The sequence below is a fragment of the Platalea leucorodia genome, assembly GCF_965183815.1.
Source record: "Platalea leucorodia genome assembly, chromosome: 14".
Taxonomy (NCBI): domain Eukaryota; kingdom Metazoa; phylum Chordata; class Aves; order Pelecaniformes; family Threskiornithidae; genus Platalea; species Platalea leucorodia.
The window spans coordinates 1,053,637-1,188,603 of NC_138836.1; the positions used below are offsets into that span (position 1 = coordinate 1,053,637).

A 134,967-nucleotide genomic window follows, 5' to 3' on the forward strand; every position below is an offset into this window, starting at 1 on the left:
GGGATCAACCTGATGCTCAAATGCACATCCAGACCAGCATCCCGTGCACCAGTCCCTCACCAGCCGGCCATGAATTTCCCACCTACGCCACAGCGTCTCCCTATCCCTTCCTGTGTCCCTCCTGCCCTCCCGCCTCTCCAAACCTCTCCCCGCCACAGCTAGGAGGACTTGCCCCAAATCCAGCCCTTCCCAGTGGAGAGGTCCGCCCCACAGCTCTCCCAGCTCCTCCTTCGGTTTCCCAGCTGAGCTGACCCCGACCACAGGACCTGCAGCCGTTCAAGCAGGGACAGCAGCTCCCGCTGACTCAGCCGAACAAGGAGGCACCTTTATGCCCGGGTGCTGATGCACCTACAGTTGCCAGTTAGCTCATCGCAGGGGCCCAGCTCCCCTCCCATCCCGTCAGCGATTCCTGGATTGCGCCCTGCGACAACAGAACCGGGCTGCTCACGTTTAGGGCCTCAGATCGAACACCATCACTCCTTTCCTTTTGCTCCGTGCAAAATATGCTACAGAGGCCTCAATTATAAAATAAAAACCACATCTTCCATCTCTGCTGTACAGCACCAAGCACCTCCTTATTAACGGAGGGCAATTATTGACACAGAGCTGAATGCAGAAACACCATCAGAGGAGGCTGTATTTGAGAACACCCTGAACCCCAGAGCATCACGTTCTGGCTGCTTCAGGAGGATGCAAGAAACCCTGTGCAAACACACAGGACAACCTGCCCTCGCTCAAGCCTGTTCCTGGTTTCTAGTATTTAAAAATTGGCTTAAATCTCCCAGCACGAGGTCTACAAGCCTGTCCGCTATTTCTGTGGTCATTAATTATGACAACAGGGTCTATCAGGGTTTTACATGCTGGAAGTGCTGCAGGTACAACAGCTAATTAGCATCACGCACACCCTGTCTCCTCTTAATGCCCACGACCTCCCATCCGAGCCACAGCTCTGCAGAAAAAGTTGCTACAGAGAAGGAAGGAGGAGAAAGAAAAAAAAAAAAAAAGAAGAAATAAAATTATCTTGGCTCCCAGCCCAAGCCTTTCTCTTTTTAAGATGCATTTCAAGAATCTGCTGGCTGGTGACCTCTTCGAGTTACAAGGGAGGCTGCTTGTCAGGAGCTGACCTGAGCTGGATTTAATTGGAAGCCAGCTGCTGGCGGTGGGAGCGCGAGATCCGAAAGGGCACCTTGGGGAGGCCCCGCACAGAGCGGCCAGCGCAGCAGCAGCCGGGGCGGGCGGGCGCCGCGCGAGCGGCGAGCACCAGCTACGCCAAGGAGAGCCAGGCCTGGATTTGGAGAGTCTGGGTTTTTCGGGTCTGGATTGGAGAGCCCGGGGCCGCTTCCCTCAGCCCCTGCCTGTGAAATCAGACGCAGCCCGGTTGCTTTGCCCTCAGCGTGCGCCGAGCCTTCCGCAGGGTACGTCCGAGGGCAACGCTCCGCTTGCATACGGACCCGGCCCGGAGAGCGCCCGTGCCGAGGCAGCAAGACCCAAAGCTCCGTCTCACAGCACCTGGACGCAGAAGCCCATTTCAAGGTGTTTCTCCGCAGAGGTTTTCCCGCAGCACTGCCAGACACGGCGCAGATGCCGTGCGTTTCCCTCTGCTCCCCCGAACCCGCAGCTTCCTCCGCTCAGGCCGAATGCCCACCCCTTTCCTCAGCAGTCGGCCCAGCAAAACTAGGATGAGAGCCGGGGGCGAGCTGGCGTCTCGCCCGGCTCCGCCGCTGCAGGTCCTCCAACGGCCTCACAAACCAGCGAGGCCCTTGAGCACTCGCAACCTACCTCTCTTTATCATCCCGTAACGACTTCACTCCTCCCACCTCCAGCCCTCCGACCGGACGGCTTGCGCTGAGTTTTTGGACAGTATTTTACATCCCGGGGAGGGGGCGAAGAGCTGTGTGCAGCGACAAGCAGCTCCCGGGACAGCAGCGCGGCCTGGGGATTTGCAAACTGGATTAGCTGGGAGCAGCCAACTGCTAATCCCAGCTCCACCGCTGAGGATGCCTGTCGCCTTGGGCATACCACTTTCCATTTCAAAATTCTCCTGTTTTGCAATATTTATCTCCTGCACGAAGTTTATTTGGGGGAGGAATTTATTAGCAGAGGAAAAACAAATCAAGTGTTTCACAGCAGTACTTTGCAGTAGAAAATATTGAGCGGTCTCTGCATCCAAGTATTATCGATATCCTAAGCCTTTAATTCCACCAGAGACCAAACAAGTTCATTTGCGCGTTTCAGTCAGTGACCCAGGAACATTATCATTCTCGCTAAATATAGCCTCTCATGAAAACACTGAGCATCAAACCGCGCTTTCAGCCGCTGAGCACTTACCAGGGTCTTCCCGCTCCTTTTCTCTGCAGCCCAAGCCCCCGCCACCTTAAGGACTCCATCGCCACCTGAAAAGAAGTTTAATTTTTGATGGTGCAACAGGACCCTTCATTCCTCTCAAAACAAAGTGACGCATGCGCGCACAGAGTAAAGCCAAACCGCGCCACGGCACGCTCGAGCCGAAGAGCCAGGGACGACAGATGCGGAGAGCTCCTTCTGCGCTTTGCAGGAGCCTGGCCCACGGGTCCCTCTTCATGGGCAACCAGAACCTGAGCTTTGCTGATCCCTCGTTATCGCTATTTATCAACACATCATAATTTCATAACTCCGGGTTGCCTAAATATGAAAAATAATCCCCTTGTTTTCCTTCTACGTATTGAAGCCTTCACTTGGCTTGTGACCGACCTGGCCTGGCCACCTGTAGCTCCAGCCTTTGGCTCCCTCACCGACCAAAATCTTCTGCTTTGGCCCTGCAGTGAATCCAGACCCACGGCGGGGGTGAGCTGGTGTCAGAAAGCAGAATAAGACCCATTTTTTTTTTTTCTTCTCCCAGAGGCTGGACTGGGCTGTGTAAAACCACCTAAGCAGAACCAGCTTATGCCCTGGGAACCCTTTCCCCAGCCCAGTCATGAATGCCAAGCCACTTGCCTGGTGAAAAAAAAATGCCCATGGTGGGTAAAAAGCGAGGTCCGATTGTCCACAGCCTCGTGACAGCCCCAGGATCGCAGCCACCAGCCCAGGGCTCCGTCCATAGCCGACCCGCCGGGCTCCCAGCCGCCCGCGGCTTGCAGGGCAGGTTTTGCCGCTCCGCGCCCGGGAGCGGCGGAAGCGGCGGCTCTGCAAGCCCAGAGCGCGCCGCCAGCAAGGGCGCAGGCCCACGGCACCCAGACCGGGTCCTGCGACGGTAGCCAGGGTCAGCCACGGCCAGCGATCGCCGGGCAAGGCCGAGCCGAGGCTAAGCGAGTCACATCAGCGAGACCTGGTCAGGATCAGCACAAGGGGAGGCCAGGCGTGGACGTGCACCTACTTTGTAGCTTAAACAAGGCCCAACGGCAAGGAACCGAGCTCAAACGGCTCCCGAGGGGAGCAGGGGGTCAGAGCCAGGCGGCCGGGCAGGCTGTGGGGCTGGGCAAACGGCCACGTGCAAACGTGCTCGTAGCTAGCCCGCGGCGGGGGAGCCCCTGTGGGCATCTCGGGGCTATCTACCGTCACCGGCCCCTCTCCGCTGGAGCCCGACAGGCGCCTTCCTTAAGGAACAGCCTTACACGGCACGCCCGATCTCCCCAGTGCAAAGGGGCCTTATCCGGGAAGCACGGCTCGAACGCGAGGCTCCAGTGGCGCAGCATCTCCAGCCATCCTCCCTCCCAGCCCCTGGGACTGGTGGTTTATTTGTTTGCTGCAGAACACCATAAATATTTTTACCGGTTAGCAAACTTTTAAATCCAATTGCTTTCCGCATGAAACGAAACCCAGCATGCATAATGCCCTTCCCTTCCCCTACAGTCATTCTGTGCGCGTATATCGAACGGCAGCAGCGCTAGCATGAAAGCACGCAGCGCAGGCAAGCGCCGTTCCAGGCTGATCCTGATGAACACCGCAGGGCGCCGAGCGCTGTCCTCTGCCACCGACCGCGAAAGGGCAGCGCTCCGCGTCTCACCGACACGTCTGAGAATTTGCAGAATTAAGGTCTTATGAAGTATAATTATTATAATTATTCACAAACGTCACTGAGATCTGCCTGTGATCGCTGCTCTATTTCACTCTGCAGCGAGGTAAGGATGGCATGTGAACGTGAACGCCGGAACACTCGTTTTTCAGACTCACTCATGCCGTATTTCCTCCAAAACTTCCAATTACAGCACAAGCGCTCGTTGTGCTGGTGAGTTTAGCACTGCCTGCCATCTGCCCGAACGCGCCAAGGGAGAGCATCGGCCTCACGCCCACGCCGTTAACCCGCTGCCTCCGGAGGCAGAGGAGGAGCCCCAGCCCCGCGGGGAGGAAGAGCGGGTGCCCTCGCCGCGCTGCAAGGCCGGGCCACCGACACACGGAGAAAGCACCCGAATGCAAGCGCCGGCTCACGAATGAGTCGGTTTTACCCTGTGTCAAGCTGAGCGCAGGAACGCGACAGTGGTCGTTTACATCCTATGCAGCTATTTTATAGGAATACGTATAATGGGAAGAAAGGTAGTTTAGAAATTCAGTCTGCAAATTTTAGATGAGCATTTGGAGAAGTTTCAGCAAGGGCAAAGGCCGCGCGCTCGCTGCTGTCCTCCGCCGCCCGCCCTGCCCGGAGCGGACAGAGGCGCTGGCAGCGCGCGGTTCTTCCCGCCGCCTCCCCTTTAGCAGCGAGCGCTCCGTCCCGCGGCCGAGGGCCAGAGCATCCTCCGCTGCTGGATTGCTACAGGGGAGATACTTCACTGCTTCGCACAATCATTCAACACCGGGGCCGTTAAGCAAATGCTCTGTACCACAGTTATACTTCTGCAAGCACTAAACAAATGATGTATGGTGGTGAGGCTCTTTTAAACAGGTCATTATCTGTGTAATTGTTTTTTTACAAAGATTAATAATCATAACAAACTCTGCAGGTCAGGCATTACCCCAAGATGAGTGGCTCTGACGATAAGCAGTCACCACTGCATTTAGTAAGGATGCTTAATTGAAGCTAATTTCACTAAGGGACCTTAACGAATAGCAATTTCCCTTTAATATGACAGAATGAATGATTTTTTTTCATTTAAGGCAGAAGCCCTCTATTTTTTTTCCCCCTTCATGATCTAACTTTGAAGTGCGAACTCCGAAACGCCCTTTTATCTGACGATTCAAAGGGCCGTGCACAGCGAAAGCTAACCCGCGAGGTTCTTTTCTATGTTCACATACCGGATTTTACAGTCGGCTGTTGAATACAGATTGTCCCTCTCAGAAACCAGAATACCCAGGCCATCCAAAGATCACACCAGGGGAACCGCAGTGGATTTTGACAAATCCGCAAATTACTGAATCTCGAGGGGAAAACGCAGCCAGCAGCGTCTGTCTGTGCCGGCCTCCTTGCACGAGGCACCCGTTACCTTCCCTCGGCATCTTCCTCTCCGCCAGCGCATCCGTTCACGCACGACCCCGCCAGACGACAGCCAGCAAAGCTGTCGCCGGCTGCTCCCTCCCTGCCCTTCAGCCGCAGCCTGAAGCCAGGGCTGAATCCCGCCTTTGAGCCACAGTTTGATTGCACAACAGCCCTCCACACCGACATTTCATCTGGGATAAACAGGACCCAAACCACTCCACAGTTCTGATGAATTTTGTGGAGTCTTTCAGACATCCAACACTCTAGTTCGGAGAAAAGTACCCAAAGTTGTGGGAAAGGATACCGGACGAACCAAAAAAACCCCAAACAAACAGAAAACAAAACCACATTAGACGCATTCTCGTCTCAAGAGGGTCGGTTTTCGAAGAGGGGCTCTCAAACAGGGCAGGGAAAGAAGAGGGGCTCGGACCGCAGCAGCCCCCCCGGGCCACGGCACGAGTGGAACGCAGCGGCTCCCGAGGGCGACCCGGCGGCGGGCAGAGCGCTCTCGTTCTCACGGGCGGCACTAAGCGCTGCCGAGGCCCGCCAGCCGCGTGCCCCGGCACGGCTGTTTAAGCATACCAACAAAAACATGGTCCGTGATTCACTTTTATTTGCACGGCTGCGACCATGAAAAGAAATACAGCAGAGAGTCAGGCACACTCCCTTGAATCAGCATTTTCATTAGGATAATCATTGTGTGAGCATGTTCTCAATTCTCACCAATTCTAACCCAAAAACACCTTCATTAAAGTATAAAAAGTTTCAATCATTTAAATTAGACTTCTACAGTGTCAAAAATGTAAACAAAAGAGAAAGGATTGCTTGGAGAGGAGATGTCAACAGCTGAAATAACTCAGACAGCAGAGGACGTACGGAACGAATAGAAGCGAGCCGCTGCCAGCAGCGGCCAAGCGCCCAGGCTCCGCCGAACGAAGCACCCCTTCGCGCGCCCGCTGAGGATTATTCAGTTCCAGGTTTGCTCTCTACTGCACTTTAAGGATGTTTTCCCGCTCTCTCATCAGTGCTTCTCTGTGGTACTGACACAATCTCTGAAGTTAAACTTATCGAAGCATCATTCTGAATTTATCCATGAAAACTGCAAGTCTCTCAACCTTGCTTCTGAACCAGCGTGGTCGTATCAGCGCGGCAAGCATCTCGTTAAGCAGCTAGCTTCTCAGCTTCACCTCCACCTCTAAATTCCCCCATTTTTTAATATTGCTGCCAGCATGTTAGAAGACCTACCAGGGCACAAGGAAAACACAGTATTAATTGCTGCTGCCAGTCAATTAGCATAAGCGGGGCTATTAAGACTTCCAAGGGAAACCATGGTGTGGATAAAGTCTTCGAAAATGCATTTCGCTAGAAAAATCAGTGGTCACGGTTACAAGATCCTGTCTTAACTAACACACTTGCGCAATTCACGTCAAAGCTGAGTACCGTGTCTGCTGGCATGATGTTGAACATCGCGGTTCCTATTTATACTGACAGCAAACAATTAATCATTGCCCTAGAAAACAAGCTTTGAGGCTTGCTTCGCACACGCCTGCGCTTCAAACAGAGAGGGGCTGCGAGGAAACCCCTGCAGCGTTGGCTCCTGGCAGCGGGCGGGCGGCCCGGGAGCCGCGCTCCCCGGCTGGGGGAAACCTGCCGAGGTCAAACCGAGTCAAACGGAGCTTTCCCAGCCCGGTTAACCAACACGCAGTCCCGAATGCATGGCTGTCTGCAATTAAATGATTTTTCCCACAAAGTTATACCAGCAAACTCCACCAGAAAAGTCTCTTTCCAGTATAATTTAAAATGGTCACAAAAATGGAAAGAACTATGCCAGCAGAAGACTTCTTTTTTTAATAACTGAACCACAGGAGGGCTTCTGCTAAGATAGGGACCTCGGTAAAGGTTATGTTTGTTTGGTTTGGGGTTTTTTGTTTGTTTGTTTTTACTTTTTTACATCCCTCATGACTTTAGCTGTATCTGCAGAAATTTATAGATGATTTATAAAGAACATTTTATAAACGGTTCTCTTCCTTATCTCAGCTTGCTGACAGATTGTACCCAATGACATTAACACAACAAAAGTAAAAGCACATCACTTAATTATGAACAAGGTCTACAGTTGTAGAAATCTTCTCTTTCCATACATTCATATATCAAAATGAAAACCAACTGGCAAGACAAAGAAATAGATATGCTTTATGATATGCATTAAAGACTAATTTGTAGCAGCTTCTTTGGCACACATGTCAAGAATATCAGTTTTCATTTCCTCTTCAGCATTTGTTTGAAAAACTTGGGGATGTGCTATGTCAAGATATTAAACCTTAGTAACAACTTAAAAGGATACAAAAGAGGGGAAAAAAATAAAAAAGACAACTTTTCAATAAACCCAAGCAACTTAATGTGTAATTTCACTTATAAAGATAAAATCCCCACTATAAAACAAACCCACGATGCCACAAATACAGCAAAAGCCTTTTTTCAAATCCCACTTAATTCAACAGTAAGCTCCCAATTCAGGTTAACGTGAAATTGTCCAAAGGCCAAGGAGGTGAAATGAGTGGGGTGCAGTCTCAGGGCTGGTAAATGCTGATAAAAAGATGAAAGATGGAATCATAAACAGATGTCAGCATTACTATTCTTTATATTGCTATACCAAAAATTTTGACCGAACTAACGACTGTGTGTAGCTGGGTGGATTTTTCACCTCCTGACAAATTGAAGAAATATGAATAAGTGAAAAGCAATCGTGTGTCATCATCGGCTTGCATAACTGAGAACTGTCTCTCAAGATCAAACGCAAAAGTGATACTTATATAGTTAACAGTAAAAAAAAATTGGCTATCCAAGATGCAGTTTTGAGAATTTCATTTCAACTTGTCACAGAGCAATAATACTTCACTCTAATGACCCAATAAATAGTTCTGAACAGCCTTCTAACATTGTCTGATAGTCAGACCAAGCAGAACAGAGACAAAACAAAAAGAGGCATCAGATTCGCAGAGATACTGAAAATCCACAGGTCCTAGTTCATTAGTATCCCTTAAAGTCAGTCTCAAAATGCTTTTTGAAACGACATAAACTTAGCAATTTTCTTTAACTTCTAATAAAATAGTCGATATAATTCTTATATGGCAGACGAACAACACAGAAGTTCATCATTAAAAGGGATCAATTTAAGAAGCAACCTCACAAGAGCCGTAACCTAGCTACAGTTAAATGACATCATTTTAAATGCATTTATAAGTTACTCATCATCACAAGACCCAAGAATCATTCCCCCCCCCCCATGTACTGTAAGACAAAATTGTTCCTTGGGAACTTCCAAGTCTTTCTTCTCTCGTTGGTATGTAGGGGAAAACAGATCCCAGGAGGAGTTTGGAGACAAAAGTCAGTAATTCCTATCTCAAAAAAAGCTTTTTATCCGTTTTGGTACTTGGGAGAAAACACAAATGTGTAGCAACAAGAGAATTCTAATCACTGGCAGCATCTTATCATCTACACCTTTCACGGGGCTCAGTATATAACAGTATGCTTCAAATTACAGGCTAACAGGAGCGGATAAGAGAGAGGCATTAGAGTGCTGCTAGTCACATTAATCATATATATATTGATTGAATACTGAATGCTTTTTCAGTTTCTCTGACAAATTGGAATGGCTTCGGTAACCCCTTGCTCAAATGTGTGTTCTGTCTCATTCTCTTTTACATCATTCATTAAATCTCCTGGGAGTACACAAAGGCTTTCTCTCCTGGCTGTCCTCACAGATTTCATTGCTTGCCAACTGTTCAGGTGCCCTCTCATCCTCCCATTAACACCTTGCTGATCTCGCAGCAAAAACCTGCAGTGAATTTAAAAATCCCTTTCTGCATGCCTGTAAAATAACCTCTCTGCTGTTTTACTGCGCACGAGGAGGGCTGTGCTTCACGGGGCTCACGCGTTACGTGCCCTGCAAGAGCAAAGTGACAGCAAACATCACAGGAGATACCATGCTCCCTCACTGACTTCCACCTTGGGTACACCTACCTAGTTCTGACATGCAGAAGCTACTGACACACACTGAGTCGACTTTTTTTACTTGTCTTTAAAGGTAAGACATTAACATTCTGACTGTGCATAAGAAAAGGTTGGCAAATGGTACTTTTCTAAAAATAGCTATGTGGAGTGCCTAAAAACCACCTTCTCGGTGTTCCATACCTGCTCTCGGTTGCATCTTGTTTGCCCAGCAGACAGAAACATAACTGCAAGTACTACAGAGTCACGTAGACAGACAAAAATCAAGGTGAGTTGCATTCACTGCCTGTATTCTACCACCTATAACAGTTTTGGATTAAAACTTAGATACTATGCTATATCCTTGTTTTCACATTTGGCAGAATAAGATTACAGTACAGCCTTCCCAAGATATACCGAATGAAACAACTTACGTCAAGCGTTTCAGGTATTTTTAGACTATGCAGTAAAATAACCACTGCAAGATTATCTTACAGTTCACATTCTGAGTCTATTTGTACTTTAAAAAGTTATATCTTAGTCAATGCTCCCATCACCGACTACGATGAAAATTTCATTGAACTCAAAAGAGCTATTTGGGAATCTGGGAGGGAAGCCACGTCTTACGGTCCTTCATATAGCATTACCCTGAGGAAGTTTCAGCAGCTATGCCAACACAGTTCAATTCTGAGATGCTGAACCAAGAGACTGTTTTCAGTTATCAACACTTCACAGATCACAGGATAACACCCTTAAGATGGCTGAGGGTAACTTCTTCAAATTCTGATAAAATCTTTCATGTCACACTACAACCTGATCCACTTTCTTAAAAAAAAAAAAAAACAACAAAACCAAAAACCATGCGTCTGATTAAATTTAAGCACATGAAATAGATTAATAAACAAATGGTTGGGAAACAAGGAACTGGGTGATACAGAATCAGAAGGCAACATTTCCCACAGAAATACTTCTACATATCTAACTGTTGAAAAAGTCAATGACAAATTGATTTCTCAGTTGTGCAGACACACTCTGCGACATAATGTACCTTATAAAAATATCACTCATTCAATACAAGAATTCAAGTGTCTGCAGAACTAGAATATAGGAAAAATAATTTAAGGGGAAAAAAAGAAACTGTAATTCCGTAGTGCATGGTAGAGTGAAGTTAGGCCATTACATTCTAAAATGTACATCTCTGAACAGTTCAATACAAAAATCTCTACATTTCCTTCCCTTTCTAATACCAGATTTTTAAGAACGTGCATACCACGCTCAGTTGATTAAAGCAAGAAAAAAACCCTTTCAAATTTGCCATTTTTTCTCCCATGTTTCACATTCAGTTAGACCGATGGTGATTGGTAGTAGCTTCCTCCACCTTAACCTCTGCAGCAGTGTGATCTTTTCACCTTCTCGCATCCTTCACAATAAATGTGCCTGCGTTTTTCCTTATGTTGGATTAGGCATGGTATCTAGATCAAATGCTGCTGTAGTCCGAGCCACGGGCAACAAGAGCTGCTGCCGCCTCCCACTCCACTGTGAAGAAGGTAATTGTTCCAAAGAAGCCCACTACCACCATGATCAGGAGTTGCCATTGCAGAAGGAAGTAGTTGCTGTAGAAATATGCAACTGCAGCACAGATGGACTGAGAGAAAAAACACAATGTAGAGAGATTATCAGCGGAGATATCCAGGCTAGTATTGCTATACAAGGATTATCAAACTGACACACACACAGTTTAATGTGCAGCTCTCAGTAGTGTAGAAGATACATCATCTGAAAACTTCGTTATACCTCAACATATGATATATTAATAGGATATACAACAGGTGTAGTTTTTAGTTGTTAAATGTGTTCACTGCAGAACGTGAACACAAAACTCAAAAGTGTTTTAGCATCACAAGTGCAGTTCTCTGGTATTTGGAAACAGTTTGTCTAGAAACACCACTGCCAAGGCTTTAAGACAAAATCCAGAAAACTATTTCCAGTTTTACAGCATCACAAACTCGTCTATATCAAAATAGCTACATGCTTTGACAAGCAGTGTTGCTTACTTGCAATCTATCCTTTTTAAACGTAAAACTTTTATTAGAGCTCATATAATCTTTATGTTCCATGTCCATCTTAAATTCTTACATATCCCTGAGAATGATACAAAAATGGAGCGGTGCACACAGAAAAAAAAAATATCTTTTTGAAGCAAGCAGCTGTTATCTTTTAAACTAGACACCCCCCGACCTCTGCTCCCAGCACCAGCTTGCTGTTGGTGTGACCATGCATGAACAGGTTCAATACTTTGCACCACCGTTTTTCTACCGACACCCCTGATCAACAGAGATCTTGACCTGGGAGGTTCAGTACCAAACAAGATTAATGCCTGTGACCGAAGTGATCTATCCAAAATACAGCAGTTGTATTGATATTGTATGAAGACTTTCCATTGAGTCTCCAGCTAGCACAGATTCATTTATTTTGGCATTCTGACCATTTAAGGACAGATGAACATTGCTTAATTCTTTTTTGTCTGCATACCCACCCGATAACTCCCAGTGATATGGTACAACATCCACAAACTCTTCAACTACTATTTACATAATTTGTTTCCTTTTAACTCACACCCCTCTGTCAAAGACTTCTCTGAGTAAATACATTCAGTAAATGATTATTTAAATAAAATCCAAGCCCGGTTAACTGTACTAGCCTTTTGACTTTAAACTACAATTCCCAACACTTCTAACATCCCTCAAAACTCGTAAGCAGCAATAGCATTTCGATTATATAATCACACCAACCTATACAATCAAGCTATTCCTACCTAAAAACTTTTTTCTCTCCTGTGAAAGACAAAAAACCCGGCTGAAATCATTTTTCTCAGCTCATTAAACAAACCCAGCCCAGTATTTCAATAGCATTCGAACAATCATAATTTCAAAAGGCTGAAACAAATACCTGAACAAACTTAAAGATGGCAAAGGCAGGAGCGCTGTCTTCCGAATAGAGGAATCCTAAAATACTGAGGAGCTGGGTGTTAAAGCAGCTGTCCCCCAGGCCCAACAGAAAGCTGCAGAGTATGGCCACCTCTTTGCTGAAGAAGAAAATGAATCAAATTTAAAAGCCATCCGTTCAAACAGGTTACACATCTACAAACTATTTTTGTCAGACTTATTTGGAAAGTGAGAATGGAAGAAAGTTATCAAACTTTAAATTTCACTGGAAAAGAACTGGGAACACTTGGCTTGGCAAAAAGAATCGTTTAATCAGATTTTAATTTCTTGAATGCTACAACTTCTGTTACTGTTTCCTGCAGTCAATTCTGCACTGAATTAGAACTGCTAGAAGAACTCATTTTGGTGCTTGGAGCCACAAAACCCACAAGGCAGTGATTAAAAGCTGAGACACACGTGTCGAGTTCTTAAAAGCTGCAGGAATATTAGAGAAATACCAATTCATTTTGCAGAAAAATACTCCAGTTAAATAAAGAATAGCCACTAGCACAGGCACAAGCGCTAATAATTGCAAGTTAGCAGCTACGTCTACACAAACTGACAACACTGTATTTTTACACAAATTGGCAAACATACACCCCAAAAGAAAGTTGCAATGATGAGATAAGAAAGCTCCCTATATTCCTCCCCTGACACTGAGGGGTATAAGAGACAGGCATAGCACGGCTCCAGTTAGATCAAGTGGACTTCGGAAACCAGTGCAACAGTGCAAGGCTGGTGCTCCCTGCTGCAGTAAAACCGAGTCCAACACTGTTTTATAATAAGCTGAATTCCTGACACCTAGTACAATACTCACTGGTCTCACTATTGTACTAGAAGTCAGGAACATCAGTTCCCAAGTGACAGAACTGCTACCAAATACCCTCATGCTTTTCCTTCTTATGCCATTTAAATTCCTAAATTGGGAGCACACTGGTAGAATATCTACCCTGAATAAAAACAGAATTCCTGAAAGCCTTTTCTACGAAGTTAGTCAACTACCCAGAAAAACTGCTTCAAGGAGTTTTCTGTTAGAGGAACAAGCTCTTTATACACATCTTGAGTCACACCAAGCAAAGGAAAAAGTTTACATACCTTGGAATCATATAAGCAACATCATCTGTTCCTTCCATAGGAGCAATAGGGGCATCATTTGGCATGTTGAAAAAAATTAAGTAAAAGGCTATGAAATGGACAACGATGCCTAGCATCACAACAGGGTTCCTGCCAAAGCGATTATTCTTGCTCAGTAAACCGAAGATTCCTCCACCTGTATGAGTCAAAAAGATTGGATAATTAAATCAGAACTGAAGACATAAAGAACAGAACCAAACTTAAAATACTGAAGAAAAAAAAAGGCGTAAGTCTTAGATGATAAACTTCCCCATATTGGATAACTGAAAGATTGACAGACACGAAAATAGTCCCAAGGAGTTTGCCAGATCTGCCAGCCGCATTTGCCAGGTGACATAACCTTTGGGTTGCTCGAGCTGTCTGGGAAAGGCGGGCAGGAGATGTAGCAGGTGACTGCCAAGGAAGACACTTAACCTTTCTGCAAGTATTTTCCCAGCAGCCACTGTTTCCTCCAGTAATGCAGCAGTACTACGTGAAAGTGGATGGCCTTGTGCTTAGCTCTTTTAATTGCTAAAACATGCATCTCTCTATGGATCCAAGTTGCTAGTGAACAAAGACAGTGTTTTGTTGGGTTTTTGTTGTTGTTTTTATAAATACTGCAGTACTTGAGCTTAAGCAAAAAAAAAGTTTACTTAATGAACATTACCTTTATTCAAATATCAGATCTCATTTAACATAAGCTAACTTTTTTAAAGAAAGAAATCTTTAGTGTAATACTTTTTAAATACATTTAAAATAGTTACAACACCACTTAAGAAATAATAAAAATGTAAACAGAATACTATTTAAAAACAGAATACCAAAATGCTGAAAATTCCCTAATAACATTGCAGCCTAGTGTTTCTCTCGTTCTAAGTCTTACGTTTCTTTGCACTAACCCAAGAATGCAAAGTCTCAGGATTCATAGTCATCAGTGTTTCACATCCTAGTCCGCATTCACTTTACATGGTGTAATGTGTAATTCACAGTGCAATAAGGAACCGCACTGACAACTTTATTTCTAATATTTCCTTTTTTGTTTACAGAGTCATTGCTGGAAGCTCGAAAGGCACTGTTCAGTTAAATACAAAAACAACATTTTGAGGAACTACATCTTAATCCTTTTTTGTCTATAAGGTAGTAAATTGAGACTCACCTAAAATTTCTCCAACACCAATAAAAATACCAGAGAGACCAATGAGGCTTTTCTCTTCACTGCCAAACCTATTCACAGCACCAATACATGTTCCATATACTCCAGAAAAGAACGTTAGTTCCAAACCTTTGAAGGAAACCAAAGAAAATTGATAGATGAATTATCATGAAAGTTATGAAAAAATTCTTTATGTCTAAAGGCTGTTTTTCCCTAAAGTCTCTTTCACATGTATTTAAATGAGGTATACATAATAGAAGCAAACAGGGAATTTTAAACTATGTAATTATGATATCTCCCATGCCAGTTTACAAAAGCTATATTAGAAAAGTCAGTGTCACTAATTAGCGTCACATGCACTTCGGTTCAGCTCTGCTTCTGTTGACACAATCCCTATATATCATTTATATTTCTACTTTCCAAGAACTTTGGAATTCCATCCCAATGAAAGGTGCCATGTGAAATAACACTTAAAGTAACTGAAGAAATAAAGCACAATTTCAGTGTAAGGTTCCCCCCCAAGTTATGGCATTCCTAAGAAAGTCCCTGCATCCCCAAATACCAATAAGGAGCTAAGATTCCTAAAACGGACTGCTGCTTTTCTATACGTACATAGGGAACTAAAACTGAGAAAGAACAACTGCTATTTGTTTAAAACGCTTCTTTCTTTCTAATGCCATTACTGTGAGGAAAGGTAACATAGCTGAGTCCAACTAGCATGACCATAAGCAACCAGTGTAAAAATATCAGTTTCTTAACAAAAAGTATATTTAAAAAAACCCACAAAGTGTTATGCTTAAACAAAGAAAAACAGTTCAAAATAAAACTGTTTCTAATTCACCTCCTTTGTCTTTTGCTATTGCAAAAATATGGTGCACCATATCCTGGTCTACCAGTAGCAGGCTACCTAACACGGTATATGAACGCATATACCCCTCAAAAAGGGATGAACTTTATAGTCTTAACAATCCAGCCACTGATTTTGGCAATAACAGCTTTTGTTGGCCTTATAGGATTTTATATTTTCCTACATAGAGCAGCAATATTGGCCAAGAGCCACCAGATGGCAGCAGCTATTTTTTCCATGCTGGACTGATTTTATTCTGCTACCTTTAAGACCAAATTGCAGATTAATCAGGCAGAACCTGACTGACTCCCTTCCCTTGTTATCTTGCTTCACATTGCCATTGCACTGAACATCTAAGAGGAATTCAAGGTAGTTAATTTGGGCTAACACAACACTGGCAATGCTACGAAGTAACTTGTAACTCGGATTAGTGGCGGGTGCAAGCTGACTTCATAGCTGCTATTGCTATTCCTCTACCAGAAGCTGACTGCAACTTCGGCAGATGTTATGGCGCTTTTTATTGTTTGTTCACATTAAGTCTTTCTTTTCACTTACAAGAGCTAACAACGATTTTTCATAATGGTGACTTGGAGCTGAGGTTCTGAAAATACATCTATTCTTCCTAAAACTTAGTTTGATCATGAACAGAACTACATCTGAAGCCAAATAAGGAGCAAGAAACCCCCCAAAATCCATTAAAGGATCCCAGCAACATTTTGAACATTTTAAGTATTTTTGTGGAAGAATCACTTTGGTATATGGCAAAAATAAATGTATTTTTATTTTACAACTCATACCTTGATCTAACAATGGCAGACCAGGTTTAACCAAAGTTGCTAAGAAGAAAGAGAGCTCTTGCCACAGCAAATACTAGTGACAGAAATAGTTGAAAATGGATAAACTTTTTCCCAATAGAACCAAGACTAAAATGAAGACTGTTAGTAATCTCCCACGCCTCAATGAAGGGGACACTGAAAGTGTATTTGACAAAAATAATTTTAATTAAAATGCAATGCAGCTGCATTAAACAATCTACAACCTATTGATAGTGTAATGCCAAATGACATAAAAACCAGCTATGTAAATTTTGCCTAACCCTCAATTTGGGTGACCCAGAACTGTACTGAACCAAGCATTACTACATCTGTCAGTATTTGCAGATTTAGGTGCACCCCTCCTCCCACACTAGAAACACTTTGCAGAACACAGAAATGCTGTGAGTAACTCGTTCAAAGTTAATTGAAATATTCAAGTAATGTTTGCAGAGATATGGAATTGCCATCCTGCTCTGGGGTTAAAATTCCAGACGATGCCCTGACCCTGCTACATAATTATACACTCTGCTTGCTTCATACCTGTGTAAGCTGTTGTAACACTGAGAAGCAGAATCTCTTTGGTGAAGCTCAGCTTTATAGATTTCTCTGTAAAGACACGATAATGAAAATTAATATAACTGATAACACTATTAAGACAATCTAGACTTTCTTTTGCTCTTTGCAAAAATAGGTTAAAATTATGCAAACTGTGACTTTATTACAGTAAGCAGAGTGCTAAGCAAACCAAGCCTGACTTGCTCTTTGAAAGCAATGCTGTTACCCAAAATCCTTTTTTCTAAGAAATGCAAGGGGGGAAATATTAAAGAGGGGATACACAGTTTACAATTAGCAGACAATTTTCTCCTCATTGTATTGTTGTACTCTCTCTCAGTTCATGGCAATTGTCTCCTAAAAGGATAAATAAATTCTCAGTAAAGATCTCCATGTTCTCAAAACAAACTAAACGGTCACAGGCAGACCACATCAAACTTCAATGGAAGCTGCAGATGCTCCAGTTCAAAAACTGTTGTTTTTAACTGGTATCATTTGGTGACAAAATAAAACAACATGTAACTACTTCTTTATCTTGTTATGGGAGTGAATTTTTGTTTTTAAACTTTCATGCACTAGCTTTCTCAAGTGGTGACCTGCTCTTTTTGAGCTTATCTAGACAAGGAAGCTGTTGTAAAGTAGCTTGGATCTGAAACTACATCAAGGAATTACCCCTCCAAATTTCTCCTGGGCTATAGTAGTACGTAATTGAAGTGAAGTCTGCTTCGCTTTCTGTGCCTGCAGTCAAGCTTTGTTTGTACGGTATCGCCACCTGAAAGGAGCGCTGCTGAAGCGCAGCCAGCCAGCTCACACCAATCACACATCAACGGTCATTTACCCACACGTTAGTCCAGCGCTTCCCAAGCTTTTCCAGTTGCAAGCCCCATTCTGGCTAGGCTCAAAATCGCAAATACTCACAGAGACAACTCAATTCCTTTCAGGCTCAAAACTCATCTCTCCTGTGTGCCTATGTGACCTGTCATCTCTGGTCTGAAAACCGCTGCCATCTGGCAGCCATTTTTCCAAGCAGGCCATCCCTGAAGGACTGTATTTGAAGTGGAATAACTGAAATGCATTCTTAAAACCTTATTTGCTCACAAATTTTTGTTCTAAGTGATTTGTACACAATCACATTATCAGCAGAATCATGGGGAGCTGGAAAGGCTACGTCAGTATTTTTTGAAGCAACTCATGCGAAACAGTACTTACTGAAGGCAGCCACTGCTCTCGTCATTTTGTTTTGTGCAGACCTGGGTAAATAAATGACTGAGTCAAAACAGAAAAAGAATGACCACGCTGTATCGCTATGCTGGAAGGCAGCTTAATTTTTCAAGTCTTCTGTATGTTTTCTAGCCTGGCGCTATATACTGGATTATGCTAATACATTATTAAAAATTTCTGAGAATCTAAACTAGTAGCCACAAAATTTATTTGCTTTCTGCACTAGTGAATGCTGTTCAAAAATTAACCTGCTTAACAGAGTCTTTCTTCTGAGCGTTTTTAGCTTTGAACGTTTTTTCACTGGCATACTTACTGATGTTTTTCTAACATTGTCATTGTTCTTTAAATGAAGCAAAAATATTTAAACTGATGCCTCAGGCAAAACTATACTAAATTTATCTGTGTACCTATGCATTTCTAAGGTATTTATCAGGGTGGCATATATACATTTTGAGAAGATATGAAAAACATGTTTCAGTACATGAAAGATAACCCATAAAAAGGGAGTAATTTCTGCTTATTCCAGCCTTTGAACTGGGCCAACGAGGGCAAGACAGACTATGAAAGGCAGACAGATATTTAATAATAATCAGTGGAGAAAAGAGGTAAAAGGTGTCTTTCCAAAGGCACTTACTTATCAATGGAAAAACTTAACGTGCAGTACTGCACTCCACCCTTGAAAATATGTCACATAAAGAACATTAATTGTCACTTGTTAAAGTACAGACACTTTCCTATTACATCTGAAAATTCTACAGGTTGTTCACAGCATTTGTGCTTCCAGTGTAGAGGGGAAGCGAATGCACGATGTTCCATTGAGGAGCGGGAGCACAGATGAGTGTACGTGACAACATGTTATGGTCATAAGCACTTACGAGCTGTCCCCCAGGATTTCATTAGCAGAATCTTCCTCCCCTGGAGCCTTTGTGTCCTCTTGTTTCCTAATCAGAAAGAACAGAACTGTGCCCACAAGACTGATAACAGTCAGAGCAATGAAGACAGTTCTGCGATCGCTCTCTGTGGAAAAACAAAGAAGAGTCATAACTAGATGTGCAAAAGCAATTCAAACCAATCCAATGACGTTCAAAGAACTAACACAGACATACTACGTAACAGTCTTTAAAATGCATACTAATTTTCTAACTTACCTTCCACATGGAGCAAAAGGTACCCAGCTGCTGGCAAATTCCTGTCTCAGTTTTATGATGCTAATAAAATACCAGCATATTAAAGAGTGTCACTCGCATTTTCTGCCATGCAAAGGCTATGACCAGGGAGGAGCCAATTAACAAAGGAAGTGCATGAATTATTAGCAGAAGAAAGTACATCTTTCAAGACTTATATAATTCAGAGTGGACACAGCAAAGCACCCCAAAACCCTTCAGATTTCTAAAAAAAGCTCTTTACCAACATCAGAAATATTAGCACTGTAACGTCATAAACTGGCAGGCTTGTAAACTACAAAGGCCTGAAAACCACTGAACCCTGACTGACACATCCTACAGCGTGCAGCTGGAGGAAGGTAATCGCTGCCCTATGCACGGGCTCTGCTGCACTAACCCACCCGTTTGGCACAGGGAAGGCTGTAAGGCAGAAGTCATTCCCATTTACAAATATTAAGCAGAAAAAAAAAGCCAAGAAACATCTAATAGTTGTGATTGAACTAGCGTATGATTCTGAAGATATGGCCTACATTTGTATTTACTTCCCTTTTAGCTTAAAGGTAAACATAAAACTGTTTTACATCAGTTAAAAATAACATGTATGATTACAGATCAAAAAGAGAATACGTGCTTCACCTTGAAATGCCTGTAAAATTTTCATTTAGGTTGTAAAAGGAAGGAGGAATTGGTTTTTAAACACTCTCAGATCTTCTGATACCAGCATTTTTTAACAAAGAGGAGTCTCAAGACATTTAAAGATGGGAGGAAACGTAACAGCAGACCTCCCTCACGGTTAGTTGCTCTGTTCTGTGGTTAGAAAGAGCAATGAAATTTAGAATGCACAGAATTCCAGAACCACCAGACCCAAAGGGTCTCCAATACTTTCAGCAACATTTAAGCCTTTGTGTTAAAGATGAGGGAATGTGGGAGCTGACCTTTAAAAATTAACCTGTGCTGTGCTACCAAGCCCACGTCTGTGAGGAACCTGAAAGGACAGATCTAACGGAGACATGAAGTGGACTATCCATCTCAACAGGGCAGTATTTCTGAAGCCTGACAATTATCATTTAAAAAGCAACATCTTATTCCTGATTGACTACAACAGAAGTATCCTCATCTTTTAAACGCTAAAAGAATTGACCATTCTAGTAGATATTTCAGTTTAACACTACAATAAAGAAAACTCTCACAGTTCTTATAGAACAGGACAATCAACCCTATTTATTTACAAAATGTTGGTTTTCCAGCAATACTCAGGTTTTATAATTAGTCTTACATTTTGCTCTATTTTCACCATTGCCATTTTCTCAGCGGACACCCCCCCACCTTGCCTTGCTTACTGAAGTGGAAATCTCTGCTTTAAAACCAATGAGTCTCAACCACTATCCAGCTTCTTAAGAATATTATTAGGTTCACTGTTCTCTCCCCTGCTCTTTACCAGTCTAGCACTATGTCAAATGAAAAAAACTACAGTATTAATTACATCCCATTAGGAAGTTAGTCTTCATAAACTATGCCAAGAAAGGAAGACTGAGCTTCACACACTCCTCCAGCAACGCTGCCAGTTTAAGCAGCAGCCGCCCGCTCTCAGCCCAGCTGCACATCTCGACCTCTGTCCTGCCACTGCTTTGTGCCAGCACAATGATTAGTGCAGCCATGAATCGTTTTCCTTTCTTTTCCTTCATTTCATAGGTTAATCAGTCTCCAATCTGATTTAGAAGGACGGTCTACTCCAGGAACTTACTTTGGAACAGGATAGCATGTATATTAAACATATAGCCGTTCCAGAATAGCTTTCCCCCCAAATATGTGTATTTTGGCACCAGGAAAATCCCAGAGTAGCTATTATGGAAAACCTTATTCTAATTTAGCATTCCGAAGAATTTCATGCATAATATCCTAAAAGAAGGTACTCACTGCATGCAGGAAAACAACATACGTAATTCAAGGGCCGTGAGTACCATGGAACACTGAATCAAAAACATACTCCAAAAATAGAGTCTATCTAACAATAAATTGGAAAAATTGTCTGCTATTGTGTAAGTTTCTTGGCACTTTCCAGTTCATTATTTCATCTGTTTATTCACACTACCATATTTTGAAGGATGGCCTCCCACATAAACAAGCAATACCCACCTGATATGTGAGTTTTTCCTTGCCAAGCAAAGTATATATAGAGGTTTCCAAAAAACAAGCTGCAAACAAAAAGGACAACAAAGGTGAACAGCACTTTTTGTGGCAAGATTAAGCTTGTAGCATCACAGTAATATTATTCTATGCAAAAAATAGTACTGTGCAATTGTGAAAGAAATAAAGACACTAGCCACTCTCCATGCAAACCGCTTACTCTATACAGAACTTCAAACACAGTAGCAGATTCTTCCCCATAATGCTGGCTATTCGTTTTCAGCAATCAAGACACAAGGTGACAGCAAAAATGAGGAAATCTGCGTCTAAGTTGCCTCTCTCTCTAATTTTGGAAGGGTATAGGTTAGAAAGCTGACATATTTATGGAGCTGATTTTGTAATACCTCCTTAGGAGACTCCTGTGTCTTGTCTGAAGTATTGCCCCAGCAATGCTAAATTGGTTGTTAACAGCTCAAGGGAAACGCTGTGTTCCTACCTACAGTTTCCTGAAATACTGTAATTCTGAATGAATAGTGATTCAAAACAGCCTTAGAGTAAAGTTTCCTCATATAAAGCCATACATTTTACTCACTGTAATACACACAATTAGTTGGGTTTGCAGAAATTGCTACTCTGGTAACATAGTGATATGTTAATTCTGGAACCTGAAACTTAAAGAACACAAGCAGCATGCCACTGGTTCAGACCGATGTTGTACTAATCCAGTGTTCTGGCCCCACAACAGCATCAGCAATGCCACCTAGTGCAGGCTCACCAGCCTAAGCACTTCCTGCGACTCACTCCCCTCATTATCTCCCAATATCCAGAACTGCTGTATTAGGGGTGGCAAAAGGTTTCAGGAACCATTTGTGGACCTGTTGCCAATTAACTTGTTTGATCCCTTTTTGATCTTGCTGACACCATCCAACCCTATACCCTTCTGCGGCAGCAAGCCCCAAAAGTCTAATCGCCCACTGTGTAAAGAAGCACTTATCTGTTTCAAACCAATCCTCTTTAGTTTCACCAAGTGACCTGAGTTCTAGTATAGCAGCATTTGGTGAGCAACAGTTCTACATGCAGCTCACCTGCTGCCTTCGTGTTTTAGTAACCCATCAGTATAATCCTCCTCAGACGCATTTTCTCTAAAGGAAAGAGTCCCAGCCATTTTAGTCTCTCTTCAAGTCAGCAGCTCTATCTTCTTGCACATTTTTGTTATTTTTCCCTGTACCCTAATTATACTACACTCTCCTGAGAGGCATAAACCATATCTGCACAAAATACTCAATGGCAGCAACACAGCATCCACTACCTCATTCTCACTACCCTTCTTGATGCCGAGCCTTTTGTTGACTTTTTTGGTCGATGCAGCACTTGAAGCTTAATATCAGAGAACTATCAACAAGAAGATCTCCCTTCTGACCGCCAGGTCCAGCTTTAGTATCTTCACTTCAACTTGTCAACGAGCAGCAAGGTCCAGCTGCTCCCTCGGGGAAGGAGGGCTAAGAGTCCAGGGGGATAACACCTCCAGCAGAGAAGGTGCCTCGTCAGCTAGAGCCCAGCCCTGCGGTACTCGAGCAAAGCAAGCAGGGCAGACCCAAAGATCGTAGACAGGCTCAGCCAAGAGCCCAGACCATCACACAAGCCTGTGGCGACAGGGCAGGTCTGAGGTCAAGGCTGGAGCCAGGCCCAGCGATTGCCACGCAGGCCCACAGCGACAAGGCAGAACAAGGCCAAGGTGGGCAGTCAGCCTGCGGACTGGGACCCAGGCCACCAGGATCCAGAGCTGACTGTGGCATATCTGTGGCTGAGCTAGAGACCAGTGCTCCTCCAGTAGAGCTCCAGAGGAACTGGAGGCCCAGGGCTGAGTTTAAACGGGACTCCTGGGCCCATGGGCTGATGGGAAGGGCGTGGCAGAGGTCCCAGGTGAGGCTGTTCAGGACCATTAGGGCTTATTAGTGCACTTGGGATCCTGACCCAAATTAGCACAGCCCTCCACAATCAACAAGATCTCTGTTACATATTTCAAATGCTCCCCTAACAGAAACGTATCTTTTTTAGATAAAGCCAAGAGCAGAGGCTTGCAACATGTAACTTTCATTCATTGTTCTATAACGCACCATCCCTCCCACTTCACTGACTGCAAGGTACCAGTGGAGTGTTTTTAGACACGGTCTCCCACTTATCAGAAAAATATAAAAAGTAGAATGTGTACACAACCAAAAAAAGATTAACAAATAAAGCTTACCTGGACTGTAAGAGTGCCCAAAATACTCCACTGTTCCTTCCAATGGTGTTTTCATCAGAATTTACAGTCAAGCAATTTCCCTGTGCCGTCCAGAGTACTGAAATATACAGAAAAAATTGCTCAGGAAATAAAAACATTTTAGAGGTATATTCAAACGTAGCAAAGAATAGTAAGCAGGGTAAGAACAATGCTTACCAGCAGCTGCAATCCCAATAAAAACAGAAGCAGTGTAGAAAGCCCATGTAGCAGGTTGGATAAAAACTGCAATGTACAGGCTAGAACAGAAGAGATCGGTTTACTGAATATAGACTTAAAGTGGACAATGCGCTTTAACAATCAGGTATCTCAGTTTCTTCTAAATCAGCTACTCTCTCTTAAGTAACGTTGGAAAATAGTTCAGGTCATATGTAAAAAAGGTAATCTTTTTACTCCACTAAGCACGTAGATTTTTTTTTTAATATAGTCATTAATCTGAGACCACAGCCTGAACTCCACAGTCAGCAAAGTCTGGAAATACTGCGGAAAAAAAAACCACTCTGTTTCCAGTAGGCTGAAGTACTCTGCAGTCACACACCTACTGATACAGACCATTGCCTTCCTCAGCCAGTACAATTTCATGTACGGCATGGTAGCCTTAGGTGTGACAAAATGAAAGAAAGATTTCAAAGGAAGCAGACAAAAATTCAAAATTAATACTTACCTATAAAATATGCCACTAACAACCATGGAGAGCTGAGGTCCTACTATCGCTACCACTGAAGGTGAGATAAGATTCGATGCAGAGAATACTCCATAGATAATGGACATGCTACATAAAGAAACACGAAAGATGATTAAGTACTTAAAAATAAATACAGGCTATAAGCGCAACTGATTTAAGAATGTTCAGTCCATTCCAAAGTATCAAGTTAAGTACATACATAACTTAAGTAACTACGTAACTTTCACGGTCAAACATTTCCTTCCTTCTGTTACCTTCGCCCCTGGCGCTCTACATGGGAACACAGGAGCGTACAGAGTTTCTTGGACTGCTGAAGAGCGTCCCAAACTACTGCAGGCAAGCACGTCTTGTAATTTACAACACGCATTTGTCAAACTGTGCCTTAACAATAGTTATTGTATTTTGTGCCCGGTACTTCTAAAGGAGAATGTTCCAGAGCCTCATTCGTCTGTCAGGGAGGTTTTCATTTTCTGCCAAATACACCACCGAAATTTTATAGATCTATTTTGTGCCAGTTGTATTTTTAGTTTAAATTAAGACAGTAAACCCTTCAAAGCAGCAACCGGGTTTTCCTATATGACAGCTTAATTTGGCGTACAAAAGGTCCCTGATCGTGCTTGGCGAGTTTGGCTATGCCAGTGCAATGAACAAACAGAACGGCTTTTCGTGGCTTTGCTCCTCGTCGTTCTGACTGCTCCCTTCCCATGTATGATGCAGTATTTCCTGGAAGTTGATCCACACCACCTGTGCTATGCAAACGCACAGAGGCGTACAAGGGCAAACAACCAGGGCCTTAGTTAGCAGTTTTATTTATTTTAAGACTTCCACATTCTTCACCTCCTAAGATAAAATGCTGACAACGTGATGACCGTAGGGTGTTTTTTCTCCCTACAACGAAAACGTGCAAAACAGATATGTAGTTCAACCAGAAATGAGTAGAACTAGAGTGAATGAGAAGTCTATGCTTTAAATTGCTTTAAGTATATTATTAAATTGTGAAGTCAGAACACTACAATCTCTTGAGAGTATATCTCTACCAGATGAAATTATACCTAGCTTCGCACCGCAAGGAGCAAAGTCATAAGCAGATCTGTGTAAATTACCTTGTGTAGCCACTGCCGTGAAAATCCGTGTTGTTTAGATTTGTGATAACAGTTTGCTGTGAGGAGAAAATCATATGTTGTAATATGTCAGAACGTATCTTGTAGTTTGAGAACATTTGCATCAGTTTGAAGTCAGTATTAAACGTTAGAATTAATAATTAATTAATCATTAATAGACTCTACGAAGCACTTAAAATAATTTAAAATGTTAATTACAACTCACAACACCTCCACAATGAAGGTGAAGGAGATATTTGTCAGGGAAACATCTATGTTTGAAGCAGTAATTAGTACTTTAGGATGATATCATGATTTCATCAGAGAACTTAAAATACTTCACAAAACTTCTGTTTCACAAAACACCTCTCTTAGGCAGATACGTATGACTACCTTAATTTAAAAAGTGGGGAAAAAAGGAGATGTTTCACAATACTCTTAATTTGACCTAACTATGAGCTTCTGATAAGAGTTTCCGTTCTTTTTGGTTTCCTGTTATTTCCCTGTTGCTTTTTTTCCCCCTTGAATCAGCTTTAGTGATCATGAGACCATGTAATTAGTTGATTGGCGGGCAGATCTGATTGAAAGTCACTTGTAATGACTTTAATGACAGTAAATTACATGATTGCGTGATCACTAGGTCCAATTCAGTGAGGTGCTGTGAATTCATTACAGAACTTCTAAGACCACTGGGCTGTACTTAGGTACCCATGTCACGCTGCCAGTATGACTTTTACAAAAACTATCCTAAGTAGTTATTTCTATAATGCAGCGAAGGACACTTATATGTCTGAACCCAAAAACGATTCTTCTTGTGTGCAACAAAAGAGAAGCTGTAAGAGCTGCAGGCTCACGAGGTATGTTGAAATCTAACTGTCCTTCGGTCATATAACTATTACTGAAAGCAATGCCAACAACTCAGTAAGTTAGAGGATCTGGGCTAAGTACGTCAGTAGCAGGATTCTAAAAATTTAAGTAGTAAAAGTACAATTTGCTTCTAACAGTAAATTTGGGTTATGCTATGCCCAATTTTGCTTCAGCACGCAGAGATACACAATACTAAAGCAGTAAATTACTTATTCAGATGGAAGGTGACTTGGCAGTTCTAGCAATTGTGGAAGTCTGACTACTTGTCAGATGTTATCCTCATACTCCTCCTCAATGTCTAGTTCGTTAGAAAAGAAAAAAATGCTAGATTAGGGAAAACACTCTAAGAAAAACTAGGGGCATGGTTAATAATAACAACCTAGGCAAATATTTTGAAAAGGACTATATAGAATAATCAGAAATATGGAAGGTCCAATGTAATTCAATTGTTAAATATTGCAAGTGTCAAAAGAGACAAGATTTTAAAGTTCAAACATTTGATACGATTCATTGCTTAGAAAGTAGAAAATTAATCAGGCACATTTACATATGTAGCTATGCTATCTTAAAGAAATAAACTGCTTAATTATCCAGTTAACCAACTTAATCTAGTTAACACTAAACAAAAAGAAAGGAGACAAAATGTCAAGGTGTCCTGCACGTTAAAAAATTCCAAGTACAGCAACTCTTACATTAGAGTACACGAAAGAGAAGAAAGGATGAATAACTGTGATAGAAATGTGGCACATTTTGCAATTCACACCTACCGCAATATTTCCACATGTTTGGAAAGCAGTGAATATAAACATAAATGAGACTCCCAAAATAATTATGTTGAAAAGTTTTTTTGATTCAGGAGACATTTTGTGTTTTCTTGCCAAGTCCTCAGCTTCAGTCTGGAAAAACTCTGTTTTCTTTTAAAAGTTTCCTCTTAACTTCTGTTAAAAACAAACAAGCAAAAAGAATAAAACAAAAAAGAAAGCTTCAAAAATGACAATTACTTAGAGCTACTTATTACCTGCTAGGACATAACCATCAACTAATCAAGAAATCTGGTGAGTCTCTTAAATAATGTACAGCAAAATCAGCAGCTGGAAAAAAAAAACAAAGACAAAGGTCTGGTACAAAAGGTAAAGATCAAGATTCTCTCTACCTTTTCCCATGAAGTTAACAGAGCAGGCTGCAGTACGTTACTTCTTCATGACATCTCCTTCCCCCAACCGAAGCAGTTTTCCAGATACCGAGGTAGTTAATCAGCTCAGTTTCTTGCCATTGTTCTAAACCAGAAGTCTGGTCCCAAGCCTTTAAATCACCTGACGAAGGAAAGATGAGACATTGGTACACACCAGTCATTTCCATGCATGTTGGACAGGAAATAAGGAGGTTTCACAACCTACATCAGCTGACCCAGCCTGAGAGCCCTCGTGCACCATGGGAAATGCAGTTTTATGAAAGTACACTTCTACTTGACAGGGTGGAAACCTCCTGATCCTTAAAATAAAAATATTTGTAGTAGTTTTTAAGAATTATCATCTCCATCCACTAAATAACACCCAGCAAGATAAAAAAAGTCTTAGAATGTTGCCTAAGAAAACTAACTAGCCTAATTCAAACACACACACAGTCATTCCAAAGGGAAAATTATTCCCACCTGGGAGAAATGAAGCACCCCAGTGCCACCAACACACACGCTCTGCACAGCGCTTCTGCCTTTCACTGTCTCAGCAACTCCGGAAAGTCTTCATAATCTTTCACTGCTTTGTCTCAAGGAATAACATTCAGTTTTACTAATTATATACCCGTAGTATTTTACTTCACAGTATTTCTAAATAATAAACTTAAGATCACTTGGTCTTCAAGTTTTGAAGATCTGTTAAATCACCAACAAAACAGAAAGAGGGTCACACCTCTTGTATTGCCTGAACGGCTGCTTTTTGCTGTTACTGCCCTGTGCCCACCCTGCCGGGGCTCCCAGTCAGGACTGAGCACTCAGCTAAATCAGCTCCACTGCACTGATGGCCAAAGAGGAAGAAAGAAGAAGAAGGAAACACAGAATTGAAGTGAATCATCAAATTTTACCTCTGCTATCTATAGTAAAGGACTTAAAATCCACATCCCAGCTATTGTCACATATTTAACTCTTTTTTAACTCCTGAGCTGTATTTTCTAAAAATGTAGATTTCTTTATTTATTTACTACTTGTGGAAGAAATCAGTATCATTATTCAGAGGCTACTTTACAAATATCCAATTAGAATGTCAAGGTGGGCTTTTTTAACCCAAGCAAAGTTCTCTTCTTCCTTTTCTATATTATGAATTTATAGCAGCAGATTTTTAAGATCCTCTAGGCGCCGTGTCCCGCTCACACCTTCTTCCCCTTGTGCCAGCATAAGCGTTCATCTGGCTGCACAGCAAACCGGGCTGCTGTGCTGGGCCAGTTCTGGCAGCAGCTTGTATTGATCTGAAGTGACTGTGAAACCAGTGAACGAGGGACACAGGAAACTCCCGCTGTCATTTTAGGGAAATCACTGTAAAGATAACCTTCAAATTTCTCCTTAGAGAAAGGGTTTCAGCAGATGAATCAGAAAAGTTTTAATCAAAATCCTCTGGGAAAAAATAATGAACACTATACCATGAAGCAATACAAAATGTGCAGTACTAGTTTATTTGATTTCTTAAGTCTTTTGCAACAGGAAACAAACTGTCGCTTCTAGGTTTGTATTGATGTCATTGCTTATTTTTATACTTCTTCAGTGGAAAAAAATATTAAACATGACAGTAAGAATAAGGATTTAAATTCTAACACTGAATTTGCTTTCTCATATCGATACTGTCATTGCATTAAACAAATCAGTAGAGAACCGTCTCTTCTTTGTTTCCATTCTTCTTTTCAACATAGTATTACAAAACAGACGGGTAGAAACATTTATCATTGTTGCAAAATGAGAACTAAGTATTACAGTTCATACTCGGAGTTCAGGAGTTTTGTTCAGTGTCTGAAATGACAGAGCAACAACTCTTTGGGATGGAGGAGCGGCTTTCACCGAATTCCCTAGACAAAACTCAGGGAATGTTTGCCAGCCTCACACAAGGGCCGTGCTGATCCTCACCCTTGCTCCGATGCCACCACGCGTGTGCCGCAGCCTGAACCGGCGGAGCGCGCTGTGTGGAAAGGAGGACGCCTGGCGCTTCCCAGCTCGGCCCACGGCTCCCTCGCAGGCACCGCTGCAGCCGGCGGAGCCCGCCTTGCCGAGGGAGAGAGGGCGGGCTGCCCCAGAGGCACCAACGCTGCCCCGGCAGCGCTCCGCAGCGCGCATCCATCGCTGCGCGGGCCGAGGCGGCTTCACCCGCCACCGCCGCCGGCCGGAGGGGAGGGGAGAGCAGCCCGCGAAGGGCCCGCGCCAGGCCCCTCATGACACCCGGCTGCGGCGGGAGCAGGGAGGGCACAGAGCGCCCACGGCAGCGGCCCGAGCAGAGAGCCCCCGCCCGCCGCCCCTCACAGCGCTCTCCCCTCCGCGTCCGCCATCTTAAACCGCCACCTCCCCGCCCGCGCGAGAGGCGCTCCGCTTCGTTAGCGCTTTTTTTTTCACGCGGCGGGGGTTTCCCGCCCCTCCTCCCCCTCGCAAAGCCAGGCCTCGCCTTATTTCCGTTTTTTTACCGTTTTCGGCACACATTGTTCAAAATTTCCCCGCCTCCGCCGAGTCCTTCCGGGTCACGGCGGAGCCGCCGTAACGGTCACTTTCAACGGCAGGCGAGTTATTAATTTAGGAGGCGCTTTTCCGTGCGCCCCCCGAGGCCGCCTCCGGGATCCGCGGCCGGGAAGGAGAAAAAAACACAGACAAAAAAGATGAGGCGGCGCTGGGGGAGGCCGCCGCCGGGCGGGGGGCGGGCGGGGCAGCGCGCGCGCCGGGCGACGCTTTCGCTTCCGGGTCGCCGTCGGCCATTTTGTGGCGTTAAGTAGGCGCGCGCGGGCGGCGCCCCGCTCATTTCCTCGCAGCGGCGGGCGGGGGCGGCCGTTGCCGGCGCTTCCTCCCCGCTCCGGCCTTGGGCCGCCTCCCCCGGACCCTAGAGGTGGGTGCCCGCGCCTCCCTCTCCGCCGAGGACCCCGCGGCCTTCCCCTATGCCCTGTAGCTCTCCTCCTTTCTGGACTCTGCTGGGCCGCCGCTCCGGCGCTCCCCCTCCGGCGTGAGGCGCTTCCCCCTCAGGGCCGCGCCGCCTCCTGACTCGCTCCCTCTCCCTCGGGTTTCTTCTCCTCAGCCGCCGCCGCCCCCCGGGGGCTGTTGCCCGCCATGAGCTACGGGCGCCCTCCGCCGGACGTGGAGGGCATGACGTCCCTCAAGGTGGACAACCTGACCTACCGCACCTCCCCGGACACGCTCCGGAGGGTCTTCGAGAAGTACGGCCGCGTGGGCGACGTCTACATCCCTCGGGACCGCTACACCAAGGAGAGCCGCGGCTTCGCCTTCGTCCGCTTCCACGACAAACGCGACGCCGAGGACGCGATGGACGCCATGGACGGGGCCGTGCTGGATGGCCGCGAGCTGCGCGTGCAGATGGCCCGCTACGGCCGCCCCCCCGACTCGCACCACAGCCGCCGCGGCCCGCCGCCCCGCCGCTACGGGAGCAGCGGCTACGGCCGCCGCAGCCGCAGGTGAGCGCCCGGAGGGGTGCGGGGGGCCCGCGGCGTTTCAGGGGTAGGGCAGGGAGACGGGGCTCAGGCGGGGACCGCTGCGTTTCGCTTCCTTTTCCGAGCGAGCTCGGCGGCGGGGTCGGGGGGGGAGTGGGGCTCCGGTAGCGAAGGCAGGCGGAGCCCCCTCGGAGCGGCAGGCTGTCGCCCCGCGGTAGTTTTAGCCCCCGGCCACTCGCTCTGAACAATGGCGCCCTCTTCACCCTCGTTTTCTTGCCCACGTGGGTCCCGTTCCGCCTTCCCTGTCCCAAAGCAGTCGCTGAGGGCTGTTGCGCCGCCCGCGTTCAACTCTTAACGCTCTTTTTTTTCTCCCCTCCTGGTGTGTTTTAGCCCTCGAAGACGCCGTCGCAGCCGATCTAGAAGCAGGAGCCGCTCTAGATCCCGCAGTCGGTCCCGCTACAGTCGCTCCAAATCGCGGTCTCGCACACGCTCTCGGTCTCGCTCCACCTCGAAGTCCAGGTCTGCCAGGAGATCCAAGTCAAAGTCCTCGTCTGTCTCCAGATCCCGGTCCAGGTCAAGATCCCGGTCCAGATCTAGAAGCCCTCCCCCCGCTTCAAAGAGGGAATCCAACTCTAGATCCAGGTCTAAGAGCCCTCCCAAGTCTCCGGAAGAAGAAGGAGCTGTGTCCTCCTAGGAGCATGGTAATGTACCTCGGGATCAGCACATGGTGCATGTTACTTTATTGTAGCACTTAGGTGGGGTGTTGGGTAGTTCTTAGAGTGTTAATAGCCTGAACCAAGTGAATCCTAACGGGGCACATTAATAGCTTTTTTTTTTTCTTTAGCAGTGCTTTTTGGTTATTGGTTTAGGGAAATTAATACCGAAGGGCTTTCTACAGAAAATTTTTTTTACAGAGAAAATGTTTTATTGAGAGATTAATGGCTTGGTTTTAATAAAATATTGTATGAGACGCAACCTATGATGCAAATGACTATTTCTTACTGTATTTATCCAACATCTGCATTTTCCCCTTTAAAGCTGCGGTCTCCTGTTTGCTAAAAGAATATTGGCCAGTATTGCAGATTTTAACTGATTTGGCTGATCCTCCAGGGACCAGTTTCTGTGGGCGTGTGTTGGAGCAGGTTTGTCTTTAAATGTTAAAGATACACTATCCTTTTATAATGGAAGATCGGTTCAGTGGCCGTTGTACTGACTGGAGGTAATAACTGTTCTAGAAAAGTGGCAAATTCCTTGCAATGAGAAAACCATGGAAACTAGTTTTTCCTCAAGTCGACATCTTGAAGAGGCATCTAAGGATACACCGGGTGGGGAAAGGATAGTGTGTCTTTAACCCTTCAAACTGTTTGGTCCTATTTTTAAAAGGAAAGGGCCTAAGGTAGCTCTGAAGTTAGATAACTGTAGCAAAATTAGTCACACTTTCTGTTTTGAATGCTAATTAGAGTTTAGTTAAGTCTTTATGAAGAAGTACTAGTTTTATAACTTTTATATAACTTTTAATAACTTATTGTTGAGCGGGCTGAATTGAAGTTAATGGTGGCTCGATGTACAGCCTGATGCTTATTCTTCTTTGTAACTAAATACTTGGACAGAACCTTACATTTGGCCTCTGAAGTAAAGCAACACATGGGGGGAGGTGGAACACTATGGAAATTCCTAAAACTTAATTAAATTAGGCAAAGCCAGTTGACACACAACTAGAAGTATACCTGAAGTCATCCACACACCCAGAGGAGGCAAGGTAGAAACCTGGCTGAACTTCTCTTTCTTCAAACCTAGATGCATCAGATAAATGAGAGTCTACATAAAGGACGCCTTTGGGGGGAAAAGATCGCTTGAGTCTTCAGTCCCTTGGAGAGACCCCTGGCACGAGCAACCAGCTGTCGAAAAGGTTATTTTGTAACATTTTGTCTAACTTTTTACTTGTTTAAGTTGCGCCTCAAGTGGCAGATTTTACATTTTATGTGCCATTTTGTTGCTGTTATTCAAATTTCTTGTAATTTAGTGAAGTGAACGACTACCGATTTCATTATTGGCTTGGATATTTGAGGTAAAACTTCATTTTTGTTTATATAGTGCTGACTTTTATTTGAAATTAAACTGATGGTAACTTGCTGCCTCCAGTTTCATACTGAGGAAACATGCAGCCATTATATGCTGAGTAGCTAACTCTGTCAAAAAGTATTCTCAATTTTGTCTTCATTCCTTAAATAAAATTCTGCAAAACTTCAATTTGAAACTTACTGTAAATGTTTTTGGTTTTTTTTTTTTTACTTTGAATTTAAATAGTATCTTCAAATTCAAATTGGTAGAAATCTTTTCAGGTGACAGTTGATATTTGAAAGGATTGTTTTATCAGACTCAATTCTAATCTCTTCTCTTATGTATTTTTGTGCACTAGGCGCAGTTGTGTAGCAGTTGAGTAATGCTGGTTAGCTGTTAAGGTGGCGTGTTGCAGTGCAGAGTGCTTGGCTGTTTCCTGTTTTCTCCTGATTGCTCCTGTGTAACGATGCCTTGTCGTGCAGAAACAAATGGCTGTCCCGTTAATTAAAATGCCTGACAACTGCACTTCCAGTCACCCGGGCCTTGCGTAAAAATAATGGAGCATACAGTGAGCACATCTAGCTGATGATATACACACCTTATTTTTTCCAGAATGGTAAAACTTACCAACCTACATATATGAACTTACATATGAGAAATGTAATGTTAAGAAAAGAAATGGTTCATTCCTTTGTAAGTACTGATTGGTGTATCTTTTGCTTAAGACATTCTGTACTATACCCACTGTCTCTGTAGTTAATATTAAACATTTTTCTGTGTTAACTTTTCTCAACTCAATGTCTGAGTCAGCTTATTTTTAGCTTGAAAAGATTTCTGCAACTATACTGTCAATGTTTAACTTCTATATAGTAACTGAATGCATTTTACCGCTTAGAAATTTTATCCACTGGGGTTGCTTTTAAATTACTACGGGCAAACTGAACTAGTGTTGTGACTAACCCAGATGTTGTATGGCAAGCGTCGCGCGCGGGGCTGTAACAGCGGCAGGCGGGTCCGTTGGACATCGTTACGGAAGATACACCCTGAGCAGTACTAACTGCGCTTGCTGTGTGCTTGCCCTGACTCAACAGGCTGCTGCTTGATGGTAGCTGATCTTAACAGCGGTGATTTTTTTTCTCTTGATTTGGATACCAAATGAATTGTAATTTCAACCATCACCTGTCAAGGGTTATTGTAATGCCTTGTTAACTTTATGCATGTATGTTACATGGGAATGGAAACATCCGAATACTTGCAATCTGGCTTGATTGAGGATTAAAAGTACTTTTCTACGAGCCTGAGGAGTTTGTATGTTCCAGGGCTGCCTGGCTAGCGGCACTCTACGCAGATTCCCTTAAAAACAAAGGGGCTGGCTTTTGTATGTGAACCTTTGGGGAGGAGTTTCAGTCCTGGGAAACAGATCTTACGGGGATACTTTTTGTCTTGAAAGAGCGCAGTTAACTTCTCTTCATAGCTGAAGTTGTGAACTTAAGTTGGATCTTGTGGATTGTCAGGTGGTTAAGCTGTGGCGTGGTGTGCATAATGGAACCGAGTCTGTGAACGATGACACGGTCTTTGGGGAGGAGCACAAATTTCTCAGAAGCCATAGCGAAATGATTGAACAGTTTTATTTTTACAATGCATGTTGTAAGAATCACTGTTAAGGGGATGTGCTTCCCAAAAAATACGCATGAGGCTTGCTGTAAGCAGGACTGTTTTCTGCAGATCCGTGCTACAGCAAGCAGTTAAGTATCAGCTTGTATTGGAACCAACAAGCAGAATAAACTTAAGTACCATCTGATCTTGCTAGTGAGATGATCATCATTTCGATTGTGTGTCTTCCTGGTAGAGAGGAGCTGGCCAGGCGCTCCTGGTCTGCGCCGAACGTCTGTAAGGGAACGCGGACGGTCTTCAGCTTCCACTTGCAGAGCAGAGCTTCGATTGACCAGTCGGCACTGAGGGGAGGAAATACCAGCGTGAAAACGTAACGCACGTTTGTAACGCCTGCAGCAGCTGTAGGAGACCGTCGCCAAGCTTAAGTACGGCCGTTCACAAAACGGGTTCATAACAGTTTGCTGGTCGACAGTACATTTGTGGTTCTTGGATTATTTCCTGGTTTGGCTGCTCCTGCCCGATGCCCCCAGGCTTCACTTGGCTACCGCCAGCCTGGCTCACGCTCTGACGAGTAGTCAGCGCGGCCGTGCCTCTGAGGAGGTCACGCTCTTTCATGAGCTAAGACAGGGAGGTGGGAGTTAAGACTTGAGTCTTAAATATGCAAGAGAGTTTACCTTCGGACTTGATAGGTAGTCCAGAATTGAGCATGTGGATTCTTTTCCAGCAAGAAGTAAACTGTAGTTAGAAGATCTTCAAAGTCTGTGTAGTTTGGGGAGATGGAGCAGTCTTGGTTAGTCTGCAGACTCTAGGTAGTCTCCGGTTAGACTCTGAACTACTCTAGATAGTCTCTGGTTAGTCGCTGGACTCCAGGACATGTGCCTGGTTGTATAAAGTGGCAATTAAAAATCAATACAGGCTAACTGCATCGGTATGAGAGACGCGAGAAGCCTGGCCTGGAGCGGTCAGTTAATCGCTCCATTTTCTGTTCACCCGGGGGTGTTTACGATCGCTCGGCGCCAGAGCTGCCCGAGAACCGCAGGCCGGTTCGTGCGCTCGCCCTGCGGGCTGCCCCCGGCCTGGCAGCGCTCCCAGCGCTGCTCGGGCGCGAAGCCCTCGCGGTTTGCCCCAGGCCCGAGCCCCCGGGAGCATTAACGTACCTTTGGGGTCAAAAAAGACGTCCGATCCTAAAATAATGTCTAGGGGAGCCAGAGCGAGCAGCGCGGGAGCCAGGCGCCCCCAGGTCAGCCCCAGGACCGGGAGGCGGGGCAGGCCGTTCGCCAGGCAGCTCCGCCGGCAGCTCCGCAGGCAGCGGGGCAGCTCCTCGCCGTCGGACAGGACCACCTCGGCTCCGCACTTGGCGGCCACCAGCCCGGGGAGGCTCACGCCTGCGCCGACCTGAAACCGCAGCCCGCTGACGGAGGCAGAAGGGGGGCACGGAGGCGGAGGGGGCGCGGGGGCCGCCGGCCGTTACCTCCAGCACCCGCTTGCCGGGCAGGCTGCTGCGGTGCACCCACAGGTACTGGGCCAGGACCACGGCGCAGGGCCAGACGTGCGTGCCGTGCTGCGAGTCCGGCGCCTGAAACACAGCGGGGCGCGGCGCTGGGAGAGGGAGCCCGGCCCCGGCCCCGGCCCCCGCCCCCGCCCCGGTACCGGTACCTCGGGGATGCGCAGCGCCAGCGCCGCCGGCCCCTCCGCGAAGCGGTACCGCCGCGCGCCGCCCCGCCGCGGCTCGGCCATGGCCAATGGCGGGCGGCCACGTGTCGCGCCGCGCCGCGCGGACCAATCGGCGCCTTCTCCGGCGGTGGCGTCACGCGGAGCGCCGCCGCGGGCGCTGATGGCGGCGGGCGGCCCGTCCCGAGCCTCGCCGTTACACCGGGCCGCCCGCCCGCGCCGCCCCCCCCGGCGGGGCCGGACGGGCTCGCCCCCGCGGGCCGCTGCCGCGAGGGGCACCGCGCGGTCCCGCACGGGCCGGGCGACGCGCGGCCGGCTCGCCGCTGCCAGCGGAGCGGCGGGCACGGGGCGCGGGCCCGCCGGCGGGAGGGGAGAGGCGGCGGGGGGCTCCCGGTGCGGCCTCGCCGGCGAGCGGGCGCGGGGTCTCGCGGCCAAGGGCGCCCGGCGCCCGCAGCGCCCTCCTCCCCAAGATGGCGGCCGTGCCGCGCCGCTGCCCCGCCCCGGCCAATCGGCGCCCGAGGGCGGGCGAGGCGTGGCGGAAGACGGCGTCGCGGCGAGCCAATGGGGGGGCGGCGTGGGCGGGGCCGCGGCGGCGGCGGCGGCAAGGGGGTGAAATTTCTCGAAGGTGCGGCCGGGCCGGGGCCGGGCGCGGAGCGGGGCCGGGGGCGCGGCGGCGGCGGGGGCCCCCAGCGCCGCCGTTAGCACCGCCGCCATGAATCACAAGAGCAAGAAGCGGATCCGTGAGGCGAAGCGCAGCGCCCGGCCCGAGCTGAAGGATTCGCTGGACTGGACCCGCCACAACTACTGCGAGACCTTCCCCCTCAGCCCCGCCGCCTGCAAGGTGCGGCCCGGCCCCGCCGCGGGGAGCGGGGGGCCTGCGGGGAGCGGGGGGGACACGGAGGGGCCCTGGGGAGGCCTGAGGGGAGCCGGGCGCTGGGGGAGGCCTGCTGCGAGCGGGGGCAGGGCCCGTTCCGGAGGCCGGGGCCGGCTCGGAGCTGGCGGGGTCCCGGGGGTGCCGGGGCGGGGGGGGGGGGGTCAAGCAGCGGCCGCGGTTTTTCCTCCCTCCACGTGGCGGGGGGTGCGGGGAGGTCGGGGCGGGGCCCCCTCCCTGCCGCAGCGCCCGCCCGGTGCCCCGGGGCCGGGGCCGCAGCGGGGATGTGCCGGCCGAGAGGGCAGGGGCGGCCTCTCCGCCCGGGAAGCGGTGCCAAACGGCTCCCGCCTGCGGCGCCCCTGATGGGCGCACGGAGCGGGGCCGGGCTGCGGCCTCGGGGAGCTGAAGATAACGCGTGGGCAGCTGGGTACCCCCGTGGTGCGTGGAACAAAGTGCGCGGCTGCGGCTCCTCCACAGCGACTGGGACAGCGCGGTTCCAGGGCGCTAGTCTGCCCTGATGCCTGCCCTGATGCCTGCCCTGATGCCTGCCCTGATGCCTGCCCTGATGCCTGCCCTGATGCCTGCCCCGTGTTCCTCTCTTGGCTTCGCAGGATAACGTGGAGAGGGCGGATGCGCTCCAGTTAACAGTGGAGGAATTTGTTGAGCGTTATGAAAAACCGTACAAGCCTGTAGTCCTGCTGAATGCTCAGGTGGGCTGGTCTGCCCAGGAGAAGTGGACTCTGGAACGACTCAAACGCAAATATAGGAACCAGAAGTTCAAATGCGGGGAGGACAATGACGGTTATTCTGTGAAGATGAAGATGAAATACTACATCGAGTATATGGAAACCACGCGTGATGACAGCCCGCTCTATATCTTTGACAGCAGTTATGGAGAGCATCCCAAGCGCAGGAAACTCCTGGAGGACTACAAAGTACCCAAATTCTTCACTGATGATCTGTTTCAGTATGCAGGGGAGAAACGAAGGCCACCTTACAGGTACAGTACAGTGACAGCAAGATAAAAGTAGGTATTTTCCATCTCATTAGCTATTCCTAAACAGGTATGATTGTCTTGTATAAAACAAAGAGAGAGCTTTACGTCTGCTATTTTGAAATGCGCATACATCCGTAACCCAGAGGGAGGGAAGGGCAGATTTGCGTATCGCAGTTGTGGTCCTGCCACCAGTGTTACTACAAGTTTATGGGTTTCTTCTTTTTTTTTTTTTTTTTTTTTTAAGTCAGTTTACCTCACTTCTTAGATTTAAAAAAAATACATAGTTACTGAAAGTTACAAAAATTAATTTCTTGCTATGTGTGCCTTCTGGCTTTCAAATTTTAAGTATCTCAGGACAAGCTCATGGGTTTTGCACCGGTGGCTTATGTACATAGTGGGATTTTGTTTAATTATGAGTCAGTCCTTTTCAGGTAAAGATCCTAAACCAGATTAGTATGAAGTGTGCAGGCGAGTTCTTAGCTCTCCTTTGGGTGATTTTGAGAGAGAACAGTATTTCACATCTATGTAGTCTTTTCAACTCTTTGTTTGCATCTGATTGAAAAGGGATTGAAATGACACTTCATTCCTGAAATCAGATGCAACAACCTTGTGCTTGGGCTGTTAGATACAAAAGGGATTTCCAGCTATGTTAATATAACGCTTCATAGCAGTATGAGCATAAGCTGAGTGCTCCTGAGTAATTAAAGTCTTTACAGCCACATTATAATTGTCAGAGAATGCCTTGCCCTTTGAGTGACACGAGGCTGTGATGTGGGTCTTCTATCGTTTCGGGTTTTTTTAGTAAAGTAGAACAAGGAATGAATAATGGTACTCTTCTCTTCGCAGTCTTTCACGTGTCTATAGTCCAGTTGTGCTTTTGCAGGAGTGAGGTGTGAGACTAATTCCATTTAAGATCACCGAAGTAGGTGTTTTTACGGTGTTGTAACAGACCCTTTTTATAAATCACTTCTAAGAGGAACATAAGAGGATCAAATGCAAAAACACACCAGGCGTAGTCTCTTAGAAATTGAATACACTTGCAGAGCTGGGAATCATTTATCCAAGTTATAGGTAAACTAGATAATCTGGCGGTGACTCACTTATATTGATATCTCTTTCTCCCACACCCTCCCCACCTACAGGCACGTGCTGGGCTCCTTGCTTGTGATCTTGGTATTCACAATTCTTGTACTTTGTTCTGGAAAATGTGGGTTTGTTTCAGGCTGTTAGCATTTTTTGAGAGATGAGTGATGCAAGAAAGCACACTGATGCTTCCCGGGGTTAGGGGTTTCATCTCCGTACAGAAACAGATGAAGAGTATCCAGTAGTAGAGCATAATTGAGGATCCAACAGGAGGTGGTGCTTTCTAATCATATCGTCAGGACAGGCACTGCAGATTGACCTCTGGATTGAGAGGTGTGTGATAGCGTACAGATCTTAAAGTAAGAACTCGTGCTGTTTAGAGCATCTTTGTTGGAGTTGTTCCTCTTCAAAATAAACGCAGGAATTTTTAGAAGCCAATTACTGAAGCAGCTATTTTAGTTGGGGGGGGGGCCTGGTTTTTTTGCTTTTAAATTGAAGTTACAGGTTGCGAATTTTTTAACAGTAAATTTGATGTCTTGTGGCAAACTGGATTATGTTCATTGTAAGTTAAATGCCTGGAGGAAGATGCTGGTAAACGATAGTGTTGCTAAATAAGGATTTTAAAATCTTCTGCCTGTGTAGATTCAGGTTATAGGCAGAAAAATGGTATTGAACAGTGCGTCTGTCTGTGTACCAGACAGATCTTCATGTGTTTAATTTCTTCTGACTTCTTAGTAAATGCTTTGACTGTTCTGCTTGTGGTTCAATTAGCTTTCCAAGGCTAATATGAATCTAAAGAGTGAATTGACAATAGAAGTGACAAACACCGGCCTATTTACCTTTTTATGGCTCCTTTGTGAAGTAGGAAGAGCGCAGCCTGATAACCAAACTTACAGTCCTACCGTTGGTGCTAGCAAGTGATACTTGGAAAGCAGCTTAATGTAGACCTGCATTGGAAAGGGGAGATGGAGAGCTTGCTGACTTCTGTATTTTCTGAACCTTTGAACTCCTCTTGCTGGGTATCGCCTGCCTGTCGCCACGCCTGCCGCCATGCGATAGAGGGGTCTTGTTGGTGCTTTGGTTTCTGCCCCCTCTGCTGCCCAATAAACAATTATTGCCATTTTTTTTTCCTCTTGATGCCTGATATTAAGTCACCTCACTTACGCTGCTTTATCTGGTATGGTAGAGCTTACTGTTCTATTACAGGGGAAATGAGCAATTGAAGGTGCTGTTGCTGTGAAACGTGTGTAGCAGATAAAGTTCTCCATAGGGAGAAATAAACCTTGCAAATGGGGAATGAGAATATACGCACCAAATCCTGAATGGTCACTGGAGAATAAGCTCCAACTAGTTAAATGTTAGAATGAAAAGCCTGTTGTAAATGAACAGAAGGCATAGAGGGAGGCCAGGGTTGCGTAACTTTGCTCTGTTCCTTACTTACATCGGCTTTTGTTTGTTCCTCATTGTTCTGCAGTTCTGGATCCGTTTGAGTAGCGAATTTTAGAAAAACATAGGATTAGGAGAATCGCCCTGCATAGTAAAAATCCTAATGCAGGCTGTTACGACTTAATCACATTCATAAACCTTGAAATAAGTATATATTTTATTGAAGAACTGTTTATATTCCATAGCTGTATTTTTTTTTAAAAAGCTGGCTTCCCTTTCTTGTCCCAGAGTCATTCCTGTCCCAATTCATGTTGGTTTTTAGGTTAAACCCATGTAATGTCTTTTGCTATAGCATGAGCCAAACAGTCTCAAGAGGATAAATTAAGGAACTGTAACTACCTTGATTTCTAACTGTATGTGAAATTAGCAGCTGTGATTTTCTGTCTAATATGTAGAACAGAGAAGGTAGCTACGTGCTTGCTCTGTGACTAAAGGATTTTTTTCCTCCCATGCAGATGGTTTGTGATGGGCCCACCTCGTTCTGGAACAGGAATTCACATCGATCCCTTGGGAACTAGTGCGTGGAATGCCTTAGTCCAGGGACATAAGCGTTGGTGCCTGTTCCCTACCAGCACTCCCAGAGAGCTGATCAAAGTGACGCGAGAAGAGGGAGGGAACCAGCAGGATGAGGCCATCACTTGGTTCAATGTCATCTATCCTAGGACGCAGCTCCCCACCTGGCCCCCTGAATTCAAACCCCTGGAAATCTTACAGAAACCAGGCGAGACAGTCTTTGTGCCAGGTACGTACGAATCTCTCCAGTAAGGAATTTGGAGAGAGAAAAGCATATATTTAACGTTTGCGTGTAGTTGAGATGAAGAGAATATTTAAGCTTTCTTATATGGGCCATCTCTTGCAAAAGAAACTATTCTAAGCGGTTTCAAAAGGGATGTATATTGCAAGGCACTCTTTGAGACTATTCAGGTATTTTCTGAATGTCCCAAAACATATATGGCCTGTAGCGTTGGATCGCATGTGGTACAGATGGCAAAACAAATGGGACCTCAGTTGCAGCGTCACAGGAATGTGATCTGAACTAAATTGCAGTAAAAGGAAACCATCAAGGCATGAAATAATAGGGGTGTTTCAGTACTAGTGACTTCTTAGACAAAAATGTTTGAGTTTCTGTACGCTGTAGCAAATTCGTGTTGCAGCCTGGGCAGTCTGACTGCATATGGATTTTTCTTAGCTGTGGGAAAAGAACTACTTGAAGGCACTGGCACTTTCCACCCACCTCTCTGTGGTTATTTTTCATCTCGCATTTGAAATCAAAAGCTAAAGAAAGATCTGATAAGGACGCCATTCTCTTCGAGTGGCTGCACATGGTGTGCCCGTTATAACTGGGAGGTGAGGTGGCTAGCGCATAAAGCGGGTGAGTTCAGTGACAAATTCTGACCTCTAAATCTTGCCTCGTTTTTGTGCAGCGTGGCCCATAGCTTCTATCCACGTTGCTTGTCTCTAACATACAGCTGACTTCATGTTTGAAGAGTGCCTTGTGATTGTCTTGGCACTTATTAGTGACTCCTCAGTGTGCCTTCTGTTAAGATTTTGTAGCTGTCAGGTTCCATTAAACTGTTTCCTTAGTCTTTTTATGAGGTTGTAAGTGGGTTGTAAGAACACCACTGTCTATTTTTATCCTGTGTGGGGAAACAATTTTGCATCTATTTTTAAATGAAAGGTTAGTCTGTAGTCATAATAACCTTACTAAATCAGCATGGAAAGTGCTCTCCAGCTTAACAGAGAGGGTCTCTGTGCGGCCTGGGTTACAATGGCTCTTGCTATGAAATAGGTCATCAGTAGCCAGCGTGTTGCTGTCACGTCAGATCTTGAGTGCTGTTGGTGAGCTGGATAATTCGGTCAGAGCGTTGAGCAGCCTTCTGTAACAAGAATCTGTAAAGCGTTGGAGCGAATGCTGAAACAAGACTGAGGAAAGATGTCGTGGTGGCAAACTCACCTGGGTTTGGGAGATAAGGGCCAGCTTCCACCTGTGCTGTGGAAAAAGTGTTCGCGGCTGGTCTTGATCTTGCTTTCTGCTGTGTAGCCAGAAACGGTCATTGGTGCTGTATTTATAGGTGGCTGGTGGCACGTAGTGCTCAATCTTGACACAACTATTGCCATCACACAAAACTTTGCCAGCTGTACCAACTTCCCTGTGGTGTGGCACAAGACAGTAAGAGGGAGACCCAAATTGTCACGGAAATGGTACAGGTAAGAGATTTAGTAGCTTGCTTTTCATATTCTCTGTTTAAAACAAAACCCCAAAATACCCTGTTCATTTACATGCAGTGTTAGTGTTCAAAGGCTGACCCTAAAATTTCAACTGTGTTTAGGATCCTAAAGCAGGAACATCCTGACTTGGCAGCCTTGGCCGATTCAGTTGACCTGCAGGAATCTACTGGTATTGCTTCCGATAGTTCTAGCGATTCTTCCAGTTCCTCAAGCTCCAGCTCCTCAGACTCCGATTCAGAGGTAAGGCTTTTTACTACCAGTAGGTGATCCATATCCTGCAATTATATTGGTTTTTTCCATACCTGATCATGTGTCCTCATCCTAATATTCATGTCTTATGGAAGAAATTAATAGAAAGCGACTAAACCAATCCACACGGTGGGGGAGCCTGTGGTCTTAGCCCGTGCTGTTTTCTGAAGCCTCTCTTTGTATTGCTAAATTAATTTGGTTTATTTGATCTATCTTTAGATTTATATATAATCTGCCACTCATTTAGCTAAGCCATGCTTGTGTAAAATGGCTGCAAAATGAATGTTTTAAAAATGGGGAGGGGGAACAAGATCCATAACCGAGACTGTCAGTTATGACAGGGGACTTTTCTGGGCACCTGAGTGCTTCAGAAGGCACCGAGTGTGCGCTCGGAAAATTAGGTCCTTCTGGGAGCCAAAAGGAACACATCAATTGTCTTGCCCCAAGCCAGCTTAGTCAGTGATGAAATCTAAGAACATACCTGTTCCTGTCTTTTAAACACTTACTTTAAAATTTATTTCATGTGTCTAATCTAAAATAGCATGTTCTTTGAATATTGATTATTCAGGGTTGCTGAGGTAGCTCTTACGGTGAATTCCACAGTACAAACAGTTTACTAGGTTCCTCTGAACTCTGGTTTCATCTCTTCATGCTTCAGTGTGACTCTGGCTCTGAGACAGAGGGGATGATGCACCGGAGGAAAAAGAGGAGAACATGCAGCATGATGGGTAACGGTGATACAACTTCCCAGGACGACTGTGTGAGCAAAGAGCGCAGCTCCTCCAGGTGACCTGTGGCAACTGTTGTTTTTAAACAAGCAAAAGACAATGCAAGGCAGAGCTAAGATAGGGTGATCCATCAGGACAGAGGGATGGAGAGCAAAGGGTCCCTTACCGAATGTAAAGCAGTTGGCCAGAGGTGGTATCTTCCTCCATGAATTATTTTAATTGCTCCAAACTGAAAACTAAGATTCTTGATATCTTTTTAAAAATGAGGGTTTTTTACTTTATTTAATAAACAGTTTTATTACTTTTCCTAGTTGTCTCTTTTAATAGAGAAAGTTTGGGGGTTTTTTTGGGTTGTTTTTTTTTTAATGGGAGAGGTGGGATATTTTAACTGTGCTCTTCAGAGAGCACAAATGAGTAGCAAACAGTTAAAGATGAGGAATGATCAGCCAAGACTCGGGTTTCGATGCCTTCTTGTCCAAACGGAAAGCCTTCAAGTGGTTGTATGGTTTCTCTTATTGTTGCCTGGATTACTTCAATTTGGCCCACTGTTTTATCTGTTAAAGGCCAAATTTATCCCAAATCCCAAATGTCTGGGTTTACCTATTAAAAAAAAAGGGGGGGGGGGGGGAAAGAGCAAGTTTCTGATCAGTCTGGAGGGAGGGAACATTAATATTGCAGAACCAAGAACAGATATTGCTTAGGGTAAAGTTGCGGAGGAAGGAAGCTCTCTGGACTTGCTGGGTTAAAAACAGTGAAACTTCTCCAGCCTGTACAATTCTGTAGGGAGAATACGCATACAATTAGCCTGCATGCTGCGATCTTTTGTCCTGCTATGAGGAGAAATGCTATGGTTGTTGACAGGCAGTTGTACTTTTTTTGACAGGATTAGGGAGTCTTGTGGAGGCCGCAGCTACCCCTGAGAGATAACAACACCCACCTAGAGGCAGCTGCCGATCGAAGCTCCGTTAGCAGCCAGCCAGCTCTGTTCTACCCCCTTCTGCTTCTGTTTCTCACAGTCCTTAAGTTTTTGTCACTCTTCCTCGATCCAGACATCCGTCTTCATTATGTGCTGTCGAAGGTTGGCTCCGTAATAACTCCTAGGGGAACGCCCCGACTCCACGTTATTGTGCAATGCTTTGTCCCCTCCGCGCCCCAAGTGAGTGCACTAATAACCCACCTTTGGGTAAGGACATGCCGAGTATTTAATGGTTCACGTAACTGGCAAGGAAGACGACGGTCAGTTTTTAAAGAACTCTTTTTAAAACCAGCAGGTAAATGTAAAAACCTGCCGTGCTTTGACACTGTCATATGTTTACATGTTGTCCTGTACACTTGAGGAAAGGAACACCAGCCCTTTTGGCCGATCTGAACGTCCGGCGGATCTCGCACCAGAATTTCAGGAAGGGAAGGTGGTATGAACGCTCCAAACACTGAAGCAACTTCAGCGGAGGTGACCACCGACCTGAAGCATCTTTCGTGGTCTTAATCTACATGCGTACGTCTAAGGTGCAACACCTTAACCAGCAACAGTCCATTTACTTTTGCTCTGTGTCTGTCATGATGACTGGTAACAAAGATGCACTAGCACCTTGTGATAGGAAGCTCGGTGGAGCAGGAGAACCGGGGAGTTTCTTGCACAGCAAAAACCGTGGGGAAAAAGTTGGCATTTGCCAGTAATGACGATCTTTTAGGTGCAGGCGTGATGTTCATCACTAGGCAACGACTGACAAAGGCTGACTCTGATATTGTAACAACAGTTGCTGGGCTTTAAATACCCAGCAGCGACAGGGCCATGGGCTCGTTCAGACCAGTGCAGTTCACGTACCGAAATGGCTTTTCTTTCAGGTGATGGGTTCAGGCGTTTCCGGAACTTGTGGTGCCAATTTTAAAGGACTGGGAGGGGGACATATTGTTGTTTTATGCTTTTTAAAAATGCAATGTGTTGCTTAAGTCTGTGTAGATGCGTTTGTATTATGCCGGGTAAAGCTCTCATCCCCAAGGGATCTGTTGGAGCTGCTGGTTTTTTTTAGCAGGGGCTTGTGCTGGTGGCGTCAGCGAAGAGGTCTGGCTGGCTGAAGGTGCGCTGCAAGGAAATGATCCTTCTCTGTCTGAACGGCACAGCCAGAAGCTAGCTGGGGTGGGCTGCGTCCTTGGGTGCTCTCCTGAGGCCTGGGAGGTGGGTATGAGATCTCGCTTCAGCCGCTCTTCTTTGGGAGAGGAAACTTGAAAGCAGAAGTGGGGTGTGTGTAGTAAACACGCAATAATGCCCAGGCACTGGTAGCGGAATTAAAAAGCAGATCGGCAGCCTTAACTGTGACTTCCTTATACATGTTGGCTTTGGTGGAACCCAGAACGTCGCTTGTCTGGGTTTTCTGATCTTTTTTTTAACCTTGTCTCTTCCTATTCAAACACTCTCTCCCTTCTTGGAGACCGGGCAATATCCTGTTGTACAAGGGAATCCTAAATACGTTTGTCAGGATCTCTGTTTCTGAATCTTCTGTGCCAGTCACTTTGTGCAGGAGCAGCGTGGTGGCGGAAAAACGGAGAGAGGGAAGGTGTTTTGGTACGCTCTTCAGCTGTCCAGACTCCTGAATTTCCTGTGATAGCCAGGCGTAAGTGAGCACGCTTGCTCTGTAGACTGCTGCAGATTCTTCCACGAGATTACTTCATTTTAAAAAAAAAAAAACAACTTCTCAAACTCCTGGCATTTCTGGCCAAGGTTGCCTTTTTTCCTGCCCAGTGGAACAGCCTGGGAGCCTGCGCGATCTGTACGTCTCGGACAGAGCAGGCTGCAGCTGCTGCCTTTTGGAGGAATGCGGGGGCCTGAAGAGGCAGCGGCTCAGAAGTCTCGGCTCTGTCACCGTGCGAGGAGCCCTTGGAGGACTGTCCGCTGCCAGATCTGGTGGCTCGACCGTTAGGATGTCAGATGGCTTATGCTGGAGCTTGCAATCGCATTTGGCATGCACGGTTCAGTTTCGCAGTCTTAAAATCTTGGATGTGCGTGGAAGTCTGATGGCTGGGCCAGGAGAGCCGCGCCTCTACCCCCAGAAGCACAGCGGGAAGATCCGGAGCACAGCGCATTCTTCAGTGCCTGCGAATTCTTCCATGGTGTGAAATAAAACAACTTCAGATGGAAGCCTCTGTTCATTTGACATCCCTCGCAGAAAAGCGGTGTGTTTGAAATGGACTGCAGGCATCATGATACCAGCAACGCTACACCGACCTCTCCACAGGGCACTTTCTGATAGGAAACAAAGGTGTATCTGCTCCGGCTGCCTGGGAATCCGGACTCCTGGGAGCTCTGGTTCTTCCGCTTGCAGGCTCTTGCCTCAGCCGAATTGGTGAGCTTCTGTCTTTGTTTCAGCAGATGAGGAAAATACCTACCTCACAGGGGTGTTGTGAGGCTGAAACGCAATTACTGTGTAAGATGCTTTGAAGTCGTCCTCCCACAAAAAGTGTTCCAGACATCCTAAGCAACCTGAGGCTTCCTAACCTGGCGTTAGCTCTTTGTAGCAGGAAACATTGGGGATGCTGTTCGGCGCGCTCGGCCACCTGGTGTTGTGTGGCGGCCCTTCCAGAATTGCTGTGTGGTACAGAAATTGTAGCAGAACAAGGCTTTTTGTTTTCACCAGAGGCATTTCATGGCATTTCATGGCCTGCTGTAAACAGGAGGTCCTGCTAGATGGGGATTTTTTTTAAATAGGACTAGAATAAATTCTGTCTCATCAGGGGGTTGGCTTCACTGGCCTTACAGGAAGGGGGGGAGCGGGTGCTTCCCAGGCTCTCGTTCCAGGCCGGGCGAATGAGGAATAGAGTTAAAAACTGTGCTCCCCTCCCGCCTAGCTCCGTGCTTGCGGGAGGCTGACTGGGGAGAGTGGGTTTTGTGCTCTCGCTTCTCCAGGCTTGTGCTTCTTGGGCCATCCCAGTCTCTTATTCCGACCCCGCTGCTTCTGTGTACTGCGAGCCCCTGGCTGTGGCAGGCTGCACCCAGAGCCTGTGGGCCCCTCGCTTGCTCCAGCCCCAGAGCGGCACCGCTGCTCTGCCTCGGCCCCCGCCGGCGCTTTGCGGGCTGCCCCGCTCCCAGGGACGGGCCGAGAGCCGCGTGCTGCGCTCGGACTGCGGGCGTCCCGATTGTCCTGTGCGGATCGGCGGCGGCGTCCTGCCTGCTCTGGCCAAAGGTAGAGGGATTTGTGAGCGCTGGCTGCGCTTTTGAGTCTGGTAGCCAATACGGGCTTGTCTGCTCTGCCGGTTCAGGAGTCAACAAGTAACTGCCCCGTCAGGACGGCAGATGTGAACGCCAGGCGCGCCTGTTCCCTGCGTGAGTGCCGTGGGAGCCGGGGACGCCGAGGAAGCACTGGCACCTTCCTCCCCTTTCCAGCTCGCGTACGCTGGCTCCGGTTTGTCTTCTCAGTTACATTGAGCCTCCCCAAATGCTTAGAAGAAAGGCAGCAACCTCTTTCGTAATTAACCTCGTCCCGTTTCCTCCCTGAGCGCCCAGCCATCGCAGGGCGGGAAGCAAGAGCGTTGACTGGATCAAATCTGCCAGGCCTGTCTGGGCCGATGGTAACGGGGGGTTTTGGCGTCCCCCTGCCCGGGGGAAGGAAAGAGCGTGCGATTCGTTTGACAGTCACCGTCAGCTCCCACCCTGCCGCTGCTGTTCGCTGCTTTTATCGCCCCATCCAGCAGAGCTGGGATATTCTTAATTGTCTTGTTTGGATGATTGTGGTTTTGCTTTTTATTTTAAATAAAATCAATTATTTTGCATTATCCTGTTGGCTAGTCACTTTTTTTCATATCATGATCTGAAAAAAAACCCTACAGGTGTGCCCCTCTGCTTCCCAGAGCCCCGCAGTATGCTACATGGCGTTCGGGTAACGGCTGCGGGGCTGCTTTGGGGACTTGCTCTAGCTCTTTCTCACGTGTCCTCGGGGCGTCGGTGTGGCGGGGCGTTCGGGGAGCTGCTGGGGCTGCGGCGGCGGCGGGAGAAGGTTTGTGTCGGTAGCTGTGCTGCCGGGGTGCAGCGCCTGCTTTTTGCCCCTTCCCCGTCCTCCCCGGGCTGCGTTACGAGAAGCCTCGCGTCGCAGCTCCCGTGCCACCTCGCGCTGGTGAGAGGGGGTTTCGTCTCCCCGGTGCCGCCCGCTGCCTTCGGCTTAGCTTCTAGGTAAGTTTGGTTTGGAGAAGAGGAGGCTGAGGGGAGGCTGGAGCCGGGGGGGTCGGTCTCTTCTCCCCAGGAACAAGCGATGGGACGAGAGGGAACGGCCTCAAGCTGCGCCAGGGCAGGTTTGGGTTGGATATTGGGAAAAACTTCTTCCCCCAAAGGGCTGTCAGGCCCTGGCCCAGGCTGCCCAGGGCAGGGGCTGAGTCCCCATCCCTGGGGGGATTTAAAAGCCGGGGAGATGTGGTGCTGAGGGACATGGTTTAGTGGTGCCCTTGGCAGTGCTGGGTTAACGGCTGGACTCGGTGATCCCAAGGGCCTTTCTAACCTTAATGATTCCATGATTCTGTGGTACGGCGGGGTGCAGAGTGGCTGCAGGGGCCAGGCTCCAAGCGGAGCCGACCTCTCCCGGAGCTGGGGCTCGGGGAGAGCCGCCACCGAGGGCCCTCCCGTGCGGCTGAGCGGCCTCGGGGCAACGAGGGCTGGGGAGGGGGAAAAACTTGGGTATTGTGTTAGCGAGCTTTGTTGAAACCAGTAGCTGTAGGGAAATAAGCTGAAGCAGCCTGGAGGCTTTTGAAGTATTTATATGAACGTGTTGTAGAACGAAACACCCTGAAGAGTAAATGGTTTTGTGGAGACGACAAGCTTGCAGATTTCTGCACAAACCTGTGTCCTTTCCCAAACACTGATGTAAACACTCTTCATTACTGTCACCTATAAAGGCAATTTTTTTCTCCCTTCCAGTTGCTCTTCAGGAGATCTCTCCCCAGGCCCTGTTCGTGTCCTCTGCTAGACGCTGCCTGGCTCGACGCAGCCGGGATTCGCAAAGGAGCCCCTGCTCTCCGCGTGGGCGCCCCGGGGCTCGGCATTTAACAAGACCCAATTCCAGAAAATGGTATGAATTGGGGTGGCTGAAAGCAATGTGCCTCTGTGGCCTGGCAATCTGGACTCGACTTGCTTTTATTCCTCTGACTTACCTACCCATCTTCCTTTTCGTGACAGTTGCAACCTAGTACCTCATTCGACAAGGAGGGCGGCATACTGATTGTTTTAATTGCTACCGAGGAGCCGACAGGACAAGGTTCCCTGAGCGGGAACGCGGAGGCTGGATCGTCCGTGCCGTACCCGTGCTGATCTCCCTCCTCCTCTCCTCCCGTTTGGTGTCAAAGCAAGTAACTACTGCGATTTCTTTAGTGGCAGTTAGAAAGCGAGTCACGAGGAGGACAGGGCTGCACTCCTTGAGCGTTAGCCACGTGTTCTAAGAGTGGTTTGGGACTAACCTCACGCTTGCAGAAGCTCGCCTTGTTTTCAAGGCTTGCAAAGGCTCCTCTGTGGGACCGCAGCTCCGCTGTTCCCGGAGAAGTGTAAATTGAGGCAGGTAGAGAGGACTGGAGATGTGTTCAAAAGGGAATAATCATTCCGCGTCCCTTCTGGTTTGAGCGCGGGCGGCCCCCACCTGTACGCGACGGCTGTGGCGGCTGTGTGTCCTCGTTTGCCAGAAGGCCCTGGAAGCGGGGGCTGCCACCGCAGCGAGCGCCTGCGCGGCAGCGGGCCCCGCGCGCGGGGGAAGGCGTACCGGGGCTGGAGCGGGATCCGAGGGGCGGCTTTCCTGGTGCAGGCTGCATCTCCTCTCGGCTGCTCTGCTGCGGTCGGGGCTGGACTGGCTGCCGGCATCCGCGAGCTTTTGGTTCGCTCTTAGGGCTTTGAGCTTGGGTCCGCTTGCCTTCAAGGGCAATTGTGCGGCTCGTTCAAAACTTTGAAGACCATCAACAACTGGGAGCCTGCCCTGGCTCAGGGGTTAGGCTGGGAAATGAGTTTTAGCATGATGGAAGAGCTGTTCTGGGTGAGCCCAGAGGCCTGGGGAGCAGAGGGGTTAGGATGGGAGCCAAGGGAGAAGGTGTAGAAACAAGCGCTCAGAGAGCTCTGCGGTAGGATCGTCCCTTCCAGTGGGAGCAAGGGACAGCCGCCCCCGCCCTGCTGCTGGCTCGCACCCCGTGGCCAGCTGAGCTCTCCTGGTGCTTTGTCTGCTGCCACCCGCCAAGTGAAGCAGCTCCCTGAGCACCGCTGCAGCATCGGGGCCAGCACGGTGGGAGAAAGCAAATGAACGGCAGCCAGATGGGCTAGGGACCCCCGAGCCTGCGCCAGCCGAAGGACGGGGCAGCACGGTGACGTTTCCTGGGGTGGCTTCTGATTGCTGGCATCAGCGCAGAGGATGTTGCTGTTCTTGGCAAGGAAAATGTGGTATTGGTGACTGGGAGCGTGACTGGGGCTTGCAGAAATGATCTGAGTTTGCAGCAGTTGTAAGACCAGGCTGCGCCCAATGCGAGGGGAAGCGGGTTCTCGGCGGAGCTGGGGACACGGGATCGCGTCTGGCCCAGGCGCTGCCTGACGTCGCTGAGGTCTGTGCAAACCCAAACCAGCAGCGGCCGCTTTCCCCGCTAGAAACCAGCGGCTGTCCGCCCGCCTGGCTTCACGGGATCCTGCGCATCCCTGCCCGGGCTGCAGCTGCGGGGGAGAGAGGGGCACCGAAACGCGGCTTGCTCCAGCCCTTGCTCTGGGTGGGAGGGACGCGCCTGTGTCGGCGGGGGACCTCGGGGCGGCCACGGCCCCGTGCGGCCGCTGCGGGAGCTCCCCCGGCCGCGGGCGCCGCGCCGCGGGGAGCCGAGCCCCGGCCCCGCGGGGAGCCGAGCCCCGGCCCCGCGGGGAGCCGAGCCCGGGCGCCGCGGGGAGCCGAGCCCCGGCGCCGCGGGGAGCCGAGCCCGGGCCCCGAGCCCCGGCCCCGCGGGCGGCTTCGCAGCGCTGCCGGCGGCGGGGCCGCCCCGGGGCGGGGGGGGGGGCGCGGCCCCGCTCCCCCGCTGCGGCCCTGGGAACGCTGCAGCGCCGCGCTCCGCCCGGGAGAGGGCGGCGGGGCCCCGCGGCTGCCGAGGCGGGCGCCCGGCCCGGGCCCGGCCCGCGGAGGGGACGCGGCCGGGGGGCGGCCCGGGGGCTCCCGGGCGGGGTCCCTGCCCGGCGGACCCGGCTCCGCCTCCGCCCCCCCGGCCCGGAGCCCGGTTAACCGCGCTGCTGGGTCGCGGTCCCCTCTCTCCGGGCCCGGCGGCAGCCGTCCCCCGGAGCCCGGCCCGGCGCAGGGAGGCACCGGAGAGGCGCCGCCGGCTCCGCGGGGCTCGGCTCTCCCGCCCCGGCGGGGCGGAGAGGCGGCCGCGGGCCGTCAGGAGCGAGCGGACGGGAGAAGCAGGCCGATAGCCCCCGTCCCCCCCGGCGGGAGCCCCGCTGCCCCGGGGCAAGTTTGCTCTGTCCGGTTGCCCCTGAAGAGCCGCGGAGGGGCCGAGGGGATCGCACACGGGGCCGGGCTCTGCTCGGGGCTGGGGACCGATCCCGCTTGGGGTCCCTGGGCGGCTGGGCCCCGCCGCCGATTCCGCCACCGCCGTGCTGTAGGAGGTTTGCCCGCTGGAGCGGTCCCTGCGGAGGCGTCCTCGGAGCCCCCGGCTGCTGCTCTCGGGACCGGGAGCGTTGTTTGCGGAGCCCTGCAGTTCTCACGACTCCCACGAGCGCAGCCGGTTCCAGCAGCCGACAGTGAATCGCTGCGGGTCCCAAAGCAGAAGCCGCCCGTGGTCGCCGCTGGCCGTAGCTCCTGCTTGGTTCCCCCGTCAGCGATCCCCGTCTCAGAAGAAGCTGCGAGGGCCAGCGCCTCGTGTTCTAAGCGGTGATAAATCCTGCTTGGGAGGGCACTCGCTGCAGCGCTCTGTCTCTGCACTGGGTTCATGCAAGCCACGTGCCGCTGCATTCCTGCGCAGGCACACACCCTCTAACAGACTTCCAACCGAGAGCCGTGGAAAATGCACGGTGCCAGGGAAAAGGAGTGGGAGATGTCCTGGGTGTCGGCAGTAATCGAGGGCACAGCGACGGCTGCCGACGTGCATCGGCGTGTAAGGCCAAAGCACCCCCAGTCACCCTCCTGGCAGGCCGCAGTGGCCTGTTTCTGCCAGTCTCGCCCAAAATTCCTCTGTGTCCCCAAAAGCGACGGTCCGCGTGAGCACAGAGCAAAGACCCCATCCCGCGAGTTTCCCCGCCCTGGCTCCGTCTCTAGCTGTGAGCGATCTCCAGCGCTCGGGGAAGTCTCCGAAAGCAAGCGGTGCACTGGATTCGGGATGATGCCTCCGTGGCTGCGGCAGGCGGTCAGCTCGGCTCCGAGGTTACGGAAAAACCAGAAGAAATGCAGACAAACTCGATTAACTGCTGATTCCCAAACTGCCTCTCCAGCCGCGCAGCCATGTGCCACGTACCCGCGGCCGTGCCAGGCTCTAATCAACGACCACCCTGTCCCGGCGGACGGGCTCTGCCGTAAGCCCTTGGGCCGAGGCCCTTTGCTCCTCCTGCCCCTGGAAGGGTCTCCCAGAAGCTGCCTGAGAGAGCATTTCAGTCTCGCTGGACTCAGACCTATTCATACCCCTCGGTACTGGTCTGGTGGAGTGGTCCTGGCTGCCATGTCCCTCGTGCTTTTCCACCGCTTCCATCTAGCGGGTCAAACTGTTGGAAGGCGGTCGCTTCAGCAAGCTGGAGAGCGGGTTTGGACAGGACGGGGGAAGACGGGGCCAAACGTACATCAGAAAAGATGCCGAACCGAAGAGCGCCGTGGTGCTGCCACTCTCTGGATCTTATGGCTGAGCTCTAGAGCAGCCCTGGGCAGCGGGGCCCAGGCAATGCAAAGCTACGCGGGAGGAGGGACGATAAGCACCATGGCTGGTCGTTACTAAGAATACAATTATCCATACGCTAATGATTGCCTGCCTGATAGGATTACCAATAAAGACAAACCGCAGTGAGGATCATGGCTTCACTTCCTTCCTCCCGCCCCGGGGATTTAATCCTGTCTTTGTTCATGTTTCTTTTTTAGCCAGTCAATAAAAATCTCTGCTCCCGGAGACATCTCCAAAGCCTTTTCCCTGGAGGAAACTTTGGGGGCAGATTCCCACGTCTGCTCCCCTCGCACACAGCTGGGAGAAAGCTCCACGCTGGTTTTACCCTGGCAGGAACAGCTTAGGCCTTCTAATTTCAGCCTGCTTTGTAAAAGGTTGGCTAATCCTGCCGGCATCCTCGAGAGGCAGGAAATCCTTGGTGGCAGAGTCTGGAAGGACCTGGCCACCTCTGGGCCCGTCTCCTTGCCAGCTCGTCATGGCTTCTGGGCACCTCCTGGGTTTCAGACGCCCCAGCAGCAAGGTGCAATGCTCAGCAGCCGGCGGGCGTGACAGCGGTTCATGGCACAAACGTGCCACCGGCATCGCCCGCAGCTCCGGCGGAGCGACGCTCTGAGGCTTGGCGCAGATGCGCTGCCGGATGCTCCTCGCCCGGGAGAGCGGTGACGGGCTCCCCGCGCCCTGCCAGCCCCCCGCTGCCCGGCCAAGGGCTAACGAGGTGCAGACGCTCCTTGAGCCCTCCATGGAGGGCAGCTGACCCCCAGCCCGCCCCGGGCTCCTCCGGCCCCGCCGAGCGCCCGGCGCTGTGGGTGCCTGGCTGCGCCCCAGGGGCCAGAGGCCCAAGTCAAACAGCTGGGACTGGCGCAAGTGCCTGGGCAGAAGGGTTTGGGAACGGCTTTTTGGCTACGGGGCAGCGCCTAGCGAAGGATCGCCCCGTCCGCAGCGGCCAGTGGCATCAGGCAGCGCCGCGCCGGTCGCCGGCGGCCTCGCTCGCCCGCCCCGCCCCGGCCCCGGCCCCGGCCCCGGCCGTGGGTGCGGGGCGCCCCCCGGCTGCCGGCGCCGTGCGGGGGGTGGGTGCCGCGGCCGGCGGGGGGGCCGGGGCTGTGGGCAGGGCCCGGGCAGATGACGCCGGGTAAAGCCGGCTGAGAGCCTGCCCAGCGCCGCGCCGGCCGAGCGGGCTCCGCGGCCGCGCAGTCGGGTCGGGCGGGCGCCGGCGGCAGCAGCGAGGATGGACCTGGCCGTGGACCTGTACCTGGCCGTCTCGCTGCTCTTCACCGTCCTGGCCCTCGTCCTCGCCTCCGTCTTCGTGAGGCTGCGGGGCGGCGCGGGGGAGCGGGCGGCGGAGCGGCCCCGGGAGCCGGCGGCGGCCGAGCCGGCCCGGGAGGGCGGCCCCGGGGGCGAAGCGGCGGCGGAGGGAGCGGCCGCGGCCGCGGGGCCGGAGGACGAGGGCGGCCGGGTGCCGGTGGAGGAGGTCGGGGCGGGCGAGGAGGGGAAGGAGGCGGCCGGCGAGCAGCGGGAGGCGGCGGCGGAGCCGGGCCCCGCGGCCGAGCCCAGCCCCGCGGCGGCCGAGAGCATCCCCCGGCCGGCGCCCGCCGAGCCCCGCCAGCCCGGGCAGCGGGAGGATGCGGAGACCAAGGTAAGGCGGCCGCCGGCGGGGCCTGGCCCCCTCTCCCGGGTCCCCCCGGTCCCTCCCGGGTCCCTCCCCGCGGCAGGGGCCGGTGCCCGCGGGCGGCGGGGCGGGGGCGCAGCGCCCGGGTTTTCCTCTAAAAGGGGGGAGGTCCCGGCAGGAGCCGGGGTTCGCCCTCGGGCGGGGACGAGCCCCTTGTCCCCGAGGGCGGCAGCGGGGGGTGCTCCGGGCTCCCTCCCACCGCCGCCCCCCGAGGGGTACTTCTTCAAAAATGATCAAGATTTAAGGGAAGAGGAGCGTTCGTCGGTGTGAGCCTCCCCTGGCTGCGCATCCCGCCCCTCTTCCTTCTCCCAAGAGCTAATCCAGGTGCTGGGGGGGTCCGGGTTTGTCCTTCCCGCCTGCATCCCCCCGCGGGCTCAGCAAAGCTCTGCCCTGCCTCCCTCCCCACCCCAGCGGGACGCTGGCCCCGAGGTCTGACCCCCGCTGAACCGGGGGGCAGCGATGCCTATAAACGCCCGGTAAATCCTCCTCCAGCTCCGGATCTTGTTTAAAAATAAAAGGGCGACCCAGTGTCTGGGGAAGGAGGTTGCTCTGCTCTTGCCCGCTCGGATGGGGCTCGGTGACAGCCCGAGATGCCCGAACGCGCAGTGTTGGGGGCTTTCTCCTGGGGCGGCCCCGTGTCCCGATGGGGGGAAGCGAGTACTGGGGCGGCTCAGGAACCCCGGAGCGATGCGTCGTCGTGTGCAGGCAGCATGTTTCAGCTGGGGAGCGCAGGCCTGGGGCCCGGGCGCCTGCTGGCTATTATTAGCAGCATTTGTAATCCTCAGCGACTGTATCCAGGCTGCCGGGCGGTGCGCAGGCAGCCCTCGCCCTGGAAAGCATCGCCACTGACTCACCGGATGGCCCTGGGCAAGTCCCGGGGGGTTGCGCACCCCCTCCTTACCGTGATGCTCTGCAGCGCCCAGGGGTGAGCCCTGACCCGCTCTCGGGGCTGGGACGGGGGTCTGCCTCCCGGCGCTCCTCCTCACCTCCCCTGCTCGCTCGTGAGCCCTTCCCGGCACCCCTTGGCCGTGGGTACGGCTCTCGAGCAGCCCCCTCCCTCATCCCAGCGTCCTGGGAGCCACATCTGTCCCTCTGCCGCATGATTTATTGGTGCCCTTGAGTACCAGGATCTTTGTCAAGCTGGAGAGCCCCTGGGCTGCCGTTAGCTGGCAGCTGGGCTAGCTCGGCAGCAAAGCTGGCCACCCAGCTGGAGCTGCTGTGGGGCCCGGGGCGCACCCAGCGCTCTCTGATGAAGCGCAGCACCCTGCCGGGACAGACGGCTGCGTCCAGTGCTGCCAGAGCTCACGGGCTCCGCTGCTGTCTCGCTAGCTTGAGTCTTCTCGGGAATGTTTCTCCTCCCTTCTGGCTGCTCTTCAGCCCCGATTTCTTTGAGCAGGCACTGCTGCAACGCTTATTGCCTTCAGAGGTGGGCTCAGCTCCTTTATCCCCACTTGGGCACAGTGCGATACAGGGTTTCGCACGCCTGGAGGCAAGCCCTTACTCAAGGCACAGGGGGTCTTGTGTCCTCCAGGAGCCTGGCTGGGCCCCCTGAGTAGGGGCCTGGCCAGTTTTTCCTCCTGGGAATGGTTACCTCGCTGTAGGAGCGAGGCAGGGCAAGTCGCCCTGGACCTGAGCACCATCTCTTCGGGAAGGACAGGGACCAGGCGGTGGCTGTGATCTGGGTGGTGGTGGAGAGCGGCGGGAAGGGGGAGGGATGCTTCTCACTGCTGAGTAAGTGCTTGGGAGCGCTGGCCCGCGCGTCATCTCGTGGCTGCCAGGACCGCTCGGCACAGGCTGCCGGGCCGGGGCTGGCGGTCCCGCGGCGCCGGGTGGCACGGCAGAGTGAGCGCGTGTGTTTCCAGCAGGCACCGCACACGTGTGAGCGGGGAGCGGTGCCCGGGCTGCTGATCCGGGAGCCGATCCTGCAGGCAGAGTGGGCGAGACCATCCACAGCTCTGCAGAGTCTCCCCTGGGTTCCCTGGCTTTGCTCCCTGCAAATATCCTCAAAGTTGCTTCGTCCTCCTCCTCCAGCGCTGCTTAGGCCAAAGCGCAGCAGATGTTACAGGCACGGATGGGACTGGCCTTGGGCAGAGCAGCGAGTGCTTTGCAGGCGGCTGCTGGTGGAAACGCGCCCTATCAAACCCATCCTGGCTCGGCTGAGGGCTGCGGTCCCCTGATGTGACTCAGCAGACGAGGCTCTCAGACGCCGTCCGCTCGGCTGAGGGCTGCTGGCAGCATCGGGGCTGCTGCAGGCTCAGGGCTTCTTGGTTGGCTCGGTACGTTGGCGAGCAGAGGGCTGTGCTCGGCACTCGGAGAGCTTTCTTTTCTTTTGTTTTTTTCCCCTCCTGTTTGCTCAGCACGTACTGCACCGGGCTGCTTCAGATTCACTGCAGCCATTAACGACTCAGCCAAAATGCCGATGGATGAAGCTGCTCAGGGAGAGCAGCTGTGGTGTGTTTAATGGCTGGCTGGAGCTGTGCACCCCGATGCCTCCTTCCTTCCCTGCCCGTGCAAACCGGTACCGGCTGAGCAGCCTGAGCTGGGGCAGCGGTGTGGCTCGGCCTCCCTCCTGCTCCCAGCTCCGGCCAGGGCAGCCTGCGGTGCACAACTGGCCGCTCACATCAGCGTGGGCCGAGGCCTCCCTGCCCCTCTCTGGGAGGACGGGGCCGCTGCAGCGCCGTGCCCGCGGCTGTAAAATGAAGCAGTGGCAAAGCAGGGAAAGGAGCCCGGGAGTGCTTGTTTCCATTAACTGCTGGTAGTGGTTCCCCTTGTCTCTGCTGGCTCCCATCACTGGAAAAAAGTTAATTAGTGTGTCGCTGTCTGTTCTCATCCCCATCCCCAGCTTGTTAACGGGTGAGGCGGTGCTGTCAAAGCGATCCCCTAATGAAAAGCTGTTGGGTGGGAACTGCAGCATCGCTGGGGCTGCCGAGTCTTGTTCTTGCAAGAAACGGGTGGAAAACCTAATGAGTATTTCTGTCATGGAAATGGCAGATGGCAGGGGCAGGGCAGGGTTTTCAGCGGTGGTCCAGAGCTGCTGCTGGGATGCCATCCTGGCCTGGATGCTCTGGAGATGGGGGGGGTGAGCGGGCAGTGCCGGGCTCTCTGCCGGGCACGGCAGCCTGGCTGGTTTGCCAAGGGCTAACCACAGCTGGTGGCTTCAAACAGAGCAGGGTCAAGTGGGTGACAGTGGGGAGCGGGGACAGCTCCGGAGGTGATCCGGCAAGGGGGGCCTCGCGCTCGGAGGTGCCCAGCTCGTCCTGGCCAGGGAAAGTCTTGCAACCCTTGCCTGTTCGGGACAGCGTGCTGTGCTGTGCTGTCACCCGGATGGCAAGGGCACGAAGGCGATGTCCCCTGCCCCCTCTGCAAAGCTCCCAGCACCTCTCCCCTGTGCCCCACACCCCCCGCTGTGCCTCCCTGGGGGCTCCCAGCGCCCGGACACACCAGGCAGCAGACGCACGAACCCCCAGCTCCCAGCAGGGGCTCTCTTTAAATTTAAGAAGTCAGCATCTCCCCCTCTGACGCCTCCTGCCTGCCTTCCCGGTGCCGGAGGGGAGAGGGTGTCTAATTAATATGGCTTTAATTGGCAGCTGCGCAGGGCTGGGGCAGGAGCTCCCGTCGCAGCACGGTGGGGTGGGACGCGGGGATGTGCTACCCCTCGCCGCAGCCTGGGCAGCGGCACGGGCCCCTGCCAGCGGGATGCGGGGCTCTGCTGCCAGGCCTGTGACTGCTCGGATGTGCCCTGGCTCTCACCCGGTGCAGTCTGTGCCAATAACGAATGCATCATCTCTTGCAGTGTCTGCAAATTGAGAAGCAAGGCAGGACGCGTGTCGTGCCCTCCCCTCCGTCCCTGTCACGGGGTTGGAGCACGGGGCTGGTGCTGGGACGCGGTGTGGGGCACGGCTGCGTTGGGCTTTACGTTGTGTCCCCTGCAGTGGGTCGGGGAGGTTGGGCTGCTGCTCCGTCCCTTCTGGGCAGGGTACGGCCTCGGGAGCCTGCCCAGGGCCTGTGCGCTGCTGGAGCAGAGGCCATGAGGGCTCTTTGCCTTCTGAAGCGCCCACCCCCGTGAACGGCCGCTGGGTAGGGCTGTGGGGCGAGGGCAGGCTTTGCGTGCCCCTGCTCCCTGCCCCAGGGCCCATCCGTGGCAGCAGGAGATGTCCCAGTGTTGGTGCCTGTGGCGTTTGCTTGCCAGAGGCCGGAGCAGACAGGGACGAGCACCGGACGAGCCGGCTGGGTGCACTGCTGGGGGTGCCGCGCCGGAGCGTGACACTGGCTGTGGGGACGGGTGCTGCTGAGCCGGGACTCCTCACCCTGCCGTGGGATGCACCGGGGCTTTCCTAATCAGACCTGGTGCTGCCTGACCCCTCGCCGGGGCCGGATGGCCGCCGAGTTTCAGCGGGGCGCTGGCTGCTCCGTGGCTCATCCTTGCCCGCAGCAGTGATGGGGGGACTGGTCGGAGCAGATGCTCCCGGCGCTCTGGGGGTTCGGACCTGCGAAGCGCTGCCCCTGGACGAGGCACGTCCCCACCAGGCGCCCCGGGGCCGGCGGGGCCATCGCCCGGGGCAGGAAAACCCCTCTCCTTCTGTAGCAGCTGCTGCTCTGGCTGGTGGGAGGACGGAGAGCCCCAGCGGTGGGGTGAAGGGGAGCTGCCGACATAGCAGCTGCTTTACTTTCCTAAACTCTGCCCCACACTATTATTAATTCTTTTTTTAAAGGCTTCTTCATTCCCCTTTTCCTCTTGGCTTTTCTCTTTCTGGCTGGCTGTCTCCTGTCTGCTTTCTTTCCCTCTTGCAACGTCTTGCATCAGGCTTGGAGCAGAAAGTGCAGCCATAAATGGCAACACACAGGGCCTGGGAGCTTAATCCAAGACAATTTTCTCCCCCTGCTTTCCAGCCTGGGATCTTCTCTTTTCCCGGAGCTGGAGTGCGGCACTCATTTGTCCCCATCCTGCCCATAGATGCCGGGGCTGTCCCTGTGGCTGAGGACAGGGTGAGGAACCCCCCAGCCCCACGGGCTCCTCCTGTCCCTCCTGAGAAGGGAAGCCCATTGCTCAGAGGGGTTTGTGCCGGGGAAGGAGGAAGCAGGGAGGAAGTGGCCAGAAATGAGCTGAAAACCAGATGATGTTGTGATGGGGAGCCCGGCCTCCATCTCCCGTAGGGCTGGGAGAGGGCTCGTGCAGCGGCAGAGCCACGAGGGAGGATTTGGGGGGGACAGCACCAAGCTCCTGTGTCTGAGCCATCTTCCCATGGGTGACCTGGGGCTGTCTGTGGTCGGTGCTGCCTATGACCAAAATGTCCCCGGGGGTGTTGTCCTCGCTCCTGAGTCAGCTTCACGCGTGGGCATCTCGCTTGTTGGCTGTGGAAGCTAAAGGGCAAAAACGTGTTTCTGATGGTGCAACACACGCTTCATCTCTAAAGCCAAGAGCTGCCAAAAGCCAGGACAGATGTATCGCTGCACTGGTATTTAAGGTAAATGACTTGTTGGATTTTAACCCTGCGGTGGTGGGCGCTGGGCTTTCCAAAGCCCCTGGCAAGCTGCGCAGAGGTGTGGTTCAGCCATAAGCGGGCACGGGCTGTGCTGTGGGCTGGGTCCCTCCTGCCCGCGAGCAGGAGCAGGCAGGGAGCGCAGGGCACGTTCCCCACCCTGCGTGGCCTCGGGGCCAGGCAGCTGCTGCCGAACGTGTCCCTGTGCCGATGCCGGTGGCAATGCGATCTTTGTTTGCCGCAGCAGCTGGCCTGGGCAGCCTGTGTCAAGTCTCCTCCAGATGCTCCCGGATAATGACGTGCGCAGTCGCCGTGCAGCGCTTCTTGTCGCCCTTTTTTTTTTTCTGCGGGGAGGCTTTCTTGTTCGGTGTGCAAATGCGGAGAGATGCTGGCTTGTGGGCTGGCGGCTGGAGCAGTCGGATCCCAGCTTCTCCAGCAGCTCCTGCTGCTGTCTGGCCCTGGTCCATGCTTCACTCGCTCCCTACCTCTCGAAACAGTCTCCCTGTATTGCCCCTGGGCACATATAGGAGAGCAGTGCCTGGGGTGCCATAGGGGTTGGCATAGAGGCCTGGGGTCCTCTTTGGTTGCCAGGTCTCCCAGTGTTGCCCCAACACCTTCCCCCTCCATTTTTCGGCTGCAGGACCCTACCCTGCTCTTGCAGGGCATCCCGTGGCTGGGGCACAGCAGCCCCCGGCTTGGCGGCTCTTACCCCACGGCTGCGAGGGGGCCTGGCACAGCAGCACCCGCTGGCCACGGCAGGGCTGAGGAGCCCTGAGATTTGGGACAGGTGTCCTGGGGCTGTTGGGATGCTCCAGGCAGGGAGGGCTCTCCCCTCCGCCCCGGCTGGCCGGGGCTGCGGGCACAGCCAGGCTCGGGGTGGGGGTTTTGTCCCTGCTGACCATTTTTCAAGCCAGCCCGGAGGCTGCTCCCAGCTCGGCACTGGTATTTTCGCTGCAAGGCCAAGGGACGCGATGTCCCTGCTCCCTGCCCACGCGTATCCTCCTCCACGGCTGCCCTCCCGCCGCAGCGGGGAAAGGTTCAGCTGAGAAGCGTTTGGGCTGGGAGAGGGCAGGGGAAGGAAGGCTTTGCACAGGGGTCGAGGCCGTTCTGCGTTCCAAGCTGATGTGGGGATGAGAGAGCAGGGAAACCCCAGCCCCAGGATTGTAGCAGGGGGACGGGAGGGTTTCAGGGGGTATTACCCTGCGATGGAGAAGGCAGCTGGTGGAGCAGGCCCTGCAAGCACTCACAAACTGAGCATACTGTGCTGTTCCTCTCCCCTCCCCTCCTGCTAGCCCTGATCTGCTGCATCAGCATCCCCGGGCAGCTGCCTCCAGCCCTGCCAGCACACCCGGGCAGCAGAGCCCAGTGCTGGCCGAGCTGCTCCCCCTCACCGACGGCTCCTTGCAAGGGTCCCGGTCCTGCGGGCTGGGGCTGCCGCAGAGGGCAGCTCCTGAGCTCCAAACCCTGGCACCAGGGCTCGGCACTGAAGGTCTCTGGTGCTCCTCACTCCAGCAGCCATGCGTGGCTTGGCACATGGATGGGAGGCAGCATGGGCTCGGGCAGCGGGGCGAGGTGGGCTGCCAGCCGCGTCCGGGCATTTGTCCGCGTGTGCTGCTGCTGCCGGGGCTCGCTGGTTGAGCATGGGGAGGGCTCGGGGGCATTTGCGCTCAAAGCTTTTGCCTCTTTCCAGATACCACCTCTGGGTGCCTCGCCTGCGCCCAGCCTCGGGCACACGGGACAAGCGGAGGATGGATGCGGCCATGCAGCGCTTTCCAGCAAGGCAGAGGTGCGTGGGATGGAGAGCCAGCCTGGGGAGCGCGGCACAGCGAAGTGTGCTGGTGTCCCTGCGTGGATGGGACATTGTCCAGGGTAGCAGTGGCCGGGGTGGCGGGGAGGGCAAAGCTCGCCTGTTGCGTTCCCCTGGGGCGGGTTGAGTGGGCTTTTAATGGCTTGGTCCATTTAAAGCAGAGAGAAACAGTGCTCCGGGTGCAAACGTGCTTCTCGGGTGTGCAGGGAGCGACGCCTGGCTCCTGGGGCCTCAGCGAGCGGGGTCGTGCCAAGGCAGCCGGGGGGCTCTGGCGGTGGGGCAGCGATGGCTGCGAGGGAGCGAGCAGCCCCGGCGAGGCAGAGGACAGGGTGTCGAGGCTGGGGCTGCAGTGGGGGGGGAAGGGAGGTGCTGGCATCTGCCTCTAAGCCATCCGTGCAGAAAAATGTGCTGCAGCAAGCTACCGACTGCCACGAGCGGGGGGTTCCCAACACAGCCACGGCCACGGCATGTTGCTGCCGCCTGCCAGCCTGGCATCCCAGCTGCTCCCTCTCTGCTCCCATCAAATGTTTCTTCCTCTGGGTCGGAGCGGAGATATTTTCCTTCCTTGGAGGTTCGGCACCCAAATTTCCTACTTGCTTCCACTGTTGAATGCTCAGAAATGCTCAGTACCTAATGCCTGGGCAGGGAACAGGCTAAAATATCCCTTGTGCCGGCTCCTGGAGGGTCCAGTCTCTCTGGGGGCATCCCAGCTCACAGGGAGAGAGGGATGTGATGGGGAACCACTGCCCGGGGCTTGTGGCTGAGTCCCCAGGCCAGGGCTGAGCCTCGCCTCCCCGCACCCTCCCTGAGGCCTCTCCTTCGGGTGCTGCCCCGCTCCCAGCCATCCCCGGGGGAAGCCCGGGTGTCCGGCGGGAAGTGCCCATGTTTGGAAGCGTGGCCCAAAATAGCGGTGGCTGCGGGGGGCGGGGGTCTCGGCGGCGTGTCCTTCTGGGGAGCCCGGGAGCAGGGTGGCGAGAAGAAGCCAAATGGCTGTGAATAATGCGCATTCCTCACCGATGACAAACTAACCTAGTTCTGGGTCGAGGCTGCATACCGCGCTCCAGCAGTTTATCTAAAGCTGCGCACTGCAAAGCCAGCGCTGGGCTCTGCGCAGGGTCCTTCTCGGACCGTCTTCGTTTCCCTCGGGTCTCCTTCACCCCAACTTTTCCCTTGTCCTCAACAGTGTGGCGGCTTGCCAGGCTCCCTCCATGCTCCTTCCCCTCTCTCCCATGTGCTCTGCCCTTTGCACGCCAGCCCCATCACTTCGAATCAAATGCACGGGGCCGGGGAGGATGCGGGAGGACGCGTGCTCCGGGGTGCTGGCGACCTCCGGGCTCGCTCACGGGGGTTCGCAGCCAGGGTGCTGGGTGCTGTGCTTTGCGGGAGGAAGGCACATATGTTGGGGCATTGCCATGTGTCCCTGTCTTATCTCCAGAGCTGGAGCAGTCCTCTCCCTCCCGGTTTGCCGTTTGCATGACTCTGCAATGTGTAAGGAAGGAATCTGGGCTTGATAAAGCTTGTTGTAGCCTGTAGGAGGCAACCCCCAAAACTTCCAACATTGCTTTGCATTTATAAAAAACAATGTGCTGTTGCTGCTCCTCTCTGTGCTCCAGAGATCAGCTGTGCCACCGCGGTGCGTGCGGGCCAGCACGTCTCGGAGGAGCGGGGGGCCGAGGGCAGCGGCCAGCGGCGTCTCGGGGGGGTTGCTGCCAGGTGAGGCTGGGGGGGCTCCTGGCGGGGTCCCAGCACAAACCCCCCGGTGTTGCCTTCGACCACTGGTCCCAGCTGCCCAGTGCTCCTGTGCTTCGGAGCAGCTGCTTGGCCCATGGCTGCAAGGTGGCTTTTGCCGGGGACCTGCCTTTTCCTAGCGCTGGGTTGATCCATCCCAGCCCGGCCTGGGGGCACACAAGAACAAAGCAGACTAAGGATGCTCCTTAGCGAGCATCGTCTTGGCCTAACCCGTGAAGGAGGCAGGGAAGGGGTGCCCAGCCCTCTCCTCGGGACCTCCAGTCTCTGCCTCCCTGCCCTGCGGGCTCTGGTGCCCTGGCTGAGCACAGATTACTTAGCACAGCGCTTTCTCCTCATGGCTGCTCTGTTTTTAACTCCTCCAGGAGGAAGATCCGGACTCAGAAAACGAGAAGCTGGTGGTGAGAGAGCCGGAGGATGAGGATGGTGAGTGCTGAGCAAGCCAGCACCCTGCAGGGAGTGTACGGGTGGGTCGGAGGGGCTGAAGCCCGGAGTGCTTGGGGATGGTTTCCTTCCTCCAGGAAATGCAGAGGAAATTCCTACCCCAGCAGCAGCCTGTTTGCTTCTCCAGATGCCCTTGTGCTGTTTGCCATTGGGTAGCTTTTGATGAAGCTGCCCCAAAAGCTCCTTGCTCACATCCAGGACAATCTCCAGGGGCTTTAGTCAGAGCTGTGTTTAACTGATTAGCCAATTAGTTGATTGGAAAATGATTAATTGACTAATTGGGGTGACAACTGCTGCACTCATAAGAAAATGAAACAGATGGTGCCAAGCAAGAGTGTGTGTCTGAAGGGGACCCCGCTGTCCTGAGCGGCCCCGGAGATGCTGGGGTGTCCCCAGGGGCCCCTGCCCCGGGTGGCCGTGGGCAGCAGGGGAGCTTGGGGCGTTCCCCCTTCCCTGCCCCACTTTCCGCTTGCCCTTTTTAAGGCGCTGTGTGGAATCCCCTGGCTCGGGAGGATTACACCTAATGCCACAGAGAATCAAACTTTAATCCTGGTGCCATGCCCACAAGGTGGGGGCCTTTGGAGACGGGGTTCCCAAATGACACTTATTCCACCCCTTTAGGCTTCCTCGCAGCACCAGTGATCGGGGATGTTACTGTGTGGGACTGCGGGAGACCTGATTTGAGGAATGATGGATGTATCCCGCCAAATGGATGCTCAGTAACGCTGCTCTGCCAGGGTCTACCTCCTTCGGGTCTGCCCTGTTTCGGGGCTGCTCCAGCACTGCTGTGCATCGCCCCGAAGCGGCTGTGGCCAGGAGCAGGTGGAGATGACAGTGCCTGGCCAGGGGTCGTGGCTGCCCCAGCATCCTCCCTAAGCATCTCCTGCAGGCAGCCACCGACTCCCCTCCTGAATTATTTACGCCGTTTCTGAGGTGTTTTAACGGGACTGGGTAAAGCAATGGCTCAGCTTGATGATGAGGAGGCGAGCAGTGTGAGCTGGGAATAACGGTGGTGCCCTGGCTGGGGAGAAACCTTGCTCCTCCTTTCACCGTTTCTCCTGCGCGTTCCTTGGTCCTGGCCCAACTCAAGCCCCTGAGCTGCTGCCCAGCAAGCCCGCGAGCACTCTGTCACCAGCCCGGGATGCTGCCACGGTGGCCAAAGCCACCAGAGCAGCCTCCTCCCCGCCTCGGGCAGCCCGGCGCGCCGGGAGCTGGCCGGGAGGAGGCAGGCGCTGGCTGCGTGCGCAGGGCGCGCCGGAGCGAGCGTGTTCGGAGCAGAGGTGCGCTCCAGGGGCTGCTTTCAGGCTGCGAGCCCAGGGTCACAGCGCTGGCAACGCAAGGGCAGAGAGATGAAAGACGAATGTTTTCTTTAATATGAACTCACGGAGGCTCTGAGTAAGTAGGTCACCTCACATTTCTGTAGTGTTTTCGCTGTCCATGTGAAAACCCAGCCTCCTCTTTTCCGCGTGTTTCCTGAAGTTTGTTTTCAGTCTGCAAAGAACGTGCCTGAGCTCTGAAAAAATCCAGCGGTTTCCAAAGCCGCACACTGGCTCTTTTTTAACCACAACATGTGGGCAGGGAGATGGGTAGCCTCCTCGCCTCCCTCTTCCCTTATTCTTTTCTGGCAGGGTAGCAATTAAACTGCCCTTTTTGGGACAGGCAAAATCCCAAATCTCAATTTACTTGGCAGAAAACCACGTGAGGGAAATGATCTTAATTGTCCTTGAAATCAGGCGAGCTATACAAAGGTAATGAAACGGCTCCTGCTCTGCATCAGGGTAAGAAACAGGATGTTACACCCTCTTTTTTTTTTTTATTCTTTCTCTTAATATCTCCCAAAGCAGCAGCCAGCTGAATTTTCTTTCCGTGCGCTTCTACGGCCACCCGAAGGGCTGATAAGCTGCAGCATTCCTGCTTGTTTCCAGCTGGCTGGACTTGTTTGTCTGCCGGTTCAGAGGGTTTTCCCACTGCGGGAAGTGGGATATGGCCGAGCCGAATGCCTGGGGCTGCAGGATTGGAGCATGGGGGTGCTTGTGTTCCGATACTTGTGAAGACCCTAGGGAAAGGGTTTGCCTCGTTCCCTCGGGAGTCCCGACAGCGTTTTGGGATTAGAGAAACACTCTGGATCAGTAACTGAGCAGTAATCCACCAGGACTTCCCAGGGAAGCTCCCCAAGATCAGGGACGCAGAGATGTAGAGAAATGTGGATCTCTGCAGGGAGGAGGTTTCTGTTAAATCCCCGGCCCGCTAACGTCGCTCCAGGCACGCTGTGTGCTAGCGGCAGTGACCTCGCGGTGGTCGGCGTGCTCGGTCCCGCACCCGCCCGCGCAGCCTTGCACAGCTTGTTTTTGAGATCTCGGGTTTCCCCATCTACACGATGAGGCTCTGACTCGCCCTTCGCGTGGGGGTCCCCGAGGTCTGCGGGAGCTCTGGCAGCAGCTGAGTGCACGCGTGAGCTTGGGGCTGGAGAAACGCTAAATCAAGCAGTTGACCCTGGACAGGGGGAGAAAATCCTTAAGGGGAGTATTGACCGGAAAATAAAGGGAATGTGCTGACTCTGAATCCCTCTGGGTGTGAGGAAGGGAGGAGAGGGGCTGTGGCGTGCTTTTCATTTGGAAGGTGGAGGAGGAGAGACTGTCGTGAACGTGGTGCCTGCAATAGCAGCAGCGAGGACTGGAAGGGGCGTCCTAGGCGGCTGGGGACAGGGAATAGGTTCTGTACAAGTGGGGGCTTTCTCTCCTGCCACAGAAGACAGAGGAGCTTCACCACTCTGGGGGTCTTGCTGGTGCTGGGAGGTATCATCCTGGATATTTGGTTTGTGGATAACGTGCGATTTTTCAGGGGCATGCAGAAAATACAGTAACATCATCTTTTTGTGGACCCCTTGGAAGTATCCCCAGGGCTCCGAGGGCTGGTGGAAACAGCAGCTGTTTCTGGGTGGATGTGGAAAGAGCAATGCTAGATGGCTCAACGTGAGGCAGCAGAGTCCTGCAGTCCTTGGGAGATAAAGGCTCGCAGATAACCAGCCCGCAGATAACCAGTACAGGCAACTACCCGAAGCAGCCGCTCTTCTGGGCTGCCCTTTGGATTGACCTCCACTCCTGTTGTTTTCTCCTGTCCGTAGGAAGATAAAGCAGGGGAGAGGTTTTTAAAAGCAAATAGTGCTCGAACAAAATCCGATTGGAAAAGGATCAGCTTTGGCTCAGAGTCTGTGAGCTTCAATGCTCTAATTAGCACAGGGCTGAGGCTGGCGAGCCGGGTGGGAGAGCAGCCGGGCCTGGAGAAGGAGACCCCGGTTTCCACTTCAGGCCTGTCGGCTGGTGGCAGGGGGACTTGGACCCAGCTGTGTCGCTGCTCCGGGGGCTGCCTTGGCTCAGCTCCGTCTGCAGCCCTGGGATTTGCCGTGTGGCACCTTCTTTTTTCGCGAGCTTTGTCAAGGGCTGCAGGAGAGCTGCTGGGCTGCGCGGCCTGGGACAGCTCTGCTCGTGGCACCGTCCGTGAGCCCCCAGCACGGGAGAGGGCCCCTGGAGAAGGAGAGGGAGAGAGGAGGAATGCAAGTCTGGAGAGGAGACGCGGAAAATGCTGTGAGCTAATCAGAGCGGGATTAGCATGTCTTGATAAGCCAAGATAGGCCTGCAAGGCTTTGAATCCAAAGAGAGCAATAGCATATGGTTCCCATGCTGTAGGATTTACTTGTGTCTGCTTCCAGGCAGGGCTGCTCGCTCGCAGCAGTCCTCGCTGTTTCCAGCGCGAGCTGCGGCTGGGACTCCTGCCGTCCTCTGGCCAGCCACACCTCGGCTCGCCACCGCAGCCCACGCAGCTTCCCCGACACTGCCCAGGCTCTCCGGAGACGGGAGCTGACTGTGGAAGTATCTTTTGGGGTGGCCACAGCGTTTAGGGTGCGTGCGTGGGAGCAGGGGTCAGTGAGAAGCTCAAGGGAACGAGCCCGCTGCTGATGATCATTGCTCTCGGGAGGTCTCTGGCTCACACAGTCTCTTGCTCTTCTTTGTCTCTCCCTCTCCTACTGTCCAGCTGCAGATGAGACGTTCTCTTTTAAATACAGTCCTGGAAAGCTGAGGGGAAACCAGTACAAGTCAATGATGACCAAAGAAGAACTCGAGGAAGAACAAAGGTAAGTTGTTTCCTTTTTTCTTCTTGCCCAAGGCCATCTGGTCGGCATCCTCTTGAAGCAAGCTGGGTGTGTTCAGACCTCTTCCCCCAAATGTCTTGGGCTCAACATCTCATGGCACCATGGTCCAGACCTCTACCGCTCAGGAAGGCATGAGAACAAAAAGTCAGACTGGTTTAGGAGATGAAGAGGCTGTGGCCCTGTATACCCTTGGAGCTGTTCAAGCTCCTTCTCTGGATGCTCAGACCAGATTTCCCAGCTGATGCAAGCTGGTGTAGTTCCCCTGATCCCATTAGTACCACGTTGATTTACATCTGTTGAGGACCCAATCTCTGGCTGCTTCCCCTCCCTTTACCCTCTGGATGGCCTCCAAACTGAGGACGGGGGCACAGCTCAGAGATACTGGAGCAGAGTGAGTGAGTGTGGAGCTTTAGAGTTCCCTGTGACGGGGCTGAGGCTGGGAATGTCCGTACCTAGGGCTGGCTCCTCGGCTGTAAGCGATGGCAGGGATTTGCCACGTAGCGGCCCTGGTAGAGAAGGAAAATTGTCCATCTCGCGCTTTTGGCTAAAGTTTCGTCCTGAGCTTGAGCCCTGCCTGAAGAAAGGAAGAGCCTGTCCCGTTACCAAAAACAAGCTTTCTAGCTAAAGATTTCCCAGCCTATACAAGGGAAACCTTGCACCTCGAGCTGCAAAGCCCTATCCAAAGCCAGTCTGTGCTGTCAGTGTGAAGTCTCTGCCCATGTGCGGAGGGAGTCCTTCAGCCCCCGGGCACCCAGAGCCCCTGCTAAACCAGACGCCAAACCCTGCAGCCAGGGGCTTTGCCCTACAAGCAGGCTCTGTGGCAGGCTGCTCCCCGGCAGATGTGTGCAGCTCGTACCCCTTCCCTCTCGGGCGAGTTGCAGGGAGCCGATTTCCCAGTGCTGGCTCAAGGCAAGCCTGGGAGATGTTGTTCTCTCCGCTGCTGGTACCCAAGGCATGGTGTAAAGGCCTGACACAGACTAAGTGGAAACTTGAGTGCAGCAGGGAAGGCAAGGATGGAGGGATCACACCTTGCCCCTGGGTCAAGCATGATCCTGCTGGCAAGCCTGGCCTCGAGGCCTCTGGGCAACATGTCCGCATTGCTGGCAGCCGGGCTGGCCAGTCTTTCTCCCCATGGCATGAGCAGGGCGCTGCGGTACGCAGCATAAATCCAGAGACCTGCCCAAGGGCTGGCACTGACATGTCCTCGCTCCGCTCCTGTGGGAGACTCAGGTGGTGCACAGGGCTCCGCGCAGGCTGCCTTCAGTAGCCGAGCCTGCAGCCCACAGCCGTTCTCTCCGTGTCAAAGCCAACTTTCCCATCAAGAGATGTCTTCCCTTTCTCCCAGTTGTCCTCAAATCCTGGGCTTCACCTGCCTTGTAGCACTGCCAGGAGCAAAGAACTGCAAAGGCTGGGTGCTCTGGGGTCAGCAACAGCAATGAGCTCCCATTTCCTCTGGCAATGGGTTGATTCTGCATTGGTGGCATTGGGAAAAATGTTGTTTGCTTTCTTCCTTTTGTTATATCTTTATCATGCCTGGAGCCCCCAACCTGTAAAATGCTAAGCAGGCCTGTTAGTGTCATTGTAGTTTTCACTCGGGGAGGGTGGTGGTGGAAGGAACTGAGTGAATATGAGTGAAGCCCGTGGGGCTCAATGGGAATTGCTTTCCAGGATCCTGCTAAACACCGATGCAAAAAAAAAAGAAAAAAAAAAAAAATCTACCTCTAGCAGGTAAATTCAAACCCTTTGCACCAGCAGCTCCGTCCAAACCAGCTGAGCAATTGCTGCTCAGGTTTTCATGGCCACAAGTCCTGTAGGGCCTTTGGCTGGTTCCTCTGTGGCAACAAATGCTCCTGCTGTCACCCAGGGGCCTGGGGACACTGAGGGGACATTGCCTACGGACAGCAGTGGGACGGGGGTTTTGTACTCAGGACCGTAGGACCGGCTCCAGGGGCTGGTGGACCTTTCCTGGGCGTGTGGGCCCTCCCAGGCATCGTTGATCATGTCCGCCTGGAGCGGTCCCAGGGCAGGACAGTGCACCTAGGACTGACGGACGGTGCCTGGACATCGGGGTCCCTCGGAGGCTCTCAGCAGCCTTCTAGCCTGAGGGGCATTGGCAGACATGTTTTTCCTACTGCTCCTTTATTTTCTCCTCTTCCATATTTATGTTGTTTGTTTCTTTAAGGCAGCTTTGTGAATTTTTTTGTCACGTTTTGTTGCTGGCTTACTTTTTTTTCCCCCCAAATCTTCACTGCGGCACCAGCAGCTTTTCCTTTCAGGCCTTGCAGGTGGTGTAAGGGGGCCGGGCTGCTGCCAGGTAAGCTCCCGGGCAAGCTGAGTGCAGCAGCTCAACCCTGTCCTGCATCCTTCTCCCTCGGCAGTTCCACCCCTCTCCCCGTCTCCATGCGCCCCGACCGTGCTGCTGATCTGCTGTGACCCAGGTTTGCCACCTTTATGTTGCAGGATTGAGCTGACCTCTGATCTCACATCTCTGTAGCAAGTACCTTAGGTCCTCAGCCACAAACATTCTTGCAAATCTTTTTGGTAAGGACACGCTGTTTCTTAGAAGTAGTGGTACCATTGATAACATCTGCTAATGTGTTTTTTTTTTGCTTTTGGGTCTCATTTTCTGGGGGAGGGCTTGTTTCTGAGCTGCAGTTGACTGCCTGTCCCACCTCCCTCCCCACCTCCCTCCCCCTTCCCTCCTCATAACAGATTAATGAGTCCGCTCCCCTCTGCCTCCATCTCGCTTCCCATCAGCGCTCCGGGGGGAACGGGGGCTCTCACGTTCGGATGCTCACCTCTTCCATCTTGGATGCCTGGAGCTGGACATCCCACCACCACTTCTGTTTCCTGATTTGGAAAATTAGGGCTGCTGAGTGAGTGGGTAATTAGTCCTAAGGTGTGTTGCCAAAGCTGAGACAGGCTTAGTCTTTGCTTTTAGCCCTGTCGGCCCTCCAGTTTTCCCGTGGACCAACAGGTTCCCATATGAAGCAGCCTGTAAGCAACATCCCCAAAAATGCAGGTGGGTCCCCCAGCCCCCCTGGAGGCTACTTGTTGTGGTGCTCAGTAGTCCACGAGCCTTAATTTGGGGACCCCTGATTTTGGAGGTGCCTTTGAAAGAATTACTTGCCTCTTCCAGGAGGAGCTATAGGACTACAGACACGAGAGGACAGGCATGCAGTAGATTGGGTTATTTAACCAAAAACCCACTTCTGCTCTAACCCGCTTCACTCCAGAAGCTGTGGTTGTCTTGCCTAGTATTCACTTGAGTCTTGCGGCTTCAAACTGGTGCTAAATCTGGACTAAAAGGGGAAGGAATGTGACCTTTACTGAGCAATGCAACTTCCTGCCTCTGGTTACTTCAGTCTTAAAAAATAGAGGGACTTCTCGGTAGTTGGGAAATACATCTGCTTGGGTGGTGGCTGTGCTTGATCACACCTGGTGGGTCACCAGTACTTCTAGAACAGAAGCACGTAGTGTTTGCTCCCTTGGGGGAGAAAAATACTCTGGGCAGGAAGGGGAAGAGTGCAGGGGAAGGATGCAGCCCTTAGTCTAGCCAGCACAGCCTATTTCCCAAATCCTTCTCTTCTGCACCTGAGGCTTTTGGCCATCTATTGCCGAAGCACTAGTTCAGGCTAGACACGACTCATAGTGGGGCAGCCTGCCCCCGTTCAGACAGGGCTGAGTTGTGTAGGCATGAGAGACAGCCCACAAGGGCTGACTGTTAGGTGTTGCTGTCTTGGCAGATGAGGGAGGAAGAGGAAGGGCTCCCCAGTGTGCCTTCAGGGCCTGACTCGCATCGACGGATTGAAGTGGTCTCTGCTTTTTAAACCTCCCTCGAGGTTGAAAGAGATTAGTGGGGTTTTTTTGCAGTTAGAAAGGAGTACGACCAGGATTGTGTTGATCATTGACAGCTGCAACAAGGCTCCACTCAAGGTAAAAGAGAAAACAGTCAGGAGAACCAACTCCCCTGGGTCTCTGCTTTCAGTTCTCTCTTCCCATGCGGCCGAGCAGGTCCCAGCCAAGTCTTGGTTGGTCTCGGTGATGCCGAGGGGTTGAGCTGTCTGTGCTCTGTCCTTGCCACTCTTTGCTAGGTGTGTTGGCTGGAGAAAGGAGAGCAGATCCCACGTGACGGTCTGTGGAAAGGGCTCTCCTCTCTGTCCTCTCTCGTGTTCTGGGGGTGGCGAGCCAGAAGCTGCCCCATGGGGCTCAGCCGGGGCACCCTTGCAGACCCTATGAGCGGGGTCTGAGTGAATGGCACCAAGCTGCTCAGACACACTCTGCTGTTTGCTGGTGCACTTGTGGATGGAGCAGGTGATTCCCCAGACCACAGTCTGGCCTCTGTAAGACTGAGAAGAAGGTAGGGATGGCTTCCCAGTTTCCTTGGCTAATGGGCTCAATTCCCACAGCCAGGTGACCCATTCCAGGAGCAAATTCTCCTCCTGCCTCCCAGTCCTCATCTCCTGGCCAGCCATGGGTGGGTTGAGGAGACACTACTTGAATCCAGGCTAGACTTAACCCTAGGGCTCAACTGCAAGCTGGAATTCATGCAAGGGGAACTGGATAGCTGTAAGTCTCACACACAGTCCTTTTCTTGGTGGTAGTTTAGCAATGGAAACCTGTCTCCTCCCCAGCTGGGTTCAGGGTACTTCTTGGTTGTGAAGCACTGAATAAACCCGAGCTTGGACCCTGGAGTTTCAGCAAAGCAAGATGCCCTGGATGGACCCTGGCTCTAGGGAATGACAGAGAGGAGAGACCTTTCCCTGCTCTGCCAGACATCCCGGATCAAAGTGGGGATGCAGCTGTGGCTTGAGGGAGAACCACACTGAAGCTCAGTTTTGAACGAGATGATGCTCCTGATGACAACTCTGGAGCACACAAGGGCAGGAAGCAGCTGCAGGGGTTTAATGACCGTGTTGACAGACCTGGACCTATTGCAAACATCTCCACTACTGGCCCTCCAAAAATAAGTGGGTGGACTGGCCTGGGGGAGGTTGCATTTTGGGAGCACTCTCCATCGGCATCTGTCCCCATCCGCCCCCTGCATTGCCATCACATAGCCCTGGCTCGCTTGCTTGCTCCCCGCTCTGCATGGCATGGGATCTGGGCCTCTTTCTCCTCCCTTCTCTTCTGCTAACCTTCACCCCCAGCCCAAGGGCTTTGCTGTCCTGTCCTGCCCAGCATGGTGCTTCTTTTGGATGAGGAAAGCTGGTAAGTTTGGGCTTTCTTTGGGTTTTTGTTATTTGTTTGCTTTTCATCTTCTGCAGCACGATAGTCGTCCTGGGACGAGGGAGGAGGAGTAGCAGCAAGGGACCGCAAAGCCTAGGGCCATGGGACTCTTCAGGCTGGCCACCGCTTCACTGTGGCCACTAGCCACAGGGATGGCACCGACCATGGGCAAGGCTGCATTCAGCTGCAAAACACCCAGTGCATGAGGCACGTTTCCTTCCCGCCTGCCTCTTGTAGGAAAGGGGCCCTGTGTGTTTGGGGGTCCCTGCTGAGCCCCCCCTGCTCTGATGCTCCTTCCGTAGGTGCCAGACGCCACTTGTATGAGGAGGGAGTCTCCTGGTGGCCCAGTGCTGTTCCCTGCCTCCACCACATCCACAGGGAAATGTCCCTTGACCTATGAGATGTCAGTGGAGTTGAGCTCTGGCCCTATTTATAGAGCATCTGATTGAGTCATGAGTCCCCAGCAGCTTTAAAAACTGAGCAACTCAGGATGCCTCCCTCGGAAACCCAGGGGAAGGGGAGGCCAGGAAGCCCCTTCCCCATCTCCTCCTCTCCTGTCCCAGAGGGGAAACTTTTGCAAGCTCCCCCATAGCCTTTGCAGGGTGTGAATCTCTGACCCTGCCCTGGGATGAGCTTTCAGACCAGACAGTGACTCTGCTTTGAGCTCCCGGGTTTTTTCTTTTGGCTCAGGTCCTGAATTGTCCCAGCTTGTGGCTGCTTCTCTGCGTCTCCCTCACCCAGCGCTCACAACTTGTCTTCATCTGCTTCTGCTTAATCCTGCGCGGCATGGGCAGCTTGCCGTTCTCTATCTGCTAACTCTCGGGGAGCCCGGCTCTGCCTCTCCTGTGGTTCCCCTGTGGCCAGGGGAGACCGAGGGCTGCGGGGAATTGGGGCATCACACCAGGCTGGGTGCAAACTGGGAGACAGCGAGCTGGAGCACAGACACTGAGCGATGGAGGGAAGTGCAGGTGGGCCCATCCGTGGCTTTCCCCTCTGCTGCGGTGTTGGCTGGGGGGATCAGGAGTGTTGCAAGGGGATGGGCACACGACTGAAGGAGGTGATCGTGGCCTCTCGGCTGAGCTGGCCGGGAGCTTGAGCCACCTTCCTGGCTGTGCTCTGGCCTTTTTGGCTCTTGCTGCTGTGGCTGGGAAACGTGGGAAGCTTCTGTCTTGAAACAGCGGTGGGCAAGGTCTGCTCGGGGGGTGACACAGTCCCCGACCCCAACTCCTTGCTGGCCCCTATCCTAAAGGTGATGGGACGTGTGCTCCCCAGTCGTGCAGGCTCCGGCAGCCTCGACTGCTTTCGTGGTGCTCCTGAGGAGCAGTAAGCATTTCCTGAGGTTGTGTGCACCTTTCGGCTTTTCTGTCCAACTGAAGGAATTTCAGATTTGTGTTGATAGATGCTCCCTTTGGTACCTCTCGCTGTCCCGCTCTTCTCTTTTCTAAGCACTGACTGTCTCTCCCTGTTCTGCATTTAAGTCCTCTCTCTTCATGTTTTACCTGTTGGCTGAAGGAACTGGCCCACACTTTGGGGACCACCAGGAAAGCTTAGATTTAGTATGTCATTCCTCGTATTCTTCCTGCAATACCCTGATCCTGGACAAGGCTGCGTTATGGTCACTACCAGAAATGAGATTGTCGTGGCCCCAGTGGTAGAGAAATGGGAAGCAGCAGTGATGGGACCATCCCCAGCAGTGAGATGGGAGGGAACTGGCTGGGGAGAGCTTGGCCGCCCATTGCCAGGTCTGCCCGGCACCCAGAACCTTTCTTTGCTGCTCTCGATCCTCAAGGGTCAGCTAGCCTGTCTGGATTGAAAAGAGTCTGGAGGCAGCTTGCTATCTGCCCTCCTTGCCAGGATTTCAGACCAGAGGACTGATGTTCCCGAGAAGCTGAGCACCTGCTCCCTCTGCCAAGGGAAGGAGCTGGGAATGGTCCGCACTTCAGAAAGTCGGCTTTCTGAGTGAAACTCTTCCTGAAAAGGGCACAGGCGATTGCCAGGATAGTCTGGGATCTCCTTGGAGTGGGTCAGGGCTCCTTTGGGAAGCTATAGTCTATGGATGGGCTACAGGATTTCCTGACCTCCTGCTGCGCATTTTGCAGGCGTGAGGGCTAAACACACGTGGGAATGCCACCAGCCCACCCCGTTTGTCAGTGCTGGGATGCTGTCTGCTCTCAAAGGCAAGAAGCCCATGCCTTTGTGCTGATGCCATGGCTGAGCTGGGGTGAGGGGAATGCTTCTGGGGCCACCAGAAGGACACCCAGTTTCCAGGCTTCAGGAGAAGCATGGTCTTTTGAGACCTTCAGTACCTGAGCCTCCCTCGTAAGCCAGGACCTGTCCTTGTCTGAGCTCCTTCTTCTCCAGTTGTTCCTTGCACAGAAGCATGTCCAGCCGACAAATCGTATGATTTACTGACTTGGCCTTCAGCCGGGCCAGAGCAGAGATATTTGGATATTTTTTACCTGAAGAGAGGACACGGGCTTCCAGCAAAAGAAGACTCTAACGTGGTTTGATTGATGTGCTGCTAGGGGAAAGCATGCCAACCAGGTTATCTCATAGTCCAAGGCGAATGGAAAGGAGGGAAGAGCCAAGGATAAGCAGTGGCTCAAAGCTCTCAGCCCCCATCCCAAGCTAATTAAGTCTCTCAGGCTCCGTGGCAGCAACGTCAGAGCTTCTTAGCCTGGGGGTTCTATGGCCCTGATGTCCCCAGTGACGGACTGTCTCATGCTCTTTAGTCTAATCCCCCTCACAGCTTGCTCCAAGAGCAGTAAGGGGTATCCCTGTTGTGCAGATGGGGACTTTATGGCTCTGACGGACATCCTCCATTAAGTTCATGCTTGGTTTAAGATCTTCTCACCCCAGCTATCGGCCCGGCCCTGTCCTGGAGGTGAGTATCCCTGTGAGGGGCTGCAACCGAGCCCCGTCCTCCATCCCTCGCCACTCCAACTGTGGCACGCTGGAGGGGACCTCTCCTTCTGGGCCCCCATGGCAACAAGCTTATGCCCTCGCGCATGAAATCTGATTATGCTTGCGTGACTTGAGCGGGATGATCCGATCCTCAGCGCTGCGAATCTTGCAGAGCGATTATCCACTCCGGAGAATTTCCTTTCTTTGTCCTAATGGGCCGGCCACTGAGCCTCCGCAGCGTTGCTTGAGTAACCCCGGTCCCACGTGATGCCTCAGCCTGCATCTCCCGCCCGGGATCCGGGTCGCCAGCTGCACTTGTGAGGCTGCTGGAGAAGGCAACCTTTTGCAGAGGATTGAGGAAGAGATGAGGCTGTAATATGCCTTCGTGCTGTGGCTGTCAGGAGCAGGGGGCTTTCAAATGGAGCTCAGGTGTTATGGGCAGTGAACCCTATTGAATTCAGGAGGAATGAGGCTGGCGTGCATCTGCGTGTGCTTGTAAGTGCCCAGGTAATGTGTGTTGTATCTTCCCTCTACCTTAGGGCAGGTCTCTGTGTCGGTGGACAGCTGCCCAGCCTACCGTCAAGTGCTTCCCATTGCGGATGGTGGGCCGTGGGAGATGCTGGGCCAGTAAGGGCAGAGTGTCTGAGAGGTTCAAGCTGAGAACAAGGGACCGCGTTTTTTAGCCCTGGCTCTGCTAACAACATGCTGCAAGACCTCAGGGAGTGCCTGGATGTCCCCAGCCATAAAACACATCTAACCACCTCACCCTCCTTCCCTGGGACGTTGGGAGAGCTTCCCATCAAAAGGAAGCCCCACAACCTGCAGCGAGTCTGGGGTTTTTTGCTTTCTTCCCTCGAACAGACACATCTGTAGGAAGACTGAGAAAGGTTGCCCTGTTCAGGCACACTGCCCTGTGAAACCAGTACTCGTTCCTGGCTCATCTGGTTGCAGATGGGAGGAGGAATCTGGGCTGAACAAGGGTGCCAGCAGCCCAGGGAGGCTCTGCACAGGACAGTCAGGCAGTAACCCCTGGAGCTAATGAAGGCTTCCAATTAGGTGGGCTTCTCCAGCTCTCATCAGTAGGTCAGAAGTGTTATAACTTAGACTTGGTTCCAGATGAGAGGATTGACACCTCTGAGTTTCGACTATCCTGCTGCAGTTGACAAAGCAAAGCGCCTCGTCCTGCGAGGCACGAGGTTTGCAAACAGCGGCTTGTTCTGCCCTGAGATGGGAAGTTGCCTTGCCTTCCCACGCACACACACTGAGTTTTCCCCCTGCTCATTTATGTGAATAATAATGAACCAACCTGAGGGGTGAAATGACTGAAATGATTTCTCTTCTCTCCCTGTTTCTCTTTGCAGAACTGAAGACTATATGAAGTTGTCCCTAGCCTCCTCCTAAAGGCATCCCTTGGCATCTTTAAAGGCTTGAGAGAAATACCAAAACCAACCAAACACACCCATAAGAGAAATCCATAAACCCTCAAAACTTGGGATCCCCTTTTGGTCTGAAGTTGAGTTCTTCAAAAACTCCTGTGGTGTCAAGTTTGGGGAGATCCTGTTGTGTGGCTCCATGGACTGGGGCTGGGCCCAAGCAGTGACTTGAGTTGTGTTTGGGGGACTGGGATGTCCTCGGAGATGAACCTTCCTCCCTCTCCCCCAAACAGAACCCAAATTGGACGCTAAATATGCAGCAAGTCTATTAGCTGTGTTCATTACCATGTATTAGGCCTCCCATGAAATCTGTGTGGTTCCTTTATTGGGGTGGGTGAACTGTAGCTCTTCTCCCAGACCAGCCTGGACCTTATACCAGACTATCCAGTTGTTTCTTCCTGGGGCCAAACTCCTCTTTATTGCTGGCGGCTGGGAACTGCCTATGATTTCAAATGTTGTACAACACTGCTTTATTCTGAGGGGTGGAGGGACAAAGTGGGGTCCAAGCGAGGGATGGCAGATGGTAGCTGGACCGACTCAAATCTTGCTTCTGTAGTTATTTTAGCAGAGAGCTGATTCTGTAGGTAGACAGAATGACTCGAGAAGTGACGCAGATTGATAGTTTAGCTGTTCTGTTTGTGGTGGAGGTTTAGGAGACCACACTTTGGCTGCTGTTAATATCTGGATTCTCACTTTTCCCTACTCTGGTTCCCAAGAGGAGAGGCCCAAGGAGGTTGCTATGGCATCAGGGGTTCCCTCTGGCTCAGGATGAGATTGTGGGGGTCCTGGAAGAGACACCCTCCCCATTCCTCTGCCTGCTTGCTGTTCCAGTGCCCTCTTCTCTTGCTAGCCCTGTGGCTTGTCCACTGGAGCCAGAGCTCAGCATTGCTCCTCAGCTCTGTCACATATAGAAGATGAATTCGCCTGGGCGTGTATACCTGCTTGAGACACAGCAGGTTTCAAATCAAACTCGGCTGGTTTGCGAGAGTGAGAAGAGGGCCGGTGTCCTCTAATGATGTTGTAGAAACGCCAGGCTGGGTGGGGATGTGTCCTTCAAAGTTCCTCTCTCACTGCAGGACAACTGCCTCTTGGCTAACGCTGCAAACATATCAGAAACCCAACAGGCTGCTGCTTTTTTTTCCCCTTCTTTTTAATTCCTATGCAGACAATACTTGAAACCTTGTACACAGTTGTCCTTTCCAGCGCCTGGGGTTGGCAAACTTCATAAAAGGGCTTACTTAAAGAACAGCAGGAGGCTTCAGCTTTAGAAGAGGCTGGGCTGCCCCTTCCCAGCCGACAACTGCAAGCGTGTTCAGTGGTTTGCATATGAATTTAGGCACATCTGGACCCTCCGCTTCAACATCCCGCTGGTACAGCCGCTGTCCCCCCTCGGTGCTGGCTGGCTGACTGTGTCCCAAGCACCCAACTATGCAAAGAATGCCTTATATACATTGTGTTTGAGTTACATGGCAATATGTACATCGAGCAAAGTCTATAGTTGAGTCCAGATTTTCGCTAGTGGCAGCAAGTCAAACTATTTCTTCAACTCAAATGGCTGTCTGGGTATTTTTTACTTTTGTTTGTTTTGTTTGTTTGTTTTGTATCTGATGGTGGCTCTTATACAAAGGACTGTAATTCTAGTGGCTTGAATCTGTAAAAATTGCCTTTGTTTGGTCCAATAAACCTTTGAATAGTTTATTTGGTTTGTGCTTGTTCTCCCTGCCTCCAGCAGCTTGCAACTTCTTCCTCAAGAGATTTGTGTTGAAAATCTGGATTTTAGGTTAGAGGTACGTTCTGTCCTCCTATGCCTTTTACCCCATAAATGATTCCACTGGCTTCCTTAACAATAGAGTCAGACCAGTGGCGAAAGTCAGGGATTTTCCCTTACTGCTGCTGGAGCAACGCAGCGTCGCAGCAGGATCCTGGTCTGTTTGGCTGCGGAGCGATTAGCAGCGTTCCCAAGCGCCGAGCTCTGCCCAGGAGTGCAGCTGCTGTGAACGTGGATGCCTAGCGGTTCCTGAAACGCCGTCTCCTTTAACATACCTGTGGCTCACTGCCCCAAACCTCCAGTTAATCGTAACGTTCTTGGACTGAAATGTCTGAAAAGAGCCTAAGGGAGTTAAGTATGCAAATTCAATTGCCTATCAAGAAGAATTAGGCTGCTTTGAAAACCTTTAATTAATCTACTTTGTCAGCAATAAGTAAAATTCTGTTTGACCTCCTGAATCCAAGCAGTTTTGAGGACAGCGCTTAGGAGGAGAATGATTTTACTTGTGAATGGGGTAGGTTTGATCTGAAATCATCAAAAAGAACCCCAATCTGGAGCAGTACAATGTTGTTTTACAAGGTCGCCTTTGACAGAAGCTCCTTTTTGAAATCAGTTTCATGTTTTTGATGCCTTACTCTTCCTTCCCAGGCTCTTTTCTCTCTTTATCTTTGTTTTGCTCTCTCTTTATCTTTGTTTTGCTCTCTCTTTGTTGTAGATTATGTAGCACAGAGAAGTAACAGCAGTGACAGCTCTTTTTTATTTCTGTTTTTCAAATGCACAGTCATGGTATTTGAACTTGAGGGGGGAGCCAAAATGCATTGATGTTGCACTTAACAAAACAGAATGAATATTGTCTGTGATCATGATTTTGGAGGTTTGGAGACAAGGAAACGGGCCTTTGGGGAGGTTTCAGCTGCGTTACTGTCTGTGAAATAACGAGCAAGGGATGCAGACCTGTGTGGAGCACTCCCAGCTGGCATGCATTTCAGACACGTGAGGCAAAGCTGGGTATTGAATTTCTCCACACCAGACTGGAAACGTGCCCTCTGGTGCCCAGCGGTGATCTAGAATAAAATATTGATCACTAACGACTGTGCTTCCCTTCCTCTCGTCTGGAAAGGGCAGTTGGATGCTATTCATGTGAGCACAAAAAATTACAGAAGAGACAGACAAATCCAGGCGCTTGACAGCCTGTGGCCAGAGCTTCCATAGCCAAAAGATCCCACGTCATTATCAGGATATGTTTGGCCTTAGGACAATTGCATTTTAATTGCAATAGAAAAGAATTGGCAAATGAGCTTTCTTTTGCCAGGATCTGCTTTTTCCCTGCCCTGCCTGCTGCAATGGTGCTGGGAGGACAGTCTGCTGTTCCTGCTTCTGCTGGGGCTTAGTCCAGGAGCGGGGAAAATGGAGAGCCCCGCTCGGCAGCAGCTCTGCGCGCGACAGCTCCTCTGCTTCTTCCTGACTGTCTCCTTCCATTGATCTTGTTCGTGGTGTGGTTGCTTCTGATGTGTTGATGCTGTTCTCTCTTCTTTCGAGCAAAGACTGTGTCCCGGGTTTGCCTGTCAATAGGTATTTCTACCCCCCCTGTTACTGGAACAGCTAATAGCTTGTCCACACAGGACTTGCAGGAAGACCACCCCAGGTTAACTAATGGCATGCATTTAAATGGATTAATTACAGTGTGTTAAATTCCTATGTGGAAAGCTGGCTGTGACGGGGACAGAGGACTCTTGACAGGGTGACAATGTGGAAGTAAAAGCCAGAGTCTGTCTTTCTAGCCCAGGGGAGGACTAAAGATGCTAAACAAGCAGGAGGAGCTGGGATTGCGGCAGATCTGTGCTCTGAGCTGCTGGGCTGTCGCTGAATTCTGGCCCCACAGTCACGTAGGGGCAAAACGAGCCTTGAAATAATAGAAACTGCTTCTCCCTTGTTACAGCCATAAAGCACCACAACCTCATTAGTTCTTTTAATCTCACGCAGGAGAGTCAGGTATGAGGTGTGCTAGGCAGTACTGCAATCAGATGCCAATCAGGTAGGAGTCCGGCAGTGAGAACAAAGCAGCCCATAGCCAGCCCTGACTGGAGCCAAGGTGCACATTCATTTTGCCCTAAAAGAGGATTTTGTAGACATCAAAATCAGTTGCATCAGTTCATGAGCTACTTGCGAACAAATGACGCTCCTGTGCTGTCCACCCCTCTCTTTCCCTGCGTGATGATCAGTAGATGTATGACCAATATAAGCCCTCCTGTAAAGCTTCCTCAAATAAAGCCCTGTGACAGACAGCAATCTTTGTGCTGCAGGACATCCAACAATGGTTAACTGCTTCAGATTAGGGAAAAATCAGGATACCATCTGTTATGGGGAGAAGGGAGTTAATCACCTACTATGGGGCTTTCTAGGGACGCAAATCTGAGCTGGGTGGTCCACTGGTCAGCCTCTGCCCGCACAGCGATCACCTCGCTGCTGGACTGGCTACACGAGTCCATCCCACCATTTGACATTGGCAGACAAACTCTCGAATCAATGATTTCTATCTGTGGTCTTACTTTCCAGCCGTTGATTAAAGTCATGTCCACACTGGAAGGCAGTCTAGTCTTCAGTTCTAAGGGAGAATTACTTTGTATTTACGTACTCTCATTACAGAATGAAAGGACACTGGGCTGATGAAGCTCAATCCAGTTTCGTTATGGGGTCTGCTAAACTGGGACATGTTGGTCTTACGAAATTCCACATGTCGAGTTATCCTGAAACTCTGAGCATAGATAAGCCCTAAGAAACTCCAAAGCTGGTGTTAAAGCAGTCTGTTTTATCTCCATATTTGAAGAACTGCAGAGAGACATGCAGGATGACTGGATAGATAGGAAGGTGGAGGAAGGAGAACCAGAGGCTCTCCCTTTCTCGCCTCACATGGGCGGATTTCCCACAGCCAGTAAGGCCTGTAAAATGACCTGCATTTGGCTTCGTGTTTCATTTGACCATGGTGTTCTCGCTCAAAGTGCCTTCTGGGGACTGGCTATTCCTACTTCTCCTTTTCTTCTTGACAGGGTTCAGAGAGAGCAGCTGGCTGCCATCTTCAGGCTCATGAAGGAAAAAAGTGACACATTTGGAGAGATGTCTGAAGGAGACATGAAGGAGCAGCTTAGGCTGTATGATATATAACCTTGCAGCCAGTGGAGACTATGCCCAAAAGTCATCTTGGCCCTTACTACACAGCACACTGGAGACTGTAGCGCTATAAACATGTTTTGGTAGTTATTTTGCAGTTCCAGTTTGGTTTGCAAATGCATATAGGCCTGTGATATATATTTCAAAAGACTTGTAATTTCTCACCCTTTCTATCATTTTTCCTTGAAGAGTTATCGTGATATTTTCATCTCGTACAGAGATTTTTACCTCTTTCTGGTTGGGTCTTATGTCTCAGTCATACAAAGCAGTTAAACTCGCAACTTTGTTCTGGCAATGCTTTATAAAAATGAACTTTCAAACCTAGTCTCTATCAGTTTGAAGAAAGCCAAAGATGATGGATGTAAAATGGATGAAAATAACAGAATCATAGAATAACTCAGGTTGGAAGGGACCTAAGGAGGTCTGTAGTCCAGCCTCCTGCTCAAAGCAGCATCAGCTATGAGATCAAGCCAGGTTACTCAGAGCTTTATCCTGTCAGGTCTTGAAAACCTCCAAGGATGGAGCCTGCACAACCTCAGAAAACAAATAGCCAAAGCCAAGGCATTAGTGCGCTGATTAGAGGTGAGCTGCCGTTCTCATCTCCTTGGAAGGAACACTTCATCCTCCTTCACGTCGGCTTTTTGAAACAACTCCAAGTCGGTTCCGGCTGACCCCATGGAGCTCATCTTCACGCCTGAGAAAACAGCAGCTAACTTCAGCCTGGAGACGCAAACACCTCTTCGCCTCTTGACACTGGTAAAAGTAGTGCAGAAAGGTGGCTGGCATTTTTACAAGGATGGTTGTGTCCAGTTCAGATCCTGTTCTCCTAATATAAAAATGAGGTGGGAAACGATGTACTTAGGAAAGCTCTGTGAATTTATCAAGTATTTTGAACAGTTTTGCCCAACTCTTGGTGGTTTGGCTAGAGTAAATCAATGAGCAGTCCTAATTTTACCTGTATGTCTTCTGGTGTACTTCTCTCACCCATGAAATCCTGTTAAATACTTTATTATCAGGAAGGATTTTCTCAGTTTTAATAACTGCTGACAAAGGGAGGCAACGTTTTCTGACCGAGTTTTAGGGTATGATCTCTTAAAAGATTAGGTTTGCTTTATTTTGTGTAATTCTTTTGAGCCTGAGAAACCAAATATCCCATTATCTGGTCACTGTTTCCCACTACAGCATATTCTATAACACTGTAGTATTTGACTTTTAAGAATCATTTTATCTTCTAATTGTTTTCACTTAAGTGTAGGCATATTTATTATGGAATCAAGCTGGTTTTACTACCAAGTCAGGACTTAATCTAAATTTAATGTCTGTAAATTACCTCTTCTTATTCAACATGAAGGAATTAAGTGGGAGAAGGGAGTCTCATGATGTGAAACATCATGCTAGCTTGCTGTGTCCCTAGGCCACAATTTCCTTTGTCAAGCTGTGCAAAGGGAGAAATGTAGAACATTTGTATATGGGACGTCTCCCTGGTTCAAAACTGAAAGCAGGATCCTTTCCAAAGCTCTTCTTGAAAGCAAGCAAAGGAGAATCAAGGTTTGGTTGATTTTTAGTCTTTTTCTTGTAGACTTTACAGTTTATTTCCAAAATATTTTTATATTTCTTCTTTTACATTTGGGCTTTCTCTCAACAGGAACATTTCTGAAACAAACAAAAAAAAAAAAAAGAAAAAAATGCCTCAAACTCCTCAGTCTCACATTACACCAGCAATCGTAGCGCTGAACAAGGGAGAGCAGCTGGCATTAAACCTGTCCTGCCCACACCTTCTCCGAGCAGCGTCACCCGAACATTGAGATGCTGCTGATGACAGGACAGCGGTAAAAGATCTGCCATTTACTAGGCCCAAATTTAAGAAAGAAATTAATCTAAATAAAGAAGCCTGTGCCCAAGACAATGAAGCAAAGGGATGTCTAGGTGTAAAGCCCATGGATTTTAAGAGGCACGCTTCCTCGCGCGCACCGGACAGGTCTGCGTGGGCGCTGCGGGCGGCCGCGGGCTGCCGCCGGGACCTGCAGCCATGGGCTGCGTCCCGACTTGGCCAGCCAGCTTCCGAGTTCCGTTCCTCTCTGGGCTCATCAATATTTACACAGCAACTGTCACCAGTTGCGACAGCAGGCTCTCCCCGTCTGGGTACCGTCCTTGACAGGACCCCGGCTGCTTGTCCTCGGCCTCAGGCGGGGCCGCAGGGTACAAGGTGGCCGTAGGAAGGCACCGCCGGGAGCGGGACCGCGGGGGAAACCTTCGCGCCTTTGGCGAGCTCTGGGGCCGCCAACGCGGCCCGGAGGATCCCGAACCAGCGCTCAGGCCGAGGGCCCCCTCACGGCCCTTCGTAACGCGGAGGCCCGGTCTCCTGCGAGCCCCAGTCCCGGCGGGGAGCCGGTCCCACCCAGCGCTGTCGCGGGAAGGCGGCGGGGGCCGAGGGGGCCGCGGACCGGCGCGGCGGGGCCCCGTGGGGCGAGGGCCCGGCGGAGCCGCCGCTGCCATGGCAACCGGCCCCGCCGCCCGAGGCCCGTCGCCATTGCGCAGCCGCGTCCCCGCCCCGCACGCGTAGGCACCGCCCAGCGGCGCCGGCCTGGCCCCCGCCGCCCGCCGCGGAGCCGCTGCGACGCAGTGCGCATGCGCACCGCCGGGGCGTGACGCGCTACCGGTGACGTAGCCCCGCCGCCTGCCTGAGTGCGATGCAGAAAGATGGCGGCGGCGGCGGGGCCCGGCCCCGAGGCCTCCCGCAGCGGCGTCCCCGTGAATGCCTGGCCGGAGGCTGTGCGGCAGCGCTGCCGGGAGGGCCGCCGCGGCGCCGGGGGGGGGCAGCGGGGCCAGCCCTTCCCTGGCGGCGCCTCGCCCGCCGGGCTCCGGCCTTGCGAGGCGTCCAGGTTACCCCGCCTGCCCCGGGCGGGTTCTCACCGGGCGTTGGGCCCGACCCAGAGTCCACCGAGGTCGCCGGGACGCTCGTGTCCGTGGTTTTGGAGTGGGAGTGGAGCGAGATGAGTCGGAGTGACCGTGGTGGAAGCCGTTCTTTAGTAAATTCACGCTCGGTGATGGTCTGGGGGTCTGTCTGTGCTGGCAGCTTGGGAAATGAAGCTGCTGCCCGTCTGAAAGTGCCCAGAGCAACGCGGAGCGTGTGCCGCTGGCGTGCTCGGCAAGAATGGTTCCTCCTAGAACTTGGCCAAAGTGTTTTGTAGACATGTTTTTTCTGATACTCTTATCTACGTGTGTTCCTGACATCTCACTCGGCACGCTTTAGAGTAATCTGGTGTTGGGACTCTTGATCCTGCAGATTAGGAATAAATTGTATTGTCTTGATCTGATCTTGGGTAGATCAGAGAATGAGAGCGTTCCGTTCCACATCCCCAGTGTTCTTGGATGGGCTTCATTTCTCATTCAAGCTCGGGCAGTCTTTGAGCACCAGAGATGCAGGTTTAAAAAAAGACTGGAATGATTTAGTTAAGGAGCTTTAGTAGGTGGGGGAGGTGAAGGCAGGGGAAGGAGAAAGCAGAATTCCCCTCCTCTGGCTCTGTAAGTAGCTTTGATAGGGATTTCAGGTTTGGAGACTTTCTCTGCAGATCTTTTAAATGAGCTTTTTTGCATAGGTTGCCCCTGGAACTGGTAAACCTTATGCTCTGTGCTGTGATAGCATCTGCTTTGCACTCTGGAGCTGGTGTAAGTTATGTAAATTGGGCTTGGCCCGGTGCGTTAGCAGCGTAGGCAAAGAGAATTGTGCCAGTGAACTCGTCAAGTGTATCTGATCGTGAAGAGGTGGGTTTCCACTGTCCTTTCCTTTGGAGGAAATGGGAATCGTTATAGACGGGAAAGAGTGTGGCCCCATACCCACCATAAACCCTCTGCTTTTTGCACCTGCAAGGTTATTTTCCACCTTATGTTGCCCTCTGTGCTGTTAAGGGGAGTTACGGGATTATGCAAACCATGTCACATATTTTGAATAAATTGCTCTGGGGCGTTTCTCAGAATGAATCAAAGGCAAAAGTCCTCATTTATATCCACCAGAGGAGAACAAGTAGGAGTTTCCAGACCAGCCTTGGTGTTATCATAACGCTAAAAAAAAAAACCCACACTCCTGTTTGTTCCCTCCCCCCAGGTGCCTCATGTCTCTTAATCACCGTATCCAGGCTACATGCATTTATCAGGGAATTAAATCCAGTCTCTGAATTTATAATAGACTGGGTTTATTCCCATAAGAACGGTGGGAACAAAGTTCAAAAATCATGTTGTAGATAACAATCCATTTTAGAGAATATAACTTCCTCTGAAGAGTGAAATAATCAATTCTGAAATTTGCAGTCACTGGTGACTGTAAGGAATTTATGCAGTAAGCAAGCAGTGAATGTGTGGCATAAGCATCTCCTGTTTTAAGAAGGCAGCTTCACCTTTACTACCACCCACACTTTGGTTGGTGAATCACATTTTGATATAAAGACTTTATAAAAATGGGCCAAAGAGACAAATCTCTGTAAAACCCTTGGTATTGTAGCCTTTTCCATCTGCATTTCTCTGGACGTTGTCTGACCAACATAATGTCGGACGTGGTGGAAAACGTACAGTGGCGTCTGCTACCTTCTGTGTGCGGCAAGTGAATGGTATTTTGTTTTATTCTCCTTACTCCATGATACGACAAAAGCTTTCCTCACAAAGGTGAGTTTTTATCGGGATTTTGACATGTTCCGGGAATGTGATCTTTCTTGTGAGTCTTCTCTAAATGTCAAGTGAAGCAGCAGAGGTTCTGGTCTGTGAGTACCTGTTCAGACCGAGCTACGGAAGCAGCACTAGGTGGTAAGAAGTCCTAAAGATGAGCTCAGGAGATGGGGCTGGAGTGCTAGTCCCATGGATTTGAATCTGGCTCTCTGCTAGGATGGGAACAAAGCAAAACATGGAAATCCTTGTGATTTTTCTTTTTTTTTTAAACTTTGAATCTACCTATTGCGCATCAGACGCATCCGATTGCTGGATCCCAGCCAACAGCTCTGGAATAGCTGTGGGACACTCCTTTTTCTGAAGGGGAAAATCTCGTCTGAAATGCTTTCTGAATTCCCAAAGTGGGTCAGGCATGCCGTCCTTGAGATACGCATGGGTAGTGAGTCACGGTGTGATCGGCTGTTGGGAATGCTGTGTACTGCTCGCATTTGTTAACTGCTAGTTTGTAATGGGAACAATAAACTGACAAAGAGGAGGTATTACATGGTCTGTGTCATCTTCGTTTGTCTCAAAGAAAGGGGATAATTGATTGTGTTTTCCGTGAGAGGGTAGCAACAAACCTACGGTGGGGATTGGGACTGTTCTCACACATTAAGCCAAATTGTTAGGGATGCCGCTGTAGAAGGAGATGGAACAGCCAACCGATGTCGTCCTGGGAAATCCTACGGGAGTTAACACATCTGCAAAACGGGCAGCGCGGCCTGGGCCAGGCGTGGCAGGGGCGGCCGCCTGCCTTCTCCCTGTGGTCGCGTGTGGACTCGCTGCAGCACGTCTGGCTGTGAGGCTGTTTGCAGTGGTAAAATCCCAGGGCAAGGTACGATGAGAACCTGCATCCATGGGGTTCAGCTTTTCCGCCTCTACCGTGGCGAAGAGATTGCAGTCCTGGTGCAGGGCAGGGTCACGCTCGGGGAGAGATGCTGCTGCTGACAGAGCTGCCTGGCAGTAGGAAGTATGATTCTTTTTGGAGATATTTTTTGCTGCTCTCCTGAAAAGTCTCACCTTTTCTAACCCAAGGCTAAGGTGAATGAAGCCCTAAAGCACTCGGAATTGGAGGAAAGTTTATAGACTGCATTTTCTGTAGGTGAAGGTAGGTAAACCTGAGAGGGTGGGAGGGGAGAAGCCAGTAGCGTTTCTCCGCTGGATGGTGCTGCTGTTTCATGCAAACAGCAGAGGGGTCCTGCAGAGCTCCCGCTGAAGCCTTCGGGTACGGCTCTGCTTCAGAGAGAATTAAGAAGGATATGTGTAGTCCTTTGCTCCTTAGCAAATCTCTCACAAATCCTCTGTGTTGTGATTTGCCTGTTATCCAGCATTCCTGAGACTGGCTGAACTTGGCTAATGACTGCAGATAGAAATCTCTCATTTTCTGAACAATTCTTCCTGATCAAGACCAGAATTTTTCTAAAATTCTCATTTAAAATTTCCCATACCCCCGCGGCCCCCAAGAGCTCAGCTTTGTTTCACCTGCGGGGTGAGTGTTGGTTGGCTCAGTGGAGCGCAATACGCTAGCTAGGAGTCGCGGGAGGAAGAGCTTGTTCTCCGAGCCCGTGGTTATGCTTGACTGGGGGAAGAGAAGGCGTCCCTCGGATGGAGCCACCTTTCCAGAGGCCAGGACTTGAGTTCCAATTTCGTTTGCCTGCTATAGCATCAGTCAGCAGAGCATCAGATAAGATCTGAAATAGGTATTTGTGACTTATGTGACATTCTTCTAATGTCCTTGTGACTTTTATAACTCTCTCTTAAAGAAATGACTGCGATCCTTGCGAAGGAGAGGCCTTTGTGGATCATTGCCTCTGTAACTTGTCTTCCTTATCAACACTGTTGACAAGCCTTTTATTGGGAAGGAAACAAAGGATAGTAGCCTGTGTGGTGTGGGAAGTTGTTTTGCCAGCTCTGCCTGGGACTTGGAATTCTGCTACTGATAATTGATAGAAGTAGAAATTAACCCAAGATGCTGGTTTTAAGGAAATGGGAGGGTGGGAAAGGAAGCGGTGAAAGTGTTTAGTTTGTAGTAATTGAAGATGGCTGCATCGGTTCAGTAACTCTTCTGAAAGATGGTACTTGGAATTTTTAGTGCCTTCCAGCATCGCAGGACTGGCTATCGGCTTCCTTCAGTTTCCAGATACCCCCAGTTCTGGTAGCAGAGGAGAACTTTGCAGAGAAAACTGCAGGCCACTGGCAATAGGTGTTTCTGATGGCCATTGCTCGTCTGTGGAGTACAGGCACAGACCTGGCTGCGTGATGGCACCGGTTCGGCACAGAGCATCGCGTTCCGCGTCACTGGCGAGGCTTCGTCGGTGCCCGCGTTCCTGCAGCAGCCGCGCCTGAGCTGACCGAGAGCTGCTGTGGTGGGACGCGTGCACGGGCGCCACGGACCGGGGTCTAGAGGCTGGCTGCTGCAAACGGGGGGAGAGCAGAGGCCAGAAGAGACGGTGTCTTACCTTGAGGAGGCCAGTGGTTCATACGTGAAGCAAGTCCTGGTTTCAGATGAATAACGGCATCAGATTCATGTCTTACTTTCTCATCTTATCGTAAGCTGTTGGACTCAGGGTAGTGGTTCCCTGTTCAAGCACAGGATCTTTCTAATCCCTCCTGTTACCCTGAATTCCCTTTAGCTGCCACTCTCTTTGTGTGGAGTGTGTCCTTTCGTGTCAGCAAGGACCACTTAAAAATCCAGCTGTTTCATTTTGGAGGAGAACATTAAAGCCCAGCAGCAAATGGAGATGACCGTGACCTTTTGAGGGAAGAGGGACTTACCGAAAATGCACCTGGGTGGATAAACCAGGCCTGCCTGGGGAAACAGATTTGCAGGGAGGTGGAATGACTGACTGCCTAGGCTTGTCCCAGCATCGGACGTTTGTCCTGGAAGTCAGAGCTATGTCTTTTGCAAAATGGAGGAGTTATAGTTTCTAGGTACTTCTAAGACACGGGCTGCGTGTGGTCAGAGTGGCTGGGAGAGGGACTCACGCCTGCTGAGCTCTGAACTTGCTGTTTGGTTTGGCTTTTTTAAAAAAGATCTCCTCTGTGTGTGTTTATGCACCTCAGTTCTGATGGGCCTGGGTGGATGTTGGTTGTTCCTCTTCCATGGTCTTTGTTCTGTTTGTTTTTCCACTGTGATGTGAAGCTACTGGATGACTTACGCAGGGTGTTACCTGTGTATTAGCAATAGAAAGACCAGTGGAAACCGGATGGAGAAAATAGAAACCACAGCTTTTCTCTGTACAAACTATGCTGGAATTTTCACACGCACACACTTAAATCAACATTGTAGTGGTGAGGTTTGACTTTTGGCATGAGCAAGGCGACTATTTCAGGCAGGGCTGCATGAAAATTGTAGGTTGGGTATTGCCGATCCTTTCTCCTGTATGGGCTGTGCTGCTTTGTCCTGCAGTGCAGGATTTCTGCGTCTCATCCGCCGTCCTTGTGGCAGGACAGAGCTGTACGACGTTAGTGAGAAGCGGAGTACCACCCTGTGTGAGCCCCGCGACCTTGAGAAAGGAGCAGAGGCATTCTGAAAACTTGTTTTTAGGGGGGAATTTTATCTTTCAGCTATTTTCAAGCTGCCCATGAGCACCCAAGAGTGCTGGGCCTCGGTCCTTTACTCTCATTTTGTGTGTAGACCATGACAGTTTCAACAACCCTACAATTGCACTGCTAAATTGGCACTGCTGCGAGTGGGTTGATGAGATGGTTCCCTAAAATATCCTGAGGAAATTGCACGCTGTCCTACACACCTGCTTTGTTTGGTTTTGGGGTTTTTTTAAACTGTCAGCACTGCTGAGGTGGGAAATGTTCTGTGTGGCTGTTCGATTTAACACGCCATTCAGGCAACTGGAAGATCCAACTTTGTGCTGCCCCTGAGATCTGCAGGGGGCTCTGGTCCCAAGCTTTCCCTTCTCCCCTCCGGCTGTTCTCACGGGTGAACATCCACATCAGAGAGCAAAACTAGGGGAGAAAACCTGACGTTAATGTAACGTGAGAATGTAAGGTATGGCAGCAGGGGAATTCCTGTGCGATACAAAGTCAGAAGAAGAAAACCCTGCGCCGGTGGCTCTGGGACCTGTGCCGTGGCACTGAGGAGATGCCTCCTGGGAAGCGTTCGGCCTGGGACGCGGCGCAGTCGCGGCTGTGGAGATCCTGCCGACTGCGGTGTTAGCGAGTGGTTCCCTGTTCTGGGGCCTGAGAACCTGCGCGGACAAAATCTGGGATGGTCCCTCTCCTCTTGCACTCTGCTGTTTCACCCGCAGCTCAGCAGAGATGCTGCAGGTTTAGAGAAGCCCCTTAATCGGTGCTAGGCTGCTAGTGGAGCTGCTCCGCTGCGGGTTCGGGTGGGGGGCGGCCACTTTATCACTGCAAAACTTTGGGCGCACAGGCGGAGAAGATGACGGACCTGCATCCAGTACCTTTATACTGGTTTCCAGCAGAAGTACTGTCTTGGGAGGCCTCTCGGTTTCCAGGCTCCTTCATGACAAAGGTCTGTCTTTGCAGCCGAGCGAGGCTGCCCGTCTGGGCGGGATCCTACGGAGCTGCGGGAGCATCACCTGCTCCCTCTGGCTCCCGCCATCCTTTTTGCCAGCTCCTCCTATAGCCTTTTGTGGCAAATGCTTTCTTAGTAAAGGGTGGATTATCCTTGTTTGTACATCGATATTCTGTACCCAGGAACGATCTGCATCGCGCGTGACACTTTGGTAATAGTTAGGCTGACAAGCCTGCGGCGATGGTGTTGATGTCCCTGCTCCCCTTTCTGCAACAAGAGGTGAGGCCGACAGCCTCTTGCTAATCGTATCGCAATATGGTGGGCTCTGTCCTGCCCTCCGCAGTCACAGCGACGGAGTCGGCTGAGCAGTGACTGTTTCGGTGTCCGTGGGGCCACGCACACTTGGGGTTGGCACCTGGGAGCCCAGGGCTGATCCGCCGCGTTATCCTAAGGTGGGAGAGCATGTGGTGATGGTAGTGGCAGGACCCTGTCCCCTCAACCTCAGAGGCCATCAGCACGTGGTGGGAGCGCAGAGCCGTGATCGGGACCCCCGGTACAAACCTTCCTTCTCTCTCTAAACAAATCTACCGGAGCACAGGACACTGCAGTAGCTGCCCGTCTCATGTTCTCAATGCTTTTTCCTTCTTTGTGAACACAAAATATCACAGAATAGCCATGTGTACAGCTAGTTGTGGAGAAAGAGGTGGCTGGGGTACTGAGAGCGTGCTCCTCGGGTATTGACAGGTATGATACAGCCGTGTTTCGGTGCACGTAGGAAGGGATGGTGTAAGGATGGTCTGTTGTTTGCCACTTCTGTTCATCTCTTCTCCGTGTATCCGTTCCACTTGCCGATTGCAGCGTTGAAACAAAATTTGATCACCTGGACTCTGCTCTGAGTCAAACCAGGTTAATAAAACTGGTGACCAAGGGTTTGCAGGCATGAGTGTGACTCGATTTGGCCTGCAGGAAGACCCTGGTAATGTTGGTGACCACCAAGCCTGTCCTGATTTTGGTATTTTGGGTGCAGTTAGCAGAGCGGGCAGGTACAACAGGGATCTGTGACTGAGCGTATCTAACCCAGAGTCCCCGGCACAAGAGCAGGCAGCCTTAAGATACCGTTTTTGTTGACTTTCCAGACCCGTGATGCACTTCAAAGTTGTAGCAGAAAAACTTGCGCCTGGGGTATGTACAGTGAATAGCCTTTTTAGTGAAGCATGTGCTATTTATTTATCAAGATGCCTCTTCCAGCCTCTGTCGCTGTGGCTCTGCAGCGTAACTCATTCCAGATGCATGGGCAGCGTCTCAGTGAGTGCAAAATGCCTGCTGCAGAGGCGAGAGCGGTGAGGGCCGGCTAGCAGAGATTAGCGCAAGGGCTGGACGCCGCCTGCATCTGACATCATCCTGTTAACAGCACAGCTTAGGCTGTTCCTGTTGTAGGCCTGATCATTCTTATTTGATAACTAAAAATGAGGACAGAAGGCTTGAGCTGCACGAGGGTAATCCCCTCGGCCCTGGCTGAGGCTGTGCAGCGGGAGCGTCCTTCCCGGAGATCGAAGGCCTGTGAGACAAACCCCGATTCAGCAGATGCTAAGCAGCTCCCGGGGAACCGGGAGACTGGCATGCCCTTCCCGAGCCCAAGGATCTCGCCTTTCCACTACAAAAGCACAGTGTGCTGCTCTCCTGCCCAGCAATTACTTTGCCTGGGGTTTTCCCAGTATGAGGTTGATAGGTGTTGTGCAACTGGGGTGGTGAAGAATTACCTTCTTTCCATGGCCGGGCAAAAGGTGAGGAGGAGGAGGATGGAGATAAGTAGCACAGCACCCTCTCGGTATCTAAATAAAGCAGGAGAAGAGCTGTTAAATAGAAGACAATAGACAAAAGAGAGAGAAGGGAAGAGAAGCATGTGATTTCCAGCAGTAAATCCGTCCTGCTGCTCACAAGACCCTGTGGCTGCGCTGCTCTTGCAGCGAAAAATGTGACTGCGCTTCTCCGATGCATCTGTCCGTCAGAACAGAGAGGAGCGCACTGTGAGGCCACGCTTCTCCAAGTGTAAGTCAGGGACACCATGATTTATACCACTGAAGAAGCACACTTACATCTTGCATTCCTGTAGCACTTTTCACCTCAAAGGCTGCCAAATGGCACATTTGTCCTGCCAGATGTCAGGAGGGATGGTTTCTGATGTTAAGTCAGTGGGAAGAGTATGGGAAAGACCTTTAGCAAGAAATATTTCGCTTCTAGCTCTAAAATTAGTAGAGCCCCACACAGATGTGATTCTGTAATTCATATTGGTGCAGGGCCTGATTTTTGTAGCCAGACATGAAGTGCTGAGATAATATGCCTGCATTTTTTTTTTTTTGCCAGGGGTATGGAGAGGGATTTGGGCTTTGTGATTCTTGTGTTTCTCTCTGGAGCAGTGGAGAGCCCTGGAACAGTCCTCCTCCTGGCAGCCGGCAGGAGCTGGAGAGGCTGCTGCTCTGATGGGAGGCCAGCTAGCCATCAGATTGAGAAATGACCTCCTCACCTGTCTGCAGTACTGCCCTGCTGCTCGGGGGAACTGCTCTCGGAGGGATTCTTGTCAAGGAATGGAATATTTTCTTCCTTTCCATCAAATAGATTTTAAAGGGGAAAAAAACCCACAAGCCCTATCCGCCCTGACGTGGTGTCCGTTTTGTCTCTGTCAGCTCTCGGTGATGTGCTGGGCTTCCTGCTGGGATGGCGCAGACAAAAGGCTGCTGAGGGAGGCATGGGATAAAGGAGCCCTGGTTCTTCCCAGCCTGTGTAACTCCAGCTGCTGTTTCCAGCCGTTGTTGCTGGGAGTGTATTTTTCTGTTTTTTGTTGTTGGTTTTTTTTTTTTTTTTTTTTAATTCTCTCAAATGAAGTGGCTCATCAGTCTTCTCAGCTTTGCGTATCTGAGAAAGGAATGTCGGGACCAGAGCCATTTCAGTGTTGCAGCTGAAGCGGGATAGGGTGACTGGTGAAGAGCTCAAAGCAGTGTGATGGAAGACTTGGTCTGCTTCACTCAATCCGGAGAGGTTAACACCTACGGCTGCGGCCACAGGGAGCAGGCTCCATAGCTGAGCAGTCATTGTGCTTGCAGCAAGAACTAAAACATGTTCCAGAGGCTGTAATGTGGCCCAATTCAGAGTGTTTATACCCCATCTCCCAGTGATTGCCCCAGGCGAGGACTTTCCCTGGTGCGTGGGAGCTGGCTGGAGGAGCCTGCCTCTGTTCCCGTTCCCGTGGGAGAGGGGGAAATACTCCAGCTTGGACCCGTATCATCTGCTGTTACAACATAGATTCAAGGCAGTTTCTGTACTGGGGCATTAGCTGGGTGGGGCTGGATACCAAGCAGACAAAACAGCACTAAAAAACCGAACCAGTTTTCCATTCTCTGCGGCTCTGCGGTGTGGACGCTGAGCAGGCGCTCGCTGGCGTTCCACCACGAAGGCCGCCATCTCTTCCCCTCCCGGGGCGTTTCAGCCCGTGGGGAGCGCGGACCAGGTGGCTCACTAAGCTGTTCCCACCTCCTGGCACCGTTCGCTGAGGCTTTGCTCTGTGACAAAACTCTGGGTATTCTTGCAAGTGCAGCAGTAGAGGAGTTGGAACAGCAACAGCATTGCTTGCTGTTGTCTCTGGGTGTCTGTCCAGTGTTTTTGAGAGAAGGTTTGACGCAGAAGAGAAGGGACTTGCTGGAAAATGGCCACCGAGTGTGGAATTAAGGCAGGCTTGGGAGTTGTTGGGCTATCAGTTTTGTTTGGTGAAAGCAAGACAAATAGCTGTGCAGAGTTTGCTCTTGTAATTTCTTTCCGCCCTGGATTCCCAGCCTGAAAGCACGTGCTTCTGGAGATGGCTGCTGAGCTGGGAGGGAGAACAAGAACCGACCATTTCCAAGCCCAGCCTTTGCTAGCTTAGCCCTTGCTAGCCCACAGGCAGGGCCACGGAGCAGTCACATGCTGCAGGCAATGTCATTCTTTTTCTCTCCAAGTTATAACACTCAGTCCTTATATCATCAAGTAATACTGTAAGCAGGGCCAAACGTTCCCGCCTTCGTTAGCAGGTCCTTATTCCACAGGCTTCCAGTCAAGTACTGGTTTTGGTATGGTGTGGATGTCACTGAAAGACAAGTTTGTCCTGCAGTGAAGCTTGATGAGTTTGTCGAACAGCTCGTCCTTACAGCACATCTGGTGATGCCCTGTTCCCTAGCCCAGAGCCATGGGAAAGTGGAAAGCACGCAGGGCACAGGCAAGTAAGCAAGGGTTGCTACACAGCCATCTGGAGAACGTGCATGCAGATAAGTGGTTGGCATAGCTCAGCCTCTAGCTGACGCCCACAGCACACACAGCTTAAGATCTAATGGAGATAAAGTTTGTTTATAATAAAAAAAAAAATGGAAAGGCAATCTGCCTTTTATCTGTCCAAGATGTAACTACGGATGTAGTTAAGTGGATGTGGAATTAAATGGACTGTTAGAGATGGAAAAGGGCTAACAGATAACCGTCTTCACTTGATGGACCCAGGTGGAGTTTGTTTAAAAAAAATAAAGGTCTTGTTTTCACAGCACTAAAGAATAGAAGAACTTCTGGTGTGGGCATTGATGTTGGTAGCTGGACAGACCGAACACGGAGCAGCAGTGCTGGGCTCGGAGTCTGCACCAGGAGAGAAGCAGCATCGCCTGGGATTGCCGGTAGGACTGCCAGAAACGTGCAAAACCTCAGAAAAGGAGGCTGGCGCCTGGCCTGTGACCCTCGAGAGGCTGCCAGCCCCTGCGTTAGGTGCAGTCTTTGCTTGTTACCTCCCTGTCTGCGGGCTGGGAGCCCTGTGTATCCCAGGAATCTCATGCTTCTTGCAGAGCTTTACAAGGGAGCTGCTCTGCTCTTGGCCTCCGTTTTCAGCGGGCCATCCCGGAGGAGTTACAGCGCATCCCCGTTTCCCAGTCTGACCTCGTGTTTGCGCTAACCAGCCTGGCTGCTGAGCTCCCACAGGCTGGTTTCAGCAGTGGGGGTGGAGGATGGTGAAATAATACTCCAAGGAAGTGAAAGGCGGTACTCTGATAGGTTTTTTAGGTTTTCTTTTCTTACACCAAGGTGCAAAGCTGTGTGTTTTGCATAGCAAGCCTGCTTTTGGCTAATGTGCTTGCCAGAGATTTGGATATTCCCCCAAGCGCAGTCTTTCCTGAACACAGAGTACTACAGACACGTTCTCTGCAATTGCCAGCACAGTTCCTTAAAAGCAAAGAAAGCTGTCTTTTTCTGGTTGTAGGAATCTTGCTATCCCTTGTGGCTCTTGGTTTTGCAGTAATGTTACATGGAGGAGGTTGAAGGAAAATGTTTGCTGCCTCCAGAATTTCCCTTTGGGACCCTATTACCAAAAAATTGTAGTTGCACACAAGCAGCTTCTGCCAAGCGGTATGCTTGAAGGCGCGTAGGGCTTGAAAGAGGAAGGCTAAAATGCAGGCATTGCTGTGTGTGCTGCGTGTCGGTGCTTCGGGACTGGCAGGTGTTCCTGTAAGAAATGTCCTGTTGGAGGTCTCGTGGGCAGGGGGTTGCTGCTTGCCTGCTGCACAGCCGGGCCTGTAGCCCACCCCTCCAGACCTGCCCGGAGCTAACGAGGGCTGCCCAGGAACATGGCAGTACCTTGGCTGATCCCTTTCCCGGTGCCTGTAATTGTTCAACAGATCTCCTTCGATCCTAGGCTCGGTTTGTGCCATAGTGAAATGTTTTGCCGTAGATGGAGGCAGAGTTGTACCCTGGACTAGCCACCTCCCTCATGTTTCTTCAAGGGCTTTTCAAAGCTGTGTTATTTTTTCATTTTTCTCTCCTAGGTCCTCTGATAACCGATGTCTTGCACTTAAATCCAGCGAGAGCAACTTGTCGGGCAGTACGGACAATAAAGAAATGCAGCTGCTGCTGAGCCTGGGCCAGGGAATCCTTGCGGCTTTCCGCTGGGATGCGTGGCGGGGTACGAGGTAGGTGTCAAACCTGTTGACTGGCTTTCCTGTAACTTAGAGCAAACATCTTCAATTCTCTGTGTGTTCAGTAACAGTGTGAGTACTAGCTTCTGAGATTTGTGGTATTGTTAACAAAAGCTTTTTTGTATCTGACCTTAATTTTTGATAAGAGCTGTGCAAAAGTAGCCTATGTCGTAAGAAGCAATGTGGCCATCTCCCCTTGACCTGTCTGGGTTAATATTTAACAGCTCCCCGTGAGATAAAATAGCTCTTTGCTGTAGCTTGTAAAACTACATCTCTGGTACGGGTAAGTGTTTCTCTGGCTGCGGTGTTCATCTCCGCTCATCTTTCCCTCTGCTGGTGGGGAGATGTGTTCTGGACTGCCAAAGACTGATCTCCAGGCGGACCGCTGATTTTCACGAAGCGGAGAGGACGAGATACGTGTTGTGGAACTCGGGATGGGGAGAGAGGTTGTCAGGTGCCACCTGTCAATGGGAAGCAACATATCCCGGGTCCGAATGTGCTCGTGGCTCAAATCAGGTGTAGCACAGACCCCTAGGGTTGCAGCAGGAGCTGCCTTGCCCTTGGAGCGTCTCCCGTGCACGTGGCATTAGTGAGGCTTTGTTTTAACTGGCGCTGTTGATGAGCAAAGCCTGGTTGTACTGTACAAACCCAAATGACCAGGGTCCCACTAAGGGCAGCAGTGTAGAAAGCAGTTGTCTGTCTGTCTGTGATGGCGTGATTCACAGATACGAGAAACTTTGGAATATGTTTTGGTGTTATGTGGAATAAAAATTCAGATCTATTAGATGCTCCCTTGAAAACAACTGAATTTCAAGGTGCTGTACTGTGGGGGTCACCAGGGTGATCTAGTCCTTTTAAATTCTACAACCAGCCACAGGCTCAAATCCATCCATGTCCTCTTTCAGCGGTGAAGCGGCATGGCTACCCTTCCCTGGCCACTCAGCGATCCCTGTGAAGCGACGGGCAGGAGTTCAGAAGCCCAAAGTGAAAGAGCAGTCCTAGAGCTGGTGCTGGAGGCGCCTGAGTGAGAGCCACGAGCAGCTGAAGGGTGGGTATCGCTGCCAGCTGTGCCGGCAGCCCGGCGCTGGAGCAGCACAGCGCGAGCCAGCCGGGAACCCGAGCTGCGGGCAGGCCTGGGTAACAAGTGCGTCAGCAGCAGCAGGGTTAGATTGTGATGGAGTTGGCACCTTTCAGACAAGCGAAACGCAGCATTCAAGTTTTTCCGGTTGCCCAGAAGGCAGGTCAGCTTTATTAGAGAGGGAGGGCACCGTCTGATTCTTAGCCCTGTCCTCTAATGATTTACCCAAGCACTAATCTGCCTCTAAACACAAACTCCTCTGTTCTGTGGTGGATTTGCAAGGAATCTTACTTTGACTTGTTCCAAAGCAATCACAAGGTAAAATGGATGCGTGTCTAGTCATCAGCTTTTGGGGGCAGGGATTGCTTCTGGATTGGAGCTATAAGCAAGTGCTGCATGAAGAAGAAAATAAAGATCGGGTTATGGTCGTGCCTAGAATCCTGCCTGAGCCCTTGCGCAAGTGGTGGTCTGAAAGCTAATTTCTTTGACCGTAACTCTGGCTGCTTCCATAATTCACACAAATGTTCCCAGTCATGCTTCCACCGGTTAGAGGTGAAGGGTTTCCTTCTTGCACCGCACCGACCTCATTAAGGAGAATAAGGAAACTTGCCTTGTTTGCAGTAAAAGGCGTTTCTTTCCCCGGTCTGTTGCAGTACGCTTAGGGTGATAGGCGGGAACAGTGCAAAGCTGCTGTCTTCTCTGAGAAACTGCACCTGTGTGCAGAGTGTCCGGGAGCACTGGGAGGGAGGGTGTACACCTTCCTGCGGGAAACCCGCGAGAGGACCAGCCCACTCATTCAGCACGCCCTGGGAGCGCGCCGCCGGGCCAGCGCCTCTGGGCAGCGGGCAGAGCCTCCCTCGCTCCCGGGCATCTCACCATGTGGTTTTTCAGGAGAAGGCTTCCTAAAATTCCCAGAGCCCTCATTTGGCTCATTGTTCTAACAAACTTTTGCATCTTTGTTGCTCATTTCAGCTCCTTGTTTGACTTGTCAAAGGCAAGGATTTTCAGGTAAGAGACCTGCTTCCGTGTGATATGCACTGTCTGGACAGAGTGCTTGCGCTCACTTTCTGTCTCTGTGCCTTTTTACCCTGAAACTTGCACTTCTGGTCGGCGTTAGATGACCACTTTGCTTTAGCAGACCACGCTGTGTAGAATCAGAGCACAGTGCTGGAAGATCCAGTCAAAAACTTTCTTCTGCTGGATCACTAGTTTCCAGAGTTTCCTTGTGTGGCTGTTTAAGAAAGCAGCTTTTGCTTTACTGATGCTACCTGTTTTCATACTTTGGCACTGCATAGTATTTGCTTTTCCTGGTGGCTCCGTTCATTCAGCCCTAGTCCAGATTGCATTGCTGGACATTGAATTTGGTGGGATACCTTTGAATTTATAGCGAGTTCAACATCTGATTCCTAATACAGATATGCTGCATACTGGGAGACCAATGTCATGCAGACATGATCAATATATATATTATTTTTTATAAAACTGGTCAAGTAAATCCTACCAGAATGGGTGTGGAGAGAATTGCAGTGCAGACGGCAGTGAAGTGTCCCCCGCAGGCTGGCGGGGAGCCCTGTTCCTTGCCCGAGCACGGCAGATACCCGAGCCCTTACAGCTACACGCACGGCTCGCTCGCGCGTTGGCGCCCGTGCCGTGCGTAGGAAGCGCCGCTGCCCGGCCTCCCACCAGCCCTCCCGTGGTCCCAGCTCTCCCGGTGAGCGGTCTGGCGTGCCTCGGTGGGGCCAGCGTTCGGCGGGACCTCGCGGGGCCGATGCCGGCGGGGCAGGCGAGGGGCGAGGCTGGGAACGCCTCCATCTCTTCTGGAGGTTGCATGAGTTCAGCTCGGCCCCGGTGACTTGGGACCGCGGCTCGAGGACAGCTGTCGGTTTGTAGAGGACAGAATCCACGCGAGGGAGGTGGGGAGAAGGAAAAGGTGTGCAGAAGTGAAGTGAGTTGTCCTTGACCGTGGAGCTGGGACAAGACCTGGCCCTCCATGCCCAGTTGCCTGAAGCCGTTTCATTCTGCCGTAGTTTCAGATAATGGAAATGTCCATATTTTTGCAACTGAAGTAAAACACAACTAGGCATGAGCAGTCGGTGGTGATCTGTGTGTCAGTTCTATTTCCGTACCTTTACATGCAACGTAACACAGACAAAGCAGCATTTTCGTGGCTTTACCCTCTGTTTGTCCTAGGGTTTTGTAAATGGAGAGGAAAATGACAGTGAATATCATTGAGCTTCTGTAGTTGTTTGCCAGCTGGACTCTAGAGCCTGAAATCCGATGAGCTGCTTTGACCAGTTGTCTGGATTTAAAACGCTGGTGAGGAGAGCGGGGTCCCGTGTAGGCACGAGCGCCTGGCCGTGAGGGTCTGGCTGCCGGGAGCGGGGTTTGGCTGGGAAGGGCCCTCGCTCTTACATTTTGGTCTCTGTGTATTTGGCACAGTATTTGAAATTAAAGTGTAATAGAGCTGGGGTGGAATCTGTGCCCTGCGAGACAGCAAGTAGGGAAAGTCTGGGTTGGGGAGTGGTTTGTCACACTGTCCTGTTTCATCTGTTCTCTGCCCTTTAATTTCAGAATTTTAAACAGCATCTTAAAAATACAACAGAAAATCAGCCAGGGTTTTAAGATCTGTCTGAGCTACCTTACCAAATTCCTTTTTTACTTAGAGCGTATATATAAAATCTTCCCTCTTATTAGGCAGTAAACAGTAACACAAGTTCGTACAGGAAGCACTATGGTAGGAAGCAGCTGCTGTGTACGTGGTTGAACCTGGGTAACGATTACGAGGGGAGGTAGAGCTGACAGGCCATTTACCGCAGCCTCTTTTTTTTAGGGATAGCATTGGAAAGGTTCAAGTATTTATCTGATACAAAATGGTTTTTAAAAGCCTCCTTAGTTGATAATTTCCTATCACTTTAATGAATGCTGTACCACTCCGACGCTTTGGCAGCAATTGAACTGTTTGTACAGCCTGCTATCTGCAGAGGTGCTTTTTTCCCATTTATCACCTCGGAAGCAATCCACAGCTCTCTGAAACAAATGCATCATGCAAAGGGCGAATGTGAGTGTGAAATCAGATGGCCACAACTATGCTGGTTTATCCTGAAAAGCTTCGCTGTACATAAAAGCTCAGCTGCAGAAATTTTTCACCTTCCTTTTTCCTGTTCCACCCTGCAGCCGTGTGCAGATAAGAATGAATGTTTGGGACAAAACCCCGCCACTTCTGCCTTGATTTTTTTGCTGGGTTTCAGCCCGGTCTTGTCGCAGGAGGCTCTTGTGCTGCTGGCAGCTGTATCCTCCTGCGATATCCTTGTACCTGCCTGTGCCTCTGCATCAGGCAACGGGGCAGCTGCTATATTAGAGGCGATTGCTGAAAATCCAGAGATATTACATTTTTAAGCTTCAGAGTGTATTTTAATAGCTTCAAAGTGCCTGTCTTAAGACGTGTACCTGGCGAGTGCTGGGTGATGCCGTTGCATTAGCTGGCTAAGGGGGGGAGGAGAGGAAGAAGTGCCCTGTGGCCCCAAACTCTCAAGAAGTGATGTATGGTAAAGTGAGTTTCACTTCTTATTAGACTTCCCTTACTGAATTCTGGAAGATCTTCATGCTCTGTCGCTGAAGCACTTGGCTCTGCTGGCAAAGAGAGCCAGATGGCTGCCTTCATGGTGTGTGCCATGTCCTGAACTCAGGATCTCCAGGAGTCCTGCAGCGCTCTGGGGACGTTGCCAGGGTCCTGCCCAGCGCAGGGCAAAGCTGTTCTGCGCTGGCTTCCAGTTACTGCCAGTGTGGACGAGCCAGGTGCTGCAGAGGAGTGTGTAGCCTCTGGGATTTGCTTGGTGGGGAGATGAGCGCTATTCAGGCTGCTGTGGGAAGTGGAATAATACTTTGGTGGCGAAGTTGAAATTGAATTCTCACAGCATCCCGCAGGAACTCGGCGGCAGTTGCCAAGGCAAGTCCTCTGAGTGTGGCGGTCGTATGCAGTGCTTGCTCTGAAGCACAGAGAGGGGCTCAGAGTCAAGAGCACTGGAAATGGGCTGGAAGGCGTTCGGTGTTAAGTGGAAAGTGTGGTGATGTGTCTGCTTTTCCTTTGATTGCATTCAGGCAAATGAGCATTTTCCAACCTGCCCCAGATATGCTACAAGTGGACACCCAAGAGCAACAGCGTTTAAACTATTCTGGTAATGGGAATTCAAGGAACTTTTTAAAGGTGGCTTTGGGGAGAAACATCACAAGGCTTGAACAAGATGTGGTTGAGAGGACACCAAGATGGGAAGGAAAGGAGGAGCAGAAGAAAATGAGGAAACCAGTTGCTAGGGTGGAGGAAGCCAAGGAGAACATGAACGTGAAACCATCCCCTGGGTTGGAGGGAATCAAGAAGACAATAGTGAAAACAGCCCCTAGGGTGCAGGGAAACAAGGAGAAAACAACAGCAAGACCAGCCCCGGGGGTGGAAGAAGCCAAGGAAAAGACAATAGTGAAACCACTTCCCAGGGTGGGGGGAGCCAAGGAGAAGGCAACAGTGAAACCGTCCTCTGGGGTGAAGGGAGCTCATAAGAACAGCATATCCAAAGACCAAGCAAAACCAAAAGAGCCTCCTGCATCAGTGACAACGGTAAGACCTGTTCCTCGGGCTGCTGCAGTGACAGAAAAGAAGAAACTGAGGGCTGCTGACTTCAAGTCTGAGCCACAGTGGGATTTCGAGGACCAGTACCTGCTGGACAACTCATCTCCACCATCGGTAGGTGTGATGGCTGCGTGTGTTTGCCAGGAACGATGCCTCCCTGTTGACCTCCTTGTCTGCTGTCCCCTGGCCATGTGTGCCCTTTGCAGTCGAGGATGATCTCCAAGCTGGTAGGTCAACTCACTGGTATATGCAGATGCTGCTGGGACCCAGAGAGGGAGACCTATATGTACAACTCCGTCAGCCTGGCCAGTCTTCCACCATGCTCCGGTATGGGACCTTACTGCAATTGCACGCATTTCCATGGGTTCCTTTGAAAGTCAGCTCGAGCAGCCCTTTCTGGAGCTCAGGTGCATCAGAAGCTGGGGAAAATCTGTCTCCTTCTAGATGTGCTACAAGGTGGTCCCACTCTTAGATGCCTTGATGTATTGCATAGGGGACTTAGGTGCACAATGCAGCGTATATGTTCCCTGTGACGTGGCACCCTAAGCTAAGTTGGGTCACACCTAGTTTTGTGATGCCTACCGGCAGGCATTAGGTGTCTGGCACTAAATGGCAGTTTTCATACAGGCGTCCCAGTTCTCACCCAATCTCTTGAGAAACTGAACATCTGCATTCCTGTGTAGGCTCAGGTTTACAATCCCCAGATTTACCTTGGTCTTTGTTTTATGCAGCCCAGCTAAAGAAAACAAGCAGGGTCACGGTGAGGGAACAGGAGTAGGAATGCCTCCGTGTGCCTGTTCACCCAAGCACGTGGGTGCCAAAGCAAGTCAAACGCTTTGGCAGCAATGATGCTTGTGATGGTGAGGAGAGTCTCAATGCACAGGAACAGAGGCTTTGTTAGTTGCTTGTATTAAAGTCAAAGTAAGGTGAAAGAAAAAGGGTTAGATGAGGATTGATAAGCATGTGCCCGTCTGCTTTGGAGACAGTAGGGTGGGGACCATTCCCATTTTTCAGGTTTTCTGTCAATATTGATAACAATTCCACTATGTGTATATAAGCCCCATTGGAGAAATGATGGTTAAAAATTACCTAAGTTTACTGTTCTTGTGGTTTATTATCAACAAGAGGAGAGTCTTTCCCAGGTGTCACCAATTCACCTTTTCCACCCTGTATGCAGACAGCTGTAGAGCAAGCAGATTCTTTACCCGTTCAGAGCTCCGCGACTCGGATGGTCCCAGCGTGGTGGGTTGCTATGTAGGGTTTTCTTACTATGCATTGAACCATCATCACAGCAGAGCAAATAATTCATAACAAATCTGGCATTCAACAAGTCTTGCTTTGTTCCTCTTTGTTAAATAGGAACAATGATAGGCCTGGTCAGCACAGGGAAAGTATTTTGGTAGAGGTGAAGATGAGAATCTCAAACGATACAGTTGTACCTGTCAGGGCAGTAGCACTTGCACAGCTACAGCATCAAAGTTTTCTTACAGATCCTGTTTGTTGGGAGTGTTGTTCTGTAGGTTAGTTCTCGTGATCGCCTCTGCCTGTGTAGGTCATATTACTGGTGTGATCTTCCAAAGCCGTAAGTCTGGTGGCCACCATCAGGTTGTCTTAAAAGCCATGGAATTGAAAGCCTGTCTTTTTCTTTTCTGTTTTGCACTGAACTCTTGTTCTGACCATATTTTTGACCTTTCCTTTGTAGCTATAAGGGTTTGGAACTAATTTAAAGTGAAATTTGAGCGTCTTGTAGTTACTTGGGTCCAGGAACAGGGCCTTTAGGAAAACCATAAACTACAGCAAAGTTCTCAGAAGCAGATGGGGCAGGTTGTGGTGCACAATACTGTCTCTGTCCCCCATCTTGTGCTGGTAGCTTTTTGTAAAGCTTACCCAGAGCAGTTTTCCCTGGCCCCCTGTGGCTGGAAGGCTGGGACAGGCAGGTAACCCTCTCTAGAGTGAGGAGGGTCCTTACACCTGGGTGTAAGTGGCCTTTACACAAGGCTCATGTGCTCAGGGAGGAGGGAGGGTGTAGGCAGGTGAGCAGAGGATGGGAGCGCCTATTCTAGCTCGGTGGTCTTAGATGAGCCATTTGCCTATTTGAAGTCTCAGTGCCGCAGTCTTCCACCATTGCCATGTGTCATTTTGGTGGCATTAGAGGGAATGTAGATGTTGCTCCAGGGCACTGGCAGGGCTGCAGGCACCATGTCGCTCTGCTCAGACCTCTCCTGGTGGAGCAGGGGCTACTCTTGAAAAATTTAATCCCATTCCCCAAGCCCAGGGTGCCCAGGATGCCCTGGGAGACATGCAGAGAGCACAGGTAGATGAACTGGGATGACAGAAAATCCTAGGATGAGTTTTATTGTTTTGATGTTTTATTTTTGAGTTCTCTCCCTTGTGGTATTTTGATGTTGTTCCCCATTGCCCCTTTTGGCAGTGCGAGCCATTCTTTTGCTGACGGGATGTGCTCTTCGGTGTGGCATTGAGCTGCTTGAGAGGAGCAGCTGGCCCCAGAGATACCTCTGTTATCCCAAGATCTGTGACTATTAAATGTGGACCTTGGCTGTTAAACGCTTGAGCTCCTGCACTGGCCCAGCCTCAGTGAGTCACAGCAGAAGGGCCTGGCACATGATCCAGTCTGTGGTGCAGGATGTGCATCCTTCTTCCTGGGCCCCATGGTCTCGAGCCACCCAGAATACAAATGGGAGTGGGCCAAATACATGGCTAAGACTACGTGTGTCGCGTGAGACAGTACCTCCCCCTCCTGTCCAGCATTACCGCCTGTAGACCCAGTGGGGTTAGGTCACCAGGATCCTGCTCGTTGACTGCCAGATGCTCCCGTCTTCTCATCTGATGAGCTGCAGACCACGTGCAGCCATCTCAGAAGTGCAGAGCAGGAGCTGGCAGAGAAATGTGAGACAGCAGTTCGCAGCAGGAAGCTGGGAACGTCCTCCACTGTCAGGCTGCAGAGCATCTGGGTGTGCAGAGCAGCTGAGACAGTGGGGAAAACCCTTCCTCAGTACGGAAAAGAGGAGAAAATGCACGCAGAAGGGTCTTCAGTGAAGATGTGGATCCAGACATCACATGTTGGGTCTCGCTCCCAAACCTGATCTCTAATTCTGCAGAGAGGGGAGTGACTAGAAGCACTCCCACCTCCTTCATTTCCTACAAGATCAGACTTTTCCCTAGTTCCTCTGGTGTTGATCCAGTCTAGCTGTGGAGGCACAAGAAATACCAAGCCTTGGGCTGTACAAAGTACAGCTTGAGCAGCAAGGGAGCGTCCCTGTCTCTGGACGTGGAATGTGCTGCAAGTGAAATGATGCCAACGTGAAACCCTCCGCAGTGGTGGTCTTGTTGCACTCCTGTTGTGACAGGCAGAATGAGGGCTGTCTCCTCCGGCTGTGACCAGATTGTCATCCTCACCCGCAGCAGAGAGCCCGGCTCAGCTGTGGAGCCCACAGCAAGGCTTTGGCAGTGCAGTCTGGTCATTGCTGGGGATTTGAGCTGGGCACGCGGGTCTGCTTGGTCTCCTGTTTTGTCTTTCAGTAGGTATCGCAGTAGGTATTTGGGGAAGGTGTCTAAGAAAGCAGAGCCCAAATTGACTCAGCGGCAAAATCCAGCGCAGCGGAGTTGTTTGCTCTCCATCTGCACACACAGCCTAACTCTTGCCAGCTGCAATGAGACCCCTCTTGTTAGAGAGGATAAGCTGGCTTGGATTCCCTTCCCAGCCGCACGCTCCTCTATTACTCATTTATGACATTGAACAAGTTGTTTGCATGCTTTTTCTTACCTTTAAAGGGAGCAATAATGGTGATCTGATCTCACGTGCTCCTCGCTGTGTTTGCTCATGGGCACTCTGAGGCCAGGACCTCGTGAGGTGCGTTGCCAACAGGGATTTGTAGCCTTGTTTGGCATGTTTAGTTTAGCCCTATTAAAGATATCAATTTGATCAGGTAATGAGGCCTAAAGCCAGTAAAACACATGAGCATTGCAGGCCTGTTGCTCTGAAGAGGAACGTCTCGGAGACCTGGAGTCGCTCCGGCTTCCTTGTAGGTGACTTTCCACCGGCGAGTTACTGATGTAGTGCTGAAATTATGCCTCATTTTCACCGTGATGGGGACACTGAGGGGAACAGATGATGTACCGCTGGAGTTCCTGTGCTTCTTTCCGATACTCACACACAGGCACACGAGCACTGGCACTCAGTCAGGTTTATCAGCTCCCTGCTAATCAGTCCTTATTGTTTTCTTTTTGTTTTTCAAGACCTGCTCTGAATCAGTGAGGGCCAAAGCTGCCAAGTCTGACTGGCTGCGAGATCTTTTCCTGCCCAACATCATGCTCTTCACAGACAAGAGATACTTCAATGACAGTGAGTGGGACCGCCTGGAGCATTTTGCACCTCCGTTTGGCTTCATGGAGCTGAATTATTCACGTGAGTCCCTCGGGGCATGTCAGGATGGGACCATCAAACTCCCAGTGAGAGCCTTGTGCCAAGTAGCTGGAGATTTGCAGTATCTCCCTGTCAAAGGCGTCAGGTGGATCTCGTGGTGGGAACTGGTGGTTTCACTGTGTCCATCCCGAAGGCTCTTGCTGCTAACTCTCCCCCGTGTTTGCTTCACAGTGGTGGCGGAGGTCATGTCCCTGCTGCCCCCGAATCCCCACCAGCAGCTGCTCCTGGCCAACAGCAACAGCAGCATGCCGAAATGCATCAGCTGTGCTGTCGTGGGGAATGGAGGAATATTGAATAACTCTGGGATGGGCCAGGAGATTGACTCCCATGACTACGTCTTCCGGTAAGGCAGGCTTTCTTCTTAGAAGATACACAGCTAGCTTATTCCGGCTAGATAACTACATGTAACATATAACTAGATAATTACGGCTGGATAACTTCACCTCTTCTAGTATCGCACTGACTCCCAAGTGCCAAAATGACTGATGGCAGGAGGAGATGAAAAACCAAAACGGAACTGGAAAGTTCCTAAACACACAGGTAGCGCCTGGGTTCCCAGATGAGCCATGAAGAGCCGTCTCCAAAGCAGGGGCTCTCCTGCAGATCAAGAGGTGTAGCTCAAAGTGGACCTAATCCTCCCTTCCTCCAGACTAGCGCTATCTTTTCCTGTTTATAAACATGGACGCGAGGGTTTTCAGTGGTCACCTGCTAACTCTGCTCCTCTGTTTGCTTTCCTTGGCCAGGGTGAGCGGGGCTGTTATCAAAGGTTACGAAAAAGATGTGGGAACAAAAACCTCCTTTTATGGATTCACAGCCTACTCCCTGGTGTCCTCTCTCCAGATCTTGGGACACAGAGGCTTCAGCCACATCCCACGGGGGAGAGTAAGTCAGGTCCATGCTGCACAGCTTTGATGGGATGCTGTGAGTCTGCGGCCTTCGGTTCCGATCTTGCCGTGCATGAGGAGCAAGGGCTGAGCTAACGCTTTAGCACTACCTTAGCGAGGGAACCTGCATTGGCTTGGCTCGGAGGGAGCATTTGCAGCGGCAAGCTGCGTCAGTCCTACCCCAGCCTTTTGGCGTGTGGAAGTAGCTGCACGTCAGATGTTATCTCCGTTCTGCTTCTGTGGGATAGTTAAAAGCCGCACACCGAAGATGTGTGTCTGAGAAACTCAGTGAGCTTAGGTGCTTGCTTGTTTTTCGTTTTTAAAGGATTCTCTTGTGCTATTCATTAATCCTCGCTTGTTTTCTTAGCACGTCAGATACCTTCACTTCCTGGAGGGAGCCAGAGACTACGAGTGGCTGAAGGCTCTTCTGCTCAACAGGGACATCAGGAAAGGATTCTTGAACAGCTACGGGTAAAACAAACTGCCCCCCCGCTACACCCTTCGGTCCGGAGCTCTGTTGTGCCCTTTTCCTCTCCACAGTGCTCAGCCCCGCGGAGGTGCAGGCCAGGGCAAAGCCAGGTTAAAGCCTCCCTCCCCTGGCAGATTTGTTTGGAGAAACATCTTATTTCCTCCACGGCTCTGAGCACTGCGGTATCCACCACACCTCCCTCCCAGAAGGAGCTGATTTCAGTGACGGGTGGCCAGAGCCTGGAGGAAGCTTTGTGGTCCTCTGGGATGGACACGTGCTGTTGGCTGGTCTGGAGTCTGTACGTGGTGGCCAACTCACGGATGAAGGCCTGATTTCACCAATTCTTGTCTGTACACACACGTGTTTTTGATATTCCTGTCTCCTGTTGTTGCCTCTCCTCCCTGATCTCTTCCTTCGCAATGCACGCAGGTTATGGAGGCTTTGTCACAATCTGGGAAATGTCGCAGAATAACTTGACAGTATTTGTGGTTCTTCTCTTATCACCAAGCGCATCGGGGCTGGTGCTTTCCAGCTGTGATGAAATATAGGAGCTTGTCCTGAGCCTCCCCATTCCTGTCCTTAGGCAGAGGCCCCGGGAGAGATTCGATAAAGATTTCACGATGGACAAATACCTGGTGATTCACCCTGATTTCCTCAGATACATGAAAAACAGGTGAGCTGGGGGCTATGTGCTGTAACGGGCTTATTTTTTTCTGGCCAGCACCATCTCTGTCTGTCTCTGGGCTCTCTCCTCCCAGCTCACCCCCTTGTAACTGCAGTTTAGCTGCACCAGCAGATTGGGGGTCCGCACCAGCAGATTGGGGGTAAGCTTCATCAGTGTGCAGCCAGTTAAAATTCTCTGTGGTGCTGCAGTGGGATGTTAGTGGTGGGTAGACGTCCAGAATCTGTGAGCTGGAGAGGCAACAGCCGTGGGACAGTTTGGCTTTCTGCATCCGAAAGAGGTCCTGGGCAAGTGGCAACTTTAGATGTGGAAAGAGTGTTGCTAAAGTGCCAGGATAGTTGATCTAGTTCAGGACCAACCTTTCATGTTCCCCATTGCTTAGCACCTTGGAGGAAGGCTCTGTAACAGCCCTTCTCTCCCGAGATCCCTTCTTGACTCGGGAGGTTGTTTGTGCTCTCAAACACAAAAGTAGGCACTTCTTCAGTATCCCGTTTGCCTGGCCTGGCTGCTCTTCTTTGCATCTCTAATCCTTTTCACCAGCCTGCTGGACACTGTCACTGTAAGATCTGCCAGTCGTGGGCCACACGTGCCCGAGAGATGTAGGAAGAAAAGCTCCTGTTGTGCCCTGCTTTGGCTGCGTTTACCCTTCAGTCTCCTTGAGAGCGGAGTTGTGCCTTCTCTGAGAGAAGGCAAATGCAGTGCCAGATGGCTTGCACCTCCCTGCTCGTTCTGCCGTCTCCCCTCTGGCTCGCGTCCTTTCCAAGGCCAAGAGGGCTCGAATGCTATTTTTTCCTGGTGTGGACTGCTACCTTCCTATCAGCTGCTGGCACAAAACACTGCAGCTCCTAGCGGGTTCTGTGACCCTCCCCTGCATCTTTCCTATGTCTCGTTTCACTCCTAAATGTGGCTGGGGAGCAGGATACACCAGGGAGCTTCAAAGCCACTTCTGCACTGCAAGGCAAAAGACAGATTTCAGAGTGGGCTTTAACATACTAGGTCCTTTAATCCACCTCCTCTTTATCTCCACAGCCTCAAGACCTACCACTTCCATAAAGCTGGGGCAGAGCTGGGCTTAGGTCGCGGTGCAGGCGATGGAGCATTCTGGGCCGGCCTTGCGCTTTGCTGAGCGCAGAGTGGTACCCACACGTGGGCGTACTCAGGGCTTGTCTGACATGTCCCGTATGGCCACGAACTGCTGCGAGGAGGGAAGATGCCACACAGGCCGCAGGGGGACAAGGTGTGCCCAGCTTGAACCACCACACCCAGCAACTGCTCTGTGCTTTCTTCTGTTCTGCTGCAGGTTTTTAAAATCTAAAAGTCTGGAAAAGCCCTACTGGCGGCTGTACAGACCCACAACGGGGGCCTTCCTGCTGCTGACTGCCCTGCATCTCTGTGACCGGGTAAGGGCACGATGATTCTTGCAGACAGCACTGTCTGGAAGGGGGATAGGATAACAGGGCAGAGCAGGGGTGGCTCCAACCCTGCCTACCATCCGCCTTGAGGGCGCATGGCTTCTTGTCAGCTCTGGAGGAGCGGACTGAAGACGAGAGAAACAGCCCCAAAATAGTTCACATAGAGGTTGTGAAGCTGCTGTGGCCTGAGAGCCAGCCTGCCTCCCAGGGAGGCAGCGAGAGGACAGCAGGCTCTCTGGAGCCCGTGTTCATAGTCTGGTCCTTCTGGACCCCCATGCAGGGGTCACCTGGAGGGGCCCTGCCTGGCATTCCTGTCCTGTGCTCCCTCCTCCCCGTTTGGGAACTGTCCCCTGTATTTCACTTGGCTCCCTCCATCCTTGGTACCTCTCCCCAGTGAGCCCCCCGTCTCTCCCAGGTGAGTGCCTATGGCTACATCACGGAGGGTCACCAGAAGTACTCGGATCACTACTATGACAAGGACTGGAAACGTCTGATTTTCTACACTAACCACGACTTCAACCTGGAGAAGGAGGTGTGGAAAAAGCTTCACGATGAGAATATCATGAAGCTTTATCAGCGATCCTGATTGTGTGGCAAGGGCCACTGCCTGGGAAATCTCACCAACACCTCACTGGGAACGGAAGAGGACCACCGGAGCCCAGGTTAGCTCTGGACTTCCAGGCACATTTCATCCCCACAGAGACATTTCCCTCCTTCAGCACCTCTATTCTCTCACAATGTTTCTACGAATGTGCAAATGCTACAGACCAGGAGAACACCAACAAGAAAATGCTGCACGCCAACAAAGAAGTCCCATCTGGCTATGCTGCAAGACTGCTGCTGCTGGTTGTAGGCACTGGTATTGGCAGAGAAGAATCCAGGATGGATCTGGGTAGCATATGGTCCAGTGTCCTGCATCTTCATCCAGGTTTTCTCTCTTTGCAAGGAGATGCTCCTCAGACTGGGGCTACTTTTTCTCTGGGTGGATCCTCTCCATTAGTGGTGCCCATCTTGGAGTTGGGTGTATTGTCTAAGCAAGCTCCCTCAGCAGCCAGTGGATGGAGGTGGACACATGGATCCTGTCTCAGGTTGACTTAATTCCTGGAGGTGCTGTTCTCACTCTGCTCCCTGCAGATAAAAAGGATGGACAGGACACTCCCAGGTGTCTAATTTGAGAGAGGATGAGTCTCACTTCTGCTTCCCAGCGTGGCCCCATCATGACACCTCCGAAGGAGCACCACCATCAGCTCAAGGGCAGGTAAATGCTCTCCATGGTGCAGCAGGCATGCCAGACTTGGTGCCTGTTGCTCTGGGGCTTCCCTGGCTGCAGGACATGTGAATGTTGTGTCGTGGTCCTGGTGTGCCAAGTCCTTGCTTAGCTGGGCTTTGGCACGCTCGGCTCCCAGCTGTGCCGGGAGCGCTGTGTTTGCCCTCTCGCCAGGGGAGGTAGGACCTCTCCAGGTCCAGGGATGGATGCTGTCCATCCTTGCTGCTGGCTGGAGGGCCTGTCCCCCATCGCACCGAGAGGAGCCTGGTGGCAGCCAGCAAGCCTGCAGCGTGTTGGCCTTCTGAAAGGGGTTTTGCAAACAAAATAAATGGCATTACTTTGGCCAAGCTGATTTTTCATTGCAGCCCTGCGGGTTGTGGTTGTTTAGTGTGTGTCCAAAGCAGTTGCTTAAAGGCTGAGATAGCAGATGATGAAGCCAGGAAAGGGCAGGACTGAGTGTTAATGAGAATACCTCCATCTGCAGGTGCTCTGCACCTTGTGTGGGCATACCTGAGCATCCCCCACTTCTCGCCTTGCTATTGCAGGGCGGGGATCAGAGCTGGCCGAACCCCTTCCTGAGGAAGTGGGGGAGCACCTGGCGAGGTTGTCCTTGTCCCAGCAACTGCTCTCCAGGTATATCAGGTGCTGGAGACAAATGCACGAAGGGCTGGGTGTTTCCCCCATCACACCATGCAGACAAAAAGGCACTTCCAGTGTCCAGGCAGGTCCAGTGCATCTCCCCGGGCTCATCAGGCTCTGGATTGGGGCCCAGCTGCACACTGACTGGTCCCAGTGGACCTGCTCTGGCTGCGAGTGGTTTTCCTTTTGTGCAGCATTTGTGCTGGGAGCAGCAGCGTCTCCAGGGACCCCCAGGCTCCGAGGGAGGCATTTCAGCGCAGATTGTCAGCGGGGTTTGTCAGGCCTGATTTCCTTTGTCCCTTTTTCCCTTGTGCTGCAGAGCGGCCAGGCAGTTTCTCATGTCTCAGTAAGCTTGTTTGCAAAGGGCAACTCCCCACGTTGATAATCTAAATGAAGAATTGTCTGGGAAAGGGTGTAGCCTGCGTTGGCTGCTCTGTCCACACAAGTCCCGCAGCATCTGTGGGAGCAGGGAGTTACCCGAAATGCGCTGTGCCTCTGTTGGGAATGGTGTATGTAGCCCCGCGTGAACACCAGACCCTCGGGGAGCCACGGGCTTTGGAGCAGACCAGAAATCCTCCCTGGGCAGCAAACGGCCTCCCCGTGAAGGGGGAGCCCGATGGAGGCCGGTCACTCTCCAGAGCCGACCGAGGACAAACTCCCACAGCACCCAGGAGCTCTGGACCCCGCTGGTGTCTCAGCCCCTCGCGGTGGCCGTGCACGGCTGGTGTCCCCTGTCCCCGTGCCCTGCAGGCTCTCCCGGCCCAGCGCTCGCCTGGCTGGGCTCTTGGCGGGCAGGGAGGCAGCTTTGCTCCTTGCCTGTGTGTCGGGCCCTGCCGAATTGCTGCGGGTTGCTTAGTGACCAGCTCCGCACGGGTATTCTTCCTGCCTGAATAGGGCTTTTCTCCTCCTGAGAAGTTGGAAGAAGTTTCTCTTAGACCCTTCCCTTCCCCCTCCTCCTCTTTTGTTTCCCTCTCCTCTGGGAAGCAGGATGGGGCCGAGTCCTGCTGAGCGAGGGGACGCGGTGGGCGAGGAGGCTTTGGGGATGGCTGGTGGCCCCAGCCTGTGCTTTCCCCTGGTGCCCAGCTCCTCTCTGCAGCTGAGGCTTCCCGGAGTCAAGGGAAGGAAACTTCCCGGGAGGCTTTCTCCACCAGCAGAGCCTGTTCCCTCCCGGCTCTCCTCTCGGCACAGCTGCCATAGTTTGGTGTTACCAGGGATAATCTTGGCTGGAGAAGGCCCTTTGCTGTGGTCTGGAGATTCCCAGCAAGCTCTCAGCCACATCCTCTCTGGCCCCAGAAAAGCAGCTCTGACCTGACAGCCCCCTTTGCCTCCTCACTTTGCTTCTGGCCCCCCGCACCGAGGTGTCCCATCCCACCGCGGGGACACGTCGCGTGGAGCACAAGTCCAGCTGCGTCTCGCCAGAGCCACCTCACCTCGAGGCATCAGGTCCGGAGCGGCCATGGGAAGCGGAGGGGGTTTGGAGGTGGCATTTGCCAGCCAGCTTCTAGCCTGCCACAAACTGGTGTAGCAAAACCTGTGGAGGGCAGCTACAGCCGGAGCAGCCTTGGCAAGAGCCAGGGTTCAGGGCTTGGGCGAGTTCCCCACCTGGGTGTGTGTCCCAGGGTGAAAGCGGCAATGCGGGGCTGTGCCGGAGCCGCGCCAGCCTCCCCAGCGTAGCCGAACCATCGGTGCCATGGTGCCACCCCAAATGTCCCCATCCAGGTCCTCGCGGCCGGCAGGCCAGCAGGATTGTCCCAGTGCCGCCAGGTGGCAGCTCCTGTCCAGGGACCTGTCAGCATGGTGCCGTGTCTGGCACATCCAGGTTGGGCACAGGCCGTGTCCGTGCCAGCACAGCCCTGCAGCTGCCCACGCTGCGTCAGGCTATCGTCCCCCAGTGTCCTTCGCTTTGTAACGCCCGCCTGCCCGTGGGGTTTATGGCCCGGGAGCTCCTTGGGGTATGTAGGGACATGCATAGAAGAGGTTTGGTACCTGTGAGTGCCACTCTTGCAGCTGCAAAGCACGTGCAAAGGTGCAGCCACGGCTTGTGCAACGTGGTACGGCGCTGAAGCCAGCAGCAGAGGGACTGACGGCAGGATCGGGTCTGGCATCCTGAGAGACGCCTCAGACGCAGCAATTCCTCCTCGTGTGCGGACGCGATACCCAGTGCCAGCGACCAGCAACGTCTTTCCCTACTGCCGGCCAGGAGCTCCAGGGTCTGCTGGATTTAAACAGAGATGTCTGATTTGGGGAAGGAATACACAACTGTGCTTTAGCGTGTCTGGAAGCTGCTGTAGCGTCAGCCCTGCTTTTTTGTGAAGCTGTCGGTGAGTACCATGAGCCGTTAGTACAGCCGTGCCCAACTCCTCCCTGGATTCCCCAGAAGTCAACAGCCTCTAGATATTCCCTGCTGGGCCGCGGGAGACTGATCCACTCGTCACCCAGGAGCTCTCACAGCGTCACCTTCCTGGCAGGGCTTCGAATCTTTTGTTTGGTTTCCATCTCTTACCTTTTTGCGGTGTGACTGCTCGCCTGCCTAGAAGCAGGGACCGCGTCCTGCTGCATGGTTGCAGGCACGTAGCCCCTCGGCTGGGGCTGGGGCCAAAGCAGGAGAAGCGGACGGGGACTTGCTGGTCCGGGGGCCGGGGAGACGCCTCGGAGACAAGTGGGCAGTGCAGAGCCCGTCTCTGTCCCCGCTCCTGGACAGCCCAACCCTGCCTTTCAGGCTCCGGAGAGCAGGGTAGGGCTGACCAGGAGTGGGGGCGAGGTGGGCTCTGCACCCTGTCCTGGGGCTCGGGGAGCCTGCTGGTGCTGGCCCCCAGCCAGGGGAGAGAGCCACTGCGTGTGCCACACACGGCTCCAAGGCAGCCTCGTGCCATGGTGGCACACCCAGACTGACACTCCTGTCTCTCTCCTTCCCAGGCAAGAAACCAGGCACAGAGCAGCCGGAGCTGGACGCCAGCGCCCAGGTCCCCAGCACGGAGCGGGTGCTCCCTCCGGGTGCCGTGCTCTCCAGCAGCCGTGGCTGACGGGGCGCTGCGGGAGTGCAACAGAGGCACGGGCCGGCTCCAGGTCAGCACAAAACCCCCTTTGCTGGTGATTTACCAGGTGCTTGTTATGTTCCCTAATTGCAGAGAGGTTTGGGGCAGGCCGTTGGTGCGCAGGGGTGGGGGGTTCACCCTCACCTCTGCGGCGTGGACTTTCTCCCTTTGTTGGGGATGTGGCAGCAGGGAAATCCAGTTGGACCAGAAAAACTATTGATAATAGGGGAGGAGGGAGAACAAGATAAAGGAACAGCCCATGGCTTTGTTGTGCAAAAAGCACAAGAGCTCCCAGCACCTCCCCTGCAGCCAGCCCTCCTCTCCAGGTGCTGGGGCAGGGCCCTGCAGGCAAACAGCTCCCAGGGGTGCAGCAGCCCCTGCTTCCCACGCCAAGGGGCTCTGGTAGAGCGGGCTCCTCTGCCAGGCTGAGCAGCAGGACCCTGGGTGCTGCTGGGCTTTCCCAGCTTGGCCTGAGTCAGCCCTCAGGGCGGTAAATCTAGAAGGACACTGGCTGAGTGCTGGGGACATCCCAGGGCTCCCTCCATCCCTCCCACGGCAGCCACGCAGCGCCGGGCGGGCGGACAGGGGGCTGGCGCCCACCCACGCTCAGTGGCGGTGTCCCCTCTCCCCAGCCGTGTGCTTCGGGGCCGCGTGGCTGCGAGGGTCCCGTGTTTCAGCAGACCTCGGGGACTGTTTATGCTGCTGAGAACCGGGCAGGATCAGTCCATATCCGCTCTGCCTGGTCCAGAGCTGGCAAGAAAGGGGAAGGCAGCGGTTTGTGTTGTCGCCCTAATTCCTCAAAGGTGTTTTCACAGGTTGCCTCATGCCCGGCGGAGGGAGGATGGCCTTCAGACTGTGTTATCTTGGCCCGGGGTCAGTGGCCCTGGGCTGACTAACGCCTCTGCTGTGCGCAGGCGTCTCTGCGATAAGAGCCAGGCTGGGCCCCCGCAGGGCCGAGGGGAGCGAGCCAGCGTAAGCCACGCGCTGCCGCTGCGTCTGAGGTCCGGACCTGCCGCCCCAGCCCCTGGCTTCTCCCTGCAACCTTCCCGCTTTTGCGGGGAGCAGGAGGGGACTAAAGGCTGTGTTTGCCCGACGGGCTGCATCCTGCCAGATTTGCGACAAAGACGGGGCACATCAGCTCGGTTTCACCGCACAGCTGCATCCCCGAGCCCCTTTCCCTACCCGCGGCGTGGGATTGTGCGCAAGGCGGAAAGGCAGAGCCCAGCGCTCAGAGCCGCGGTTGCCATGGGGTGATGCTGAGCGCAGCCCTGAGCATCTCCAGCCCCGCAGCTGAGCGCTGCCACCGCACTGCCGCCACGGGCGTGCCGGGGTCCCCGTGTCCGAGCATCCTCCGTGCGGCCGCTTCCCCACTCGCCTCCTGACTTTGGTTGCAGCAACACCTAAAAATCTGAGCAGAGGCTGTCAGGGAGCACCCCCAGCGCTGCGCCGGCAGCGTTAGCGCGGGCAGGCGCTTTGCCTGGCCCCGTTTCTGCGGGGGACCTGGCGAGCGGAGGTTTGGCCGAGGCGTGCTCTCGCTGCTCTCCCCGCCCCGTCGCGAAGGGGCTGTGCGTCAGCCTCCCAAGGCATCTGCTGACGGATTTTTTGTTATGCGATGGCCTTGCCTCCGCAGGCAGCCATATGGCCCCATGTTCTCCGGCGGGGCTGACACAGCAACGCGTTCCTAGGTCCAGACTCTGAATTTCAGGGACATTTTCTATGAGCAGATTTTTGGCACTTCCTTAAGTGCACCTCTGACCTGTGCTGAACAAATTGGGATACAGAAATCCCCCAGGAAATTTTTGGAGATCTCTTTCTCCCAGCTGGACAGTTCATCGTGGCAAAGACCACAAGACTTTCCTCCACCAACCCGTGGCCAACAGCCAGCTGGTGCAAAACGCGCTTATTTTCCTCTCGCTCTCTCCAGCCATGTGCATGGCTTGGGTTTTGTTTCCAAGAAGTAATCACTGGAATAAAAAGCCCAGGCTAAAAATGATACTTGCTGTTTCTCATTGTAATTTCTTTTGTGTTCTTTTCCTAATCTTTATTTGGCAACTATCATCCTAAAAGGTTTTCACACTTATTTAACTTCCAAATTAAGCACCGCTTAATTTTGGGGCATGGGCCAAAATGCATTGTAGCACAAAACAAGTGGAGCAGATGAAGAACTGTGCATCTCATTTTCACCCCGTTGAAAAAAACCCAAGAGTAGAAAACCACATATCATGGGAACGGAGAGATGAGAGCGATGTGAGGGAACCAACCGGCGCCTCCGCCCTTCTGGGCAAATGCACCGAAGCCGCCGCTCCACCAGCGTTTGCATAATTGGGCCATAAATGTTTCTGAATGGCAAATTTCTGACTTTCCCTAGGCTGCTCGATCCGGACCATCGGTCAGCCACCTCCAGGGCCAAGCCATGTCCTTTGTGACTTACTAAGACAGTTGGTAATAATTAGCCATGGCTACCGAAGGGCCAGAGTCAAGAGCACGTGAGCCGAGGCGCTGGGTCGCAGGGAGCGAATCCACGGGGTCAGAGGGAATGAGGGCAATCCCCGAGTCGCACAGGGGGGACAGGCTCCAGGCTGGGGCGCCTCTGAGCAGGACCCCAGACTCTGGTCCCCCCTCTGCCAGCCCTGAGTCTTCTAGGCGACGCCGGTACCCCTGGGGGCTGGGAGCAGGCTTTGCTGACGGAGCCAAAAGCATCAAATTCTTCCCTCGGCACACCCGCGTTTCTCTGAGCTGCCCTTTGCTACTGGCCAACACGTTAACTCCCCCTTCCTGCGCGCCCTTTCGTAGTGTTAGCTCCAGCTGAGCGTCAGACCTGATTTCATCCCTGCGTGTCCGAGCGGGGATGGTCTGTCCTGTCCTTCCTGCTTCTTGCCTGCTCCCTCCTTCCCCGAGACGCCCCGTGCCCAGCCCAGCCTGCCCGCCGCGGCTCCCCGGCCCCCGCGCAGCAGCCGCGCTTCTCCCCTCTAAGTTTTCTTGAAAATCAGCCCGGCCACCATCCCCTCGTGGTGACCCAGGTCCAATGTCCGCTCTGCCAGTGGGACAAGGCCAGCGCTGCTGCCACTGCCAGCCTTGGGTCGCAGACCTGCTCCCGTGTTCGCTCCAGGACATCGCCACCGATGCAGCCTGGGCACTTCGTGGCTGCCGGCGCGGTGCCATCCCCGCGCAGCCAAAATTCCCAGGGGACCAGGGCTGGCAACTGGGAGACTCACAGTAATGCAAGCAAATGGAGACCGAAGCAGTGTCTCCTGAAACGATTTTTGCATTTATCTTCCTTTGAATGAGTGGCAACACTGGAAACGCGGCTGGGAGGCAGGAATGGGGGGGTTGGATCTGGGGGGCTAAGAAGCGTTGGGGAAAACGCAGCCGTGGATGCACCGGCCCGGGGCATGCGGGTGGGACTCGGGAGCAGGGATGGGCTTTGGCCCCGCGTTTCTGGGTCTGAATAACGACAGCGGGTGTTTGGGGAGCAGCTGAGGTGGGTGACAGCCTGGGGCGAGGTGCGGTGGGTGCCCGGGGAGCCGCGGGAGCCGGGGCGAGGGCTCGGGTGGAGCAGGGCTTGCCGTGCTGCTGCTCCCCGAGTCTGGTGGCTTCCTACAAATCCGACCCCACAAAAGCACTGCGGATCAGCTGAAAACCTTGTTTTCCTTGCCGAGTCCCTTCCCCCGCTGTAACAAACATTTTGGTATGCATATCCCTCAGTTCGCAGGGCTGTTTTCTTTGTTTAGATGAGTTTAACTAAAGTAATATCGAAATACTCTTTCAAAAAAGAAACTGAAGCGCTTCCCTCTGAAAATGGCAAAATGCTTCATTCGGATTCCCCCAAACCCGTTTTTCCTTTCCCCCAGCCCAAACTTATTTGTCGAACTCGGCACAAAGCCCTGAACGGTTTTGTTTGCTGCAGAACCACGTTGCGGGGAAGCGATGGCTTCAGCCAGAAAGCGGGCGGGGGCGCGGCGGCAGCACCCCACCGCTGCCCCCCTCTCCCCTTTTGCACCAGGTTGTCTCCCGTGGCCGCGGGTTTGCCTGCCCGCGGCGCGGTGCGGGTGCGCGGCGCGGTGCTGCCATCCGGCACCCCAGGGCCGGGGCCCGGCGTTACGCAGGAGCCCGGAGTTTCTGATAAACTCATCCTGAACAGCGGACGCCTCCAGCCACGCTCGGTGGTGGCTGCGCCGTGGGGCTGCCGGGTGTTGGCGTGGGCTGTGTGTGCTGCCGGTTGTGAAGCAGCCGGTGGTGAAAGCACATGTTTCAGCCAAACAAGAAAGTTACAGGAAGGGGGAACCTCCGTGCTTTGTGAGCTGTAGGTGGGTGGCATGAAAAGGAGGCAAAAAAAAAGCGCATTTCCCTGCTGGTCTGAGTAAATGTTTAATCCCCAGCTCGGAGAAAAAGCAGCTCAAAAGTGCTTTTTTTCTCAGCAAGCCTGAACCAGTCAGCCTGGTGCCTCCTCCCTCCGGCTCACACCCTCCCTCCCACCGCTCCGGAGGAATATCCCAGCCTGCTCCAAGGTGCAGCTGGGCACCCAGGGCAGAGGGAGCCAGGCCGGAGCGGTGTCCGCACCCACCGGCCGGGAGTTTGCCGGGCGCCTCGCAGGCAGGGTGCCTGGTGCAGGCAGCGCTGGCTCCCACGCTCCCGCGTGCCCGCGCTGCTCCGGCGGCTGAAGTGCCCGGGATGGGGTCCCCGCACTGGAGACGGCTCTGCCTTTTGCTCCTGGCAGGTTTAACATCCTTCCTGCTCCTCTACGGTCACTACTACACCACGGTGGAGTCGCCCACCAGCCAGAGGATCATAGCCAGGTAAGGGAGACGGGGAGCGGGGTGGGAGGCAGGGATGTGCAAATCCAGCGGGGGTACCACGCACTGGGATGGGGGGGGAACTGGGGTGCGGGCGCGGGCCCCTCGGTGCAGGTTAGCCCAGCTGCGTCCCGGCTGTTGGCCGGTTTCAGGAATGGGCTCGCAGCGGGCTCAGCCCCCCGAGGCGTCCCGGGCACCGGGTCCTGCCCACGGCCGCCAACCGAGCCCAGGGGTGCCCAGAGCGGGACCCCGGGGCCGTGGGGGGCTGCAGGGGTCCCCGCATGGGTTCAGCCCATCACAGTGCAAAGAAACTGTCGCTGGGTCCAGGGACAGCTGAGGGTGCTCAGCCCCCGGCAGGATCAAACCCCCTTCAGCAGCCGGCCAGACCCTCTGCGAGCCCCGCGTGTCCCCACTGGGCTGATTCAGGATCGGAGCCGGCTGATTGTGCTGGGGGGAGGTTTGGCCCCCGTGGAGCTGCGCTGGTTCCCCCCACTGCAGGGGCAGGGGCTCGGGTGCCCGGGGCTGCTCCCCTGCTGCTTGCAAACTCCCAGGGGCTGCAGCATTTCCCAAACTGTAGTGATTTGCATCTTCCCCTTTGCGGTCACGTCTGCCTTCCCTGCATCCTCCACCCCCCCCCCAAGCCCCTTCCTGAGTGTCTCCCAGACAGGCGAGGGTGCTGGGGACCCCCAGGGAGCCCTGGGGAGCACGGCTGAGCAGGCAAGGTGTGAGGGAGCCCGCACAGTGCTTGGCCTGCAGGACCAGCCGCCCTCCTCTCCTGCGAGCATCAGGAGAGTGCTACGGGTGTCCCTCGCCTCCACGCTGGGTGTTCTCGGGTGCCGTCGGTGCGACAGAGCCCAGGTGCCTGGGTGCTGCCCAGGAGCGGAGGATGCTGTGGGGACCAGAGCCGGTCCTGCACGGGGTGAGCTGAGCGCAGCCAGGTTTGCACTGGGAGTTGCTGGGGATGCAGCTGGCTGGGCTGCCCGGACACTCTCACCTCCCCAGCTGGGAGCTGGGGCTCTCCTTGCCCCCTCCTGTCCTGCCCAGGGCAGAGATCCCCTCTCCTGCCGGACTTGCGGAGCAGAAGTATCCCCAGCAGCCTGGGCAGAGGTTGGCTGTTGCCACCCTCGGCCGTGCTGGGCGAGCAGCGGTGCCGGTGGCAGCAGCGCTGGCCCACACCGCACGGTGCTCGGGGCAGGTCGCGGCTGGGGTGCAGAGCAGTTCCCCGCAAAGAGCTTGATGTCTGTGAGAGGGGAAACTGAGGCCCATGAGGGCAGCAGGACATGGGCAAGGACCGTGCTGGAGCGGGGAATGGAAACCAGCCGTGCCCTGGCACAGGGTCCGTGGCCCATCCTGGGAGCAGGGTGCGGAGGAGACCGATAGGAGGGGAGCCAGGAGCGGGTTCCCCCCAGCACGTAGCAGGCTGCAGGTAACTCAGCCGCTGCCTAACCCTGCCTGGACCTGCCTGAACCCCGCGTCCCCCCGCCACAGAGCCAGCCTGGGCCCCTGCCCCGCGACCAGTGGGACCGAGGGCCGGCTCGTCCAGCCCCAGAGAGGAGCCCAGGGCAAGGTAACGGGGAGCTGACCTGTGCTCCAAAGCTCTCTTGGACTTTTCCTCTTGGCTTTAATCCAACCAGCTAGACCTAAACCAGAGCGAGTCCTGTCCTCTCCCATTCCCTGTGTTTACAAACACACCTCCCCGTGATCACTGCTTGCCCAGCCTGAACCATGCACCCGGAGGAATCGGTGCTGCCCTGCCGATGGCGGGGGCCGCGTCCGGAGGCGAAACCGGGACGGCCGGTGTTTGGCACGGCTGACGCGCCATCGCAGAGCGCACGCTTCCCGCTCTGCCTGCCGCTGGGGCAGAAGGGGAGGGTCAGGGTGCTCACGCCTCGGTGCAGGCGGCCACGTTTCGGCAGGGAGGTTTGTGTGAGCACCGTCGCCGTGCAGACTTACGGGTGGACGAAGGGGGTCGGGAGGAAGCTGACCCCCCCGTTGATGCTGGCTGCTGCCAGCACCAAATCACCCGAGGGCCAGATACCCACGGCAATGCCAAGTCCCCCTCCAGTTCAGCACAAAGCTGGTGGCAGCGCTGAGGCCCCTATGGCGATGGGTGAAATGCCCCCGTCCCCACAGAGCCGGCCACCCTGTGGTCAGCGGGGCTGCAGGGAGCCGAATCCTGGAGCCCCTGGGTTTGGCTGGGCACAGCCCCGTCCCGCTCCCTGCCCGGCCATCTCTGAAACCCCGCGGGCAAGCTGCCAGCACTGCTTGTGGCTTTATTATTAGGGCAGACAGGATGAGCGCGGAGCTCTGCCCAGCCTCGCCGCGCCACGCTGGCTCCGTGCCGGGGGAAGATGCTTTCTGGAGCTCGGCCGTTCGTGGTGGGCTGGAGCAAACGCTTTCCGAGAGCGTGTTCGTGTTGCTGCTTCGGCTCCCTCAAACAGCTCTGCATGGCCCTGGGAGTGTTTGCTGAAGATAAGGCCGGAGTGTGTGCTCACAAGACTCATACACGGTGTTATCTTCTGGAAACGGGGGTGGCCACGGACCAGAGACGTCATATTTGTGAATGCTACAGCACTGAGAGCGCGTACCCAGGCTTGGCTGGCTCCGCTGTCGTAGCCAGTGCCCAGGCAGCCATGGGCCACTCCTTCCCCGGAGCCCCATTGTGCATCAGCCGGTCCCGGGGAGGGTTGTCATCTTCTGAGTCAACCAAGCATCACGAGGTGCTTCGCCACATCCTGGCAGGTGACGTCAAAGCGTTTGGCTCCCCAACACGCTGCTGAGCTGCCATCTGGCAGGGTGGCCTGGCCGCCCCACGCCCTCCCCGGCAGGGTTTGGGCAGCGGCCGCAGCCAGGACGGCTGCCACGATGCTGGGGAGATGGCTCCAGCGCCCACAGCTGGGATGCGAGTGCAGGGAGGTGCTGGCACAGGGACTGGATTTATCAGGTCGGCACAAGTCTTGGAAGAAGCGATGAGCAAGTGCCACGCACCGTGTCTGGCCACGGGTGGAGGTGGCTCCCAGCTCCCATCGGACGTCAGCAGGAGCCAACCTGCGGGGCCGCCTGCGCCCACCTCCCTCCAGCCAGCCCGCGCCCAGCGGGCCTGAGCCCCCCGCGCTGCCCCGGGCGCTCCCCCAGCGTCCCTGGCAGTTCAGAAAGCAGCACAGCACCCGCCCGCTGCCAGCGCCCGGGTCCGTGCCTCGTCCTGCAGGCACGGGATGAGCCAGGGAAGGGAAGGATCTGTGCCGAGAAACAAGAGTGGGAGAGCTCGGAGGGCTGGGGAGGGGCTGGGTGGGCAGAGATGAGCAGCTGGGGCTCGCCAGCCTGATGGGGAAGGGCTGGGGAGGCAGCGGGGCTGGGAGAGGCTGTGTGCGTGTGGCTCCTGGGCAGCAGGAGCCTGGGCACGGCGTGAAGGTAACGGCTTTTGGTCTTTGGTGGTGGGTTGCGCCCTGCGGCCAGAAAAAGGGTGGGTGGCCAAAGCCAGGGGCTTTGGGTGCAGGGGGGTGCGCTGCTCCGGGGAGCTCAGTGCTTTGCAGGAGCTGGTTCTGGCTCTGGGTTTGGAGCAGGGAAGTTTCTTCAGTCCCTGGTCCGCCGTTTAGGTGCTGGTGGCGTCGATAAGCTCCTGCTCGCGAGGCGCGCGGGCTGGGGTCGCCTGCGTCGCGAGGTGGAGGAAGCCAGCGGGGCCGGGGCGGCTCGCTGAGGGCGAGCTCCCGGGGGATCCCGTGGCGGTTCGTCGCCGCTGAGCTGACCCAGCGCGCAGAGCTCTCCTTGTAGCTGCTGCGAGACTCTTGCATGGGCGAGCTCTGCTCTGACCGGCGTGCGCTGCCGGTGCTGGCAGAGGTGGGCTGAAAGCTCTTGCTGGGGAGCTGCCTTTTTATGGGACACCGAGGCAAGATGTGCTGGCTTGATTTAAAAAGCTGCCCCGCTCCACTGGCAGCACTCAGCCTCCCGCGCAGCGGGGACGCCTTCGCCCTCGGCATCCCCTGCCCAGAGCTGCCGGTGCTGGGACAGAGCAAGGAGGGAGCTGGGACAAAAGCCCACGTGGCCCTGGCTCCCCATCCATGCCTGGGGAGATGCTCCAGCCCCTGGTGCCAGCACCCGGGCAAGGCGCTGGGCTGTCCCCCCCGTGTCATGCCGTACCCCTGGGGTGGCACGGAGCAGGGTCTGGGTGGCAAACGGGTCTGGATCCGCTCCTGGGCAGGGCTGTCGGCACTGCTGGTGTTGACAAGGGCCGTGGCAGGGATGGAAACCCAATGCCTGCTGCGCCGGGCAGCGTCGCGCCGGCGGGGGCCGGGGGGGAGGCAGAGCTCCGCTCCCCACCTGCCTCTACCTGTCCCCGGGCTCCCAAGCAGAGATCCCGTAACAAGGGGGCCCTTGTCCCCTCCACAATACCCCCCTTCTGGCCTGAGCACCTGCCGGCTGGGCTGGAGGCGGCGCCGGGGGGCTCTGAAGGGCCCTTCTGTGCGGGGATGAATGGGAGCCTGTTCCCCTCCGGTGGGCTCCCACCTCCTGCTCGCCAGGCTGCGACCCTGCCCGGCCCCCAGCCCCACGCCCCCCCGGGAGGCCGGGTCTGCTCTGCCTGGCCCCCGGGGCTCAGGGCACCCCCAGATGCTCGGGGTGGGAAGCCCTCTGCCTCCATCCCCCAGCGCTACGTGAAGGATCAGGGCACGCCCCAGCTGGCCCCGTGGCAGAGGGGGTCCTGTGCGCCCCGAGAGCCTCCTGATCCCGATTGCCAACTGCTTCTCCAGCATAGCAGCTAAGTGTGTCCTGCTGGCCTGCCCAGCCTGTCCCAGCCCCGTCCTCAGGCTCGGGAAGGGCGGATGGTGGGAAGAGCCGGGGAGGTCTCGCAGGGTCCTCCCAAGGCTGCAGGCTGGGCTGGGTGCGGTTTTGGTACGTGGGGGTCCTGGAGCTGGGACCCACCAGGAGATGGTGGCTGCTTTCTGCATAAACCCAGTGTTTTGCAAATCCCTGGTACTCCGTTTGCAGAAACGCGCGCAGACGGGGGTGGGTGGGCGCAGGCAGTGGTGAAGGGGAGCCGAGCGCGGGTGACGTGGCGCTGCCCCGTGGCTCTGGCGGGTGGGGGGTGTCGGGTGCGGCGGTTCGGTGTCACCTCCCCGGCTGAGCCCCCACCGGCTTCTTCTCCCAGCCTGCTGCAGCCGGAGCCGCTGGTCCTGGCTCCGCCGGGGACATCGCGCCGAGCCGGCAGCCACAGGTGGGCCCTTGAAGGCACCTTAGAGAGGTAAGGGGGGAAGGTGTGCGCAGCAGCCCTGGCACGAGCTGGGAGCCCCCTGCCCGCTCTGGGGATCCCCAGTGCCCCAGTGATGGATTTCGAACTCCGCTGTGTGTTTCCCCCTTTCCAGTGGGAAGTCCTTCAAGCTTTCTGCCGAGCTGGAGGAGCCCAAGCCCAGCAGAAAGCAGGTAATCATCCGCACAGTACGGTTAGTGTCCCCCGTGCCCCTCCTTGCTGGGTTTTGTTGGTTGAAGGCCTGTGTGGGGAAGCTGAGGAGGAGCAGCATCATCTGGAAGGGCTTCGTGTGTGTGTGCGGAGGAGCAGCCTCCTCTGTCCATGCCCGTGGGTCTCCCCAGGCCTCCCTGCCGCGCCTGCAGCACCTCCTCGAGCAATTCCCCGATGCGGAGGCTGGAGCCAGTGTCACCCGCTCCCTCCAACCCTGTGACGCCCGGGCCACCAGCCCGGGGACTCGTGAGGATGGACCCAGGCTCTGGGAGGGACTGGTCCTGGGCACTGGGGCTGTTCTCGTATAGCAAAGGCCTTTAGCGGGGTGCCCACACGAGAAGGTGCTGAATCTTTCGCGGGGCTCATGGTGACTCTGTGAGCCCTGGTCCTCCCGGCCCCGGTGAGCTGGGCACCAAAGGGCGTTTTGCATCAGGAAACCGAGGCAGTGCCCTGCCTGGGCGACCCAGCAGAACGGGATGGACAAGGAGCATTTCTGTCCCTGGGTTTGTCCTCTCCTCCGTTCCTGCTGAGGGGTGGAGGTGTCGGAGGGAAGGCAGACCCGGGCTGGAGACTGAACCGAGGTCCTCCTCCCTGCCAGCCGAGCACGTGCCTCCGCTCGGTGATGGCCAGAGCAAAGGCAGACCCCAAGTTTGGGGAGATCTTCCGCTTCGACACCCCTGTGCTGATGTGGGACCAGCACTTCACCCCGGAGACCTGGGACAGGCTGAAGACACGACACGTCCCCTACGGCTGGCAAGGCTTGTCCCACGCAGGTACGGACCCAGCCGGGATGGGGGTGGGAGCAGATGGGGCAAGGGGGTGACGGGAGGGCGCGGGGCAGCGCGAGGGGCGCGGGGAGCCCAGCAGAAGGGACTGAAGACATGGGGCAGGCAGAGGAGCCCTGCAGAGGAGCCAGGGACCTTGACCTCTTCCCACTCCGCCTCCCAGGGCGCCGGGTGGAGGGGACGGCTTTGCAAATGCCGCTTGCTGCATCTTGTGACATTTTCCCCAAATAAAAGCTCCAGTGTGTGCATAATTATTAACTGGGGCCGGAGGAGCTCAGACAACCCGCTCCATTGTTGTGGATGGAGATTGTTTCCCTTCCTACCCCAAACCCACTCTTTGCTCTCCCCAGCAGCCGCTGGCTTCAGTTCCTGGGCTGGGAAGTGCTGGGGACGGTGGGGGGGAGTGAACTGGTGCCAGCTGCAAGGAGACATTGTCGGGAGGGGACACGGCCAGCGCAGGCAGCAGCGTCCGCAGGGCTGGGGCTGGGGGTGTCCGGATGCGTCCCCGTGCCTTGCACGGCCTCAGGCGGCCGCTGTTTGGAGTGGGCTTAAGTGGGAGGGGGCCGCTGCCAAAGCTGGGAGAGGAGGGTCCGACTGGTGACCCCCATCCCGCTTGTAGACCCCTCTCCCGCCTGAGGATGGTGTGAGCTTTCTTGTGTGCTGCTCCTGGATGTGATCTCGCACAAGCTTGCCTGTGCATGCTGTTGCACGCTTCGGTGCTCACGCGGGCCGACACCCCCCCCTTTTCCCCACTGACTGGCCGCATTCTGCTCCGTTCCAGTGGTGGGCAGCACCCTCCAGCTCCTCAACGCCTCCGCCAACAGGCGCCTCTTCGACAGGGGCACCTTCCCCAGGGGCTGCGTCCGCTGCGCCGTGGTGGGCAACGGCGGCATCCTCAACGGCTCGCGGCAGGGCAAGGCGATCGACGCGCACGACCTGGTCTTCAGGTGGGGACGGGTCCTGGGCAGGATGGGGCCATGGGTGCTGGGGAGTGGCTGGCCCTGGACACGTGTCCTGCCCTTCTCCTGCAGGCTCAATGGTGCCGTGATCAAAGGCTTTGAGGAGGATGTCGGGACCAAGATCTCCTTCTATGGCTTCACGGTGAACACCATGAAGAACTCCCTCATCGCCTACGAGGAGTACGGCTTCACCCAGATACCCCAGGCCAAGGTGAGAACCCAAGGGCTTGTTGGGGAGGTGACCCCGAATTGTCCCCTGAGGCTGGGCTTGCCCCCGAACCTTCTCTCCATCTCAGGAGCCCTCAGCCCTCGCCCCGCTGGCGCGGGCAGTGCCCCAAAGCCCCCCCAAGTGCCACGTCTGTGTCCCCGCTGCAGGACCTGAGGTACATCTTCATCCCCTCGGACATCCGCGACTACGTGATGCTGAAGTCGGCCATCCAGGGCAGCCCGGTCCCCGAGGGCTCGGACAAGGGGGACAAGTGAGTAGCCCCTCCCAGACCCCCCCAGCACCTTCGGTGACACCGGAGGGAGCGTGCCTTGCCTGCCCTCACCCCACGTCTGTCCCTGCTGGGATAAACCCCAAGCAGCCCCAAGACTCCCGTGACGCGAATTCTGCCCTTCTCCTCGCCCCGCTGCAGGCCACAGAAGTATTTTGGCCCGGAGGCATCTGCAGAGAAGTTCAAGCTGCTGCATCCTGATTTCTTGCAGTACCTGACAGCAAGGTGAGGATGATGAGGGCTGCGGCTGCTGCCTGGCTCTGCTCCGGGCTGAGCTCAGACCGCCTGCCTCCCACCACTGCTCTCTCCCGTACAGACTGGTGGCTGCCCAGCAGCAAAGCGCAGTCCCAGTCCTCCCCAGGCACTGGAACCACCTCTGTCCTGCTCTCTGCAGATAAAGCAGAGAGGTTTGTCCCCTGCCATTCCCATTCCCTGCAGCGCAGCTCACGTCCCCTCCTGGCAGGGAGACTCCCACAGCCTCCCTGTGCTCACCTTGCCTCCCATTCCCCCAAATAAATTCAATTTTCACCTAGTCTAGCAGGAGCAGAGTTAGCACCCAGAGGGATTGTCTTTTCCTACCTTTCATGAAAGCAGGCGCCTGGGTTGAGGTGATTTCAAACAGCAGGGAGGTGCCTTTCTGAGCTGAACCTTAGTAGCAGCCATCAGAGAATCCACACGAGCACTGCATTTCCCCCAGTGCTCCTGCCTTACCAGGCACCAGCGTCACCGAGCGCACAGTGGAGCTGGACAGGCGCTGGGTGCTGCTGGGTCTGGTGCTGGGGGCCGCGGTGCCGTGCCGGCGCTGAGGCCCCCCGACCCGCCGCGTCCGCCGGCAGGTTCCTGCGGTCGGAGCTCCTGAACACGCAGTACGGCTCGCTCTACATGCCCAGCACCGGCGCCCTCATGCTCCTCACCGCGCTCCACACCTGCGACCAGGTAAGCGGCCACGGGGCCACCTTCCCCCGGGGACCCCCCTTTGGCCGCTGGGGGCTTGTGGCTAGCTGCTGTAGGGCTCCTGGTGGGACCAGCGTGTCCCGGTGGCTGTCCTACGTGTGCCCTGTCCCCGCAGGGGCGGTGGCGCACGGAGCACCTTAGGCTGAGCCCTAACCCCCATCCTTCGTCCGTCTGTCCCACCTCCCTCCCCGCAGGTCAGTGCTTACGGGTTCATCACCGCCAACTACGAGCAGTTCTCAGACCACTACTACGAGCTGGAGAAGAAACCGCTGGTGTTTTATGCCAACCACGACATGATGCTGGAGGCGGCGCTGTGGAGGAGGCTGCACCGAGCAGGGATCATGACCCTCTACCAGCGGTGAGGGCGGCGGTGGCCCACGGGGGCAAGTCCAAGGACTCCTGTGGCTCTTCTCCTCTTTCCCGAAGGCCACCTTCCCCCTCCCGAGGGCTCGCCCCGGCTGGCCAGCCGGCCTAAGGCGCAGACCCTCCGCACCGCAGCCGGCGGCGGTGGTGGCCAGGGGCAAGCTGAAGCTGGTATAGGGAAATGCTGCGTTTCCTCGGGGATCTCCGGCAACTTGTTTCGTGGTTCGACCTGATGGAATGTGGCCTCCGGGGCACCAAGAAGCACCATGGCACGTGGCTGCGACCTCCCAGCCCCATGAACGCCGGCGGGAAGCGCAGGAGGGGCAGGGTGATGCTGGACGAGGGTGCTGGAGATGTGTACGTGTAGCAGCCTCCGGCTGGAAGCCGCCCTTCACCTTGCCATCGCACCCAGGCTCAAATGCTCGTCACCGTGGTGGGACCACAATGGGCACAGTGAATCCTTGGACTGGAGGGACTGGAGACTAGCTCATCCCGATAACGGGAATGTGGTGTGTCCCTCCTGGCCGGCAGAAGGCCCGAACTCCAGCTGGCTCTGGGCTGCCACGTGCCGCTTTCCAGGAGGATCTGTTCGGCTCCACGATCAGCGGGAAAGCCGGCGGCAGCGTGGCTGCCCTCTCCTCTGACGGACGCCGTGCGCCGTCGTTTTCCCCTTCTCTGGGTCATGGTGCTTTCAAAGGAAGGGTCTTAAAAGCCATCAGCTGAGAGGGGGTTACTGCAGCTCAGCTGGGGCAGCCGAAACGCGGCTGGCCTCTGAGCATCCCGCGACGAGAGCCGGCCCGCGGCCCTCCTGCCCGCGGCCGTGGCTTTGTCGGGTTTCCCTTGCACGGGGACCACGCGGTGCCCTCCGAGACGGCAGCCCTGCGCCAGCCGGGGTCGGGAGCCCGCCGGCTGCTTGGGTGAGTCCAAGTGATCGTCACTCTTAATTTTTTTCCTCCCCCAAAAAAACCCGAGGGAGGTGAAGTCTTGAGGCCTTCAGCCCTGCCGCGGCAGCCGGCGCTGCTGAGGACGAGCCGCCGGGGAGGCTGCTCCGGCCCGGGGCCGGGGGGTGACAGGGCGCCGCAGCGGGAGCGGTGTAATCTGAGGCACCTTCCCACTTTGTGTAATTACATAAATGTTGAATGATTTTCTTTTGTGCTTGTTTCCGTTGTTTTGGTGAATGGGGTGGGGGCGAGACCCCCGCCTCCCGCAGCAGAGGGGCTGCAGCACGCAGTAGAGCGAGGCTTTGAGCGGGGAACGGCCCGAGGCGGGGACGGGAGCGGGGTTAAACCGCGGAGGCCTGGCGCCCCGCACAGCCCTGCCGGCTCTCGGGGAGCAGCTCTGAGCGCAGCCCTCTCCCGCCTGGGACGCGTCAGCTGGGGAGGAACGATTTACGGCAGAGACGGCAAGAGAGAGCCTGGCCGCGAGCCAGGGAGCCTCAAAACCCCCTCAAGCTCACAGCAGGCGGCTCCCAGCCAGCTCAAATGAGCATTACGGAAGATTAGGCTGTAAGCCTGTTTCAGATGTAATCTCTAGCCTGGAGCCCATCTTGTGTTCCCAGGTCTCAAATTAACCTTTGTTCGCATCAGAGCCACCTTACAATGGTACCAAGGCAGCCTGTTGGGCCTGGTCTTTATTCACAAGCACTCGGCAAAACCTCCTTCATGACAAGCACGAGCCTGATCCTCCCATCGCCTGACCACGACAGCACCAAAACCCCCTCGCACCAGCTCCGGCCAAACCTCAGCACAGCCCACGCAGGTGACTTTGAACAGGGCCATCGGCAGCGCCTTGACACACAGGGCAAAAAGAACAGGTTTTAAAAACCAGTGCTGTCACGGCGCAGCATCCCGCCGGGAATCCCATCCGCTCGTGGGCAGAGCTGTGGGTGCACGTCAGGAACTACCACACCCCGCCTCCTTTCCCATTTCAAAAAGGGAGGCTTTCTAGCCAAGGGTGCAGCCTAGCCCTGGAGCTGAGCACGCTCAAAACCCACTTCAACTCCCAAGATTTTCCATAACTTATTTTATTTTGGAACAGAAGACAGCAGGGAACCACGTCGTCCTCCAGCCAGCTGTAGATCAGGTCCTAGTGGAAAAAAAGACAGCGTCAGAGCAAAGCAACCATCAGCCGAAAGCTCCTGACCTGCACTGTTTAATCGAGAGTGCAGGTCTCGGGAGACAAAAACTTGCCCCCCCCAAGCCAATGGCACGAGTACCCAAACCCTCCTTGGCTTTACTGGCAACTTACCCGTGCTGCGGCTGCAGCAACCACTGAGCAGCGGGGAGGAGCCTGCAGTTACGCGCAGGTGGCCATTTTACACCCTTCCGAACGACGTAGCAGTGGCCGTTTGCAAGAGCCGCTCCAGAGCAATCTTCCTTCTGTTGCTTCTAGAGCTGGGAGACAGCACAAAGCGACGCTGTAACTGCGTTCCTAAAAAAGTTTGTTCTGAAACAATTCCTGCCCCTCTCTATTCTCAAAGCACTGAGCAGCTTTTGTTTTTCCTACTTATCAGCAGGCTGCCTCTGCGCTTTTTTCCCCTTACTCCTTGGAAGCCGAAAGCGCCACGTGCTCTTCCCAGTGACTGGTCCTCTTTGGAACACAGCTGTATTGACAGAGCAACCAGTACGACTGCTCGTTTGTAGCACCATTCCCTCCCCTTCTGCATACCAACCTTGCTTTCTTCAGGAAGTCCACTGTCGTCAAGTTTGCCGTTTCAGCCTGTCAGTGAATGTTAATGATCTTCTGCAAACAAATACAAATTCTGTTAAATAAAGCGTGAAATTATTTAGCAGAATGCAGCTGTCAGCTACCCGGAGACAAAGTGCTGTTACAGCGTGTGCATTCAGTGACTGTACATCACACGAGATAAAAATCCATTTCTTATCTGCCCTTCAACCTGCCGCCGTGCCTCACTGGATAAGCAACTTAAAAGCTCTTCACAGATCCAAAGCGTGCTACGACAACAGCAGGCAGGGCTCACAGGGCCTGTACTGAGCCTCGCCGCACCTGGGCTCCGCAGAGCTGCGCGCATGGGACCGCGCTCCTGCTGCGGTCGCGCATCGCGAGGGCGGGGGGAAGGGGACAGGCGCTGCTCTCGCCTTACTGATGCCACTCGTGTCATCCGAGTCGTGCGCGGGGCAGGAGACCCGCCAAGGGGAAACACGCAAGCCTCAGTGGACAGTTGTTTCTCCCTCACGGCTGAGTTGTCAGACAGGGATAACAGCACATCACAGGCTCAGTTTCCCTTGGCTACATAAACTCCTCAAGTTCTACAGAATTACAAACGGCAAAGACACCCAGATGCCGTCATGCCGATGACCAGCGTTCTTCCTGATGACCAGTATTTTTCCTGGTAAGCATTCAAAGGCTAGGTATTCTGCTCAGCAGATGAGTCAGGCTGCCTACAGATCTGACATAGAATTAATACACTGAAAACGAGCAGCATGCGATGCTAAAGCATTCTCTTACCAGCCTGAAGCCCAACTTGGCAGCTGCCCTCTTGCCAAAGCTGTCTTTGGGAGACGGTACAACCCCAGGATTCTGCAGGACCATTTCCTCCTAAACACAAGTTGCATTGAACACTGTTAGCAACCACACTTCAAATAGTCTGTCCGCTCATTCTTCTCCACCCCTTCTGACAAAAAACAGCACTGGGTCACAGAGCGAGAATTAGAGAGAGGAAGTTTTTTCCATTCAGAGAGAAGCAATTTTTGTCCCACAAACTTAGCACAGGAAAAAAGAGACAAAGGAGTATCTCTGCCAGTGAGCTGTCTCACTCAGAGACAAGAAACTTTGGGAGGTGGATGCTATTTAAATCCTTGCTTAGAAAAAAAAATCCACCAGCTCTGAGACTTCGGTGGTTGAGACCCTTCGCAGCTGTTTCAAGGACACATCCTCCTCACCACCATACAGAAACATCTTAATGCAACTCCCTCCTTCCACATAAGAATAATCCACCC

General features: G+C 52.9%; 7 protein-coding genes and 1 long non-coding RNA gene across 39 annotated transcripts in view; 5 read left to right on the plus strand and 3 right to left on the minus strand.

Moving 5' to 3' along the window:
- Positions 1 to 6,135: 6,135 nt before the first annotated feature.
- MFSD11 (major facilitator superfamily domain containing 11) lies at positions 6,136 to 30,104 on the minus strand. 3 transcript variants are annotated; one of them, XR_014229727.1, is made up of 16 exons: positions 29,394 to 30,104; positions 27,438 to 27,597; positions 27,052 to 27,222; positions 25,421 to 25,476; positions 24,297 to 24,404; positions 23,792 to 23,871; positions 23,597 to 23,693; positions 21,361 to 21,419; positions 18,937 to 19,078; positions 18,050 to 18,090; positions 16,829 to 16,894; positions 14,630 to 14,755; positions 13,456 to 13,630; positions 12,326 to 12,461; positions 10,647 to 11,021; positions 6,136 to 6,627 (listed from the first exon to the last, which is right to left on the minus strand). XR_014229727.1 is itself a non-coding variant. In XM_082326778.1 (15 exons), exons 3-15 carry the CDS (start codon positions 27,145 to 27,147, stop codon positions 10,854 to 10,856), a joined length of 1,350 nt encoding a protein of 449 aa, XP_082182904.1. In that variant the 5' UTR covers positions 27,148 to 27,222; positions 27,438 to 27,597; positions 29,942 to 30,104; the 3' UTR covers positions 8,713 to 10,853. The 3 variants fall into 3 exon arrangements, 2 of the variants coding, with proteins under 2 accessions (XP_082182904.1, XP_082182903.1); XM_082326778.1 differs by lacking the exon at positions 6,136 to 6,627 and having other exon boundaries at positions 8,713 to 11,021; positions 29,942 to 30,104; XM_082326777.1 differs by lacking the exon at positions 6,136 to 6,627 and having other exon boundaries at positions 8,713 to 11,021.
- A 119-nt stretch (positions 30,105 to 30,223) lies between these two features.
- Positions 30,224 to 33,764, plus strand: SRSF2 (serine and arginine rich splicing factor 2). Of its 6 annotated transcripts, XR_014229760.1 has the most exons (4): positions 30,228 to 30,934; positions 31,301 to 32,052; positions 32,708 to 32,819; positions 33,330 to 33,764. XR_014229760.1 is itself a non-coding variant. In XM_082326982.1 (3 exons), the coding sequence occupies exons 2-3, from the start codon at positions 30,573 to 30,575 to the stop codon at positions 31,602 to 31,604; spliced, it is 666 nt and encodes a 221-aa protein (XP_082183108.1). In that variant the 5' UTR covers positions 30,224 to 30,354; positions 30,541 to 30,572; the 3' UTR covers positions 31,605 to 33,764. The 6 variants fall into 6 exon arrangements, 3 of the variants coding, with proteins under 3 accessions (XP_082183108.1, XP_082183107.1, XP_082183109.1); XM_082326982.1 differs by having other exon boundaries at positions 30,224 to 30,354; positions 30,541 to 30,934; positions 31,301 to 33,764; XR_014229758.1 differs by having other exon boundaries at positions 31,301 to 32,819.
- On the minus strand, positions 33,181 to 36,498 carry METTL23 (methyltransferase 23, arginine). The gene is made up of 5 exons (XM_082326980.1): positions 36,242 to 36,498; positions 36,057 to 36,161; positions 35,743 to 35,980; positions 35,260 to 35,344; positions 33,181 to 34,926 (listed from the first exon to the last, which is right to left on the minus strand). The coding sequence occupies exons 1-5, from the start codon at positions 36,320 to 36,322 to the stop codon at positions 34,758 to 34,760; spliced, it is 678 nt and encodes a 225-aa protein (XP_082183106.1). The 5' UTR covers positions 36,323 to 36,498; the 3' UTR covers positions 33,181 to 34,757.
- A 381-nt stretch (positions 36,499 to 36,879) lies between these two features.
- Positions 36,880 to 48,626, plus strand: JMJD6 (jumonji domain containing 6, arginine demethylase and lysine hydroxylase). Of its 5 annotated transcripts, none has more exons than XR_014229716.1 (8): positions 36,880 to 37,097; positions 37,739 to 38,127; positions 41,109 to 41,395; positions 42,726 to 42,861; positions 42,984 to 43,122; positions 43,790 to 43,917; positions 44,743 to 46,035; positions 46,366 to 48,626. XR_014229716.1 is itself a non-coding variant. In XM_082326681.1 (7 exons), exons 1-7 carry the CDS (start codon positions 36,969 to 36,971, stop codon positions 44,777 to 44,779), a joined length of 1,245 nt encoding a protein of 414 aa, XP_082182807.1. In that variant the 5' UTR covers positions 36,880 to 36,968; the 3' UTR covers positions 44,780 to 48,626. The 5 variants fall into 5 exon arrangements, 1 of the variants encoding a protein (XP_082182807.1); XR_014229717.1 differs by having other exon boundaries at positions 44,743 to 45,365; positions 45,890 to 48,626; XR_014229718.1 differs by having other exon boundaries at positions 44,743 to 45,365; positions 45,893 to 48,626.
- A 6,099-nt stretch (positions 48,627 to 54,725) lies between these two features.
- Positions 54,726 to 84,301, plus strand: MXRA7 (matrix remodeling associated 7). 4 transcript variants are annotated; one of them, XM_082326388.1, is made up of 6 exons: positions 54,726 to 55,344; positions 62,548 to 62,643; positions 64,776 to 64,836; positions 68,887 to 68,986; positions 71,383 to 71,442; positions 78,499 to 80,238. In XM_082326388.1, the coding sequence occupies exons 1-5, from the start codon at positions 54,937 to 54,939 to the stop codon at positions 71,435 to 71,437; spliced, it is 720 nt and encodes a 239-aa protein (XP_082182514.1). In that variant the 5' UTR covers positions 54,726 to 54,936; the 3' UTR covers positions 71,438 to 71,442; positions 78,499 to 80,238. The 4 variants fall into 4 exon arrangements, with proteins under 4 accessions (XP_082182514.1, XP_082182516.1, XP_082182513.1 ...); XM_082326390.1 differs by lacking the exon at positions 71,383 to 71,442 and adding an exon at positions 71,465 to 71,545; XM_082326387.1 differs by lacking the exons at positions 71,383 to 71,442; positions 78,499 to 80,238 and adding an exon at positions 83,386 to 84,301.
- A 2,027-nt stretch (positions 84,302 to 86,328) lies between these two features.
- ST6GALNAC1 (ST6 N-acetylgalactosaminide alpha-2,6-sialyltransferase 1) lies at positions 86,329 to 119,099 on the plus strand. 5 transcript variants are annotated; one of them, XM_082326619.1, is made up of 15 exons: positions 86,329 to 86,535; positions 97,262 to 97,387; positions 98,525 to 98,668; positions 99,580 to 99,722; positions 100,725 to 100,760; positions 103,851 to 104,487; positions 108,631 to 108,799; positions 108,989 to 109,160; positions 109,561 to 109,699; positions 110,069 to 110,172; positions 110,754 to 110,843; positions 112,153 to 112,252; positions 112,680 to 116,491; positions 117,087 to 117,236; positions 118,021 to 119,099. In XM_082326619.1, exons 6-13 carry the CDS (start codon positions 103,855 to 103,857, stop codon positions 112,848 to 112,850), a joined length of 1,578 nt encoding a protein of 525 aa, XP_082182745.1. In that variant the 5' UTR covers positions 86,329 to 86,535; positions 97,262 to 97,387; positions 98,525 to 98,668; positions 99,580 to 99,722; positions 100,725 to 100,760; positions 103,851 to 103,854; the 3' UTR covers positions 112,851 to 116,491; positions 117,087 to 117,236; positions 118,021 to 119,099. The 5 variants fall into 5 exon arrangements, with proteins under 5 accessions (XP_082182745.1, XP_082182744.1, XP_082182743.1 ...); XM_082326618.1 differs by lacking the exons at positions 86,329 to 86,535; positions 97,262 to 97,387; positions 98,525 to 98,668; positions 99,580 to 99,722 and having other exon boundaries at positions 100,586 to 100,760; positions 112,680 to 113,522; positions 116,178 to 116,491; XM_082326617.1 differs by lacking the exons at positions 86,329 to 86,535; positions 97,262 to 97,387; positions 98,525 to 98,668; positions 99,580 to 99,722 and having other exon boundaries at positions 100,586 to 100,760; positions 117,087 to 117,272.
- A 2,424-nt stretch (positions 119,100 to 121,523) lies between these two features.
- On the plus strand, positions 121,524 to 132,151 carry ST6GALNAC2 (ST6 N-acetylgalactosaminide alpha-2,6-sialyltransferase 2). Of its 13 annotated transcripts, none has more exons than XM_082326466.1 (10): positions 121,524 to 122,001; positions 127,142 to 127,234; positions 127,356 to 127,413; positions 127,884 to 128,223; positions 129,017 to 129,182; positions 129,267 to 129,405; positions 129,570 to 129,673; positions 129,833 to 129,916; positions 130,528 to 130,627; positions 130,840 to 132,151. In XM_082326466.1, exons 1-10 carry the CDS (start codon positions 121,877 to 121,879, stop codon positions 131,005 to 131,007), a joined length of 1,377 nt encoding a protein of 458 aa, XP_082182592.1. In that variant the 5' UTR covers positions 121,524 to 121,876; the 3' UTR covers positions 131,008 to 132,151. The 13 variants fall into 13 exon arrangements, 12 of the variants coding, with proteins under 12 accessions (XP_082182592.1, XP_082182589.1, XP_082182595.1 ...); XM_082326463.1 differs by having other exon boundaries at positions 128,049 to 128,223; XR_014229706.1 differs by lacking the exon at positions 121,524 to 122,001 and having other exon boundaries at positions 125,268 to 127,234; positions 130,406 to 130,627; positions 130,840 to 130,969.
- An 864-nt stretch (positions 132,152 to 133,015) lies between these two features.
- LOC309597572 overlaps positions 133,016 to 134,967 on the minus strand; it is a 3,366-nt gene continuing 1,414 nt past the window's right edge. For both annotated transcript variants that reach the window (XR_014229801.1, XR_014229802.1), the window contains exons 3-6: positions 134,477 to 134,566; positions 133,680 to 133,750; positions 133,256 to 133,401; positions 133,016 to 133,093 (exon numbers count right to left, since the gene is read on the minus strand). This is a non-coding gene — a long non-coding RNA (uncharacterized lncRNA). The remainder of the gene's footprint in view (positions 133,094 to 133,255; positions 133,402 to 133,679; positions 133,751 to 134,476; positions 134,567 to 134,967) is intronic.

What these genes read in the sequence shown, in the direction of transcription:
- SRSF2 (XM_082326982.1), top strand. Translation starts at nt 30,573, where the DNA reads ATGAGCTACGGGCGCCCTCCGCCGGACGTGGAGGGCATGACGTCCCTC. An exon ending in TACGGCCGCCGCAGCCGCAG is followed by an intron (nt 30,935 to 31,300) that starts GTGAGCGCCCGG and finishes GGTGTGTTTTAG; the next exon opens with CCCTCGAAGACGCCGTCGCA.
- JMJD6 (XM_082326681.1), top strand. Translation starts at nt 36,969, where the DNA reads ATGAATCACAAGAGCAAGAAGCGGATCCGTGAGGCGAAGCGCAGCGCC. An exon ending in TCAGCCCCGCCGCCTGCAAG is followed by an intron (nt 37,098 to 37,738) that starts GTGCGGCCCGGC and finishes TTGGCTTCGCAG; the next exon opens with GATAACGTGGAGAGGGCGGA. An exon ending in AAACGAAGGCCACCTTACAG is followed by an intron (nt 38,128 to 41,108) that starts GTACAGTACAGT and finishes CCTCCCATGCAG; the next exon opens with ATGGTTTGTGATGGGCCCAC.
- ST6GALNAC1 (XM_082326617.1), top strand. Translation starts at nt 100,630, where the DNA reads ATGTGGTTTTTCAGGAGAAGGCTTCCTAAAATTCCCAGAGCCCTCATT. An exon ending in TCAAAGGCAAGGATTTTCAG is followed by an intron (nt 100,761 to 103,850) that starts GTAAGAGACCTG and finishes GATTGCATTCAG; the next exon opens with GCAAATGAGCATTTTCCAAC. An exon ending in CATGGAGCTGAATTATTCAC is followed by an intron (nt 108,800 to 108,988) that starts GTGAGTCCCTCG and finishes TTTGCTTCACAG; the next exon opens with TGGTGGCGGAGGTCATGTCC.
- MFSD11 (XM_082326778.1), bottom strand. Translation starts at nt 27,147, where the DNA reads ATGTCTCCTGAATCAAAAAAACTTTTCAACATAATTATTTTGGGAGTC. An exon ending in GAGAGCAGTGGCTGCCTTCA is followed by an intron (nt 16,895 to 18,049) that starts GTAAGTACTGTT and finishes GTGTCTTTACAG; the next exon opens with AGAAATCTATAAAGCTGAGC. An exon ending in CCATCTTTAAGTTTGTTCAG is followed by an intron (nt 11,022 to 12,325) that starts GTATTTGTTTCA and finishes TTTTTCTCTCAG; the next exon opens with TCCATCTGTGCTGCAGTTGC.
- ST6GALNAC2 (XM_082326459.1), top strand. Translation starts at nt 126,816, where the DNA reads ATGGTGGGAAGAGCCGGGGAGGTCTCGCAGGGTCCTCCCAAGGCTGCA. An exon ending in CCCAGATACCCCAGGCCAAG is followed by an intron (nt 129,406 to 129,569) that starts GTGAGAACCCAA and finishes TCCCCGCTGCAG; the next exon opens with GACCTGAGGTACATCTTCAT. An exon ending in CGCTCCACACCTGCGACCAG is followed by an intron (nt 130,628 to 130,839) that starts GTAAGCGGCCAC and finishes CCCTCCCCGCAG; the next exon opens with GTCAGTGCTTACGGGTTCAT.
- METTL23 (XM_082326980.1), bottom strand. Translation starts at nt 36,322, where the DNA reads ATGGCCGAGCCGCGGCGGGGCGGCGCGCGGCGGTACCGCTTCGCGGAG. An exon ending in TGGCGCTGCGCATCCCCGAG is followed by an intron (nt 36,162 to 36,241) that starts GTACCGGTACCG and finishes GCTGTGTTTCAG; the next exon opens with GCGCCGGACTCGCAGCACGG. An exon ending in CGTCTTTTTTGACCCCAAAG is followed by an intron (nt 35,345 to 35,742) that starts GTACGTTAATGC and finishes CAAACTACACAG; the next exon opens with ACTTTGAAGATCTTCTAACT.
- MXRA7 (XM_082326387.1), top strand. Translation starts at nt 54,937, where the DNA reads ATGGACCTGGCCGTGGACCTGTACCTGGCCGTCTCGCTGCTCTTCACC. An exon ending in CGCTTTCCAGCAAGGCAGAG is followed by an intron (nt 62,644 to 64,775) that starts GTGCGTGGGATG and finishes TAACTCCTCCAG; the next exon opens with GAGGAAGATCCGGACTCAGA. An exon ending in GAACTCGAGGAAGAACAAAG is followed by an intron (nt 68,987 to 83,385) that starts GTAAGTTGTTTC and finishes TCTTCTTGACAG; the next exon opens with GGTTCAGAGAGAGCAGCTGG.